At 40.7% G+C, this 131,576-nt stretch overlaps 5 protein-coding genes across 10 annotated transcripts; 1 reads left to right on the plus strand and 4 right to left on the minus strand.

Moving 5' to 3' along the window:
* Positions 1-2,098: 2,098 nt before the first annotated feature.
* rngtt (RNA guanylyltransferase and 5'-phosphatase) lies at positions 2,099-76,956 on the minus strand. Of its 2 annotated transcripts, XM_046372414.1 has the most exons (16): positions 76,509-76,955; positions 75,193-75,302; positions 74,999-75,102; positions 74,820-74,908; positions 72,119-72,194; positions 70,860-71,112; positions 68,305-68,414; positions 67,887-67,988; positions 58,258-58,393; positions 55,364-55,435; positions 46,409-46,573; positions 30,936-31,004; positions 18,589-18,689; positions 13,277-13,343; positions 5,547-5,670; positions 2,099-3,515 (listed from the first exon to the last, which is right to left on the minus strand). In XM_046372414.1, the coding sequence occupies exons 1-16, from the start codon at positions 76,570-76,572 to the stop codon at positions 3,349-3,351; spliced, it is 1,809 nt and encodes a 602-aa protein (XP_046228370.1). In that variant the 5' UTR covers positions 76,573-76,955; the 3' UTR covers positions 2,099-3,348. The 2 variants fall into 2 exon arrangements, with proteins under 2 accessions (XP_046228370.1, XP_046228371.1); XM_046372415.1 differs by lacking the exon at positions 30,936-31,004 and having other exon boundaries at positions 76,509-76,956.
* Positions 76,957-78,332: 1,376 nt separating this feature from the next.
* On the minus strand, positions 78,333-90,001 carry LOC124050601 (interleukin-6 receptor subunit beta-like). Of its 3 annotated transcripts, XR_006841661.1 has the most exons (17): positions 89,366-89,998; positions 86,427-86,696; positions 86,209-86,338; positions 85,917-86,107; positions 85,701-85,819; positions 85,162-85,185; positions 84,808-84,967; positions 84,239-84,321; positions 83,903-84,113; positions 83,583-83,747; positions 82,710-82,811; positions 82,476-82,619; positions 82,238-82,378; positions 81,807-81,910; positions 81,178-81,772; positions 80,665-80,749; positions 80,458-80,511 (listed from the first exon to the last, which is right to left on the minus strand). XR_006841661.1 is itself a non-coding variant. In XM_046373313.1 (16 exons), the coding sequence occupies exons 1-16, from the start codon at positions 89,469-89,471 to the stop codon at positions 79,440-79,442; spliced, it is 2,412 nt and encodes an 803-aa protein (XP_046229269.1). In that variant the 5' UTR covers positions 89,472-90,000; the 3' UTR covers positions 78,333-79,439. The 3 variants fall into 3 exon arrangements, 1 of the variants encoding a protein (XP_046229269.1); XM_046373313.1 differs by lacking the exons at positions 81,178-81,772; positions 81,807-81,910 and adding an exon at positions 78,333-79,838 and having other exon boundaries at positions 80,430-80,511; positions 89,366-90,000; XR_006841660.1 differs by having other exon boundaries at positions 81,178-81,910; positions 89,366-90,001.
* A 683-nt stretch (positions 90,002-90,684) lies between these two features.
* rdh14b (retinol dehydrogenase 14b) lies at positions 90,685-93,073 on the plus strand. 2 transcript variants are annotated; one of them, XM_046373316.1, is made up of 3 exons: positions 90,685-90,804; positions 90,895-91,358; positions 92,207-93,073. In XM_046373316.1, exons 2-3 carry the CDS (start codon positions 91,005-91,007, stop codon positions 92,822-92,824), a joined length of 972 nt encoding a protein of 323 aa, XP_046229272.1. In that variant the 5' UTR covers positions 90,685-90,804; positions 90,895-91,004; the 3' UTR covers positions 92,825-93,073. The 2 variants fall into 2 exon arrangements, with proteins under 2 accessions (XP_046229272.1, XP_046229270.1); XM_046373314.1 differs by having other exon boundaries at positions 90,718-91,358.
* Positions 93,074-94,443: 1,370 nt separating this feature from the next.
* On the minus strand, positions 94,444-114,198 carry si:dkey-174m14.3 (uncharacterized protein LOC563117 homolog). Of its 2 annotated transcripts, XM_046373278.1 has the most exons (7): positions 114,027-114,198; positions 105,633-105,837; positions 103,227-103,388; positions 102,442-102,508; positions 100,324-100,431; positions 99,909-99,989; positions 94,444-96,773 (listed from the first exon to the last, which is right to left on the minus strand). In XM_046373278.1, the coding sequence occupies exons 2-7, from the start codon at positions 105,728-105,730 to the stop codon at positions 95,358-95,360; spliced, it is 1,932 nt and encodes a 643-aa protein (XP_046229234.1). In that variant the 5' UTR covers positions 105,731-105,837; positions 114,027-114,198; the 3' UTR covers positions 94,444-95,357. The 2 variants fall into 2 exon arrangements, with proteins under 2 accessions (XP_046229234.1, XP_046229233.1); XM_046373277.1 differs by lacking the exons at positions 105,633-105,837; positions 114,027-114,198 and having other exon boundaries at positions 103,227-105,620.
* Positions 114,199-124,722: 10,524 nt separating this feature from the next.
* On the minus strand, positions 124,723-130,670 carry LOC124050585 (cytosolic 5'-nucleotidase 1A-like). Its single transcript, XM_046373280.1, has 6 exons — positions 130,453-130,670; positions 130,132-130,299; positions 127,994-128,123; positions 127,690-127,812; positions 126,894-127,078; positions 124,723-125,921 (listed from the first exon to the last, which is right to left on the minus strand). Exons 1-6 carry the CDS (start codon positions 130,564-130,566, stop codon positions 125,550-125,552), a joined length of 1,092 nt encoding a protein of 363 aa, XP_046229236.1. The 5' UTR covers positions 130,567-130,670; the 3' UTR covers positions 124,723-125,549.
* Between the last annotated feature and the right edge of the window lie 906 nt (positions 130,671-131,576).

Here is a 131,576-nt window from a genome sequence, read left to right on the forward strand (position 1 = left end):
GGTTTTGGAATAATATTAGATTAGGTGGCTGGTAGCTCGGATTGAGAGGATGGAGGATGAATTGAGTGAGTGCAATTTAAGAGAAAGAGGTTTTTTTAAAAAACAACCAAACAAACAAAAAATAAAACAAGTAGAAAATGTGTCTCCTGTTGCTGATCCTGCACCTGCTGCTCGGGAGTGGCGATGTCTCGGCGGTAGCAGCCTCGTGACAAAAAGGTGAGCGAGCCTTTGATGAGAATCAGCCCGCTTTCATGTGCAGCCAGAGGGGAAGAGAGCCCTGGGAGTACAGCTCATCTATCTGTGCTATAAGGAGGACAGTCGCCGCAGGCTCCAACAGACAGGAATTCACACACACACACACACGGCTGATTTCTTACAGCCTTGTGTGCTACACTCTACTGACTTACATTTATTCCCGAATTTGTGATCTAAATTCTGCACACTGCATGACTAAACACCGCTTTCGCCCTTATTTTAAAATAAGCACAAATTCTGACTTTCAGGCCTAAAAATAAGCCACTTCACTGCATGTGAGCACTGACACACGTTTTAAACAAACCCTCACTACACAACAGTTCTGAAATGCATACTTATTAGTCAGACTGAAACAGAAATATTCTCCGGATGTTGAATCGTTTCTGTAGCCACTCTGGGTTAAAAGAATGACAAAAAAAACCCCATAATAAATACAAATGATATAGACATTACTGTCACTCCGATATAAAACCAAACCAGACCAAACCAAGAATGCCAATACATCAGCTCTTGTAACTAATGTGAAAGCTGCAGAGTAAATTATTTCTACAAACACTACAGTGGGTGATAAACAGTGCAGATGGGCTACACTCCTAGCAACAGGCAACAACGTGGGCAACAGGAAAAGAAAACAAAAAATTCAAATGTTTCCTGGCAACAAGGTTTTCCTGGGAGATTAAAATAAAAGGAGCAAAGATGAGCACATTTAAAAACCTGTGGGGCAATTATCTTCATCTTCCTGCCCCCCCACAGGGAGGTCAGAGGTCAACTGTTAGACGGTGTGCTGGAAACGGCTGGTGGAAACTGTTGTTAGATATAATGTGTGGTTTAACCTGTGCGAGTGGCAAAGTGGAAAATGAATCCTTCGATTTAAGACGATGGACTGAGCGTTTTCTGTCAGCAGCTGTGCGGAAATGCACTATGTGGACAAAAGTAATGGGACACCTGACCATTACACCAACAGGGACTTTAATGACATCACATTCTAAATACACAGACAGCTTAGCAGTCATAACAGCTTCCACTCTTCTGTGAAGGCTTTCCACGAGATTTTGGAGCGTTTCTGTGGGAATTTTTGCTCATTCATGCAGTAGAGCATTTGTGAGGTCAGACACTGATGTTGGACCAAAAGGCCTGGCTCACAATCTCCATTCCAGTTCATCCCAAAGGTGTTGGATGGGGTTGAGGTCAGGGCTCTGTGTGGGCCAGTCAAGTTCTTCCACACCAAACTCATCCAACCATGTCTTTATGGAGCTTTGCTTTGTGCACTGGGGCACAGTCATGCTGGAATAGAAAAGGGCCTTCAACAAACTGTTGCCACAAAGTTGGAAGCATAGCATTGTCCAAAATGTCTTGGTATGCTGAAGCATTAAGATTTACCTTCACTAGAAGTAAAGAAAAGCAAGTAAAGAGGTGTCAGTCTGGATACTTTTGTCTATATTGTGTATTTGTGTGGATGCTGATGGAGCTCAGTGTTGGGTAGAAGCTTCTTCATTAATCTTTTACACTGTGTTGACTCACAGTACACGTTTAAATCTCCCTTCTGATCACAACAACAGATGTTTAGGTCGATGAGGCACATCTGCATAAACCTGAACCTTAAACATCACGTCAGAATGAGTGTAGAAGCTTAGGAAATACTGAATAGAAATCATCACAATATTTACATTGTTTCCAGATCCCACACCTCAAATTCAGGGTTTGGTTTTGTGCTCACTGACTGATGTTCCTCAACTCCCATTGGATTAACAGTCAACCAATCAGAGCTCTTTAGGCTCCGTCCTCCTACCCCCACAATTCAAAATTTTATGTTCAACCGAGTATCTGTAAAAAAGGATTGGCAATTGTTCACATTCTCTTTTATTTTTGTTTTTACAACTTTTTGGACTCATGGTTTGTGTATAGCCTGCTACATTGCTAGATCCATGGAAAATAACATCATAAAAATGAAGACCAGCGAGGATGAATTCGACACAGCTGAGCTAACTGGCATCAAAAAATCTTAAGTCCGCTTATTACTGTTATCGATGTGTAGTCAGCTGCTCTGAGCCACAGATGTGAGTGTTTTTGTCCTGTGATGAAGTATTCTTAATCTTAAGGGAGGATAAGGATACTAATCCTCCATCAGCAGGGCAAGAGGGGTTCAATACTGGCATGGCTCTGACCACCAGATCTCAACGCAGTTTAATAATGAGACAGACACTCAGTCATCTTCAAAGCACCAGTGGAGGGGATATCTATTGAAAGAACGATGTAGAGTTCAGAGACTCAAACAGCTCTAACGCTGTTCACCTTATTAAGACGCTTTATGCTGGTTTACATCCATTGGTCACCCATCTGTAGCTCCATTTCACTGCTGGCGCTCCTTTATAGTTAGTGTGTTGAGACGGTGTAATCATGTTGTCATCCCCCCCGCCCACCCAATGTGGCCCTTACAACAAAGTCCACGCAGATGGGCTTCCTTTGGACAAAATCTTGGGAAAACGGAGAACTGAGATCTGTGAAAATATTTGGAAACCCCTCACCGAGCATTAAAGGTTGAACACGGGCAGCAACATTACTCACTTAACTGAACGAAAACTCAAACCCTGTGCAGCTTCGCGTTAATGTAAATCAGATCTCTGATGCTGTTTCATGATTTAAATGCATTCAGAAAGCAGACTGAGCTTTGTTGATGTTTACTTTTCCTTCAGTACAAATAAGGAACTAGCTGACAAAACACAAACATGGTCTTCATTGTCAGGTGTTAATTGTAGCCATAACAAAGTCCCTGTTGAGAAACACCGATTAGCTCAGACTTTAAAAAAAGATGCAACAGCAAAACAAAAAACAAACAAGAAAATAAACTAAGCATGATGGTTTTCATTTTAATAAGAACAACAGCAAATAAAGCTACAAAGAAATCTAGAAGGTAAATTCATAATCTTGAGGCTGTCACTTAAAGGTTTCTCAAGTCTTTACATGAACATGTTAAAGTAAATGTGCTGAGGGTAAGAAAGCCTTTAAATGTCTGTTTTTTTGTTGGGTTTGGTGTGGCTGGTGATGCAGATGTACACTGTGACTGTAGGGCAGTCCAGACGGGCCAGCTGTGGGCTACGGGATGGCCCGGTTGGGCCTCTTTGGTGGGGGAGGGGGCATTAGCTCAGAGTCTGGGTCTGGCGGGTGTTTCCGGTTCTGGGCTTGGAATCCCTGGATACAGCGGTCCACGTACTCCAAGAGGATTTCCTTCGTGACGGGCTCCTGGATGCTTTTACAGACAGCTGGGGAGAGAAACAACCAACACAGGAAGTTACTACAAAGATGGTGACAGGCTCCGTGGATGATCGAATCTCTCCCATCTACCGTCATTACATCCTCTCCAGTTTAATGTAGGCCTACTTATGCCGTTGCTTGGTAAAAACTTGTAAGCGAACCTGTTGCTGTTGCAAAAGCAATTTGGAAGCACGTTGGTTTTGATAATTTTGATAAACGTTAACAAGAAGCCTCCTCCTCCTCCATGCCTGACACCTGCTGCTGTGAGAAAAATCCAATTTGTGTTCTGTGGGTGACTTTATAAACCATCCTGCTAACGAAGAAAGTTGGCAGAGCAGACTGAGGTAGACAGCAGAAACAGAAATGCAAGTCGGGATGTGACGAGATGACGCGCATCAGTCGCACAACAGTCTGTGTGAGGCAGGATGGGACCACATTGGGACCACGTTTTTAGGGAGTCCCATCAGCTCCACAGGCACAGCAGCAGTAGCTGAGAGGGGCGGGGCTTAGCTGATGAGCACATGTGTTCCAATAACACGCAGATGATTATGCACGAGTTTCTAAATAGAACATCGTGTTGTTATCAGCTTGAACAGAATTGCTCTGCTGTCTGTCTGGGTTTTAGATAAAATGTGCTTTTGCCATCTGGGTGCCAAGGCTGCAAACTGCCTGAGGATATGAAGCTCAATAATTCAGGACCGTCTTTTTTTTATCTTCTTCTATCAATTCAATTCATTCTTTAAATTTATTTTCTCTCGCTTGTGCTTCTTGTTTTTATTGCTTAAATCGTACTTTTATGTGCCTCCTCGTACAGAACCGTGAAGCCGGCATTTAGAAAAGTGCTGTACAAATAAGGTTTATTATTGTGGTAAACTATTGTTTTCGCTCTCTTCCTCAGACTTGCTCCATCTCTTTTTCGTTCCATTTGTTTCCGCAAGAAGTTGTTATAGCTGTCGAATTTTCATACGTGGAACCGGGGGGGGAAAAGAAGTTTATTCAGAATGAAGTCCAAATTAATCACTCTGTTGTGCTCTCATTTTTGCAGCCCCACAAAGCGAGCCATGATGATGATGATGTTACTGCTTTACCACCAATTACAATTACACAGGGGTACAGGGTTTCAATTACATTTTTATGATATTTTTAAAGCAGGATTAATTAATTGTTATTTTTTTTGTGCTTGTGGCAATGGAACAAATTGTAAACATACTATTACCTTATAACTTTTTCATGTTAGGCAGTTTAGTGAACAGCTGCTTATATACACATCCAGGAGACAACATAAGCATTCATTTGGAGGAGTGTTTCGAGTCACCTGACAAATCCAAGTCCAATAATTACTCCAGCTGTAGCTGTGTTTTGGTCTCCAGTACCTCCTGATGGCCTGTTTAGCTACTAAATGCTCCACTTTGCGCACCAGCTGGTTGCTGGTGCACAAAGCGATGCACATGATCTGTCTGTCTGATGTTTGGTGCTGGGTAAGTGTCGTACACAGTGAATTTATCTGAGGTGTTTCTCTGACATGAAACTGCCTGCCAAGCTAAAACACTCTGCAGGTATGAGGGGAACCGCACAGTCAGGTGATAATTATTTGTGAGTTTGTTGTTATGAGCGACCATGTTTTCAGACAAGGTCTTGATGCACTGTTGATATAAAAACACCGATGAGTGCAGCTTTAAAATACAACAAAAGATCCCCTTGTAGCGATGTAATAACATTTTAAATCTTGAAGAAAAAAAAAGAAATCAGTTTTCGCTATTCAAAGAATGAAGATAAACAAAACGTCTTGCCGAAAAGAGGATTCTGGGCACGAAACACAAGGCCAGACTGTCTGTGTGCATTTGTAATGATAAGCACACATCAGAACGTCTGCCCCTACACACACACACACACACACACACACAAATCAAACTAAGACAGGAGGCTCATGCGAAATATAGATAAAATGAGCCATTAAATGCAGGTTTTCTATTTACTGAGACAAAGACAGAGATGACACTGAGGTATTAACTGTAGGACAGTGAAGGACAAGGTCTCACCCATCGCTGTGTTGTAGGAGTTGGGGAAGCTCTTGTCCACCCTCTGCCTCATGAACACCCAGCTGTTATTGGCAAAGGTGCACTCGATGATCTTGTTGTCGTACTGTTTCAGCTCTTTAGTGGCCTGTCCGGACAAAGATGAAAGGACACAGATGGTCGTTACAACACAACGACCGAGTGAATGAAATAAAATTGTATTGTCTGCTGCTGCCATCGCTGCCCGTGACAATTACAAACCTCCTAATGCATTTTGCCCCTTTAATGAGGTATAACGGCCTGATCTGCTGCAGCTTTAATCTGGAGTCCCGTTATGATAACGGCTTACTGAGAAACCATTAGCTGACCATGATTAGCATGTGTAAGTGCAGTTTTTTTTCCCCAGACATGATATGAATGTGCTGCAGATCATCTTCATTTAAAAGCTTCAGCCATTGGCAACATTTAGATGTAATAAATGGAATTCACAAAATGGGAAAAATATAATCTACAAAAACCTGGAAAAAAAAAACAAGCAACAGTTCAACAGGATAAAATACATTTTTCATGCAATTCAGACAGCAGCAGCATTTGAATGCACCGAGTTCATTTACTGCCCCAAGATTTTCACCTCTTTTTGACAGTGAGATCCAAAAAAACAAGCGGAATTAGTGAGCTGGTATTATCCTTCAAACAGGCAATAAAATTATTATGGAAAGTCATGAATTCAAAAGCCATTAACCTCTCTGTGATCGGACATGATGTGAAGCGGTGTTTAAACTGCACAGAGCCTTTTGCGGGTCTGTCATGAGTGACTGCAACTAGCGTTCAGTCATTTTCATTGATGATTCACCTCTCATTAACACAGTATAATTAGCTGATTAATTTCTGAGGTTATAAGAAGTCTGACAATAACAAAGATATCCTGAGATACATTTTCCCAGAGGCCCCGACGACAAGCAGAAATATTTCACTTAGTGATATAAACCAGTGAAAGCACCTGACAAGTGGAAAACCAGCAAATGATTGACAATTTTACTTACTAAAATATTATTTAATATTATACTAGTATATATTATAGGACATACTCCTTTATAGACACTCCAGTCACCTATTGGTTAAGGCCCATCCCACATTACTGTAATGTCTATGGTTCAGTTCGACCTTTACTGCACATCAAGTTCTCTTCTCTCTCCTAAAGTTTCGAAGATGAAGCCAAACACTACCAGCTACCGTGTTTGTACACAGTTATTCCTGTTTACAGGTGCACGTAGCCAGAGATGCTCCATGCAAGAACACATCATAGGTGGTGGAGGTAAGAATCTAAAGGTAGCTGGTCCATCTTTCTTTAAAAAGTGTACCTGCTCACTACTGATTCAAGTCAGCTTTTCACACAAGCTTCATGAGGGAATAATTTAATACATAGTTTATATTAAATAACCTAAATGTTCCAGCGCTACTTCAGGATTTAATCTCCAACAGATGTATATATATATTTTTTTCTTGTCTTTTTTAAACAAAAACACAGATCTGTCTGTACCTTCATGACGCAGCCCTCAACAAAGCAGTGCAACAGTTCCTGCTCCTCCTGCCGAGCTGCACAGGAACACAGACTTCTTACATCATACTCTGTTTTGAAAACAAAATCAGCTCTACACAGCGCACACTGTTACGTAGCTGAAGTATATGAAAATGGCACACAATACTGAAGATCAGGCATGAGTCAAGGAAGACATTTGAGCATCTGTTGTTTATTTGTCGAGGGACTGTGCCTCACTGAGAGGATTCTCAAGACTTGGAAAATGCAAATCCTAGAGCCGCCGGGAAGCAATGAGTTCTGCTGAAGGACTCTGATACAATGTTCAGCTTTGAACAGTGACAAAAACAATGCTGTGACATAGGTCGTTACGAAGAGCTCCTCTGTGATTTTTCGCCTTGACCTCACACACAGGGAGAGGCAGTCCAGGCATGTGAAAGGTCGTATGGACACCCATGAGACAAAGAGGCTGCCCTCCAGGGCCAGAGAATGGCCATCAACGCCAGGAAAGCTCCGGTGACTTGGCAAGACACTGCAATGCAAAGTAATAGCTCGTGTGATCCTGGAGTGTGGGGCATCTGGGCTCACAGCGGGGGTCAAAACCTCACAGGAAGCGAAGAAAGTGTGTGAGGAAGGAAGGAAAGAAGGCAGAGTGGGTGAGAACAAACACAACAACCTTGACCAGCCATAACACACAGTCATTACTGCGACTGTTCCACCTCAAAGTCAATCTGATGACATGTAGCACGTTAATAAGACTAACTGTAAATCAAACATTTGTTTATTTGGAGAAGAACGGCAGGCGATCTTAATGATCGTCACATTCTCTGAGCTTTCCTAAAGCTCAACACAGCAAGCTGCCAGAAAACTGTGAAGGGCGGCACATGCAGGCAGGACGGGCTGCAACAAGCTGGGATCTCTTCCTGCTGGTGAAGGGTGACATGTTGGCTGCCATTTTTCCATCACCACTTGGTGCTTAATCCATCCAAATCTGTCTCATTATGGCGGCACACGTGCGCCTCCAGTTATCAGGGACTTTGGCAGTCAAACTCTTTATCAGCCAGTGTTGCACTGCTGCAAAGCAGAGGAGCCTCATCCTTCTGCATTTCTATTCCAATCCTGGTTTGTTAAGATTTAAGATTTACTAAACAGGACGAAAAACAGTATGGATGGTTTTGTGCGTGTGCTTCATGTGCTGAAGTGGCTTGTTCGGATGAATTTATGAGGACATAAGAAATATAAAACGATTCAGGTGACAATGAATGAATTCTGCTTCAGATTTACGCTCCTTCCTGGCTGTTGAAGACAACAAAATGTGTTCAAATTGCTGTAAAATCTTTTTGTGCGATCTGTCCAGTCCGTGTAGGTTTCAGCTTGTCTTTGGGTTTGTCCAAAGCTTTAGATGGATGAATGGCTGACTCTCGTCTTCACAGAGGTGAGAGGCTGTACAGAAGTATTACACCCAAGGAGAAACTGTTGTCCATCAAGAAATGCATCACGCCTTCCAAAGCCACCAATTCAACATTTCTGTTTGTGTATGATAAGCTCTGTAGCTGTCCCAAGTACCCCAACTTTTTCAGGGCTCTGGAGCTTTGGTAGGTAATCCACAGTCAATATTAATTACAAATGCAGTGCCGGTACGTCCCCTGATACTCTCACTCAAAGTCAGGGAGAAGAGGACCAAGTGTTTTCATCACTAGGGAAACAAGAACAGCATTAATTCTGTATCACGCAATAAAGCAGAAACTGGGAGCAAAGTTAAGAACTACAAATTACTGGAAGTGTACTGCATCTGAAATGTTACTAGTCTGAGCACAACACCGACAGCCTTCTTTATCAAACACTGGGATCTGTTGTACTCATACACTGTGCTACAGTTTATTGCGGGAATTTTGTAGAGATAGTGACACGTATGAGCAAAGATCCAAAGTTTCTAATTTCCTTGAATAGCTGTTTTGTTTTCCCCGACATCGCTCTCTGCCTGACCCTGCCTTTGTTTTATTCTAGACTTAATCAGAACCGGCCTGCAGGTCTGCGACACACCGCAGCACGCGGGTCCATTTTAATAACAAGAAACTAGATGAAAGAATATATAAGTGGGGATAGGATATAAGATGCAAGAGTACGAACATGAGGCAAACACTCAGAGGGAACAACACAGCCGATGGACAGTATCAAAACTAATATTCAATCTCTAATATGCTTCCAAACCGAATACATTAGATGGCGTCTGTCCATTAATATCAGCTCCAACTAAAGTATACAAAACTCAACCCAGCAGCTCAGGAAACCGTTTCAACAGAGAACAAAAAAAATAGGGAGCCCAGCATGTACACCAACTTCTCATGAACCCATTATATGACGTCAGCATCAGATCTGTTTAATACCAATCATTACCCTCCTGATTCAGATTGACTGTCGCATCAGATCTGAAGAAGAAAAACAAGCTTATGATGTGTAACTGAGACAGATGTCGTATTCAACGCTGTCAGTCAGACACAAGGAAGGGGAAAAACTGCAAATTTTTAATTCATCTGTTGGTTTTGTTGTGTAGCATGACTGAGGGTTTCCTGTGAAAAGTAAATTCAATTAGTCGGACTGTAATCATGCTTCTTAAGCAATTTGCTAAAGCAGGCAAAACAAATCTTAAAAACTGAACAGAAAACGAGCCTATTCAAACAGTTTAATTGCAGTTCACTAAGAAAATGTCAGTGTTGATTAAACAGAATAATACTTGTTCTAATTCCCACTTAATGATGAATACAAGTCTTACAAACTGGGGGAAATTATTGATGGAAAAAAAAAAAAACAGTCAAAGGGATTTTAGCACTCTGCAGGTGAAGTACACACTGCTGAACTCTCATAGCTTCATCAAAGCGGCCGGTCGTTGACAGAGTGTTGCTCTTATCTCCCTCTCCGGTGACTCCATCTGTCAGGCACCATTCAAATTATTTATGATTAATGAGCCGAGGCCACATGCAGTTCTGCACAGGGAGCAGACTCCACGAAGAGGTGAAACGAAACCTAAAAGGGGAAATCAATAGCCATTAATTCTATCAGGCTTTAGCTAATAAAACCTTGTCTAGAAGTTAAAAATGTAATAATGCACAGACTCAGAAGGGCTGAAAACTCCTCAAGCTCTCTCGGGAGTCATGAAAATTAGTGGGAAGTGGTAATTAGTTGTTTACCACAACCTGGGTTTTATATGTGCAGCCTCATCCCTTGGCTCTATTGTTTTGATAACACTGTACACAAAATCTCAAAGGTGAGGAAATGGCTGAAAACAGGTGCACTGGTGCAGACGTGTTGCAAATAAACTGTCATCTTATCGAGATTTGCTACCACTTTAGGAGCACACTTTTAATGCTGAAATGAAAACAGACACCACTCTCATGGTCTGTATGAAAAATGTGAAGCTATAGTCAACATTTTAGTAGCTTAGCCCAAACACTAGACACAGGGAGAAACATCTTCGCCGGACTCTCTCCGAAGGTAACAGAATCCATCTGAAAGCTCCTCTAAACTCACTAATTAGCAAACTGAATCTCATTTGTTACTCAGTCTGTACAAAAAAAAAAACAAGAACCCAACAAGCTGTGGTCTAATCAACGAAAATACATCTGAAGATGCTTCCTCTTCTCTCACATCTTAACTGTCTGGTGACTAAAGCCTTTTGGTCCAGGAAATGATGTCGTAAGATGGTATCCAACGCTCACCAGGTGTTTTGACCCTAAAACTTTTTCAGCAGTGGCAGTCAAATCAGTGCCCATTTCCTTCCCTCCTGTTGCATAACCAGCAAGAGGCCCTTTGTGAAACTTGTGGGCTGCTGTCTCCCCTAATTCAAGTGGCTGTAGGCATCCTTCACACTGACTGTGCAGGGAATCCTCTACAGGCCACCTCGACTGGGAACAGTCCCGCCTGCCATCCTCTGTCCCTACGATCTTGCTGCGGGTCTTGATATTTTGATTTCTTCCTTTCAAAGGCCTGGCGACAGGCCTCTTCCCATGGGACTGCCAGTTCCATTTGTTTTCTTACAGAGGAAACAGTAAAGTGGTATCTCAGGAGACATAGTGGAAGTCTAACCTGTAGAGCTTGCTTATGCACAATCACAACTCTATGGATGATAAACATTAATTCACTAATAGGTTTTTTTCATAAGTTAACACATACTGGCTAAGCAAAAGGTTTTCAGTTCGTCCTCTTTCACAATATCTGCACACTGACAAATCATCATGAAAGCTCCCTTCCAAAATTCATTTTAGCAATTCCCTGTAGGTAACAAGAGTGGAAGGAAATACAACAATAAGGAGCTAAATTGGAAAAAATTGAGCCAATAAAACAGGTTTTCAAAAAAATCACAACATTTTTTTCTAATTACAAGAAAAGTTGGGCTTTGATTTTGTTTTGAACACGAAGGTTTCACATGAGCTGGCAGCTGGATGTGCCACAAATTATTCACAGCTTGAATCGACACACTGACGTCACTGACGTGCCCATGAGCAAAGCGATGAACATAAGAACTACCACTCTCCCCCCCACAACACACACACACACCCACAGTGTCGACGTGGCACTACATGCAAGATCTATCAGGAACATTATGCAGGCAGGCAAAACCACAAATCACACATGTCCGGTGCTGCATGAAATTACCATTTTTTAGCATGCTCACAATTGGACTGATTGTAAAACACATTTCTCAACAAAAATAGCAACACAAAGGCTGACAGAAGATGACCCCGGGGCTGCAGCTTTTGCTCTGTCTCGCTGAGAAGAGCTTAGAGACCGAGCAGCTAACAGATACGCCGCCGCCTTGTTCAGTTTCAAAGCCCAGGGCTGATACATGGGAACTGGCACAACAGTGACAATACCAGAGGCAAACTCATTTACTGTGTTTCCAAACCTTCCCTGTGACTAATGGAGGGCCTACACATACTAAGAATCATTTAGTCAAAGTGGCAAATTTCCATATCTACATCTAAATAAAAACTGTAGGGAAAAAAAGGAAATTCTATCGTGTTGCTCCTCAACTACTCCACCCTGGAGTAGTAAAATCCCCTAAAACAGATATGAGATGCTGGTTATTGTGGAGTGCACTCGACTTGTGTCTGTGTCACTGTCGGCCTGATGACATGCAGCTTGTGATCCCATAAGATATCTTGTCCATGTACACAACAAGTGAATCAGTTCCACTGTGTAAAGTGCAGCTGATGAATGCACAGCATTTTCACAGGCAAAACGCACTGCAGCTGAACATAGTGAGATGATAGTAAAAGCAGGGCTGTAGCACATTATTTTCATGTTTTATTAATAAGTCATTTGGCCTACAAATTGCCAGAAACATCATCAAACAGCTTGTTATGTCTGACACACTCAAAAAAAAAAACCCCAGCAAATCTTCAAAATTGAGAAGCTGGAGCAAATCAATGTAAATTTTTATTATAATCTCTCAATAAACCCGCCAACCAACTGGTCAACTGACAAATTAGTTAAGAGTATGATTATAATGACAGCAATAACGAAAAAGAATGATGGTATTTGGAGAGTTGTAATGTTTACTTGAAAGCCACCATCTGTTCAATATAATATAAACATGCCATCCAGAGTAAACAATTTAAAAATAAATCTGTACCTATAAATGTTCAGGCATGGCTCGCTTTTTAACCATTTCAAAAACATAACAGTTCAACAGTGTGAAACGTCCGACAGGAAGTGTTGAGTTTCGCTGGCAGCAGCTTGAATGTCATCAAAGAAAGAAAAGAAAGAACAGCAAAGAAGAACAGACTGGAAATCAGCCAATTATAATATTTCTGTCAAAATGGTAAACTCATTGGTCTTATGAAATTTTGTGCACATATTATCCTGAATGTAAGCAAGCGTGTACCAAAATATGATAAAAACATATGCGTAAAAGATTTGTGGTAAGCATCTGTCTATATAAAACATAGCTAAAGGAGACAAATGCCCGAGACACTATTTGAGCATTAATGTTAAGTGACACAACTTCACAGCAAAGAAACTGCTACAATTCTTCATGTCACACAATAACAAGCTGAAGATAATTTTCCCTTTATTCTGGGTGGGTTAAACTCAGCTACATACTTGCAGCAACACTCACATCTTGTGTCATGCTAAAGGGAAACTGGAAGAGCACAGGGGGCTTTTGGCTTGTTGGCACGAGCATGAATTCGACATAACAGCACATTTATTTTCTCACCTTCATCTTCGCAAAGGGCCTGTCATAGTTGCCGACGTAGAGCAAGCCGACAGTCTGTGGAAGCAGCCTACAAAGACAAAGAAGATCATGGTTAACACCCGCAACACCCTCCGCCTCAGAGAGTATCTGAGTGGTAACAACGGTGCAAAGAAATCACTACGCCGCTTCCATTTTCCAGCTAGTAACAGAACGGCATGAGATGTGAGATTACACCTCTCTGAGCCCTTCTGTCTCCCTGCGCAGCTTGACGTTTCTAAACTTAAAGAGGAAACTACAGCATTGGCAGTAATAATTCTATAGAACACACACAGAGACTGAAGGCACAGGCATCGTGCAGCACCGCATCTCCATCTGTGAGCCGTCAACACAGTTTAATTCTGACTTTACTGGAGATTATATGTGCAGCGGTCTTGTGTGTCCATCTCTCAAGACCCTCAATACGAGTCGTATTTGTGCCTCATTCCAAAGATCTCACCCAACAGATGTCTTAATCACACACTGCTTTCCTTTAATTCCCTCCACCAAAAACACCACCTATGTGCGCCTTGTTATTTCTAGACGCTACGTCTGCTAATGTGTGACTGAGTATAGGAACACAAGGGGCTGGCTTCATGTTTGTTATCCATTTTTAGAACGGAAATAAGAGGGGGGCTATGAAGCTAAACTGATGGCTAAACAACAGTGCGGCTACATCGTTTGATGCATCCCATTCAGAGATTTCAAGAGACCATGTTGCCATCCCACCCGAGTCCCCTCCTGTGTAATGATAGCTAACACAAGCAGGAAGGAAGCAGCAGTAGACATTAAGAGAGCCAAATAGCCATGCGATGACGGACGTCGTCACGTGTCAAGATGTTACAGTCCATTTCCGTCACTAGTCCTAATAATATCTCTGACTAAAGTGCAAACGTGCCGAATGCCACAACGAGAAAATTGTACTGATCATGACACAGTTTTCTGAAACAACAGTCAGAGGCAATGGAACAGATAAGGAAACAGAAGAGCACTTTTGCTGCCATTTACAAGCAGTTAACATAGCGTTTACAAGTGTAACTCGATGTTTCACTCGCGGTTTCAACGCTTGAGGTCCTCGTGTAACTACGAGTTCTGCTTTATTTTACACTATGAATTAAGCAAAATAAATAAGATACTTTAACAGCAAAGAGCACCGATATAAAACAGACCAACACAAGGGGTTATTGTTAAAGCAATCAAAATTCTGTTAAATGTCACCGTAGTCTTTGAACAGCATGAAAACAGACATGTATTAGCAAGCAGCAGAAACAATATGTCAAATGAATTATAAATCCATGGAAGCACAAAAAAACTTGTAAAATGTGAAAAACAAAGAAGACATTGTGTGGAACAAAACAGCAAGTTGTTGTGATTCAAGAGAAAAAATATAAAAAACATTTATGACCTGGGTTGAGGGAAGACTGCAAAATATGACAAATGTGCATTATATATTGACTAGCTGCCAAACCACAGCACACCAGTGGATGTTTGTTCTCTACAGTAAAGGAAGAGGCTGATATTTTTGTTAGTCTCCCATGATCCCATGTAAAAACCAAAACAACAAGCCACACGTTTTCACTGATACGTATGATGTGTGACTGTAGTTTATTTTGAGTCAACTGCACATATATGATCTTGATGACGTTAACACTTAGTGTACCAAATGTGTATTAATTAGCAGCTGAAAACAGTCCAAGAGTAACAGTTGCTAAAAACTGCAGTGCTCTGCTGTTTAGGGATTGGAGATGAGAGTCACAGGTGGAGTAAGGAAGTCAGAAAGTATGCTGGTACCTCTCAGGGTTTCTGGATCAGTGACTCAGGGTGTACCTGTGTCTGACCTTCATTCTGTTTGGGGGATCAATAAGTGGATCCCTCCTTACCAACAGAACTTAAAATGGATCATGAATGAGAGGATTTTGAACTGAAACTGAAGCAAGAAGGATCAGTCATGTAGTCTTGAATGATCTGGAGCTTGCAACAAACCGCAAAATACATATAAATACGGATATGATTAATAAATACTGTAAACACAGGCTGAAGAAATCTCAACAAGTCAATTCAGCAGTGAGGTTTGGACATTAAATTGTATAGTGTGTGCATGCTTGGATTCAAGCGACATACTCGGTGTGATAACAAGCCGATCAGAGAGAGCCTGGTCATCGGGGCATCTATTCCACAACCTTACAGCTGACATTGCAAAAGTGTGGCATGTAAAATCAAAGCTTCCTGACACAAGTGCAGAGTCTCCATCATGGTTTGAATGTCAAAGTTATGGTGGCTCTGCATGTGATATTATGGGTGGGGGAGAATACACATAAGAATCCTGCTTATCTCGCATGATTCATAATCAATTTGCAAATGTCACAACTGATTTTCTTAATCTACAGTTTGCACTCGCAAGAGCGATCTTGTAACGCACCTTCAAACGAGGAAGCGGTGCCAGCATGAGTACGTACTATGCAGTCACATAGTGGGAGCAGCTTTCAGCCGTGACAAACAAGACCGGCTGACCAACACACACTGTACCATTAAACAACTTAAACCTGCTCTGCGCTGAAGAAAACAACTCGCTGGTTGTGTTTCACCTGAAAAACCCTGCACCAGCTCACTGTCTAACAGCGCAGCACGAAGGCTGCTGGAGACATAACGTTAGTAACAACACAGCGGAGTGCTCTGCCTCCCCCTCATGTTGTTATTCACATACAGGCATGGCTTTGAGATGCTTCCATATTCCTTCATTCATTAACTACTACTGTTAACTTTTATAAATGAAAAGACTGTGTATCACCTACGCTAGTATCCAGCTGTGTTTCATGCTGTATTTCAGGAGACTACAGACACCAGTGAATGGTTTGGCACACAATACGTTTGAGCAGGAGACTGAAAACTGTGCCCCTTTTTTCTGTTTATTCAATCAAGAATTGTTTTGAATTTAAAGTCAGTTTTAATGTGAATGGGACTCCAAAAGAATTGGAACTGAATCACAAAGGGACACTCCCAAAGATTCATACCTCTATGAGAAATGTTGCCAAAGAGGTGAGTTCTCACGGTTAATACACTCCACAATACAAAAGGCATTGATCACATGTTGCTAACTTCATTTGACTTGACAGTCTTCCAGTGGGTCCTTTACACACAGTATGTATTGGTGATGCTGTAATGACACTTGAGTTGACAGAGCAGAAAGACCAGTAACAAGAAGCCTGAATGCTGGCCTCTAGAGAGCCAATCCAAGCCAGTCAGATGATACCTACTGGCCTTTTCTGGGTCTTCAAAATCACTGCACAGCGAACGAATGACGACGTAACCATTAGTCGCGACCTCTTCAGACAGACTGCTGCCTCAGATTACCCATAATACAGGCAATCTATACAATACTCAAGACTGTTCAGTTCCACACTTGGGAGGGGCTCCGGGACACTTCCTGGAATTGCTTCATCTTTCCATTTTGTTCTTTTCCACCTCTTCCTGCCGCACAATAATCACCGTCTGCCTCTGTGCTTGCTTTCAGAGAAGGTAATAAAACTTGCAAGGCTGTATGCCTCAGTGGTACACAAAGATGTGCTCAAGGATTGATTGTGTGGGCAGATGAATAAACAGTTGTTACCTCCTTACATGTCCTGATCCCTCTCTCTCAGCATCTCCCTCCCAGACAGTAAAGAGGGAACTGAAAACCTACATCAAGACTGAGCGAGGTCTGATGAGTGCTCCTCTGCCAACAAAATTCATCTTTTAGACAAAATATCAGAACATTTTCAAATGGCAACAATATTCATCTGTGTGCCCTCTCACACACAGGGAGGAGTCAAGGAGCTGAGTAGCCGGCCGGCCGGCTGGCTTTGGAGTGGAATGAGTGGCTCTGCCCTGCTGTGCTCCTCTCAGTCTGTTGTTGGTGAACGGTGGCAGGCTCATGGCTACAAAGCTGGGACAGTCTCAAAGGTCACCTGGCTCTCAGAGGAAAAGGCAGCATGACTAGAAAGCTCACTGCTATCAGTGGTCTGTTTGCCCGTGCTGAGACAATACATGCACACTGAGTGTGTGTGTGTGTGTGTGTGTGTTGGGGGGGCTGTGCTGACAGAATAAAAATATGAGTCTGCAGCCATGCTAGCAGCTCTGTGTGATTGCACTTAGGCACTTAGTGTCGTGCTATGAGCCAAATGCAAATGTAAGCACGCTATCATTCTCACAATTACAAAGTTCACATGCTGATGATTAGAAGGCACACTGTTTACCAAGTCATTTTAATTTTGCATGTTAACAAGATAAAAAGTGCCAATTAGCACTTAACACCAAGTAGAGCTAAGTTAATTTGGTCATGTGGAAGTACAGTAAAAAAAACAAAAAACAAAACATTTTATTAGAATTCATCTTGAGGGCAACATTGAAGTTTGTACCAAAATTCATGGCAACCCATCAAACAGTTGTCAGAAAGGAAGTAAGGGTGAACGGACGGACAGACAGACAGACAGATCCTTGGGTACCATGAATATCTGTACAAAATTCTGTGTTAATCTATTCAACAGTTGCTTGACACATTTAACTAAAAACAAAAATGTCAACCAAAAACATCACCAGAGTCAGTCGCATTCATTTTCTGGGGACCAGGAATGTCTGTACTGAATGTCATGGTAACGTATCCAATAGCTGTTGAGGTATTTTAATCCGGATCACAGTGACTGAGAGAGACACACTGGCATCCCTACAGCATCCTTGCCTAAAAAAGACTTTGGATTTTGAATTGGTTTTCAAACCCAAAATCTGCTGGTATCGATTGTCTTTTCTCATACAGAAGTGTTTTTCTGCAGGGTTCTAATGTTTATCAGGATAAGGAATAGGGTGAGCACACCGGTGGGTCTGAATAACTTCTGTTGCAGAGGATAATAAGCATAAAGAGAGAAAAGTGGAAGGGCAGTAGTGTTTTTTTTCCTTTGCACATGTAGGCACACACAGCAAATAAAACATTTCTAGTATTGGAGACAAATGTGCATGGAGGTGATTGCAATGAAAGGAATTAACTTTTGCACACTGTCAAAGTCACGGAAGGAGGATCTGAACCCTGAGGCAAAAAGGCAAAAAAAGGGAATGTGAGAAAACGACGGGACGGCAAAGAAAAGATTAATGTCAAAGCAATTCAATGGATTTCTCTGATTCAAAGCACGCGTTTGACACGGACACACTCAGAAACTGTACACGTTTGTGTGTGTGTGCGGATGCCTCCAAATACCCCAGCGTGTCACAAAATGATAGGTGCTATTAGACTCATCAGGCAGAGCGTTTCCCTGGCAACAGTGACTTACCCTTCTCCTCCGACTTTGGTGATCTTGAGGCGAAAGTCCACAGAGTTCAGATGGGGCGGCTTCCACTTGAGGATGTCATCACATGTCCCGGCCTTGTATTTCTGCAAGGACACACAAACCAAGTAAATGAATAGCGTGGCAGGTTTGCTGGCAATAAATACGTATTAAAGCTGCTCTCATGGAACAAGAGTGACGCTGTGCTGCCAAGAGCAGCTGTAATAAAAAAACATAACTCTGCATGCTTAATGGCTGAGTAATTTGTGAGCTGTGCAGAATTTTAAGCAACAGTCACAATTAATGATTCTCATTCAAATTACGCTCCATTAGGAAACACTCGGTATCTAACTATGGAGAGCAGCAAGATGTGGAAATGAACTGATCTTAGTTTAAACATTAGTCTCTAAGTGTCAACAACATCATGAAATGCAAACAAAAAAAGAGGGCAGCTATTAAAAGAATTTGTTCAAGCACTCTAAATTTCAATTGAAATTAACTGATGGGAGCATAAGAATAGATTTGTAAACAGATTACAAGCTGACAAATTATGATTCAACATGATTGCATTTTTCAGATTACCACTGTGGCTCCGCATGCAGAAACATACGTAACAACACATAACCAAACAACATGCTTTCCTCCATCACTCTGATTATTTATGCATGCCTGACATTTCAGAGAACACGAAACAAGTGCACTGGAACATGAGAAATGTAAAGGCATGACGAGTGGAGGCGGGAGCAGATGATCAGACTCCGTCACTCTCAGGTTGCCCGGTAACAGAAGTCTACTCCAAGTAAATGTGTGGAAAAGGAGACAGGATTCCTCAGGAGAACCTGTGCTGTCACAGCACATGACCAAATTAGGGGTCCTGGCTCCACCCACATATGCCCCTATGGCAGGACTTTAAAAAAGAACTCTAAATCTTCATCGACAGAAAGGAACATACCACTGCTAGTCAGAAAATCTACCCAACTCCTCCGCAAACACAAGGCCTGGTGTCTGGGTTTGGCAAGCTGTTGGATTTGCTGAATAGAATGAAAAGCCTGCAGCCTGACAAGTTTTTTTGAAATGGTTTTCAGTCAGTCCAAGGTCAAACCCAGCAGCTAGAAATTATACTTATGTTGTATGATTCTGCAGCCCACATTTTAATGTCTGAAGTCAGTGCCTTTTTAGACAGCAATGGGCTTTGTATGCTTGAAACCATGTAGGTTGTATAAATGTGATGTCTGTCCCTTTCTAAAGAGATGTGTTTATGCATGTTATGAATGGTCGCACTGAAAGGTGAGGCTAAAAAGCCTGCCATTATGGCCTCCGTCAGGCTGCATCGCACTGAATGGCATGAATTCTCTCTAAGAAATCTTTGTATGTCTTTGTAGTCTCGACACAGTGATGCATGCAAGTGAGGACAACGGTCAGTGTGTTAAGACAATCGCTCCTCATCCATTTCAAAGTTTTGCACTTAACATACGAGAAGTGACGAAAGCACATATAGTTGCATGGCAATCCACCAAAAATGAGAATTTCTGACACATGCCCATAGATATTTTTGCATCCTTTTAAAATTAAAAACTACTTATACATGCAAAATACACATATATTCATTTTAAAGACAACAATCAGATTACTAAAACTGATTTCACTTGGACTCCAATGTATTGCAATGAATTGAAAAATGATAGCTTGACGGTCGTTTCAGGTATGAAGTGAAGGGAACAGAGTGTGGAGTGTCCTTCTGCTTTGTCCGCGGCGGATCTCTCCGTGTAGGAGGCGGCCTTCGTGTGCCTTTGAAACCGGCACGCTCCGCAAAGACGACTCACCAGAGTTAACTGGAGAGCAGAAAGAGAGGGGCCGTCTCTTTTGAAAAACCTCAACTGAGTGCATCTTTTCTTCTCGAAACGTGGGTGTGGAAATAGCAATCTTCAAAGCACTTAGTTATGCTAAGCTGTGCAGGCATGAAAATAACCCCTCGTGGATTGACTTATTCCACTTATGAGGCTCTAATGAGAAATGAAATATTATACACGCGTCTAGTGATTGCATTCCACAACTGCGAAAATCAAATATGGTTATCGCTTACTAAAGTGTTAAAATATTTAGGCAAAAAGCAGCGGTTTCACGAGGTACAGTACTTGAATAAAAGTACACAATTAAAGTACAAATTTGAGGCCTTTGTTCTTTATTTGTCAGCTCCGGTTGGCAGTTGCTTTGCAGATTACAATTCTGTGATAACCACATGTCTGCAAAGTGGTTATCACAAAAAACAAAGTGGTTTTGAATTCAACTGTTAAACTGAAGGATCTCGTGCTCCTTTAAAGGTCGAAAAAAATTCTCTATTTCTTAAGCTAGATAAATTATTTAAAAGTCTCTATGGATGAGATGGAAAATGCATTGCTGGAAAACTGACTAGAGACGATGACTAGAATTGTGTCATGATGATTTTACAGAACATGATGTATTGCTGTAGGTTCAGCTAACCAACATCTTATAATGAAGTTAAAAGTAGCTCAAACCTAAACATCTACAACACTAAATAACAACACTCCTAACCTCGCATGCCATAGAGTGGATGCTACATTTTCAACCAAAGGAAAACTAATCCAAACCAGCAGAACCATGGCAACGATGCCATGAAAACCCAATCACACTGCAGATTAAATAAACTGGGGACCTTCAAATTCATTCCTCAATGAAAAAGTGCCGCCAGTTGCACTCGAGCTTTCATTGCAATTGTTAGTCTTGTCAATAAGTGACTGCACATACAAAACAAGAGCTTCATTATCGAGGTGCAAAACAGACCTTCAAACCCAACCTTGCTGCTCGGGAACGCATCTCTCATCTATCAAATTCATTTTCGTGTAATGATGTTCCAGTGCATATAAATTGCCTGCTGTTTCAAATTCGAAATGCAGAGGCTGAGTGGAGGAAAAAATGCACAGTGTCAAAGAAAAAAGCGTATGGCTGGAAGGTTTCTTGCATTATTAAAAAAAGAACATAAATGCCACAACAAATGACTGTAATTGGTCCGAAACAAATCAGTTTCTTTAACTGGAACATCTCTGCAGTAACGGACAAGTTGAGAGCCAGCCCATACAGGGTTATAAGGTCTACTAGGATCAGTATATTGTGTATTCAAGTCATTACAGTGTACAACTACCTAAACACAACTGAACAGAGAAAACAAATTTAGAAAAGCTGCTCTCTGACCAAATAAAAAAAATTTCAATATCATTTAAAGAGTAAATTAAAGGTAAGTTGTGTACCGGTAGTTTTCTCGTAAATAAGCAAAAGTCACAGTTACATTCAGCGTTACACACCAAAACATTGTGGGTATCCTTGAGGTCTTAAAATGTGTTGATTGCATTTACACCCTCATAAAACTCATTAGCAATTTTAAACATATTGTGAATCTTACGTTGTTTACATTACAGTTCACTAGTTAAAACAGACAACGAGAGACAGAAAGCACAAAGGTACTCTTTAAATTTCAAAGGGTCACCACAACCAAAAAATTATATTTAAAAACAGTGATGTGTTTATTCGGAAATACACTCCCTGTCACTCAGGATTATCTACAAACCTCACCGTCAACAGTTTTCACAGGGACTATTTCTCCTATAGAAAGTTGTTCAAGTACAGACTGTTGAGTAATTGAAAGAAACGCTGACTGACCTGAAACTACCGTCAAACTCTCTCAGTAACTTACATCGGGTTGGTCCTTGTGTTTTAAACGTTTTCTGAACTTGATGTGTTGCTCAGGAAATCTGAATAAACTCTTACAAACTGAGCCAGTTTTTAAAAATACAGGCCTGACATGATAGCAGGAATCACCAGGAGCACAACTGTGCAAGCACAGCACGGCTGACTGTGCAGTTTTCTATTTCTATTTCAACTAAACCTTTTTGGTGACAAAGACAAAAACTCAAAGTGGTCCACAAAACTGCCACCTAAGACTTAATGCAACTTCCCACAAGTAACTGCATTTTCAAAATATCTCAAATTGGACAGAGAAAATATACTCCTTGCCCAAGCATGAATGGGACATGGGCTCCTCAAGAAAGTCAGGTGAGGTTCACCAACGCAACCATGCGGCTGCCTGACGGGTTGACACCTTTAGGGAGGCTATTATAATAAAACCATGACTGGCATCAGTTAGACAATATAACTTTGTTCAGGCTGGTAGGACCAAACAATAGTACTTCCCTGATGTCAATACAGGAAAATAAATAACTTTGGGGGAGGGGAGGGGCAACTATTAGAATCTGGGGAGAGAGAAGCAAACAGACAATGTGACAAGCTATTGAACGGCTGTAGATCAGAGATTTGTTACCCTTTTAACGTCCAGAAATAGCCAGGGTGTGTTTGACCGAGTGCAATCCATATTTCCACAGGATGAAATAGGGCCCTGTCATTTTCACTCTACCTGAAAGCATGAGGAGGAAACCAGTGCAGAAAACGCTGCACCACAATGCTAAAATGTGGACTCACTGCATTTTGTCCAGTGCAGTATACAGTATATACTCCAGGTAGAAAACAAATGGTCAGATTGTAGTTTTGAAATACAAATATATAAAATATTCATGATATAATTGATTCAATAATCCCTTTTTAAGCTTTAAATAAAAGCTTAAAAAGCCGCTAACTTCAATCATGGCAATTTTCCAACTGGTCCAGATTTACTAAGAAAACAGTGTACAGTTTTCAGTTTGTAGCCACAAAAACGTTCAGTTGCAGCCTGCAGTGACTGTCATTGATGTCATTGATGGTCAAGTTCAAATTCAAGTTTGATGACCACGGGTCACAACTCCATCCACTATCTGTCTACATTACAGTTATCTGTTTTTGTGTTGACTAGTAACGGTCTGATGGCTTCGGTTTTGTTTCTAATAATCAGTTTTATTTAATGCATGAATGTATGTTTCTTTTCTCACAACAATCTTCTTTGTGACTCTTGTAAATCCTTTCAGCCCTGTGTTTAAGTCTCGTTTCCAGAGACTGAGAATTTTCCCACAGTCGCAAATACCATCACCTACAGTAAATACGGCCGAATGTACATGTACACACACACGTCAACCTCTGTTAACACGTCTCCACAATGAGGAGAGAGGTGCACTTCTCAGACACTCAAAATGACATCCAAGCTGTAAGCGCAGCCTGGTGTTTCTGCTTGATAAATATGACACGTGTTTTGGGCAGAAAGTATCACATCTCACATCTGTGCCTGAATAAAAAGTCTACATGCTAGCAGTTCTCTGATGTTTAGCAGGTTTATAGGTAATTGTAGTCTTAGTTTAGCAAGTCAGCATTCTAACAAGTGCAACCGAGGCTGATGCGAATGTTATTAGTTTCGAAGGTATTTGATCATAAAACATTCTCAGCTCAGTGGTGGCGCTAGAGAGAACTTTATGGATACAGTGCTGCATGACTAAAGGGATGAGAATTAGATTAATCATTGTATGTATGATGGATGCTTTCATATACAGCGTGATCTTTGCTCCTTTTTTCTATTGATTAGCTATTACACAGAAACATTTTAAGAGTAGTTTAAGAACAATGACATGACAAACAGGAAATATTTACAGCACAATTATTCAGCACTTGAATGTCTCCTTCCTATCAACAGGCTGATTGCTTGTAATTGCACACATGCCACTGTAATCACAGATGTAGTGAATAATTATATCAGAGGCCATCCATAAAAAACAAAAGCTTGAAAAATGTAGAACTGCGATCCCATCGAAAATAAAGCCGTTTGAGTGGTTGTACGCTTCAAGATAAGTCCTTTGATTAAAGTGTTTTTTCAGTCTCATTTCAATAACAGCTTTTTAGCTCTGAGGCAGACTTATTGTTTAGGTGTGCTGCAGATTAGACACAAAAGCCTGGACAAGTCCAATAAAACTGTTTCAAAGAGAAAAGCTCCTTCTGTTACAGCTCAGACATGCTGGCCCATTTCTTTTTCTTTGAGAGTAACATTGACATTGTATGAGTGTTTGTGTGAGGGTTTCAGGGTTTCAGTGTGAATGTGCAAAATGGAATCTTTTGTCTTGGAATAAACAAGGCTGAGGAATAAAGGGATGGGGGAAGTTAAATGGTAAATCTGCAGTTAAATGGTCAGCAGTTATGACACACAGATACTCTGAAGAATAGCAAAGCCCACATAAAATGATTATACTGATTCATGCACCACATAAAATGCACAATAACCAGCGATGTGACCTTCTAAACTCACATCTCTGTCTCGGATCTTCTTTCACAACATGATTCAAAAGCTTCAACTTCAGTTGCACTCCATAATTGATATGAAACACACCTTCTGTGCCGACTTGGATTTTGGAGTGCAGCTGAAATGATGCGAGGTGAAAACAGTGCTGAGAGAACAAAGATTCTTCGTACAGAGATTACCATCTGAAGTGCTCTCCTATAAACAATTCTGCCATCTGTGGTAATGGTTCTGGTATGAATCCAAACCCTTTCTAATCTTCCCTAAACAAAGAAAACATATTCCAAGGACACCATGTGTGGGGTGAGATAACACACCCAGCGACTGCGGGCTGCTGCGGTTTCAACCTTTGTGCTAATAATAATGGACAATTCACAGCAGCAAGACCCTGCTGAGATTAACCCCGAGACCACCCTAATCCCATTCACACGAGAAGAGATTAACATTGCACTGGTTGCTGAAGGGATCAAAAAAATTGATGACTTTGGATAACAACTGCAATGTTGGGCATTGTTGCTGGCCCCCTACAAAGACTAATGGTTAGTCGTAGTGTTGGCGATAAAGGAATTTTAACTTACTGTCAAAGTCAGGCTGTTGTACTTCATGTGAAAAGGCCTTCAGTTAAAGAGTAATGCGGTCGTCAACTGATATCTTAACCAGTAATTTGAGGATGAAATGGACCAAAGATCACATATCTGGTGCTGAAACAAAACTCTGAATTCTGTTATGGATGAGAGTGAATTTCACAAACCAGAAATGGTGATATTCTATATTATCACCAAAGTAATTACAATTTATCTTGAGGGGGATGTAAATGTCAGTTACAAATTCAATGTCAATCCATCCAATAGTTTTTGAGACTAAAAATCAAAAGCGTGAACCTCACTGTGTCACTAAAGCAAAAGTTAGAGACAGTTGAGAAATTTCAGTTTGGGTCCAAAAAAGTGGACCCGTCATCAGTCATTGTCCTCTCCAGAGCCACTCGTGCGAAAAATACATCAGAAATACTACATCGAGTTATGTTAGCTGACAACAAATGACACTGTCAACGCAAAGGTTAAGATCCAACACACTGAAATGCATTTATTGCGAGAAGTGAAGAGTACCAGCAGTGACTGAATTATTCAGCTGAGAGTCAACTTGCTTCACTGTGATGTTTATGTTAGCTGCATCACGGTAATGACAGGACGTAAACGTTAGAAACGAAAGAAAGAAAGTCTCAAAACAACTGCGCCACAAAACTCACTGATGGAAGTAACTGCACGACTTTTGAAGCAGATGCTGGTACAACCCCTGTTGCTGTCCGGTGTGAATGAGTGTTCAGCTGTCAGCAACCGGGCAGCAGAGATACTCTGTAGTGCGTGTTAAATTAATAAACTCCGCTAATGCCTGCCCCTTGATAACACCAGAAAATGAGAAACGGCACCAAAACATAGGAGCCAAAGCCTCTGTGTTCTTTAATACTTAATGAATTTGACAAAATTAAAGCAATTAAACATTATTTCTTACTGAAGAGGGAAACACAATGGAGTATTACAAGGTCCCAAAGGAGAGTGTGCTACCACATGGAGAACATCAAGTCTTTACGGTCAGAGGTGGAATTATGAGCTCCCTCACAACCTCACGTGATAACTCCCACTGCTCATCATCCTTCACAAATAATGGCTTATTTACATAAGGTGACAGAAGAGGGAGATTTCCGAGAGTCCTGTGTCAATCAATAATCCAGCGGCACACGTTAAAGGTCAAAACAGCGCATGTATTTTAAAAGGTGCATTAAATCAATAAGTAACACAGTGCCAATCCTTATATTCAAGATGACCAGACCAACATCAAACCCGGGTGGTTTGAAGATAAGCCAGCTATGCATGGCTCATTATTGATGTCTGACTTTTACCAAGTGCTGCAAACAAAACAGCTAAAGGGAAAGAATATATCTCAAAATCTGAAATCTGCACTCTTTTCCTTTTCAGATATTTTATTACAGTAAGTCTATTCTAAATAAAAGAAAGAGTTCAACTGAAAGAGTGCCAAGTAGCAGCAATGCTTCTCTCTGCCTCTAGCCAATTTCCTTAATTCCTCCCTGTAAATATTTAATAACCTCTTCTTCATCTGTGTATCTTCTCCAGTACAGACAAGTAGGAGGATCACTTGTCAAGGGTGACTTCTGTCTCTTGCCATCGTTTTTAAAAGAGTCTCGTGAAATGGTGATCCTGAGGGCAATAAAGGAGGACGACGCAGTGACAGACATTAGTACAGATGTTTGAAACAGACCTACAAGACATTAAGTGTTGTGGTGTCAGTGTTGTGTCTGTCACCCTGTCATCACCGGCGGTCGTGGTCATTGAGGGCTTTTGTTACAATTTAAATTCGTCTCTGCTGCAGTGTTTGAGTACGCGCAGAGCTTGTCAAGTTGATACCAAGGACACCATCAGCCGACTAATCTAATTTAAGTAATTAGTGTCGATTTTAGGGATGCACAACATTTCTTTGTTCTTTTTTAAATTTTTTTATTTTACAAAGAAGTTCATACCCTATATTTTGTGCATACTACATCTTGTAAAAACAGGCCAAGATGTGGTAAGTAAAGTTGGACCGTTTAATATCCCATAACTCTAATAAGATCTGTGTTAACACTCACCTAGTCTTGCAGAAGATGTGTTGTAAATTGCAAAGATGTTGTCTTCCTTTGAAACAAACAAAAAACTTGTTCTTATTGTTCTTCTTTTTATTCTTCTTTCAATTATCTATATTACATACTGCCAAGGACTTTATCCAAGTGTGCAGTTGCTGCACTGGTTAAGTTAATAAAAACAATTTGGCGTTGTATTATCAGTTCAATTTATTGGCTATGATTTTCAGTATTGGTCCACAGCCAATGCATTATTTTATCAGTCCAAAGAGCACATGCATCCCTACTTGGCTTATTACAGATATCCTGTTTGTTTGTGCAATGTGCCTATCATAATAAGAATTTCTCTCTTGTTGATAGAGGAGTTCAAGAAACCCCTCAAAAACAAGCTGCTTAACTGTCGAACAAAGATGCTGTAACAGAAAAGTAAAGCCACGCAGTGTTGCATAATATTTTGGCTGAATTCATGAAACCACAGGAAAAAAACAGTTACCGAACAGTGATTTGATCACAGATTCACAAATCAGAGTGAACACGGACAGCTTTAATGGGAAACATGGAAATTCTGTCTGTGGTGGTCATTTGTGAAATGAACTGTATATCATGCACAGCCTCGCAGGCCTGTGAAAGGACTTTCATCCAATTCGAAGGCGAGAAATTATACAGGAGCGCACCTGCCGAGTGACTTGTCCGATCGACGATCTGCCCACACAACCAGCTTTCTTATTGAAAGAACATTTGTACACCATGGCTGATTCCATTCCTGCTTGTTGAATTGCTATCACTTCAAAACTGCGAAAAGCACCTGCCAAAACAAATCACAAACCCCAGGAAAGTGTGTATTTCTAATCCATGACTGGGATGGGATGATGTTGTTGCAATTTCCTCAGCCAGGTCGATAAATGCCACATACATCCTTGCATCCAGAGGGCTACAGTGCTTTCAACACCTTTCTCTGTTGCTCATGATCCATCAAATTCACTGAGGCTACAGAGGAAGATGAACCACAATCAATGGCTGCTGCATCAAACCCCAGTGCACTCGGGTCGCTAGCAATCCAAAACCATTTTCTGTGTAATTTTGAAAATCTATCTTCTAAAATAAAATAAATAAATAAATAAATATATATATACAGTATTTTTTTTTTTTCCTGAACCATCGCTTGTATATTGTGTAGCTAAAAAGGAAATCCCATTCTTTAAAAAAAGAACCCCAAAAAAAAACAGCTTTGGAAATGAAACAGTTAAATCTAATTAACCCCCCCCATAAAGAAATACAATACACAAACCAGGATGGCTGGAACTGCAAGTAAAACGCACAAAATTAATACTTTTATGGTGCCAATATTGATTAAGACAGCGACACATTAATTAACCAGCTTCAGCTCGGAGTTGTGAGTCATCTATGCTCACGCTGTGGTGGAATGAGAGTGTGCAGATGTGTAAACCTGCTTCCAAATTTCATTTACAGCTCTCCTGAGAACCGCTGCAACCTGGTGGCTACAGCCACGGTTATACTCTGAATGATAATTACTTCACAAATCACAGAGAAGACTGGCAACTGAAAATGCTTGACAACAACAATGAAAAACACATGATCTGTCAACTTGACTGAACCAGCATAATGAGGAATTCAAGTTTTCAGGTGTTATCTTGCACACAAATGTAATAACATGCTTGCATCCAATCCATTAAATATGGAGTTAACATAATGAAAGCACTGTAAAACGGTTTCCTCAAGGCCAGTGGCATTGAGTCTTTTACTTTTGACAAGCACTTTCCTGACAACGCAATTTGAACTTGTTTTTTCAATAACTGTCACTACCAGAAACATATTATCTACCACGTCTTTGGTTGATGTCCTGTGTAATCGCAATTTGAGCACCATAATTTTTTTACCTCGTTATATTGATCCAAGACACATTGATAGTCATGTCTCTTTCAATTTATGTATTGATCAAGCAGGTCGAGCCACCCAGGTTTTTTATTGCTGCACTTCAGTTATAATTCTAATATAAATCTACATAATCAATATGAATTAAACAAAGATATAGGATGTTTTCACACCTAGCTTGTTCGGAGGTGGGAGCGTCTCCCCCCAAGGACTGGTTTGTTTGGGTGTATGTGAACACAGCAACCGCACTTGGATGTGAGACAAAACAAGCAGGACGAGATCGCCAAGAAAGAGAGGTCTGAGCTCACTTCCAATTGAACCCCGGAGTGGTTCGGGTTTTGGCGTGAAAGTAAACAAACCAACCACTGGATTTTATGTTAACATAATTTCATGTTTACTCCTCTTGGTTTGTTTGTAAAAAGTCAAGGTGAAAAGAACAGGACCAGAACTATACTGTACTACATACAAAGTTTTCTCTTGACTCAGAAAAAATGAACGCAACCACAGATGTTTTATCACCTTTAGAAATCTTTCTCATAATTAGAATTTACTAACCTGCTTCTTCCCTCCCATATAAATTATCTACACTAAAAGCATTTCAGCAGGCTTTGTGACCATCAATGCTTCGAGAGGAGAAACTGGGAGAAAACATTACTAGCTGAGAACTTGAAAGATTGAGTTTAGAGAGAAAATATTCACAAATACATTTCAGTTAGAGTGCAGTAATATTGAACTTACTGGCTGCCATTGAATTGATTTTTATTGGGCCATTCTTTTCTTTTCTTTTCGAATCACTTTTAATCTCCGATTTTGATAAATGCTTCAACCTTGCCATTGTTATTTTAGAACTGCTGGAGGTTTTAATGAAAAACATGACCTCCTCTAACGGTCTCAACCTTGTTTACAGTATGCTGTACATAAATCAATGAAAGGGGACATCATCTCTGATTTTAAAGATATAAGGCCAGTGAACAAGAAAAAAAAAGGCTAAAGACGGTATTCAGCTATAGACTGAGACGTGTTACATAACCAGAATGTGCTAAAACTGCCAACAATATGCAAATAAAGACTGATTTTTTCCACATGCAGCATTAGAGTCAGTAGGTACTACAGCTGCCTGCAGATGTATTCCATATCTCAAAATACCTGCCTATCCTACTGCTGCACTAATGTCATGGGCGAAAAGATATTTCACATATTACAACATGGAGCAGAAGCCCTTGAGTCCATTGCAGGAGACAAAAAGTAGAACAGTATTACTGTCACAAATAAAAGTGATTTTCTGCTGTTCCAACACCAAGTAAATCAGTACTCTAACCAAGGCCGTTTCCGTCGTAACACCAAAGGCCACGTGTCCGTTTTACTGTGCAGCCACTATCAGACAGGCCTGTGTTTATGTGAATTCATGTAGGAGTGTGGTTTCCTTTACAATAACAGTGGAAAGACTGATACAGACAGTGACAAATGGCAGGTGGTAGCGACAAGCTGTCCCAACTTTTATGTAGGAGCTTGGTGGAAGAAAAATCTGTGCCTAACAATCAATTTGTGCCAACAGGGCTATGGCTTTGAAAAATGACAGATTGTCATACATGGATGGAGGCTTACCCCGCATGGCTGGAAGATAAGCCCGTCAACTTCGTGGCTGACCTGGGACGTGAAGCTGCCTTCCAGTAACTGAAAGGAAAAAAAAAAAACAAAAAAAAACAGAAAAAATGAAGACACACTCTCAGTCAATTGAAACTGATAAATGATAAGATCGGCTACTGAAAGCCTCAGCTGGGAACAGGTGAAATGACATCAATTCATAAAGACTTTTTTTTGAGTCTGCCGATATTACCTAAAATTAGTGATAGAAAAGCAAGAAAAGAATTGAGTTTCAACACAACTGCAAGGCCTGTACTCAAAAAAAATCCTGCAGAGTCACAGGCCAATCACCTTGCTTTCATCCATCTGGCCTTGAAACCACGCAATAATCTCTTTGATTGATAATGCATGACTCAGAGATCAATATCTGTAGCTGGACTGCCCAGGTTGAGAACAGGAATAGGAGCAAATCATTAAGTTCCTGATGACTGGGAAGGCTAGATTTCATCTCTTCCATTAACATCAACCGGCAAGCACCACAGCTGTTGCGGTGCAAGGAACCTGCGGCACCATATTAGACGAGGGGGCCCAGGAGACGTGGCAGAGCTACTGTACAATAAAAACATATTTTCTACATCATGAAGCACAGCAGCAGCCATGGCAACTACAGCAGGGACATTAGAGGCACTACAATAAGGGTGAATATATATTAATGTATTTTATTTATACCAATTTAAGACCACTTTCCTTTTTGACCTCTCTTTCAAATAACCCCTCTATTCTGCCCACTGATGATGGGCTGTTACTATAAAAATTAAAGGGTATTGCATTAGTAAGAGGCATGTATGATTTTGTAAGTTTCCAGCAGCTACTTACGTAATACAATACAACCAACATCAATCCTAGATGACTCTTTTTTTTTAAGTCTATATTTGTTTAAAATGCAAATTAGCATAATTAGAAAATAGGACAATAAGAAACAAAAATAAAAAAAATAGTTCAACTTGAAATTTTGGGAGGCTTTTGTTTGCTTGGATAAGGAGAAAACAAGACGAGGTTCACTGAGTGCTTCACCGTCACTGGATTTGCTAAACACAAGGAGCTGAAGTGCAAGACCTTCAAATCAGCGTTCTGAAAGTAAACTTGAGATATGAGATGAAACTGCAGACTGCATGGCAATTCAACCATGTCACTTTCGCACACACAGTTTTAATGAGATGCTGTGTTCTTTGTGATGGATCACTAAGCTGAACCGAGTTGATTTCCATACTGCACTGGCATGAAGAGAAACCTGCTGCTGCTGCTGCTGCTGCTTGGAAATCAATCTAAAAACGAATCATATGCCTGGAAATATTCGGCTGTAATGTAATACTAAACAAAAAATTTAATATATGATTGTACATAACCACAGAGAGAAGAATCTGAAATCTTTTCAAAGGGTAGACAGTAAAACAGACTGCAGAAAACCGGTCAATGATCAATGGTCAAATAAGGGATAGAGCCTCTTCTGCAAGTATTGTTAAAATACACATTCTACCCATACTTACAGCTGCAATATTCTATATTTTGATATGAATGATGAGTTAACTGACTATGTGCAATGGGAAAGGTGTAACCCACAGACATTCATCACCTGCCCCGCAGTTTAAGGTTCTTTCAGGTAACGGTTTTGGGGGGGTTTTTTGTGTCCAGTTGTTTTACATCTTGTGAAAGTAATTAATAGTGTTAAATGGAATTTTTAGAAACTTAAATCTTAAACAGAAATGGGAAAAGACTAAAACTGTAATGAATCCAACAGGATGCCTATGACTTGCTAGGAAAGAAAATGCAGAAAATGAGGATGAGTCACTGGCTGTCACTGGAGCTCAGAGGAGGTATTTTTTATTTTTGCAACCTTTTGTCTGAAAACTTCATGAGTGATCTTTGCTATTTTGTATGTTCATGCAGAGGGTAAATATATTTGGAGTACATATATTCAGTCAGGAAATGGCCTTAGTCAATAAAATAGAAAGCGCATGCATTAGTGCACTACAGCAGATATCAGGTATCACGTCCAAGCCATCAAGATGAACTAAAGCAGAAAGCAATGCATTTGAGCCCTTCAGGAAGGCACTGAGAGGTAAAACAACACAAGTGGTCTTTTATAACATACTGAAAATCGCCTCCTGTCTGTCAACAGACAGACACACAATACAATGAAATGATTAAATTTTAATTTACAATGCAATCTTTCCACTGACTGCCTGTTGACTAAGGGACAGCAGCGTTCAGTAGATACGAGGACTGTCAACAGTCATCAGAGCCAAGACACATTCACTGTGCAGGAGATGACAGACTGTCTTTGTCTGTCCTGCTGCAGCTTGGAGACTAACCAAATTATAAACTCAATCACAAATACAAGCAAGCGTGTAATATAGCCTAACTACATTAGTACTTTATGCAACTGTTTCATACACAGCAGCACTGCAGGCTTGTGAGAGGCAGAATGTCTCTTGTGAAAGAATCGTTGACTTGCACATTTTGTTCAGAGTGAATTAGCCTGTCTCAGCTGCTCAGTGCACAGTCGTCTATGATGAGACATTTAGTCTTTCTCAGGAAAATCCCTCTGAAGTGAGGGGATATTGCTGTATAATATATCACTAAATATTTACTGCAAAGATACTGGTGTGAACAAAAATGTCTGAATTATTAGGTGAAATGCAACACAACCTCTCACTGAGAATTTCTTCCATCTGTCTTTGTGGAAAAAAGTGCTAATTCTCCAGTCGGGTGTCATTAAACAACTGCAGGAGAAGAGGATGTAACAAGATAATTGAAGGTAATTAAAAGACCACCAGTCAAAGCTCAGTTAGTGGAAAGCCATTTGGAAAAAGTCATGGGAATATGGCAATGTTTGATTCATGCATTAATTTGAGGAACATTAAAGTCGCCTCATCCTCCCACTTGTATGCGATGTTTTGTCTGTGACAGTGCACCATGTATGTTATGATTTCTTTCACCAATTCTGTTTGCATGATTTTCACATTTCTACTGTTTGGACTCTGTTCTTTTTAGCACAAACTGAAAAAACACATTGTTGGAGACACAGTGTTATTGAGAATGGATTTCTTGTTGAATACAATCCTGACATTCCGGTCTCACTTCGGCTCTCTGGCAAATAGAGGCTATTATGGGTTTGGTGAAACAGTTACAGACCACGGCTCTTTGGCTGCAGAGCACAGGCTTTAATAGAGAAAAACACCTTGTGTCTGGTATATTTATACCACTGACAGATTTCGCATTTCCACAAAATACTTTGATGGAAAACATCACTATTTTTCAAAGGGTGTTTTTCAGGCAAGTAAGTGAAGTCATCATCCCTTAGAGAAGCACTACATACATCTATCTAAAGCAAGAGAAAACTGTTCAGTCTCTGCTGTAACTGCAAAGAAAGCAGAGCAACATCAGCGCTCTCCAGAATGATGAATGAGTCACAGCAGATCACACAAAGCTTGACAATCATGCTGACATGGAGAAGGCAGATAGCCGGACTAAAAAGAACCAATGCCTTTATGAGGGAACGGCATGTAGGCGGCAAGATCTGGGAGTTCCATTTCAGTTCTCTTGCCATCTTAGCACACCCACCCACCACCTCCGTCGAACACAGTGAACCTTGGATGGAGAGATGAGCAGAGAGAAGACTTCCACTCACACATCCTCCCACAGTGAGGAAGTTCCTCGGAGCGATAATGCAGAGAGAGTGGGGGGGACAGCAACCCTGCTTTCATGGAAAACCTTTCAAGGAAGGAAACACAAAGTTGTGCCCAGTACAGTAGGGTTGTGTAGGCGGAGGTGAACAACACAGCCCCATTAAGAGATCAAGCTTCCATTGCAGACTGCAGGGCAGAGACGGGACAACGGAAACGTTCAAGGAGACAATTCAACAGGCAAAGCAATGTTGTTCCCCTCGAGATGGAGAGAGAGAGAGAGAGAGAGTGTGAGTGAATGTCAGGGTGATGGAAATCAGATCATTTTCCTCTCCAGCGTTTCATGTTGGGGCTCATTTCACCAAAGGACACAATGATGAATGATATCTGGCTCAGTGTTAGTTCGACGGTATCGAAATGACATGAAGTATGCCATTCACCTTCACATTTATGCAGTCCATCTTCTACACAACAGTGCCTTATTTTATCAACCAGTATGACAGAGGAAAAAAAAATCACTTTCCATTACTTCTGGTTGTCTCTTAATCTTGCCTCAACAAATAACAAATAACAGATCAGATCAATAATAGATGCCACTTGTGGTTTATGACAAACACAAAAGCATCTTTCATTCAAAAACAACCTTAAGTCTCAACCTCTTGTTCCTGCAGTAACAAAGCAGAAGTGGTGACAGTGAACATACTGTGGAAACTGGTCAGATCAAGGGATTGCGCCTAACAATTACTTCCTTTATCAATCTAATCTTAGCTGCCATCATCATTTCCTAGAGGCCTTTGAATGATTAAAGCCATCAAGTTTCATATCTGAGGAGCTGGAATCTGACAATATTTGGCATTTTAGCTAACCAACCGATGGTTTCAGCTCACGTCACATCAGTGACATTGAACTCGGACATGACCTCCACAAATCTGAAATCTTTATGCAGGAGTGACAAAATTCCTGACACTGAATGCATCCCAGAGAAACAAATGAACAAACATCCGAGCCGAGAAAAAGAAGCAAATCAAACACTTTCTGCTCCATTTACTTTGAATTGAATTTAGGTAATTCCTTATATAGAGAATAGCCATCGATACACCAGTGACAACACCAGGCTCACTTGACTGCAAAGTCTAATTTAGAGAGAAACACTGACAAATGAATGAGCACTGGAGATTTATTTAAGACCTACAGACAGCTGCTCAGAAGGATTTTTATGATTCATTTGTTCAAGAGTGAGTTTATCTTGTCTTTACCTTTTCTGTTGGCAGAAATTAATAGCAAAATTCAGACTGTGTTTTTATGTTTTGCTGCAACAAAACATTCCAGGTGAGGAAATTATACTTTTGACCTTGACTTGAATGGCCATTTTTCAGTGTGGTTTAGAATAACATGTTGTTTGACTTCAGTTTCTCGACTGGAATACAAAATGCACAGAAATGATTGGAATGAAGAATAGGTTTTTCAACTAATTTACAATCATGGTGGCATCCGGGGGCTAACACCAAGGTGACAGCAAACCAGGAGGCAGTCAAACTTTACTGAAGAACCTTAATGATCTCTTTATTCAACAATGTATGTTCAAATGGATCAATGTCACCACCACCAAAATATAAGAGTGAAACGAAAATACAGCAATATGCAAAAACATCCCACTGTGAGGGCAGAATCCATGTCTGCAAGCTGACTGCTCATACATAGATTGATTGGATTTTTCAGACAGAAAACTACACCTGAATTCTAAGAAGACTAATAAAATTTAAAATGTATATTATGCAGGACATTTTGAAGAGACATTTCAAAAGAGAACATATGTATTCACACAAAAATAGTCCCTTCCTTTCAATAACCTCTCAATCGTCCCTTATGACTCTTTAGAAGTGGGTGTGTCAGTATCTGTATCTGCAGAGACCCTTCACCCTGCACTTTCTAATTTTCTTATTATTTTGCTGTGTTTTCAGAATGCATCTGGTCAAATACCAATGTTTTGAGTTGGGGGTGATTTGATGACCTGGAAATGAGACTCAGCAACCAACTACCCTTCTCCAAAACTGCTAACAACCAAAAATCCTATATAGTTTGTCTTTTATGTTTTATACTTAATGTTTCTAAGAGTCAGTAACTGACATCTTATATGGAATATATTCTGATACCTTATGGTTTATTAATATGCATCTGCAAGCATCACAATGCAACATGCTCTCATTAACCAAGCAATGCTGTGGCTCATTTGCTGTGCAGTATCACTAGCTTTTCCTCAGCACACCTGGACCGACACTATGCACTTTCCATTCCTAAAGCCTTTTGTGTTTTCCTGCCGTCTGCTCATGCTCATTGCTCTGAGGAGGTTTAGGTGCGGGGGCTGAATCAAAGGCGAAGAGGATGGATTGATATTCCAGTCAGACCACGGGGCTGTTGCTGGAGGCTCCTTTCAACCCTAACGTGAATGGGGCTCTGAAGCCAGTGTGCAGTTCCCCATTAAATGAAAAGCCCACATCAGAGAGCGCAGACAGGGCTGCTAAACCACTGGCTGGTCCCGAGTCAAACAAGGTTACGCTGTCTGGAGGAGTTAAATGTCTTCGAATGTCTTATCTTTTGCAGGATACTGGTCGTTTGATATTAAATGTGATCAAGATTAAATTTTACATATTCATTAGATGAATCCTAACACTGTGGATGAAACCAATAAGGGATGGCATGAGGCTGGAACAGGCAAGGATGGTAGAAATAGAAATATCAAGGCATAGCATGAAATTGAACAGTGGTATAAAAAGAACCCGTGGCGAACCAGACAGGTGTCTTGATGAGTGGCTAGAATTAACTAAAATTGCCTGCTGTGAAATTAGCAAGTTATTGCAGAATGACAAAGACTGAAATTAAGAAATCACTGCACCGAAATTCATAGTCTGAGGCGGGGAGCTTACATGACTGGATTTAATTATGTATGTCATTTCTAATTCAGATGCAGGATTATTTATTTCTATATTTTCTCCAGACACAAATATCAGAGCACAGAGAACGAGCCATTCTTTATTTTGCTCTTCTACTGACTTGCTAATTGTTCTGCTCAAAAATCAATCACAAAACAAATAAATGATACAAGTGTCTTTAAACATAAACAAACATGAGGCAATTTCCACGGCGTCTAAACAGCCTGGTGTGCTGCATATGCAGTGCATCTCATGTGAAATGTGCCTGAACTTTCCATAGGTGTCTGCACAGATTAGGCTTTATTTTCAGCTTCTAAGATCATCCTGAGTAACTATCAACCACAGGTACTGTCAGTGGGTTAGGGTTAGGGTAAGTTTGTGACTGCTGTAACTTCAGTAAGTAGTTGGGTGGGGACGATGACGACTGCCTTTAGGATGAGCAGGTGCATGCTGATAGCATATTGGCTGGTAAAAGTGTAACCCAACCAATCAGCATTAATGCGAGGGATGAGCCTGAATTGGGATGAACAATTTATATCTCACTACCAAATTCACTACGCTATAAAATTTTATGCATAAAACAGTTTCTGTACAGCGAAAACAGTTTGTCGGTTTGCCTGAAATAACTGTAAGTATGGAAAATAGGGCTGTAATTACTGATTATGTTCATGACTTCCATCTGTCTGTCTAAAGACTATTTCCTAAATTAACCAGTTAATCCTCTGGTATGTAGAACATCAGCAAATAGTATAAAATAGTATAAAATGCCAACAAAACAAAGATGTTCAATTTACACTATCACTATCAGAACAAGTCTGAGAAAAACACAAAATATTCTGCTTTAAAATACACATTCTGCTTAAAATAATCTTTAATTAGATCTTTTAACCTATTATTACAACATCCTGTGCGGATAGTGGGTTACCAGAGGCAAATCAAACTTTGATTTTTAATAGATTTGTGGGACATAATAGTACAACAGACATTAATATGAGCCATGTCAAACAGACAATCCGTATAAGAATAAATTCTGATGTTGCAGATAAGGGGCTTGGGCCAGTCCAAGTCTGTACTGAAGCTAGCACCACTGCCAGTTAGGCACATCAACTCCAAGAGAGGAAAGATAAACCTACAACCTCAAATGCACAGCAGCGCAGAGCACAGCCCACACACTCAGACACATGCATACAGACAGCAGACAGACAGAGTCAGTTTGAAGAGGCAACAACCGGGAGGCAGCCCTTCACTGGGCTGATACAGCAGGCTGCTGTGCCGCTGCTGTCTCAGCTACAGCAGGACAAGCACTTGTGTGAGCACTGAGACAAACAGAGTTGGGGTTGATTGGATGTCAGACAGAAAAGGCTGTCTGACTTGTCTGAATTTACGGAAGTAAAGTCCTAGTTGCAGTACTGAGATGAAACTAGCTAATGAAGATTTAGCTGCCACTGAAGCACATATTTATTAGCTGCACTTATTGTTTTCATTGTTGTTCAACTGATTAATTTTTTGGGTCAATTAAAATGGCACAAAACAATAAAACAATTGCCCTCAATAATATCCTGGAGCCCAAGGTCACATGTTTAAATTTCAATTTCAATTTAACCACCAGTCAAAAACTGTAAAAGATTCAGTTTGCTTGAATTTGGAACGAAGATTGTCAGTATGGCTTTTAAGTCCAACATCAGTGCGTGACCTCACAAATGCTCTATTACGTGAATGGGAAAAAATTACCACAGAAACACTCCCAAATCTTCCCAGAAGACTGGAAGCTGTTATAGCTGCAAAGATGTCTGTGTATTTAGAATGCTGGTGTAACGGTCAAGTGCCCCATTGCTCTTGTCTAGATAGATAGATATATAGATAGATACTTTATTGATCCCGAGGGAAATTCAAGCATCCAGTAGCCCATTACAGCAGTGTAGGTTAGTCAAAAGTAAGCAAACAAACAACCAAACAAGGCCTAACTGTTAGTGGGAAAAATAGACTAAACATATTAAATAAACTAACATATGCTACATAAAGTACAATAGAGTGCAGCGAAAGCAGGTCGACCAGATTGACTGTGTAACTGTCTGTCTGTCTATACAGTGTATAATGCAGAGGTTGGCACCAGTTGTCTTTATTTTTTGTAGTTTATATACCTTTACACAAAAAGTGAAAAGAAACAGAAAACACACAGAGATCAAAAATGAAAGAAGTATTCTAGAAATAACTGATGTGGGGTTGTATTGTTATTACAGCGGCTGTGGTTACCTCAAAGGGACATCATGACATCACCACGGGTCAAACAAAAAAGGCAGACGGAGTGAAGACAGAGTAGGCGGTGAAACGCAGAACAAACACAAAAGTCATAAGAACATCTGAAGAAAGACACCTGTTGACCTGACCCAGAAGACGCATGTTCCTTTTCCTTCAGTGCATCAACACTACGCCCGGAAGGCACAACAAGGGCAGGCAAGCGGAACAAATAAAATGAGCTGCTACAGTACATAAAACCACATATTCATCCTCTCTCTCTCTCTCCAGTGAATCAGACCCTTACTGTATAGATGCACTGTGCATCATCCAATGTTGCGTAACGTCTTGGAGGCTTTGAAGAAAACTAAAAACTTTCAAAGCAACCGAGGTAAACAAACATTAGTCATCAAGTCCATGTCGTGTGTGTGCTTTTCCAAGCAACATAAGCCCTTATACAACAGTCAACATGTTTCTCTCTGCAAGTGGGTGCAGTGGGTGGTGCAGCAGCAGCAGCAGCAGCAGAGAAGATGCAGGTGATAGTGCAGCTTGTTCTTGAACCTAACCATGGAAGATGGCTGTATTACCAAGGCCAGCAGTGCAGGTTGATGAATGCTTTATTGCAGATTATTTCATAAACTGAGTAGGACATTAATTGTCTATCTTTCCCCAACAAAGGACTGAGATATTTTTACTCTTTATCAGAATAAATGCTATTGACTGACAGGTCAGCAACGTGGATTTTAAAGCACTAGCTCTGTCATTCTTTAGCAAAAGGATTATGGCAATACTGTCAGAGGCACAGATTCTTTCTAAATTCTAAGCACCTGTTACATCTTAATTTGGACAAATCGGATATCGAGCAGACACAACACAATGGCAAAGCTTGATTCTTCCATTGTTAAAGGACATATATAAAGGAGACACAGAAGATGGAGACACAAGGTCTTGCTTTTCCATCTCCAACGGCTGGAGACTCGACAACTGACGGAGGTGTGAGGTCAGCGAGCAACAAGGAACCTGCAGACTGACAGCACTCAGCTAATGAGACATGCTGTGAAGGACCAGTATCCCCCCCCCCCTTTCTATTTCTGTTCAGAAAGGAAAAGTAAGACTCTCACTCAGTGATCTATGTACAACGACAAGACGTAGACAGTGAAAAGAGGACATGTACATCTAGTGAAAGACTTTTAGTGGTGACTGAGCACAATGGAGACAAAAGGCAAGTAAGGAGAGGAAAGAAACCTGTGGTTGCAGTTATTGTGGTTGGCTGCAGTTACTCAATGCACAGTCTGGAATCAACAATTCAACCTTCAACACAAACAATCATTTTCCTTCGATAAGAATAATAATGGAGAACCGTGCCACAGATTTCACCTCGTCTCTGCACTCAAAATGTTGAATATCTGAACCTGGATTCCATTTGCAGTGACCTTTCAAAGTGCATCCAGTTACACCTTATCTAGAAATGTAAACTTGACGAGAGCCTATCTGGCTTTGCAAAGATAAGATAAGACACCCCTTTAATTCAGAAAATAAATGTACATTGGTTTGTCTTTGGAATTAATTTAAAATTTGTTTACATACACAGACAACTTATGTGAAGGTGTATTGGCGTTAGAATAAAGAGCCACACGTGAGAATCGACACAACATATCCTTGAAAAGTCTGTGGATAAGCTTCAACCTAACCACAAGCTCGGCATGGAATCGAGTATTATCTTATTAAGAACACGTAGTAGTAGGATAGTCTGGGAAAGAATAACAAAGACCTGTTTTGGTTTAATTAACTGATACAGTGGAAACTAGTTAGGTCACTGCATACTGCCACTGCAAAAATAGTTTGCTTCGCTGCCCCCAGAATTCAGAGAGCTGCAGTACTGTACCACCACTAACCAAAGTGTCACCAAACTAACCAGGACTGAAATTTTGAGGAATACAATTTTAATAATCGTATTAATCCTGTTCTTATCGCTGGCAGACACGCTGTTGTAACAAGTTCACAGGTTGCAGTCAGTTTAGCAGTCTAAAACATCACTTTACTGTTTACCTTCTGAATGGAATCAATTCTTAGGCTATTTTGTATTCGGCACATACGTTGAACCTTAATCTCACCCTGTGTGATTAAGTTTGAGCTCCGTGAAAAGACTTCAATCTCACAAAAGTATGTAGATAACTACTTTTCAGGTATCTATTCAGAGTCCATCTCAGTTCAAAAATGACATTCCAAGATGAGATTTTTTCTCAGATAATAAACTAACTGTTTGACTTGAAGCCTTTCTGTTCCCAGTTCACCACTGTATGGACTCCTGGGAGGACCTGGCTGGGGTCATCTGAAGATATGAGTCTCATTAGGGGAAGCCCTATTCAGCTTAGGACCATGTTTTGTAGAGATATGATAAATGGGTGTGGGGTATTAGATATTCTGAAAAAGGCAAAGACAAATTAACACCATCTAATTTCCTTTAGTGACTTTAATGTTACCAAATTGTGACTTAATTCAATCGAGATGAGTCATATTCAATCATTAATGTCTGTTCTGCAAAGGCTTATACAAACATAGAATACCTGAATGCTTCCTTTTCAAGAAGTGATGATTACCAAAAATGTGTCCTGTTTGGGAGAACTTTGGACAACTTTATATAAATGGAAACAGTTTAACAGCTGCTAGGTATTCTCAGCATTCTCATATCCTAGCTGCTAGGCTAGGATATGAGAATACTGACAATTTTTCTTGATGAATGACACACCAGTACCAATACTGAACTGAATTAATAATCAAGACTATTTGTTAATGGGCTAATCATTGCAACTCTTTTGGGCGCTACAAGTTTTAGGAATGATGCTTAAGGTTATGAGAAAAATCCATGCAAGCCTAGGAAACTTTACAAACAAGTTTAAGTTGGAAGAGTTTTTTTTTTTAGTTTGTTAAGCCCGCTATCTAGGGAAATTGCAAATATTATCATCAGCTCCTGGTAACCCCCAAAATGTAACACTCATTTCTATAATCCCTGGAGGAACATGAATTCCTACCTCATAAATGGATTCTCTATGGAAATTGCCAATTCTGTTGCCTTCAGTGAGCAAGAAAATGACAATAAATCCCAGTCTTGCCTTGATACCTAATTCCTCGAAAGAAAAAGTCAGATCTCTGCCAAACACACTATTTGATCAATTTACCAATGTCCATCACCAGGAGAGAGAAAATTCAGCCCAATGTACTGTGAATATTAGCCATATAATACCGTGACTATTGAGTGTACAGCATCGGCAAGTCCCAAATCATATTATAGAAAAGTATATATAAAAGGGCTCTACACTGACAAAACAAACTAATTTCCTTGTTGGCACTGATAAGTTGATACAAGAGCTTATTTGGTAGTCAGTATACTTGCACAAAGGCTTTCTCATAACAAAAAAGGAAACGTGTGGAGCTTTAGAAGTAGGGATGTAGGAAATCTACTTGCAGCAGTGTCATCATTCAAACCTTCTGAGTATTGCTACATTTTATAGTTTAAAATCTAGACTCGCAAAGGATTCATTTTAATACAAAATGGACAAAGACATAAAGAAACTGTGGGAAGGGATTTGAGAAGCAGTGAGTTAATAGTTTAAGATAAGAAAATCCTTTGTTAGTCCCATAACTGGGAAATTACAGTGTTACAGCAGCAAACTGCTGTTTGTACAGTGTGTACAGTTTTGAAAGATAGAACCGAGGATGTATATTACTGAGTACTTCAGGCTATGACTGGATGACTGGATTCTGATGCTGGACATCTTGGATTTTTTTTTCCATGGAAGATATAAATATCTAAATAAAAACAAATCAAAAACTGAAAGAAAGTGAAATACGATGCATATAAAAAAATATTTGGCTTCCAAATCCTAGAACTTCTGACAGTCAATCACAATTAACTAACTACATGTACAGTCACTAGCAGTGGCCCTCCAGCCAGCTAACCTACAGGAGACTGTTTTAATGTGAAAGCACTTTCATGTCATGGCTGCCACCAAGAATGCCACCAGGAATGATTAAGAGTCCACCCAGGGTTTCTCCCCCAAAGCTGTGGGGAAAAAAGAAAAGAAATAACTGTCTGTTTTTTAAAAGGTTTTCACTGAATTATGATCAGTATAATTACTATTATTTTGAATTATTTAGACAGTAAAAGTGTACATAAAATCCAAATAACAATGTGTATTGTATTGTATTCCAGTGTATTTCTCTGATTTTATTTTACTTGCCTGTTTATTTATATTGTACATCTTCCATCATTTTCTGCAGGTACTAATACCAGTACCACTACTAAGTAAGAACATGCACTGTAAGTGAGGGGCCGGGTTCACACCAGTCTTGTTCACATTAGATGCACGACGACAACAACAACACCAAATTCAGAAATCTTTTCCACTCAAAATAAATTTTGTCCTACGCAAGAGGGAAATTCCCAGTATATAATTTGGTTGCCCCAATGTACAATTTCTATAATACAAAAAGGGGTCTTTGTGAGATAATTGGACAAGTGAAGGAAAAAAAGAGAATAAATGGTTCCAATTGGTGGGAAATGGCGGCATGAATGTGTAAGTGTCTGAGATGAAATACAGCAGCCTAGCAACAGACAAAAGACATCATACAACTCCTGGGACTGAAATATCCCTGAAAGGAATTTCTGGTCAATATGCCACGAAGTGGAGGGCTGTGCAGCTATGAATTAATGAGCCAGATTCCAGTTTCCCTCTTTTAATGTTCCATACAAACAGAGATATGACTGTATGGGGAGCAGATGGCCACTGCACAACACAATAGAGCAGTCAGAAACCAGACAGAATTACAGTGACTTCATTTCTACAGAATCTTTATCAACATGCCCCCCCCACAAAGGGTGGGTGGGTGATCCTTCATAAAGGAGGAGTATACAGCTAAGGGTTAGCCCAGAGGTAACCCAACTATTCATATTTAGAATTTTTAAAAAAGCAAAAACAGCAAGATGTCAGTGTTGGCAGAAGAAAACATGTCACCACAACACCAGAAATGTCTAAAACCTGCGCCCCTCCGCATACTTTGATCATATGTCAATGTGCAGAGCCAAGATTTCCGACTGATCTTGGCCCGAGCAAAACATCAAATTAATCGTGCTCTGACCTCCCACAGACATGATATTAGGGCACAAGTGCAGGCCTTTGAGGAAAGCTGAACAGCTATTCAGAGGATAAAAGCTCTGCTGTCCCCAGTGTGTGAACAATGTAGTAATATATCCTGAGACATGTTCATTTATCAAAAATATGATCATCAGAACAAAAACAAGAAAAGAAAAGAGACTTAACATCATGCAGTTACTCTAAGTATTTTAGGGAAAAATTACAGCAAGGACACGTACTAAGAAACAGGCAGCAAAATCAATAAAAATCATATCATTTCCCATACTTGCCAGCTCACATAATAATGGCTTACATCAATGGTGCAGTGTAATGCTATATTCTGTGGCCATCTTTCTGCATGAACCTACTTATACCTCATTGTGTATTCAAACAGGCAGAGACAAAGATGTAGGAAGAGGAAATCACTGTCAGTTGAAGCTTAATACACATGGAGGCGCCAGCAGCAGAGACCACTAGGCAAGGCTCAAGGCAATCAATTTAATCAATTAATTAATGATACCTACTGCAGCAAAGTGCATTAAGATTCTGGAGTTTTAACAGATTTTATGATAAGTTTCTGGGCTACCAGAGGTATTACCCACAAAGCAGTTCTATGGCTCAGGACTGGCATTTGGACCCTGGTGGCTCCTGACTGAAAACAGTCTGTTCCTCAAGAGGTTCACAGGTTTATGTAAAAGTTCCACATAAAAACCAGAATCAGTGACAAGGATAAACCTCGGTAGAGTCCAACAAGAACACACCTGATTTTGTTTTTGGCTGAGAGTTTAGACACAGGTCTCACACCAGGTATACAACAGAAAGAACTTGTTTTACATCCCTTATAAGGCTGGGGGGACGTGGTCATATGCCTTCACTAAGTTCACCATGGAGAATCTTTGCAAGAGTGAAGGCCTCGCCCACTCCTCCACAACAATACGGGTTCCTCATTCCCTCCCACTAAATCTCAAGTTTAACAAACGCAGCTTCAAGGATCACAGCATAAGTTGATACCTTGAGTTCTTAAGGGACTGTTTTCCACAGGCAGCAGGAAAAGGTGGGGCCAGCTTGTCCAGACATCTGCCTTTTCCTGCTACTTCAGTAGCACATGCTAATGTCTACACATGCTATCTCTAGGCTGAGCCCGATCAGTCCCAACGGGTACAGGCCCAGTCACCAGGCACTTGCCTGCCAATTCTCTCCCAGAGGTCTGACTCTTGGAGGGGACTTCCTTTCCGTTTTGGGAGAGATTGTGCCTTTCATCAGATGGTGGTACATGATGTCTTTCAATTGCTCTTGTTCTGGACTCCCACCCTACAGAAATCTGCCTTGAAAGACCCCATGACAAAAATGTTGCCCTGGACAAAACAACATGTAAGAATTTTGGGTCATCTCGATTTGCATATCTTTGTTTGCAAAACAATGAAAGGCTTTTGACTGAGTCTCGCCTGTGAAACAAATGAAGAGGAAAATGGCTTGGCATGTGAAGAGGATGCCACAGTTCACTTTACCTTGCGCGATGCATGGATGTCAAAGAAGGGCTTATTCCGGACACTGAAGGGCTCCTTGGTTTTGTCAATCTGCCCAGTCTTCATCTTCTCCATCCGGGGAGAAATTATCTCCTTTTCTATGCATAACAGTCGGACACTGAAATCACACTGGCCAACAGGCTGTCCCTGAAAAACACACAAAAAAAACAAACAAACTCAGCCATCTCTCAATGAAACCTGGAACTTAATTCATTTAGACACACAAATATGAAAATTATGTGCAGACCTTTATTTATTTTTACAACAAACAATGAACCTGACATGCAGGAGATTAAATGATTAATCAAAATGATGTATGATCACATGATGTACAGAAAAGTAAAACTGGCAAATCTTCTGATAATTAATAAAATAACTGAAGTATTTCTTCTTTATGTAAATTAAAACATGTAGTTCCAACTTCTAAAATTGAAACACTGGGCTTTGGGAAATTTTGGGCCATTTATTATTTTGTGATATTTTATGGACAAAACAATACATGACGATCAGATAATACATTTGTGAATCAGTAATAAAAATAAGCATAGTCCTAACTAGCACTACACATAACATAGCTTCTTCTCATCATTTTAACTGCCACAGACAGTTTTTCTAAGCAGATAAGCACATCAACCAGAGCCATGACAGCCCCTTAAACAGACAAGGCCACTATAGCAGAACAAAGATCCCACCAAACCCATCTGGTGACTGTGACTGTGACTGTGTCAGGGGAAAAATATATATATATATAAATATACATATAAATATATATATGTATAATACCTGAGTTCCTGCACCTGATTATTAATAATGAAGCTTGGGTGGAAAATTAAAACAGCCAGGTAACAAATTTAACAAGACTGGCTTCATCACCACTTTGAAGTGTTACATGGAGGTGGAGGATGTGATGGAGGAGCTATGATGATGCTAAATGACACCACCACATATCTCTGTTGCCCAATTGACAAAAGTGATTAAAAATAATGACTCACTTTTACGGGCACAAAAAAAGAAAAAGAAAAATGATAAGTGTGATTTGAAAAGCTGCCAGATGGGCATGGAGTAAATGCATGACAACAATTTGACATTTAATATTTTTCACAAGTTATCAACGAGCAAAAAAAAAGGGATCTCAAAAGCTTTGCAAACAAGCTGCCATTTCTTTTTTATTGCCAAGACACAGAAAAAAATGAGACAAAAACATTATCTACGTCACTAGGTGATGAAGAGCAGAAAAAAATTGTCACCCATACATCTCATATAACTGGTCACATATCCAGTCCACTCCCAAACTAGATCTATTCTAGCAGTTGAAAGGATCACAGCCCATAAACAACTTTAAACTATGGACCAATTTTCCATTCTTACACAGTTTGTCAAGAATGCTTCCGTGGGATACGGCAGGGCTTCCTTTGGAGGCCCTCAGGGATAAATCTTAGGACCCGTAATTTTTCTTTTATATGTAAATGAGCTTGACTTGACAACAATTTTATCACATCAGAAGAAATTCCTCCATGTGTTAACACTGTTACATAAGTTATCTCTACACGTTATACTTGGCAATCAATAGATCGACTTGTTGTTGGCAGGTCTACTGTAAACCTTTCTTCAAAGCTGTGTGTCTAATGCTGGCAGGTGCACCAGGCAAACCTTTGGCAGACCTTTAGCTTCTCTTGCAAATCCCATCATTCTTCACTCTATACTTAACGATTTTACATTGTGTGCCATTTTTACCCTTTAAAAACGTGTTAAAATGAAATAAAAATAAAAGAACATACATAAATATAAAGTGAAACGTTTACACCTTTATTGTTTCTACACAAGTGGGTTATGGATCAATATTCCTTGATCTATACTGAGGGGCAGTGAGCAGGACGGTGTGACTTGAGGGCATTTGTATTCTGCTCTGTTACTGCCTGTAAAGGCCACTTCTCCTCTCAAGAGCTTTCTATGGAATTATTGGGTCATAGACGGAAGACAAAGATTTTTCTCAAAGTGGATGAGGAGGTGGGTGGACAACAGTTAAGATTAGATGCAATTACTAGACCATACTGTGTCATGAGTCATACGGATATTGGGTACAACTGAAAAGAAGGGCATACTTTTATATGTGCCATCTTATGTAAGCAAGTACAATGCCAAGCCTTAAGAACAACAAATTGCATCTTCAATCCGGTACTTCTGATTTATATATAGCTGTGCCTGCGGTGTGTAGTGACACAAGAAGGAAAAAAAAAACCCATTAGTGTTGCTAATACGGTGTGAAGGATGAGAATTTTGTTTTTCATAAGAAGACTTTACTCAATTTTAAATTACACTGATTATGTCTATGAAATATATACGCAATCTGAAAATGTAGCCCTCAGTAGCACCAGAATGGCATAAAACTCAATATCGCGAAACAAGATTCTCTTGAGTCATGACTCTTCAAATGAAACACAGTATAAAACACCATTTGACAATTAATTCCAACTATTATCCTAGTTACAGAATGAAGGGGTGCCGTAGGGGCAAAGCCATGGTTGGTCAAAGTGCATTTGTCCTGTATCTTTAATAATCTGACCGCAGTAAACATTCAGAACTAAAGCGATTAGCTGATCAATATCAAATGAACCGCCCATGCAATTTACAATCTATGAACCAATTAGGTCATTTTCAAAACAAAAATTTACCCAATATTCTGTGGTCACAGATTCTAAAATATGAGGTTTTCTTGTCTTTTTGCTGGTTTTGTGTAATCCATGTGGTTTTCAATTAAATATCTTTGACGCTTGGAATGTTGCTTTGACAAAATTACTATTATTACCCTTAAATCGGCTGTGATGATGTGATGATGGCCATTTTTCACTATTTTCTGTCACTTTCTCAACTAAACAATTCATTTAAATCTCAAGAAAACAATGAGCAGGTTAACTGAAAAGTTAGAAAAAAAAGTTAGAGTTACTGACAGTGGTGGCCAAAATGGACAAAAGGTAAACAAGATATCGGACTTGCATCTGCCCAATATGACTCCACTGAGAGGCCTGTGTTTCCCCGTGTCTGCTGGATGTGGAGGTGTAAATGCAAACACATTTGCCATAACAACTTGATAATTGAGAAGCATGCCTTGACTGTGTCCCTGTGACTTTGTTTTAGTTTCAATCTATACAGCCTTTACAATTCTGTCAGGCCAATTTGGCAACTACAAATAAGGTCAAACGCATATTAAAGTTTGAGAAATTCTTTTGGGCATTACTTTGAGGACTTGTTTTTCTTTAAGGGTGACTGCAAAAACCACACTACAGTCTTCTGGAGCAACAGCTGGTATCATGTCCCACACATTTTGCACCATCTGTCAGCTGTGTCATCAGGACAGAACAAGATGTAAGTGAGGATGATTCAAGGCATGTGCTGTCCACGCCTGTTCGACAGGAAAACACAGCAGATGAGAGTCGTGTTAATTCAATATTACAGGGAATAAAGATCAATTATCTGAGTGAAAACACCCTGTCATTTCTGTTCTGTGGTTCTTGGGGGTAACGTGTCTCAACAGCTTGCTGTCCGTTTGAATACCATAAACTTCGAACTTAAGGTTGCCATTTATTTGTTTGTGCTGGTCCACCTGCACTTCCTGTCATCAGTGTGGGTTTTGGAAAAGGTCAGCGCACCAAGAGAGTGCAACACACGTTTTTTTGACAAGCAACAGCAATGGATCAGGCTTGATATAACTGACAACACTCAGAAACGCCTTGATTGGCTCAGATACTGCCAGCGCAGATCACCTCAGGATCATTCTGCTTCTACCAAATGTCATTTTTTGTTTTTACATTCAAAGCTTATTTGAGGTTTTCGAATAAGCTCTTAATGTCTGTCATCGTAATTTACCATGTCATCACCCTAAAACTACAACAAAAACAATATCCTCAAGCAAAATCCTAAATTTGAATAAAGAGATTCATGGGATTAAATGAAGCACTAAAGAGAATGCAGGTGCACAATATGATCGTTTTCTGTGATGACTTTAGTAGTAAGAGTAGCGTAGCTCCTTTACGATAGGGCAGAGCATGATGTGTGTGCGTGGGCAGTGTGTCTGACTGAGCAAGAGAGAGCAAATGGCGGGAAAGTGGCGGTGAGTGCTGCAAATGAGAAGAAGACTAAGAAGCAAGTTGGCAGTTTAGCAGTAAATGTACAGTGCATCAGTAAACACACACTGCAGCTTCTCAAGTCAAGGCCAAAGTGAAATTCCCATTTGTTGTTTCCCAACTGTAGGAAAGGTGAAGGAAAGGTGAAGGAAAGGTGGGTTAGCCCTCAAGCAAGAATCGACTTTAGCCAGGAGGAAAACAAACATCTCCTCTGCTCACAGATTACGGTCTGTAAACTGAGCAGGGAAGGTTGACAGCTGAAAAATTTTGTGTATTAAAATGAAACTTATAGTATTGTTGAACTGTTTGCTCAGGACTCTGCAGAATGTGAGTTTAAAATTCAAATGTCAACATTTTGAATGAAGCTTCCCTACAGCTTAGCTTATATAGATTCCAAATACAAAAATGTACCAATTATTTTAAGTCGATATTGACAAAAACTTAACAGTTCTAGCAACTCAGACATATTCTTTTCATTTTAGCTTTCCATGATAGTATGTTAAATACGCTTGAGTTTTGGACTGGACTTGGACTTTCCACATAAGCAATTTCACTATTTCAACTTGGGTATTTTTCACTATTTTCTAAGATGTTTAAGCCAAACAATTAATCAATAAATTGAATGATCATGAACTCAGACAGTTTAGGAGAGCAACACATCCTTAAAAGCAGTGAATCAAATCATCAGCTCCTTGTGGAGAACAGCATGTGGTTACTAACACATGTATTACATTGCCTCTCATCCAAAACGTATGAGTGTATACCGTACACAGTATTCTCGAAATATTACCAGTATAAACATCATATTAGGGAAACATGAATGTATACCTGAATTCATTATAAATGGACAGACTCCAAAGCTGTAACGAGTCAAATAAAGTACAATTCAGTGCATTTCACAACCACCTTTATGGGTAAACTGAACTGAGTGCTTAAAGAAACTATAAATAAACAATCAAATGTCAATTAAATATTACCAGGAGGCTGTAGAATCGAAAATAAAACCTACTTCAGTGTGAGATGGAAAGTTCTGAAAGATAAACTCAAGAAAACAGCAAAAACATAAGGATCTTACATAAAACTGACAGTGCTGGGAACACACACTAAGAGCTGTGTGGCCGTCTCGGATAATTTGGAACAGAAGACATTATCAGGTGACAAAATCAGCACTGGGACCAGTCAACAGAAGCTTAATGTGCTCCTTTGGGATATTTCTAATAAAAGCAGAGGCTTTGAGTCTGTATTGGCCTAAGTTTATAACCACACGGAATCCTTTTATCTGCATGGAGCCGCAATGCTTAGACAGTACTGTGAGGATATACTGAAGCAGATTTATTCCCAGAATACTTTGTTCCCATTATCACTATCACTTGTTATTGCTAACATTACATTACTGTTGATAAGCAACATATCAGTTCAACTATGAATTCCTCTCTGTTTCCTGTGGTGTCTTGTGGAGCAGTCTGAACACAGCAGTTGCCAGAGCACACACTGCATACATTTAGTGCTTTTCCAATTACAGAACGCAGGTTTTTGATAAAATAATCAAGTTTTAGATCCAAATCCCAACTAATAAGAATAGATTTCAATCAGACTTTAACCACAGGGTAGCCTTTATCTTTTAACACCACAATATTCCTAACATTATGAGCCAGGGCCTTAATTCTCTGGTCTCTGACTTTGGAAGACACTTAATTTGTGTCTACAAATATAGACTGGTATGTTGAAGGCCACCATCTGTGACAATAATCTATTATACTGTAACAGCCCCTGAAACCCACTGTTCCAGCTTCTTTATGAGTCACTTTAATGTGCTCAAGGGGGGGAAAAAAAAAAGCATTTTTCCTGAACCTATGATGTTTTAGCAGGGTTTAATGCAGGATAATTAAAGAACTAACCCTTCCAACAACAGGAAAATAGATTCAATTTTTATTTCACACACTGAATATATATCATTCATATCATATCATATATCATATCATATATCATTTTCTTATAATTAATACAATAAATCAAGATACAAATGGAACATTATTTGGGTTAACTGTGCTAAATAAAAGACACAAGTAGCCATCGGTAAGGGTTCCCAATGATAAGTACATCAGTATTCTAAAGACAATCCAGCACACAACATTGTCCTGTGCTGACTTTTCAGGTTATCTGGTTATGAAGTAGAGAGCATTTCTTATAGTATATAGTATAATTCTTATAGTTTCTTTAAGCACTCAGTTCAATTTACCCATAAAGGTGGTTGTGAAATGCACTGAATTGTAATTTATTTGACTTGTTAAGCCTTGGAGTCTGTCCATTTATAATGACCCCCATAATAACCATCCTATTTCTTTCATCAGTGCCCACATGTTCAACCACATGCTCAACATGGAAATGAAGGTGGGAACTAAAGCCATAATCACAGGCAAAATGCAGATTAAAGGCCCAGCAGAGTCACTTGTATTCATTGTGATTTATGAGAAAATAAAGCAACAAAGGTTAACCTTAAAGTCACTGTTAGCCACTAGTGGTTATTACTACCTCGAGACCACTAAAATCTCTTCTACAATATTATATATACACACATATATATCAAACTTACGCACTGTACAGCAGATGTTCATGTACTACAGGAGCATTGCAAGGGTACTCTATACGACAGCAGACTGCTGATGAGCTGTGACTGCAGAGCAGCGTCAAAGTGCAGAGCGATGTTGCCACTGGTTTGAAAGGAGCGATTCAGCCCAGAGGCTATTCTTGAGGTGGAAAACCCTGCAGAGCTACAGACTGTACCTGCAGAGAGTCTTTTCAAGCAGAAGTAAATGGAGCTGATGTCAGTGAAGCACTCATACCTCGACAGATAAGGTTTCTGCGGCGAGTGTTAAAAGCACTCCTTTCTCCTCAGCTGTTAATCTGATTGAGCCAATTATCTTGTCTAATTCTGCCCCTGAAGTGGGACTAGTTTTTGGCAAGATGACAGATAACGAGGTCAATCAAAGTGTCAGGACAGAGACGTGCACACCTCCACAGTTTTTTCTCATGATAATAGCTTTCTAGAGCAACTTGAAAATTAACGACATATATGTAAATGTTGTTGTGCTTTCATCACGTCTTGTCAGTTCCCCCACAGTGGAGGAGCTGACAGAGACTGACAAGCGGAAGCAACTTTCCTGGAAGACAAAAATGGCTTTTATACTTTGCAGCGATGGCAGAAATAAAACATTTATTCCATGACTTGGGGTGGTAGATCGGGTCAATCAGTTACACGCTTGGAGAAGCACTGTACAAATCAGCAATTTCAATATGATAACACTCTACAGGATGACTAAGAATATCAACCGCTCTGACATGACAGCACAGTATATTCTGACGTAACTCATTTAGCTCCATAAAAATCCAGATAACTAAGTACACGCTGACCCTTCACTACCAGCTAAATTATCCATCATGGCAAGAGGACACATTTCTCATTACACTCTAATAAAAAGAATCCCAGTACTGTGCTTCACCCGACTGTCCAAACAAGTAAGGTGTCACGTTAGGCCATGGGCATAGCAGGTGGTATGTTCTCCCTCCTGCTGCATTTCTATCCTCAGTCTCAGGATGGAGCCTCAGTGCCAAGGTGCAGCCCACCACAGATAATGGACAAGTCTAATAATGGCCAGCTAGGATCGATACAACAGCGCTTTACTGATGGCTCGAGGGGAGTCATGTGGAGCTGCTAACCTCTGCACCAGCTTACAAAGACGTTCCCCCTCACAACTGGTGCCTTTATTGAGCCGCTTGCTTGTGCTGATCCCCTGATCGATGGAGAAAAGGAGGCTACAGACAAACATAATGGCCATAAGTAACCCCGCCCCTTCATCTCGAGGTATTCATCAAATTTTTATAAGGAAGACGGCAGAGGCTCGCTAAGGGCAAACTGCAGGCTCATTTGTCTCTGCGCCTGCCTGCTTGCCATTAGCGGCTGAAGGGATGAATTAATTTACAGTTTGGAAAAGTGTTACCAATTAACAGCCTTGTAATGTTGTCCTCAGGCTGTTCAAGAAAAATGGCCAAGTCAAAATAATTTAACAGGAGAAACATGCTCCTTCGCATACATAAAAGCTTATTTTGCACCAGGATTGTTAGGGCTGCCCAACTATAATGTCAGTATCATCAGTTTCACGACATGACTCGTGACTCCAACAATGTTACAGGTTTGGGGGAATATTTGACAGTTGTTTCTTTTTTTTGGTTTATTTTGCTCTGCTTTTCAGTGGAGGTCATTCCAGAGGATAAAAGCACAAACACTTATCAATATTCAGTATGGCTCAGATGCAGTTCAGCCCCAGTGCTGTAGTTAAGGTGAGGCTTTAGTATAACCTGGTTGCGTGACAGGCAGCAGGGTCAAGCAGAGTCACATCCTTTTCTCCAGCATGCAGACTGACAAGCACTGCCATCCCTGTCCAAATACTGCAGAGGCTGGATGAAGGCTGCTCTGCTGCCCGCTACAGTCCAGCCATGGAGGAACCCAGCTGAGAATCTGATTTTTCAGGTTTCCCTTATAAGTAAATCCCCTTCCATGTCAAGGCTTTTTCCTAAAATACATCCTCCATCTTCCTCTGATTACATAAAGTACAAGCTGCTGATAGACTTTAAGCATAAAAATTACAACTTCCTCTGCTGAAGCAGAGATCCTCGTTAACAGCAGCTGACAGAGCAGAGTGTGGCATGCCTCCAGTGTGCTGTTTGTTTATTCTGCCTGACATCTTGATCTGGCAGATTTTCAGGAGTGATAGGTCAAAGGAAATACAACACATTCTCAAATGAGCAGGCTACTCACATTGAATTTGATGATGTCGTATATCAAATAGCGGGGGACTGGCTGACCATTCACCTTGTCAATGATCATCTCCTGCAGAGATAAGAGACAGATCAAGTTAGGGAGTGGCAAGAGACATTTTTGACATAAAGACATATGATTGTGTGAATCAGATTTACACAAGACATACAAGGAAAAGTCCTTAATCTGGACAGTCTTAACATCCCAGCATGTAGAAAATGGGTTCTCTTTGAAAGTAGTTATGCAGGAGGGACACCAACAGTGGGACACTGGGGGGGCGAGTGCTCTCAAGGGGATTGATGTTCAAAGAGAGAGATGCCCGCAGCAATGGGAAGGACAGCAAGGAATTGGGGACGTGGGTGTGTGGGGTGTGCATGGTGGGGACTGGATGAGTAGGACATGAAGCAGAAATAGCATGTGCATACATTATGCAAGACTCTCAAGTTGAGTCAGGTGCAGTGGTGGTGCGGGGGACCCAACAGAGACTTGATTAGTTTTCAAAGAACTGTTACACAACCATGCGACGTAGTGACAGTAGAGATCGTGTGTCACAGCTGAAAATAGTGTAAATCAAAGTTGGGACAGCAACTCTGAAGTTTCACCGAGTATAAATTTGAGAGGGAAGTGCAACATTTAGAGAACTATATTTATGCAACTTCATCTCATAAAATATTTAGAGCACTAACTGTGCTCTACTGCAGTAACTGACAGGTAAAAGGGTGGCAAGTAAGACATCTAATGATAACATTTTTTGGGATTTAAATACGTATACAGCCATGATGCATCAGTTTAATGAACAAACATGAGTCCTGGTTGAAAGACACGAATATACAAAAATGAATGATTTATTCACATTAATGTTATGTAAGATTAACAGATTGGCAGGTCAGGCCAGATGAGTGTATTATAGCAGTATAGTTGTCTATATTCCTGGAACAACTGATTAATGCAGCATTTTTACTTCACTTCCTTCACATGTGGCCTCAGACAGGATTTTCTCTCTCCTGGGCCTGTGTGGACATTATAGTTAAGCCACTGCTGTTCCATCTGTGCTGAATGTTGGTAAGCTCCATCTCTCTTGAGCTTTCACTGGGATCTTACATTTTTCAGTACACATGCACACTATATACACACTATATTATTTGAATTATGCAAGTGAAAACACTGCACACATGCTTATGTGGAAATGTTTATAGCATTTAATTCAAAATATACTTAGACATAAACAAAGTTTTGCATTGGAGTTTGTGTTATTCTAAATTTTTACTTAAAATGTATTCAGTTCCAGTTTTCTGTTTCCTTAGACATTTATCCTTTAAATCAATACTGACAATGAAAAATCATAACTTGTCACAATCCTAAAGAGCTATCAATGAAAAAGAGCAATCAAAAAGTCACTTGTGACTTATCAAACTTCCCTCAGTACAGTAGGAGATTATTTTGGTCCCAACATCTAGAAGTAATCTGAAGAACTGCAGGTGAAGGTGGTTCCACGCTGACTTCACCAGTAGGGGCGGGTGCCATTTTGTGTTGTGTTACAAATAACCCCCATCAGTTAAAAAAATAAATAAATACTTAAAATGTTTATCTTTCCAGGTTGATGTTATTTTATTTCATATCTGACAGGACAAAAGACCAAACATGAGGACAAAGGAGGAGAGTGTAAGGGAGGCAGACACAGCACCTCAGGAGGGGTTGGAGAGAAGAAATGATGTCACTCCAGAAAGCCGCCATCATTATGCATCTGGTGCACTGAACCATTGCACAGACAGACAGCAGCGGATGAATGCATTCATGTGACCAAAGGAAACTTTCAGGAATTCAATCTACACTGCGCATTCATCCAATATTAAAATTTAAGTTGATGTAAAGCTCATTAAAAAATGCACTTGAAATTGGCTTGTGAAGACAAATACCAGTGCCTCTGGGCTAAAGATGAAACATATCAGACAACACAGCCGGTCTTCTACAGGGCTCTCTGCAAACAGCCAAATACAGCCTCTCTGAACTGAGAGCCAGAAGGATCAACAGATGAATAAACGCGTCAAAACAAACCTTGTAGCAATTTACATGCACATCTGAACTGCTGCTTCAAAGACACACTAATGCGCAGCAATTAGATGCCCTGTCTGGCCGAGGAAAGTAAGTTCACCCCATCAATCAGCACCAGTTACGGAAACAGGAAGCTCAAACCTATTTTACATAAAATGGCTAAAATCTTTAATCTAAAGATTAAAAAAAATAAAATGAAATAATGAAAAGCAACTTATCTGTCATCTCATCTAGTGGAATACCAAACACTGTCAGACAATCATAATTGAATCTCAGCTGACAACACGAACATGCAGTAATTTCCTTGTCTTTGTTTTCAGTTTGGGAGTCTGGTAATGACTTGTACATGTGCACCTGCTGCTGGGCAGAGCTGGCACCTGTGTGACCTAAACAACACAAACATGCCAATAAAAGTCTGAGCCTGGTATTACGGGGTGAAGACAAGTCACCGACCCCCGCCGCCGCTGTGGGGAGCACACTGCTGCGCGTTACTACACAACCCAGTTTGGAACAGAGAGGGGCAACAGTGACAGAAAAAAGTGTAAAACATTTCATTAGCCATTTCTTCAGGACACGGATGATCATTTTCCTGTCAGAGATCTGTGACAGGCTCTACCAACAGACTGAAACATGCTGTTCTTTCAGCTAAGGTTTGGCAACTGGTGTCAATTATCTGCAAGACTGCGCAGCAGGGGCAGGATGGGAATGTTAGAAGGCTGGAAACGGAGGAGGAGATGCAATTCCAGTCAAGAGAGAAACAGGTCGGCTTATGGGATTTGCAGGAAGCAAATGCACAATACATTAGTCCAAAATAACAACAATTAAGAAAAACAATAACTCACCCCATCAAGCAGAGTGTTTGATAAGTGGACGCGTGGATCCTTCCGGAAAGGAAACTCCAAGTTTGCAATGTGAAAGACCATGTTGTCTCTGTCGATCATAAATACTTCATTTTTACCGTTGATCAGCATCATGTACCTGCGAGAGGAGAGGACGAGACATCATGTAGTTGGGATTACAACGCACATAGTAGTATTTGTGTCCGTCATCGTGGACCGCCATCAGCTAGCATTACCGTTAACGAGCTAATCCATGTTAATCGACAACTGACCACCGTTAACACGGGTTTGGCGGAGATGTGTTATGAGTTTTTATTTGAAAAATAGCAATTAGTGAAAATGACAATTCTTTTTCACTATGAGAACATAAAGTTGTATCCCCTACATTATCAATTACTTCTCTAGCCAGATCATGTTAACAGAGTTGGAAATGTTTTCCAATTCACACTGAAGCCCCTGAAATCAAATCTTCTCTATGATTGCAAAAGAGAGCTTGCCCTCAGGAGTCCTTCCTGTTTTGAATAAAGGTGACTAATTCTATCACATCAAATATTCATGACTAAATAAGCAACAATCAAAATAAGAAAATCATCTTAAAGTTTTATTTACTAAGAAACTGCCATCAAAAACTAATATGTATGGATCTGATGTAAATTTTAATTCCCAATTTGTGCATGGAGGTACGTGACAGAGAGAGAGAGAGAGAGAAACAAAAAGACTGCAATCAAATCACAATCTGTCAGCAGTAAATAAAAGTGAAAGAATAAAGAAGCGCAAAAGGTTTATTAACTAGATGTACTGTTTTCCCAAGCTAACAAGGCTACTGAAAAGTAGCCTACAGACATGTTTGGCAGTCATGTTTGCTGAAATTGAATCTGAATGGTTTCATACATGATATAAAAGCATAAAATGAGGGGAGAAAAGCATTTTGTGCAATTGATTCTCATGAGGAGTTTCAGCCACAGTGTGCTGGATTATTCTATTTGGATTACCATCAACTAATATGACCCTTGTGTGACTTAATACATTACTGCTCTGCTTCAATTTCATTCCTCCTGACAAACACCACTGCCCGTAATTTTCTTTAATTAGTTCATTTAGAGGACCTAATATGGTAATCACAGTTTAAGTCTGAATTGCTGTGAGCAAAGGGAAACAACACTTGAGATTTGGGTTCCTCTCAGCACTGTGTATATCTCTAATGTGCAAATTGGGCTGTATTCAACTCAAATAAAACAAAAGGTGAAGGCGTAAAAGCTTTTATCATGTCTCAGAAAAGACGAAATCAGCAAACAGATACCTGCTAATTACAACATATCATCAAAGCAGCAATTTTTCCTTTTATCTGTGCTTTATGGGAACTATCGTTGCAAAACAAAAAGCCTTTCTAAACAGTGTGACTGCTTGACAAGAAACACACATCAGAACTACTAACTTCTACTAGAAATTGTCTTTTCTACTGCATTTGTCCCTGATTGCTTTGTACAAACACACAAGGCCTTCACTTGCAGGAGATTAGGCTATCTTCAAATTGCACACATCACTGGTGGTTCGGTGATTTGTTTGCATGGGCACAAAGCTAAACTAATCCGTGGTCAGTATTTACAGGTGAGATTAAGACCAACATAAAAAAACTAGAAATTGCTTTTAGACTCCCACACATTCAACTTGTGCAGGAACAGAACAATACAACGCCGTAATGAAAGGAATCTGTAGCAATCATTAGCAACCCTGAAATCCTTAAACTAATGTAATAAACTGAAGTAGTTCTACATTACTACCATTATCAATATTTAAATGCTAACGCTATGTTAAGATGCTCATTCCTGCTGGTGTTATTGGATTAGACTGCATTACACTGGAGGGGTTCTACTATTTTTTTCTCCATATTAATCTGTATATTTTCCTGTTTTGGCTTCAGTTAACAGTAAAATTATGTCAAACCAATTGAGAAGCTCCAAAGACAGGATACTGCTGGAAAATTACTTCTTCATTCACGAGTGCACACCACTTGGAGATTCAAAAAACTTGAGAGCAGTTGACTGTCAGAATAGGCCAGTTTACCAGCATGGGTCACGATATGAGCATTTGGCTGTTATTAATTTGACTCCAGTCCAATATTATGCTCACAGGAAGGCCAGGTTCCTGGAGCATGAAGTACAGGCTTTAAGACCCTTACACTTTCAGACTATTATCATCTTACACCACCATCTCCACTCTCAGAAATACTACACCAGAGGGGGAGCATTGTCAAATAACAAAATAGGCATAATCTACTCTGGAGGGATAAATTGCTAAAGTAATCTGTTAACAGTTCTTGTTCCACATGAGCTGATCTGTAATAATATAAACACTGCATCTGGCCAGTAGCCATCCAAATCATTTGAAGCCAAAATACAATTTCAAGCAGACACCCCCCCTCTGCATGAGCTGCTGTATTTAAAAAGATTGGCTTAATATGTGGCTTATGATGCAATATTTCAGTCTGACTGGAGCCAGATTAAAATAAATTATAATGACTTATTTGCTTGTTTATTAGTTCTTACATTTAGAAAACTCGTCCGTATACCAAAATAAAGTCCAAATGATTACTAAATAAACAAAAGAAACCTCCATATAATCAATTTACTTGTAATAAATAGCAATAATATGCAAAATATGCAGGCTCAACAGTGTTGAATAAAAGCCAGAAAGGCACGAGTGCAAGCAAAGCGTTCACACCAAATGTTGATTGTTTGATCAACGTCGTCAGTTGATCACTGAGCTGGCAGACGTCACAGGCTAATTCAAACAGCCAAAATCATTGATCCTCCCTTCTGTTGATTCCCAAAGAACAGAGAAGAGAAAAGATGGGCCACACCCAAAAACACAGGCTCACTGTTGCCTTTGTGTTATCCTCCAGAACAGTCTTCAACTGTAACAATAGTGAGTGTGAGCTGTTGAAGGATCTTTGTCTAACCACTTTAATGTTGTAATTTACTGGGATTCAAGCCTTTTTCTGTAACTCTAAAAAAAAAAATCATACGACTTTTCGAGAAAGATTATTACAATAAAAATGTATTTGGATATAATGACTGTCAGCATGTGCTTCTGTAATATTAGCCTACCCTCTCAGAAATGTAGGCCAATTAATACAGCAGCAGCATTTGTTCACTCACATCAATTTAAACAGCAATATGGGCGTGACACACTTGGTAAAACATGATGGGAAAATGTGAATGCATCCTTTAAACATGACTATAGGCTTCAAGCTTGTAAGGGGCAACACAGAGCAACAACAGACAACAATTTGGCAGATAATTTTTTACCACGTATGAATTGATTATTTGCTTAAAGAGAAGGAAAACCAGGAAAACTGCCCATTGAAATTTCTAAGAGCCCAAGGTGACTGCTTGAAATATCTGAAAACTAGTCCAAAATTCCAACACATTCACTTTCCAATAACATAAAATACAGAAAAGCCACATACAAGAAAAAGGAAGCAGAGAATATTTGCAAATTTTCCTGTTCAACCATTATTTTTCTTTTTTTAATCAACTCAGTAAGCTCTGTAAAGTCTGTTGAGGCATGCTGTTGTGAGGAAGAGCTCAACAATGACTTCATGCCTTTACAGTAAAAAAAAAACCATCTCATTCATAAATGTGCATTTTCAGCAATCTGGAGGCTTCATTACACACCTATTATGAATCCAATTACACTTTGCAAGCTACCTGCTGCTCTTAAACACAAAATACCAAGTGGGGAATAAAGCAGGATGAGCTAATGTTTTAATGAGCAACTGCTACGTCTCAAAAGGTTAAGCATCGAAATCAACGCCACTGAAATCAGAGGCTAACTAGATCTTGTAACTTCAACACGTTAGGAACTTACTCCATGGAAACAGGTAGAAAAAGTTTTGATAACACAGTCTGAAGGGAAGAGGAAAGTCTGATGACGGAGAAGGACTCAAGATCAATGACTTCCCCACTGACCATGTTATGCATTTCTTATACCTGCTGTGACTCTCCACCATCATCACAAAGGGATTAGATGTATTAAATATGCTATCAATACCAGCTGGTTCGCAGTTGGAAACTTGACAAGCTGCCAAGAAAGAGTGTGTGTGCATAACGATACAGCAGCTGACAAAAGTCAGCTCTGAAAGCTTCTAAGGCCTCCTATTGCCTTAGAAGAAGGTCATATTGAAAGGTAAATTTGAAAGCATTGAGCTGTAACAAGTTTTCATCACCGATTAATCTGGTAGAACTCATCTCAATTCATAGATTAACTCTTTGGTCTATAATGTCAGGAAATAGCTACAAAATACAATAAATGGAATAGTTTTCATTCCCCTTGTTATTTTCAAGTTTCTGTCCACGCCATATAAACAAACATGAGATGAAGAGTGTTTTCTTCAAAGGTCCAATCTTTTTCACTGAGAGAGTATGGTATAAAGTTTTTTTACTGAGTTCAGAAGGAATCACTATTTTCAGTGGCCAACTTGAGAGGACTACTTTTCTAAAATTTCACCAAATAAAAAACCAAGTAATTGTGGTTGAAATTGGGTGGGGAGAAAAAAAAAACAAAACAAAAAACATCAGCTTCACAAAAATGTGCAGTCTTTGATAAATGCTCTGCTTTTATGTACCTCCAGGAATAAAAGCGTAGGCAGAAAACACTCCTTCATAGTTAGCTGGAGATCATTTCAATAAGAGCTTTTGTTTTGGGGGGTGGGGGGCATGGGGGAATCGGACACAAGACATACTCATATGGTTCTCAAGCAGACTGGCCAAGGAATGTGGGGAAACATAACCACTCAAAACACTCTTCAGAGCAGCAAATCATTAGCCTTAAGATATAAATCATAATCATTAAAAAGTCTTGAGGAACAACAAATAAATGAGAAGGAAAGAATGATGAGTGTGCCAGATGTAACTGCACTTCCATTTGAGGGGTGGGTGGAAGTGGACACAATGAAAGCATTAAAAGACACACAGGAAATGCTTGGATGGCTCAGTTTAGGCAAATGATGATTCCCACAGTTGGAGGATCCTCTTGTGCAAAGGGATGATACCTCTTCTCACAAAAAAGGGACCAATGTCTGAGAAGATCAAACAGACAGGCAAAGTGTAGCAACAGAGAGGATCTGTCAACCATTGAGGACACAACAGGTCTGTACTGAGCAGAAGTGGTTCCCCTGCTGTTTAATTGGCCAGTTAGTCACGGCTAACGCTGTCAAGTATGTTCAGAAGTAAGCGGAGGGAGACCATTAGTGCTGTGTAACTCCCAGCAGCCCTTTCTTCATCACTTTCACCACCTTCATCTCCCCATCTCTTCTCTGAAGTTATGGTAACAGCAGACACTGTGTTGTCTTTTTATGACCAGTCAGACAATATTCAGTCTAATGTGCTCCTTTATTCATACAAGCGTTTGACCCTCCCTGTCTGCTCTTTCCTTTCCGTTCCTATCTTCTGATGGACGCTGCAAGCCTCAGATTTTAGCCTTACCTCCGAGCCCCATCCCCCGAGCACTTTGTCCCTTAATGAGGCACAGGCTGCCATTGAGCGGGCTTTGCCAGTCTCGTCCCGCAGCATGACCGAGAGCAGCTGAGCTACAGGGGAGGTCCTAGATCAGATACAGCAGCTTTGCACATCATTAGTGGTGCATCAACAGGTAGGACTTGAGGCCAGAAAGACAATGTTGATGAACAGAGTTAAGAGTCAAAACAAAAAGATCCGCCTTCCAATGTTGTGGAATATATACTGCACAAGACACAAGCTATATTTCACTGTTTGGTATGGTGCTGTTCACTCTGGCATTTTCCGATTAAGCTATATGCAGAGAAAATGTCTTGTTGGAAAGTCAAGCAATGCCTTTAATCAAGAGCTCTTTGCCCAGGTTTTATAACAAAGAGACTAGCGACCAATACAAAGGTAAAGGATGCAGAGAAGTACAACCTGTCGCCTAAACAGCAACCGAATATGCATAACCAAGAGAAAAATGTAAATACATTGAAAAATAAATCAGCCGCAAAACAGAAAACAGCTATGTTAAAGCATATTTAACTAAAAAGATCTAGTCTGGCACTTCAAAGAAAACACTGGATTATTGATCCCTCATTTTAAATGAGTGTCTGAAGTAGTAGCTGGGGATTGAAATGAAGTTCGAGTAGAAAATTAAGAAAGCCGAAGTCTTTCTCAAGTCCAGTTTCTCTAATCAAGTCCAAGTTGAGCAGCGTTGTTTGTTCAAAGTCCCAAGGACATAATTGGCCTCTCTCCCTCCTCCTCTCCCTCTCTGGGGCACAAACCAATCTAGCCTTGACAGAAGGCTCTACAACAAGATGATTAAAACCCCAGCTCGGCCTATGTTTGTTTCCCCTCTTGGCAAATCCACTGATTTTGCTGTCCTTTCCAAAGCCCATTAGAAGCCACCTTCTTGGCAGACATCTCACTGTATGAGAGGTCTTTGCATCAGGGACAGCTGGATAATATTTTTAGGTAAGAAGACTTGGGTGAGTACTTCGTCACCATATTCCTTGTTTTAGTGCCACTGAGCAAGGCAGTTTAACTGTCAGGTATGCTGACGCATTGCCCGGTGGCCTTAAGCAGAGGCTGCTGTTGTGAAGTGGAACCATTCATGTGGGACTGAGAAGAAAATGAACATATTCCCTCACTTAACATTTTCCTACAGAACAAACTTTTGTATGCAATAAAAAGGGAAAATACTAATTCTGAAAGAAGAAATGACTTTCATTAGGATAGGAAACTTGCTTATCTTCACCCATGTAACAAAGGAAAGCTGAAGGGATTTAAAATATGTAATTCTTGAATGAGAACCTCCGGCAATCGGCAGAGAGAGAAATCTTTCCAGACCACCTTGAAGAGACAAATTTCCATTTCAGGTCTCAAAAATGCCAATGGCCAGATAGTATGGCACTAAATAAGAAATTCTCTGCACAGTCTATGCACTGCATGGCTAGAATGACAAATTGAGCTCACACGGGACCGCTGTAATCAGTAAATCTCAAAGAAGATGTACAAACCCTCTGAATTCATTAATCACATTGGACTGACTGCAAGTCCTACAGTTCATCCATATCACAGCTAATTTATCAGAATTCATACTTTGTCATTATCAGAGAGATTTTAGGATCAATACAGCCCAAGAAATGGTTAAAATAGCACCAATCTACATTGACAGGAATTGTTTATGTATTCACTGACCCCAGAAGAGCTCGCTTGCTGTTCATCAATCTGAGATACTATCTAGACTGAATGAAGACCCACACGTGGAATTTTAATAATGGGAAAAAAAAAGAAAAGAAAATAAATTTGATGGATTACTTCTTTTGTTTGCACAAATTCAATTTCACATCCGAACTTGTATGAAAGATGTGGCTATTTTACTGGATAAATTAAAATGGCACAGTGGTTCAGGAGAGGCAGGCTTTAAAAAAAAAAAAAAAAGCAGTGATCCATTTCTCAATTCAATGGAATGAAATAATATTAGACCAACAAAAGGCAAGAACATACTGTCCCTCGCAGACCGAATAAAGACTCTTCACTTTCAACATGTGCCTTTTGATGTAAGCTTTCCCGAAATAAGAGCACAACCTCATAACTAGCAACATCGAGGCTACAACTGTGTGAATATTAGCCTAAAAAAAACAATGTCCATTCCCATACCCTCCATTAGAAATACTGCATAGCCTGTGTGCATATTTTCCAAGAAAATAATGTATTGAAGAAAGGACACTTCCGTTGGCTTAAAGCACAAAGAAGTGAGACATGAACAACAACAACAGGAAAGCAGCAACATATCTGCAAAACACAGAGAATCATCAAAGTTTATCATCCACCAAACCAAATCTTTTGTCATGTAAATATACTGAAGTCGAAGTTCTGACAGTTTTACACACAGTAGGTTTCTGTTGCAGAGTGTCAACAAACTTCAAGAACTTGCAGATATTCTATAGCCAAGATTTGCTATGCTGTTTAGTTACTGTTGTTTATATGATGTGGAAAAGTTCAGATCTCCAAGTTTTCTCTTGGTGCCCCATGGTGTCCCAGTTGTATGGATATCAGCTCGAGTGGTTAAAAAAAATGTCTGGCAGGAAGGGTGTCATATATTAGGACAGCATTCACATTAAGAATGACAATGATCAATAAAGAGTTTTATGTTTTCAAGAGCCTCTCATATCCACAGAATTTCAATTAGGAAAAATAAATTAGTCTCTTGAACATATTCAGGTGCGACTAACTTTATTCCGGTGGGTGGGCCGAGTTATGTCAGAAAAGAACTCGTACAACCCTGATTCCAAATAAAATTTGGGACGCTGTGTTAAACGGAAATAAAAATAGTATGAAATGATTTGTAAACAAACTGTTTTTACAAATTTTGGAAATATCAGCTGCCTTCCCATTGGCACAAAGCTCCGGTCCCATACTGCTGCAGACAGGACATCAAGTGAGGCTACAGAGTGTCTGACTTGGCCAGTCTTTTGTTTGCCCTGTCCAAACTTGTTTGAAACGTACTGCTGGCATCAAATCCAGAATAAGCATTACATTTACAAAACCAAAAATCAATCAAGTCAATAGGGTAGAACATTACATGTATTGCAAACAAAATAACTAATAAGAACACAAAATAAACAATCAGAAAATGTTACTTTAGTTTTCCTGTGTTATGTTTTCTGATTTGAAACTGGCAACTTGGTTGAATTACGGAATTTTTTTATTTTCTCAGGTATTTTTGATGAATTTGCGACGAGCAGAGCAGGTGTTCTTGACTGCACACAGACATCTTAATCTCAACATAGCATATACGTATCCTGCAGTGATGACTCATACCAAGCACACTATGCATCTCTCTCTCTGTCTCTCTGTTTCTCATGACTGAACAAAGACTCTTCAGGTGAAGGACAAGAGCTCAAGGCCCAGCACCACTCTCTGTATAAATTTAGGAGCAAAAGTTTCTGACAAAAACTTCCAAACATTTGTAGATGACGGCAGACAATTGCGCACATCAGCAGCTTCTTGATCAGGGGCCAAATCTGTACTCTGCTAGTCTCGCTCTTAGAGGAAATTAAAGCACCAATATGTAAAATTCTGAAATTGACTGCAGTCATTAAATATTCACCAGCACATTTGCACTAGCGAGAGACACAGTGCTTCATAGCAGGCTGCTGGAATACTAAATTCCCTCTTTGTTTTTGCTCCTCAACACCAGCTTTTGGCAAATGAGCCATAAAATAAGAGCAAACAACAAATTCAACAAAACGTGACAAGAAAGAAAATGTGCTACACAGTCACCCTGTTCAATCGTCGTTTTACAGGTCCACACCACACATCTCCACTGCTATACAACAACCACTCAGGTTGATTAGCTATACAAAGGCCCTGTAATTCAAACCTAATGAGAAACTGAAGTAACGTTAGCATTCCTCTCAGTCCTCACTAACAAGCCAGAAAGGTAAATTAACACCTTAGATACGCAGAACTTGGGAAGACACAAAGTGAACGTATATGTGCTGACTCTAAAAAGGAGCCAAATGAATGGGAAGAGAAGCCAATCAGTCCAGTCGGACACACAAAGAGCAATGCCTGTATTGACACCAGTGGACGAGAAATCATTTATTGTAAAGAAAGACCCACCGCGTGCCATCGGCTTTCCAGCTGACTTTGTATGGATTCTGTTCCAGGAAGCGGAGGTTTTTCCTGTCCATGGACACGGGCTGTGCACCAGGAAAACCAGACCTGCAACAACAATGAGCACACATTCTATATTTGTGTTTCTAACTGACGTTCACTCATTCAATCACCCAACTCTCAACACTTTGACTTCAACTGAAGTCTAAACATAACAATGATCGATGAGCAGTGTCTTTTATAGCAAGATTTTGGTCTTAGGTGCATTAAAATTCTAAGAATGGCACAATTCTCCACTTATTCTCACAAATAAGAGCCACGCATGTGAGTCACTCCCAAAACAATGCAGTACACCCACATGTGTGTGCACAGACACACACAGTTTCCCAGAGGGCTATGGAGGAGGCTAATGGGAGGTTCTTACTTGTCCCACTCGGCCATCTCCTGACACTTTCTTTGGATCTCTCCAAGTTTGGGTTGCGTGGTGACCTGTGTGACGCCTTTCACGGTCATGCCTTCGAGGAATACTGCACCCTGGGAGGAAAGACAAAGGAAAACAGAAGGTTGAACTTGGATTGAATTTAAAGAGACAACCTCCCACACACACACACACACACAAGAAAAACATTTTGAATACCGGTGATACTTTCCAAACAGCTGTTTCTTTGCTTTATGAATCACGGCATGCAGAGACAGGTAGCACAGGTAGTGATATTATAAAATGCAGCTTTTCCATTTGCCTGCTCCACTCTTAAAAAACATTCACACTTTAATCATTTCCTGAATGCACCTCATAAACCCCGTTCCTCCACTTCAACTCCCCAGAGACGTGACTCTGCTGAGGCCTCTCCCCTCACCTGCTCACTGCCTTCGCCCCTACACTCCTGTTTATGCAGGCATAAGCTGACAATGATGACATTTGTAGCACTCGTTTCTTTAAAAAGAATGACTCTTGCGCATTCACCTCATTTCCTAATCTGGCTCATTTCTCTTATAACCTGACCTTTTCCCCGATCAATCTGTCCAGATGAGTCTTACTAACCGGTATAATATGATAATATATGCCAATTAGAACAGAAACACATGTGGTATGCTAATATATTTCACCCCACCCAAGTACCATTACTGCATATGCTTTGTGTATGAATGACTGCACTGAGAGGAGGAAAGGCCTGTGGTGGTTCACATGAAGCTCATTGTTTTCCAGAAGGAGCTAAGGTGGATAAAACAGCTGCTTCACCTCATTGATCTATCTTAAAATCTGGCCACAGCTGACACCAGATTAAACCTTTTTTGACCTGCCGGGTGAGAACTAGTCCATTTGAACTGGGCTAACACCTGCAGTAAGTACAACACCACCTGAAATTCAAGGCACATACTGAGGGCTAGGCGATACGGGTGAAATTATTGTAATGGTTTCAGTAAAAAAAAATTTCTGATATTAACCTATTTTGTGCTGGCAGATGTATCCAGAATCAAATAAACTGATCCAACCGATATTCAGAGCTTAACAATGACACAGAAATGATTTCCATAAGGCCAAACTCATGACATGTAACAGTGTTTCAGGCTTTTTTCCCATTGCCTCTTTCAAGTGATGGAATAGACATGCTTTAAAGAGTTATGGTATGTTTACATTTTTTTATCTTCTATTTTACACACAGAACTACAGAGATTGTGCAGGTGACCTGCAACTCAACACTGTCCCTGAACGCATCCTGTTCAGCTGCAGTGTAACTCAAAAACTTCAGTGACTAATACTGTTATCTAAATTTCTCACTCTGAATAATTAGTCTGGATTAGAGCTGTAATGATTGTGACTGTACGATGTAACTGGCAAGCATTTTGATAATAAATTTATCAGTCATTCACTAGTTCGAGCTTCTCAAATGTGTCAATTTTATGATGAATTTGTTCTAACATATTGCAGCAGAGTGCACACGAGTCCACTAGAGACTCCTATTCTACCTCAAACATTGCTAATCTTACAGTATGGGTAAACTTTCCCAACACAGACCTTCACTCCTCAGAAGCAAATCGCAGACTGCATGATCCGATTAAAACAAACAATTATATTTTAATTAAAGATAGAGCTCTACAGGCATTGTTTGTCACCCTTTTTCTACTTTTGCACAGACTTCCTGACAAAACCAGTCAAACTCTGGGCAGCACTGCAGCGGCAAGCAGGCCGCTCAACCAAGACACAGCCTTCCTTAATGAAAGCCAATCACTGCAGCTGCTATGGCTTCTCTCTAGACCTGTCAACTGTCGAATGCAACAATTAGATTTGCCTTTGTGCAGTGACAAATAGATATTCACCGTTTGTATTTAGATACAATTGTAATCTGTGCAAAACAAATTTAGGTTTTGATTTACTTTCTACTGCTTGAACACTGCTGCTTTTGTCTTTCTGTGGTCTCCACACTGACTGCTCCAAACGCTTGTGATACCCTTTCTGTTTTTTAACTTCTCAAAATTAGTCTGCATGAGAGCATCAGCAGGAAAAAAAAATAATTATATGCAACTGGAGATGATTCAACACTTTTGAATTCATCAAACTGCACTGATGAGAGATTTACTTAAAGACCGCGACTTTTATCTAATCAAAATTATAGCTTTGGCAGCAGCTGAGATGGAAAGTATTTTCCTGACTTAAAAGCCAAATTTAGTGGATTAGTATGTATAATTGAACATGAGAGTCTCATCACTTAGAAGGGAAGCTTACATGTAAATTCTAAAAATCACCCTGCATCTGTGGACATTTCAGTCGGACAAACTTGGACTGATCTGCATATGTCCAATTTTACTATGAACTGGTAGTCCTTTTGTGTGAGTGTGAGAGTGTGTGTGTCTGTTTGTTCTTTGTTGCTACTGATGTTCAAAATCCTTTCAAAAATAAAATACTTAAACTAATAATGATAACAAAATCCTCGTGCATGAGCACCATATCTTGCAGAGAGGGACCCACGGAAGTCTTACCAGTTTTAGCTTCTCCTTCTTTCGTTTTCCAGGCGCTGACCCAGAGGAGCTGGGGCCCGACTCCTGGCCAACAGCGTTACCATCATCGTCCACTTCACCATCGTCATCATCATCGAAACACCACTCAGGGAGCGCAGGGGCGGGGGGCGTGTGCTCCTCATCACTATAGCGACGGAAAAGCTCAGTGAGGTAGTCTCCCTTGTAGATCCCCGGGGGTCGGCTATTGCTGAAAGCGGCCACAGCTGCATCGATGCTGATAAGAGACGGACAACATAGACGGGGCAGCTTTTAAAAAGGTTTTTTATAATATAAGTTTTACTGTGCTTATAATAATATGATCAAAAATATTTTGATCATATTATTTTTTATGCAAAAATGTCAAATATTTAAGTGCTTCAGTGACTTGATTCTGAGAATTTGATAATTTTCCATGACTTATATTACAGTCAGTTAAATTAGGGCCACAGTTAAGAATAATTTTTATTTTATATAAATCAGACAATTATTTTCTCAAGCAATTAAGTGCTTAGTCTATAAAACAGTGAAAACGAGGAATTTCCTGAAACACAAAGTGAAGTCAAATGTCCCATTTTTTCGAAACAACAGCCCAACACCCCAGACATAAACCAGAGAAAAGCAAATCCTCACACTGGAGAAGATGAAAAGAAAGACATGCTTGAAAGATGACTTTAAATTAATTAATTGACTATCAAAAGAGCCGCTGGTTATCTTGTTGATTGATTAACTGACTAACCGCTTGTCAGGTTTAAACTGAATCTAAGATCTAAGAAACAGTGACGAGCACTTTTCACTATTTTCTGACTTTTTGAGGACCAAAGTATAAAGCATGAAAATAATCAGCAAATGATTCAACAGAAGGGACCAAAAAAAAATCTACCACTGCTGATAATTTAATTGTAAACTTATTTTGCAACACAGGAAACTGTACAAGGGCTGTAAACACACAGAATATTCATTACACAGGAAGTAGTGGGTGGCGGAAAGGTTTTATCCAGCTTTTGTGTCTGCAGCTTCCAGGGATTCTGCTTTCTCAGACTGCTGCTCCACCTTTAGCTAAAGACACCAATCGCCACCCCCATTAGGCAAAAGTGGGATTATCAGATAAAACAGAAAAGACTGTTGGCAGTGGTGGATTTGAAACCGGAGTGATGATGCAGGCCACTTGGCTTGTGTGGTTAGTGTTGTGAAACTGCACTCAGTATGAGAAACTGAGGGGGAGTGGGGATTGGAGGGCTTACCTCCAGTCCATCTTCTCCACCAGGTATGCACATATCAAAAAGCCTGTCCGGTTGAAGCCATGCGTGCAGTGAACACCTTCAGGGAAAAAAAAAAAAAAACAAAAAAAGAGAGGCAGCACAACACTTTAAATTTACATTTATATGAAATGTCAGCCATTTAGCCAACACTTTTGGAAGTGTACTAGTAAAATCTATTTTACCCCCCAGTCTATGCTCATCACCTTCACACAATCAATTTAATGTTGCATAATGCAAGTCTTTATTTCAATAGCCCTGTGGTTTGGCAGAGTCTTATTCAACGTGTTCCCCTCTCACATCAATAATCAATACATCTCTCTGAAATGAACTGCAGCTGAGTCCATTTTGGAGAGGAGAGTCCTGCCTGCATACCCACACTAAAAGTCAGCCTGACACACAGAGAAGAGACCCAGACTGATGAAACATTAAGGAACGCAAGGAGTGGATAAAAAGCACACAGCAAGAACAAAAACCAAAGAAAAATCAGTCTCTTTTATTTTGAAGTGAGCTGGACTTGTGTGTTGAGGAACAAACGGTATCCCTGAGATAAAAAAAACTCCCTGAGGGGACACAAAGCCCGCTGAAGATTTCTGTCATATTTGTTCACTATTTCAAGATAATGTTCAGCTAAAAAAAAAGAAAGAAAGACAAAAGTCTATCGATTTCAAAACAAAGTGAAAGTATTCTCACAAGTATCAAGTATCCTCTGGCAGGTGCACAGCAGGGCTCACGCCACACAAAATAAAACCATCTGACTCTCATATCTCCTCCAGCACTGCAAGTTTGCCTGGCAACACCAAAGCTAATGAAGATGAAATGAACCAACGTCAGACGATGGGGGGGAATCACATTCACCAGCCCAACTGTCTAATTTGGAAATGTGCACTGCAGAGACAACAAAACCCAATCACCAGCTGGCTAAAGACAGGACATTGCTGAGATGACATTCACACATTCTGCTCTGATGTTTGAGCATTTTGATTTAGAAGCCAGGCAGCAGTTAGTAAGCGAGAGCAGATCTGGACAGATTAAAAGATGCTGGAGTGAGGTATAAGAGAACACCCTGCTGTCACCAGTGTGAAAGTGCAACTTCAAACTCCACGTGTCCTTCACGAGAACGCCCGTGCCTTGCTGCCTTTAGGCATGATGTCACAGGAGAATATTATTCCAAACTTATTTTACTCTAGAAAGGAAGTGGCAGAGAAACACTTTGAAACAGAACAAATGACACAAAAAGATGCTCACTGGAATCCCACTCAGCCCTTTAATGAGACAGAAAAATTATTTTGGAACTGAGGTCTGGAGACGGAGCTTCACTAATAAATATTTGACACTAGCACAACAATCTAACCAACAATGGATTTCTGAGGCCAATACTGACATCAATAGCTGAGAGTTTAAAACAATATACAGCCAACCGTAAAGGGCTGTTTTTATTTTTCCAAATACAAAGATGTTTTGACATCATGAATTGCCTCTGATGCTGCCTGAAAAGCTTCACTCATTTTAACCACACAAGTAGTCAACAAACAGGCAAGGCGACATGCATAACTTTAATCCCATCAGCAAACTTGTTGATATTTGTTTTCTTTCTCATTTCTGACTGACTGTCAGATCAGATAATGAAAAATTTCTCTAGCATTCATTCTCTATATGTACAACAATGGTAGCAATCATATCACACTCATACAGGGTTACGTCATTTGTCATAAATTCAAAATAAAAAATAATACACTTATAAATAACTACAAATAAATAAATAATGGTAAAGAGCAATAAGCCGACTGAACTCAAGTGCAACCCTAACTACAAGTTAATAACAAGCTACTAACCAAGTTAAAAATACAACACAGTTGAAACAACAGTGCAAAACCTGCCCACATGCAGACATCTACACAACTCTAAACCAACCTTTTAATCCAAAATTATTTTGTCAGGGTTTAGACTTGGTGTCTACTGACGTCCTTTCACCTACAAATCACCTACACAGCGCTGAGTGGGAGAGAAGTGTTGTTTCTCAAACTCCCACACTTACAAAACCAACTACATAGTGACTTGCACGACACTGCTTTTGTTTTGTTTTATGGATGTTGGACTGCGAGCCATTCACGTTAGGGAATATATCTGCATGTTTCCAATTGTTTTTACCACTCACATGTGAACCAAACTTGACAGAGTTATTTCACATTCACCTGCTGCAAGGAGCTACTCTGTGACAATCAGGAGACGAATGGTTGTACTGAGAAGCTGTCTGATATTTAAGAGCATAACTGTTTGATTATAAAACATGTCTGGCAAGAAAAAAAAAAGAAATAAAACATGTAGCCTCAGAGCTATTTGCGCTGGTCCAAATTTAGAGTAAGTCTGCCCTCTGCTGGACACAAGAGGTAATGCTACTAATAGGTCATTATAGTTCTGCAGTCTATGGCCTGCAAATAAAGCAGTGCAATGACACTTATTGTTGCTTCTGTATTAAAGATTTGGCAACATAACACAGGACATATTGTTTCAGTAATTTTGCTCCTACTACTCAAAACTTCAGAAAATCCAAGCCTTCAATGTGAATAAGATGTCAACAGTTAAACAAACATTTTTGAATATTTTGTGAAAGCACATGTTCTTCTACAAGTGCAACAAGACAAAGATGGAAGTTAGGAGCAAAAAGCACAAGTGGTTTCCTTACCTATCATTTCTGTGGGATTCTTCTCTACGAAATGTTCACAGAGTCTGATGAACATTGAGGTGGTCTCTTGTGAAGGGCATTCTCCATGGCTAAAACAAACAGAATGACATTAATCTTAAACATGATTGAATGAACTACAACTGAAGCAGTTTCACTTATGACAGCAAATTTACTCATACCCTTTACACTGAAGCTTCACGTATTTTATGCCTTCTTTTTCAATGTCGTTGCGGTCATAAAAGCGAGTAGTGTTTGTCAAATCAACAAGCAAGCCCATTTTCACCTAGGTGAGACAAAAAAGGACACATTGAGATGAAGGATTTCCAATTTCAAAATGTTACTCAGAACCTAAGTCGTCGCACAGTTTACTTACTTTTAGACTTTTCAGATAGTTGGACAGCATGCTTGGGTGAAACCTGTTCTCCTCTGCAACTTGGTCATCATATCTGGGACCCAACATTGTTTTCATTGGCAGGAATTTAGCTATGAGGGAAAACACAAGTAATGAGCCAGTGTTCCTTGGTATAAAAGTTTGTACTCTTGTTAGCAGTTGGTTCACCTAAGACTTAACTTTTCTTGTCTTATCCTTTATTACTGAATTATTCCAAGCCCAGTCTCAAATACTGTTGTTTTGTCAACAATCATCATGATTATCCCACTTTATTACACCAAAACAAATGCCATCCAAATTATTGGACAAATCTGATGTTTTCAAGGATACAGGGTGTCAGCATTTTTGATGAATACAAATCAAAGCGGAAGTACATCGTGTGTACTATGGTTTAAGTAACACGTCTGGATTCAGAAGTGCCCCTGCAACCAACTGCGCCTTGAAGCCTTGGGCATCTGTCGAGACTACTGCACCGGCATGAAGCAAACGTGGAGTGGAAATGGGTCCAGCCATGCGCTATCCAATTAAAAATGTTATTATGTGGTTTTCCTGGATAACCACTACAGCACAGCATCACGCTCAGCCACGCTACCGCCCCGGTTTGTTTGGACACGTGATCCTCCTACAGCAGTGCTAGCTCATTCAATTCATCTTTCCTAATGCACTTTTTATAATGTGAAATATGTGGAGGGGAAAGTACAGCCCACGAACTCAGCTTTTGTTCAAAACGAAATCTGAACGGTTAGCGAGCAAAAAGCACGACTGTCTGGGGAAAAGTGCAGCTTTGACAGCACGTTAGCACACATAAGAGGAGGAACGCGACCCCTAATAACGTCATACAAAACTCCATTTAAAAACATGACAAATTAAGTTGGCCTCTCTACAGTTGACAAATACACGTACTGTTTAATAAATGTCTGCCATTTTACAATTTGTTAGTGTCATCCAGGGAGATCGGCATTGCAATTCACACCAACCATCGCTTCTTTGAAATTAAATGATATTTAATTTGGACTACAGTGCTCGCTAACGTCAGTGTGTTGTGATGCCAGCCTTGCAATTTTTCTGTGAATAAAAATAAACAAAAAGAGCCGAGTTATTCTTCTTATACCAGGCCGGTTAGAAAATAAAAAAAGCAGATGACAACATTTCAGAAAAGACCCCCAGTGATGTTCTGAGAGCACATTGTGCGACGAACACAAGTTGAACCAAACTACGCAGCTAACAGCTCGCCATAATAGCAATGGCACTACGTAAATTAATATTCTTAATAAGTTAGGTTATCTTTGGTGTCTCACTTGCAATAGGCTGTCCTCTTCTGGGACAATTCCGCCATCGAGGAGGGGGTCCGATGTGTGACATATTCAGGAAAGGTTTTGGTGCTGTGAACACTGCTAGCTAGCTTGTGGCTTGATGCTACCCCTCCCAGACCACGGTGATCCCGGTTGTCGTTCACCCAAGCACCGCGGACTCAAGGGCCCTTTAGCTCTTAATTCAGTAGAATCATCCAACAAGTTGAAGTCCGGTTAACATTCTAACGGGCCGGCAGACACATACACGAAACGTATCTTTTCAAAACTCACAGCAGACTAGCATCCCAAAAATGACGATATTCTATTTGTATGTTTCTTTAAATCCAGATTTGTTAGCAGTTAGCTAACACAACAACACTAAAGTCACCAAACGTGCTAGTTAGCTAGAGCTAAAATTGCTAAACTAGCTTCTTCTTCGCGTGTTTTGGCGGAGTGCAAGGCGGCTTTTTTAAGTCCATAGCGCCCCCTATTGTATCGGAGTACGTAAAACAGGATCCAGTTTACATAAATCCATAAACAAAACTACATTCCATTAAACAATCTTGTATTACCTAAGAAATGTGCACTGTATAGACAAAAGTATCGAGACACACCTCTTTCTGGACCTGGTTTTCAGGGGTTGGGCTCGGCCCTTTACTTCCAGTGAAGGGAAATTTTAATGTGTCAGCATACCAAGGTGCAGAAGAACTAGACATACATGCTGAACCCTGACCTCAACCCCATTCAAAACCTTTGAGATGAATGCAGGTTATGAGCCAGAGCATCATCAGAACTTTGGCCCAGCATCAGTGCCTAACCTCGCAAATGGTCTACTGTGTGAATGAGCAAAAATCCCCACAGAGACAGTGCAAAATTTTGAGAAAAGCCTTCCCAGAAGAGTGGAAACTGTTACAGCTGGGAAGGGGTAACAAACTCCATGTTAATGTCTATGTATTTTGAATGTGATGTCATTGAAGTCTTAGTTGGTGCAATGGTCAGGTGTCCCAGTACTTTTGTCTATATAGCGTATTTCATCTCATTGTGTCACCTACACCTTACCCCTGTTTGTTCAGTGTATCTCTCTATATGAGGTCTGCCTGCTTATCTACTCCACATTCATATCCAGATATGATTCTCACTGGATTACTTTTTTACATTTTGTCTCTACTTTTTTAACACGTATCTCCCATTTACATTTTTCATCCAACCAGATGCTTAAAATCCTTCTTTTTCAATTTCAAGGCGGATGCCGAAGATGTGACCAAATGTGAAACGTGGTTACAATGTAGTCTTCTGTTCCTGAGCTTGTGGATAGTTCAGCTTGTGGATATAAAATGCCACCACTTCACCTTTTTATTATAACTGACATTCGTGTTATTTTTTTGCCATAATTAGTACATTTTTGAGTCGTGGTTAAAAAATGTATTTGAGCCAGATTTGACCAGAATCAGCAACAAAACATGTTGCTGATATGTAGCAACAGAATTGGTGCTTTAGGATCTATCTACATTTTCTACAATGAATAAATAAATATACTGTTGTTCTTTTAGTGAACTGCTCTGAAGATTTCTGTTATTTATGTTAGCCGTGTCCTCCATTTCATAAGATTTTGCAAGCTGTCAGTACATTTATTAATCAGCGAACTGAGTCAGATTTTCGTCTTCCTTATCAGTATTTACTGTTGTTTTACAATTAAATCTTTTGCTTCATACCCATTAATGTAGTTTTTAAACACAGGTCATATCATCCACTGGCTTTGAAAGTGATTAAAAGCAGTACATCAAAAACACTGTGTCCTCAAACAACAAGAACGATTGTAAAACACGAACATTTTGTGCTTGATTTTACATGTTTAATGTTTTCGTACCTTTTGATTATCTGCTCCTGCGCCCCTGATGATGTTTGTTATTGTTACATGCTCAGTATGGTACACTTATTATAAAACTCATGCAGGTTTTCAAACTTTACACAACATCACAATTCTAAAAAATACAAATGAAACAGAGTTTGTGACAATGCATACGATTATGTCTGTAAACAGCTTACTGAGTGTAGCTCTGTAGCCATCTGCACCTCATTTTAAACAAAAACAGCTACGCTACCTCATGCACATCTTAAAATTGCTGGGAAACATGAAGTGCTACACTACCAAGCAGCTTATGTCATAGTTAAAACTGATGCCAGGTTGAACTGGAAACATTGCAGTGAGTGCCGATTTTCTGGTGTCAAGCAGGAAGGTAACTACGGTTTTAACAAGTGCAGATATCACTGATAACCAACAGGAAAACATAAGAGGAGCTTATGAGAATACATACAGTCGCTCATATTATGAGAGCACCCAATTACCCAAACGTGCCTGTTTTGACCCTGTGGGAGGAAGCTGGAGTACCCGGACAGGGAGAACATGCAAACAACATGCAAACTCTACACAGAAGGACGGAGATCCGGACTCAAACCCGGAACCCTTGTGCTGTGAGGTGACCATCGTGCCTTCCCCTCCTCTGCATAATGTGGGTCCTAATTTCACTGCTTTGTAAAACAAAAACTTCTATTACGAGCACTGGATTTGCTCTAAATGAAACCAAAAACTGTTGCTGCAGATATATACAGTCACTTCCATGTAATCATCACTGCAGAAGACACCAACGTGACGTAATAAAACAGATATTACTCACACTTTTGTTATGAACATTACGTGATTGTAACAGATGGCAATATATACTTTTATCTTGCACGAATGTTGCATTTTATTACCATTGAAGTCTGACGCAAGATTAGACTTTTGTCTCTACCTGCACAGTGGTAACAGTGCCAAGCAAGATCATGTCACGCACAACCATGGAAATCTTTGAAAGTTCCAACCACATCTGCTTCATTCACAGCTGACTGACTTGCGGTTCTTGTGTGGATTATGCGGAATGTTAATTACTTTTTGTTTCACCTTCCCTGACCTTGTTCAAACATGTCCAAAGTGACGTAAACAGTTAATGGTGGCGTCTTTTCGAAATGTTTCACTGGAACACGCTTACTGCTCCTCTGGGCAGGAATTTCTACGGGAACGGGACTCTGACTGCGATATGGGCTGGAAGGCATGCTCTCTGAAGCAAGCAGTTCAGTAGATTCTCCATGAGAAAACGGATGCTGCGTCTCTAGAGGTTCAACTGGGTGTGTATTCTGTACATCAGGTGCAGGAAGACTGGCTGGGACAGAGGAATGCTCTGGGTTATCACTCCAGCCCGTAATTAGTGGAGAGGTGGCCGTTCTCTGAGCGTCCTCTGGGTAAACCATGCCAAAGTCGCTTGTGGATGGATTATGGAACTGGAAGGGGCACTTTTCCTATGGACACATCACACAGAGACAGAAAAGGTGAACAAAAAGTCATAAAGTGCTAAGGTTTCAGTCTGATCCTCCAGGGAGATACAACCTTGGATACAGAATCAGATAGTAGTACAGCATCTAAATCTAAAGCCCCTTGAATAGCTTTTAATACGTAATCAAAGAAAAGAAGTGTTGAAAGTTTTTTTTTTAAATTAACAAAAAGAAAACATGTTACAAAACAAATCAAAAGGCCACCAGACAACACAAACAAAAACTCTGAACAAAAATAATAAAGATTACAACTAAATTATATACTACAAATACTTGGTGGATATTTGTATGTGCAAAGGCTGATTCTTCTAGTTTTTTTTAAGGTTGAATTTTAATGATATCTGACTGGTAATACACAGAAGTGTTTGAGAATATACCTGAAAACTTTATGTCTTCATGTTCAGAAATGAAATGTACACTGGGGGCTGCAACTAACAATTATTTATATGATGGGTTATTCTGGATTGTTTTCGAAACACCCTCCGTGATGAAGTGGATTGTCTCAGGCACTTTTAAAAAGACGTATTTCACGCCACCTAATTCCTTCCTCATTTTCACCTTTTCACGTCTTGTCGATGCCCACAGTGCCACAGAACTGTGGGCAGGGTTTGGCACCGGCTTCTCCTTGAATTTCTTCCACCTAAAAAGCAGATAATTTGGCATCATTAGGACCCAGTTTTCATTTCATTGTAAGTTATTCTAACGCAGTTTGCCTTTTATTATAGCCAACATCGAAATGTGCTTGATTCAGTGTCATCCATATCACTTTATCTCACTGGCATGAAAGACTTACTGAACAGCGCAGCATAACCCAAAAGACAACACAAGGACTATGAGGATTCCTCCGCAGACACTGAGGGTCGTGATGAGCCTTGGATCTGTAAAAGAAAGAATGAATTTTGTTGCTCACTTTTCCTCATGAATGAATGCATGAAATCCGTGATCAAGCCTGTTGTTCTCATTAATATTACAGAGATTATAATTTATGGAGCTTTGCAAAACCAACAGCTGCAAGAATTCATGACATCTGTGTTACTCACGCTATTCTTTTAGCTCTTAGTGTGAGAAATAACTGTAATAATAAATAAAATAAATCATCTCAATCATAATGTGACAGTAAACTAATTACATTAAATCATGTCAAGTTTCATCCAGTAAGGATATGTTATTTTTTTTAAATCCTTGGAAATTAACAACTCTTACTCACTCTTATTTTGTGATTACAACCCCAGACAAATGTTTAGATATAAACAAGAAGTCCTATTTCACACAGGCTGTCTTTTGCTATTGGATGCTTCCCACAGACCTCTGCTTGCAGTTGCTGGCATCCAGAAACCTCTTGTTTGTTTGGGTCTGAAGATACTTCCCTCAGTTTTCCAGGAATCCAAAAAAAAAAAAAACATTGGCTGTGGGAGGCTGTGGATATGGGACACTGAGTATCACCCCCCCTTCAGGGCCTCCATGTTTTGGCAAGTTCAAAACATCTGTCACTGATTTCAGGAGAAGGCTGTTGTAGCAATATTACTTGAAAGCAAAGAATCAGTCACGAAAGTCAGTGAACTGATTCAATGACGTGGACTGCACATTAACACTATACGCCACAACATTAAGCGGTGCAGTTAGCACTGTCACCTCACAGCAAGAGGGTTCCAGGTTCAGATCCTGGCCTGGGCCCTTCTGTGTGGAGTTTGCATGTTCTCCCTGTGCCTGCATGGGTTTTCTCCGGGTACTCCGGCTGCCCCAAAACATGCATGTTAAGTTAACTGGCTATTCTATATTGCCTGTAGGTGTGATTATGTGCATGTGTGGTTGTCTGTCTTAGTGTGTCAGCCCTGCAATTGACTGGCGACCAGTCCAGGGTGAACCCGGCCTCTTGCACGTAGTAAGCTGGGATAGGCTCCATCCCCCCCAGGACCCTGACGGATAAAGTGGTATAGAAAATGGATGGACGAATGGATGTTTGCAATGCAACGTTCTGTGGGGAAACCCTGGGTTCTGGCAACCATTTGGATGTCCCCTCGATAGCCCACACATTCCACCTGACAAGCCAAAACACGCATACGAGGCAAGTGATTCATCTGCTTGAGCGTTGACTAGAAAACTGAATGATCTGGAATGGTTAATACTTCCTAATTCAGGCTTATAATACTGTGAGTTCTTTGTAACCAAGGGTGAACAACAACCACACCCAGCCTTTCCTGATTTGCCACAACAATCCACTCCTGAAGGTAGACGCATTTTAAACAGAACTACAGACAGCAACCGCGTCACTCCGTCACGGGTTAGTTCACTCAAGTATTCAAATACAAGGCTGTGTGGAAACTGTGTGTTTACTATACACAAGAAGCCCTTATAGACTTACTCACCAAATCTTTTGGTTTCGAAGAACCTCTTGCTGCTACTGGCAGATCCAGTAAGAGCTGTTGCCTTGACATAGAAGCCATATCGGGTTTTTGGATTCAGATCTTTCAAAGAGATGTTCCTCATTGTACCGTCTACAGTAGCATCTAGAAAAAAGCCATGACAGAAATGTTAATAAAGGTAAGAGGAAGTAATTATCTTCAATTAATTTGCAAGCTTCAAACAAGTCTGCAGTGGACGTACTGAGCTGCGGTCCTTTCTCTGCACTGTAGAAGACGGTGTAGTGCACAACAACACCAGTGCAGGCCTCCTCAGACTTCACACTCCAGCTCACAAAGGCACTTCTGTCTTTAGCCTGAACACCGATGACAGTGACATTCCCTGGATCTGTACAGATAAAGTTTTCAAAATGACTCTGGTAAAATATGTAAAATAATACTTTTTTTGTAATCATTAAAAAAAATGTGAACAATGTACCTCCTACTCTGGAGCAGATCTGAAGGACCTGTGTGCCTTGACCAGTCTTGTCGCCAAAGAGGGGAGTTACTGTTATATTGTATGGCTTCTTATCCAGGAGGTCTGTAAGGAAGAAAGACTGTTCTGATCATTTATTATTAGAAAGCAACAAGTAAACACATCAGAAACACAAATGAAATACTCATTCTGTTTCTGCTCCTGCTAAGCTATTTAACAATGCCAGCAGCTTGGCTTTTGGGATGGCCCAATGGTCCCACATTTTGATCCGGAGAGAAATACATTATGTGGAAAAGTATTGGGACACCTGGCCGTTTCACCAAAAGGGACTTTAATGATGTTGTATTCTAAATACATTAATAAGGAGTTGCCTCTCCTCACCCCCAACCCCCTTTTCAGCTATAACAGCTTCAATTCCTCTGGGAAGGCTTTTGAGTGTTTCTGTGGGAGTTTTTGCCCATTCATGCAGTAGAGCATCCTCTGTCTCTGTTCCTATCCAATAAAGGGTTAAGATTTGAAAAAAAAAAAAAACCCAAAATTAATCTTCTGACAGAGTCACCCTAAAATGATCCCAGAAAAGAGCAGAGTGAGAGGTTTTCCAAATGCAGCATGACTCATATTCGTGATAAGATCCAGTTCTCGAGAAAACATTCATAAAATGCTAAGATCACTCTGGCTAATGCACTAAAGAGCAGCTTTTAAATCTCCAGCAGTGAATCCATTAATTGCCACACCCAGACATACAAACTGATCTAATGGTCAGAAAAGTTCAGTCAAAGCACATAAATCAGCACGGAGTTGATGATGACTCGGATTCCATCCACAGGTCATCTGTCTGACACCCATCAGCCACTTTATGCTGGTGGTCTAACCTACCAAACAGTGTTGCATTAGTGTATTTCGTCTCCTTCCAGTAGTTCTGATTTCCATTGTGGGTGTAGTCGATCACGTAACCACTGACAGGCTGAGCAGGAGCCTTCCAGCTGACCAGAATGACACCTTCAAGGGTTGTGGCCTGGATGTCAGTAACTTGAGGTAAACCTGCCAAATGAGTTCAAGTGAAAAGAAGTTAACTGCCTGATACCAAATCACTAACATGCATCAGAATGAGGTGTCATTCCATTACGATGAAGCAATATGATCCACAAATTCTGGTAACCCATTAAGAAAGTGAAATCAATAACATTAAATCTTACTCTCTCCAATGGCTGGAACATGTACAGAGTCCTCCAGAAATAGGACTTCATTTTGGAAGACTGTGAGATTTATTCTGTGCGCGTCTTGGTTCACATCACAAACTGAACTGTCACATAAAGCAACCGTATGCTCTACTCCCGTCATGTGCTCCTTGTAGGGAGTCTGTTTGAGAGCGAAGGTAAATGTGTCCTGGCATTCTGAAGGAATCTCCTGCGTAGACAGTTTGAAGCACATCGATCAAAAGGAAATGCAGGTCGTAAAGCTGTGCTGCGAGTCTTGAAATAAAGGAAGTGAATTTCAAGATATGTAAAGGCACAATTGAGAGGCTTACTTACAGTCCACATGGCATGAACTTTTCTAACTCCATTTTTGTCGGGTTCTGCTATCCTTCTCCACAGTTGTGGCTTGAAGTTATTTTCTGTGGAGGGAAAAAATACAGTCAAAACAACAGGACCACTATTCACACCTGGAACCAAACACGAACTATCCTTCAGCTAATGGTAGCAGCTGAAAAACAACTGTGGGATTATAATAATATAAGCAGTCGTTTGTTTTTGGTTTTCCAGGATTCCATCAAGAAGTCCAATAAGCGGCACTAACTTGGCATTGGGTGTATCTTAAACTATTTACATTCAAGCCTTTTATGTTGTTAGAAAGTGTGGAATTATGGACATATATGGACAACTTAAAGTTGCTATGAATGTGTGATCCTTGGTTTCCCTGAGCACTGGGACCACACTAGGGTCAAGGCACCTTCCTATGCCATCTATGGGCCATTAAAATTCAAAAACTCAATGATAACATAAGCTGTTTTAAGAAGCACATGAAACATTATTTGTGCTTAGGTGACATAGTAACCTGTTGTCTTACGCTGTGATGCAAGACGTTTGGGCTTTGTCCTTACTATTTAGTTTGGTCAGAACTGTCTTCGTGTTGCTCCAGTCACTCCAGGGAGCGTCATGTAAAGCACAACGGATCATGAAAGTGTAGTTGTGGCAGGATTCCACTTCTTCAATGGTCATTTCTCCTTTGTCTCTGTTTTTCAGAGTCTTATTGAGCACCCTCTGGGAAAAACAGAAAGAGTTTAGCTAAAAACACGCACTCAAATTCTAAGGAAGTCCCAGAAGATCCAAATCAATCAACTTTCTCCACTATCCAAAGTTAAGACACTAAGACAAATTTTCAACAGATATTTCATGTTGTGCAGTGTGCAGTGTTTTGCTGAAATATGATGCCAAGAAAAATGTGTCTCTTATACCTCTGGAGTTCCTTCATTGAGTGCCTGAAACAGAACCAGAACAAACAGGCAAACAGATATGGTTTCAATCAGCCACAAAGGAAGAGTGCACAAACACAGGCGGAATCAAAAACAGCAGTTGTCTAATTTTTACATCTTTTAATTTTCATGAAAGGTGTTTGTGAAAAGTTATTTGTGTTCTGCCAGCAGCGGTTTAACAGTCATTGTAGTTTAACAGACATTTGTTGTGTCTTATTGACTCCAGATGACATGACAGATTTCCTAAGTTCCTTTCAAATACACTGCAATGTAGATTTCATTTTTCTCTTACGAACTCTATGTAAACGTTTACTTTAATCATTGCAGTTTTATTGTGAGATGCACTGTTTTCTCGTGGTATGAACGGAGATGTGACAGTCTATACTTTAGCGATTCATATTTACAAAACCTTTGCTTGTTTAAGGTCATCTTTTTCTGATCACTGTCAATTAATGCATTTTGTTCAATATTTTCTTCATAGTTTCACAGTTGCTTTCCATAAATATCACAGAGGGACTCACCTTGCTGTATTTGACTTGACAGTGATACTGATAGTTTGAAACACGTGGCGTGATCTTCCACTCAATCAAGAGACGATCAGAGAAGGCAGTTACATCAAACTTCGGCCAGGGAATTTTCACTGAGGGAATATGATTGATGTTGACACACCAAAATGCAGAAAGGTGGCCTTTAAGAAATATATTTTTTTCCTTCAAAATTTACTTTATGGTACTTACATATTTTTAATGGTGTGAATTCGTAATTGTCAGAAAAAGTTTCCCAAGCAGCAGATTTAGCTCTGACTTTTACGATAATGTTGTCATTCCACAGCAAACGTGCTTCACGAGCGACATCTTCATAGTTGGATGTGCATTTCGTTTCACGCGAGTTGCAGAGTTCTATCGGGGGCTGGCAGGACGAATTTGTACTGAAAGATATACATGGTTTAAGTTAAGTACATACGTCAGCAAGAGAAAGAATTGTTACTGCATTAGTTTTTACACAAAAGGAAGAAAGCATGAAACCCACCAGCACAGTACAGTGTAGTTAATTCCTAATGAAGAATCTGTGTGATGCTCCCAGTCGCATGAGAACAGTTGCGGTGTACCTCTCTTTGCCTGAAACTTGTGTAGGACGCATGATATTTTGCTTGGTTTTGCTGTGAATAAATGTTGGTCACTGGTGTCATATATTTCATCTACATCCACGTAAATATGAATAGCAGAAGTACTAAATACAGATCTTACAGTACGTTCTGATGATGGTGCCTCCGAGGACTTGCTGAGTATCGGCACTGTGGCACTGCAGTGTGGCAGTGGGTTTAGTGAAGTTCCTCAGTGACAGGACTGTATGTGAGGTGTTGACAGTTTTAGACAGGCTTTCATTTATGGATCTGTTGTCCAGTGTCCAGAAGATCTTCTCCTGGATACACGAAGACTGGCACACTATCTCAATATTGGATCCCACTTCAATGTACGGATCTTTAGGGACAACGTTGCAGTTGTTCTTCTGCAGGCCTGCAGGAAAGTATAATGTTAAATGAAATTCTATTTTTTCCTAATGATGTAACAAACCACTAGATTAATTATTGGGACAGCGGGACATTTTAGTAACTGCACTTATTTGCTTTCTCTCGTACAGCTGCAGCCACCAGCAGGTTGGTTTATTTTTGTTAAGACCAGGAACAGGAGGACACAGCTGGTCTTGTTCTGTTCAACAGAAACGTAATTTGCATTCCACCACCACCACCTCTAAAGCTCTATAATTAACTCAGGGTAACTTGTTTGTCCAGTCTGCTAAGCTGTATATCAGGAGGCCTTCTGCACATTACTAAGAATTTGAGCCTGGGCTTCTCTTACAATTTAGCATTGTTTCAGTGTTTCAATCACACAAGGATAAACTCATCTGCCCTTTATTTTTCAAGAGGATGAGATACTGTATCAGTAACCTCAGTAGACCAGAATGGGGTAAACAGCATCGTGGCTGATCTAGCAATCAGCAGAATATTAAATAAATGTGGTCTGTCATTGCTTGTTAGGCAATTTGAATCTCAAAGAATACCACACCACAGCACTGTTCACTGGCTGCTCTCATGCTAAAATGTCTTAACTGGAAATACTCATTAGGTCACTGCTGTCTTCACCAGTAGTACCAAGGACAAGAAAATTTCATCGCTGAGAGCAATCACCAACAGTCTTTCTGGGCAATGTTTTGGCCTTGTAGAGAGTTCGCTCCCCTGAGAAAGCTTCACTGAGTTACTGTGGGCGGTAAGAGGCCTTTCCTGTTGTATCCTGTTTACTGGATATAAAATAAGAACTTCACAGTGCAATATAAAATCAGAAGGCAATATCACATAAGGAGTTAGCAGTTGGTCAATAACCTTGTTCACTCAACACTTCCTGTTGCTGCCTCACAAACGGTAGCAGGTGGAAAGTTTTCCACATGAGGCAGCTACAGGAAGACTTCAGTAGTTGCACTGTGAGTACATTAGCACAGCAGGAGATTTTATTACAGCTCCAACAGCGAAGAAGAGCCAATCTGAAAACAATGAAGCTAAGGCTCCAAATTCCTCCTCTACATGGGAGATTAACTAAAACCCAATTTGTACCTCTCCTGTGGAGTGAAAATATTTTGGTCTGAAACATACTGTCTAAAAAAACCACTGGACTGTAGTTCCACATCTGGTCTCGGAAAGTTTCTCAGCCGATACTGGTCCTGTGTCTTCGCACACACAGTCCCGCCACCCCAGACCCCCACACCACCTATTTTCCCACACTATGTGCAGCCCCTGAATAAATCAGGAAGTGTGTCAAGGCATGTGACAGGAACAAAAAAATCAAGAAGGCTTCATATGCCCAACGTAGTTTGCACTTGTCTTGTGGAATCAAACTTATCGTACAGCAAAGCAGCGCTAGCTGACATGCTGGAAAGGAGCAGCACCTGGTTCAGTTTCAGCTTTATCAAGCCCTTGGTAGACGAGCGAGACTAAGCCAGCGAGTGATGGCACCTGTACTTTCAAAGACCACAGCAGTGAAAAATCTGAGAGCACCAGGTGTGATCATAAAACTGTACACAGTTAGTTCCAGTATAAACTTTGTACATACAGTAGCACATAGTTCTAACGCATAACAATGAAGTATTTTTATCCCTATACAATTGATCCTCCAAAATCAAATCTAAAACAGGTTAAACCTTCCAACAATCATTCAAAAACAAAACAAAATTTAAGATGCTGTAATGGAAGTCCTCCAGTCATAAACAGTGATGTTTTTTTCTTATATAACAGCTCCCATGGACTGTATTTACACTAGTTCATTCACAAATGTGCAAATGATCAATAAAGCTTTTGGCATGTGTTCATGTTCAATTTCGATTTGTGTAGTTTCTCTTTGGGTGGGAATAGTTTTCACAATCACGACAGTTTTTCAAACAGTCATGTAATCCAAACTACAGGATTTGTGTACATGGAGACAGATGTGTGACTCTCGACACAGCTGTCCTTTCTGCCTGTGCAGCATGTTTTTCACTGAATGATACACTACATTTATAAACCGTGTCAGTGGAGTCACAGGAAGGAAGTCCAGGACACCAGAATCCAGGGTTGGATTACTGTCTGTTGTTAGGTTTAGGCAACAAAAACACTTTGGTTAAGGTTAGAAAAAGATTTTCTGTTCAGGAAACAGCCTTGAATTCACTTTCATTAAGGTTGGGGAAGGACTGTGATTTTGGTAATTGTTAAATTAATCTGAAATACTGACAACATTCATTTAATCTTTTGGTTTTGTGTACATGGACACAAATTTTCCATATTTAACTCACTGACTGCCACAAAATCAATGGACAAACTGCTATTTGACAAACTGCTGTGATAACGCATTGGGCATTTAGTAGGGCTGTTGTGCTGCTTTTCAATAATATAATAACAATCTTCATCATCGTCATCATCATTTACAATGCAGATTTAAAGAAGGCTAATATGAGTGTAGTGAACTGAAATTATTTCTAGCTCAATTCAAGACATCTTTAAATTATGGTCCCTTTTTTATTAACAACATTAACAGCAGTTATGAAACCAAAATTAAAGCAGCATTTCCCAAAAACAGCATCTGACCAGTCAGCTGCTCCACATTTTAACATCATGCTGTACCTACCACAGTATCTATCAAAACATAAGAGTTTTACTCACCTTTGCAGATGGAGGGGATTAAAACCAGGATGAATAGGGCTAGAAATGGACACATTTCTTTTAATCCATTGCCAGAATTAAAAAAAAAACTCCTTTTAAAATACATTAGAGCTGTCAGACAGTCACGTTTTGCAAGATAAAAGAATTAAAATTGCTGTGTCTGTTCTAGGAGACTGTACAACACTGGAGCACTTTTCCCCCCACTAACTTTTAGCTGTCCAGTAACAGGAACTGAAGCAAACCCTGAAATGAGCAGGAGTTATTACCCAACTGGAAACAGAGTAAGCAAAGAGGAAGTGAAGTAACTTGCTGGTAGTCTGGCAGACTGTGATAATGTGTCTCTATTTGTTGGAGTAGAAATGTGAGAGTGAGACAACAAACCACCCCACTCGGAATAAGACGCTGTAATGATGGTGTGAATCATATGCACACACGACTGCCAGAGGAAAAATCTTAATTGCCTGTAAAATGTTTAGCCAGATCATATCTAGATGTGTTTAAATGGGTTTACAGAGGAGCAGTGGAGGAGAAAGTAGTCAGCTCCTTTCCTTATTGTAAAGTACTCTAATACCATACTATAAAAAAATAGTCTTGAGAAACGGTCTCTGTGACTATACGATTATATATCATATCATTGTATTATTATCACTGTGCAAACGTAGGATTATAAAGTAGTTGCAGTTGTCTGCTGATAATTTTCTCTATTGATTAACCGTTTGTTACACTAAGTGACAATGCTTTCCTTGTCTAATCAATAGTACACACAATGGTGTAGCGAAGTAAAAAGTACAATATATTTATCTGAGATTTAATGAGGTAGAAGTACAAGTGGCATGAAAAGAAATAAATAAGTAAATGTACTTACTTACATTATACCACTGCAAAAAAGAGACTGCAGATTTAAGGAGCGCAAAATAGATAGAATATGATCTGGAGATATACAGCAGAAATCCACCAACCAGCTACTCTAACAGAATACAGCAGCTGTGTCTCTGCTTATAAAGCCAATATATAATAAAACGACAAAGTGTATATTTTACTCTATGTGTGAGCATTTTTCATTCACCAAAGGAAGGAAGAAGTGCTAAAACAGACAGACAGGCTACCTTGTTATCAAGTTTAGTGTTCATATTGCGCCATCTAGTGGTTACTGCTTACGATACAGAAAGGGGTAAAGAAATATGAAATACCATGACCATTCTACTTTGAACTTTCAGCTTATTTTAAAAAGAAGCCATTTCAATAACCCAGACAGCAGACCCTATATCACACTATCATATCACATAATAAACAAGTGTAACGCTATATTTTGCATAACGAAAACACGAAAATACTCCGGAAGTAGATTTATAAGGATCTGAGATTCTGTCGCTGTTAGCTTGTTAGCCTGCTGACTAGCATCATAAGCTACACTGCTGCTGCGTTGAGTTGTTTTACCTTTCAGAAAAAATTGTTTAATTAAAGTCATAAGTTACTTAGCAAAAATACAAATATGACAGAATACCATAACACGCACATTATATATAGGGTTACGCTGCTCAAAGTACTTCCGGGGTAATTTTGTAACTTTGACACATAACACTGCGTGCCATCGTGAGGGCTTTATGTTCACCGGTCATCGGTCACCGTCACCGCCTTCATGTCCACCGCGGTGCTGGTTGCCGCTGTTGTCGGCGGTGGGGTCCTGTTCCTTATGCGTCGCTTGTTCCCTCGGCAGAAAGCTGTAAAGCTGCTCCGGTACCCCTCCGACACCATGCGAGGAAAGACCGTAATCGTGACCGGGGCTAACTGCGGGATAGGGAAGGCCCTGGCTGGGGAGCTACTGAAGCTCCAAGCCCGGGTCGTCATGGCCTGTCGCGATCTGCGGAGCGCCGAGGAGTCAGCCAGGGACATCAGGAACCAAGCGGGAGCAGAACAGGGGGAGGTGGTCATTAAACACCTGGACCTCGCTTCTCTTAGATCAGTCCGAAAATTTTGTGAGGAAATTCATGAGGTAGGTTGGGAGAAGAAAGTCGGCGTGGCGAAGCTATCCACGGACAGTTTATTTCCAGCCTAAATCACAGTGCAGTTTAGCTTTTGAATCTGCTCCTGTCTGGGTCTTTCCAGTCATTGTCGTGTCCTGTACAAAGGAGTGCAGTACAGGTACTGTGTCTGCATGGGGACTGTCCTTGGTGCTGAACTTCAGTATCGGCCCTCGACCCACAGTTACCTGATATCAGTTTGATAACTTTTAAGATGATGGCCAGGATGACCAAGTCTGGCAGCATCCATTAGTTAATTACTGCCACAGGAAAGTTTGGTTCCCAGGCAGAATAATTCATATGAAGGCCTTTGTCTGTCTTTTAAAATTCAGCCAAGATGTACTGTCAGTCACTTAAGATGATCCAAACATCCTTTGGAGGCTTCATTTGGTATAAGTCAAATTATTTTCATCCTGGGTTATTCTGCCAGTTATTTACTCGATTAATCAATATGGCGTGTAAAACTAAAAATCAAAAATGGCCATCACAGTTTCCTGAAGGCCAGAGTCACAGATGTCCCAAACTGCAAAATATTCAGTTTACTGTACATAGGATGTGGCAAGAACTTCAACTTGGAACTTGGATATTTGCTTGAAAAATTGCTTGAGTGATTAATCAATTATCACCTTATATTTCTGTTCATCACTTAATTGGTTTATGGACTAAGCGTTGTAGCTGTACGCACAACAAATATGTTGTATGTCCAGGTATTTAAGGAGGAATATGCAACTACTAGACTACTACTCTTTGTTGAATCTTTTCGTTTATATGCTGAAATTGCAGTCATAATTGATTTAAATTTCTTTCTTTGACTCTTCAGGAAGAATCCAAGATTGACGTGCTCATCAACAATGCAGGAATCTACCAGTGTCCCTACACAAAGACAGAGGATGGGTTTGAGATGCAGCTAGGTGTGAATCACCTGGGTCACTTCCTCCTCACTCACCTCCTGCTGGACCTCCTGAAGACCTCAGCCCCCAGCCGCATCGTTGTGGTTTCCTCCAAGCTTTACAAGTACGGCCACATCAACTTCGATGACCTGAACAGCGAGAAGAATTACAACAAGTCTTTCTGCTACAGTCAGAGCAAGTTGGCCAACCTGCTCTTCACACTCGAGCTGGCTCATCAGCTGGAGGGTACGGGGGTCTCAGTCAATGCTCTCACCCCGGGCATCGTGAGGACCAGACTAGGCAGGCATGTTCAAATCCCTCTCCTGGCAAAGCCTCTGTTCTACCTCGCCTCACTAGTCTTTTTCAAGAGTCCACTGGAGGGGGCTCAGACTCCTCTCTACCTTGCCTGCTCCCCCGAGGTGGAGGGAGTGTCGGGGAAGTGCTTCGCTAACTGTGAGGAGGAGGAGCTGATGACCAAAGCTACAGATAACCAGGCAGCCAAGAAGCTGTGGGACATAAGCAGGAGGATGGTTGGGCTTGATAACTGAGCAGTTCTGTGGAGAACTGGGAGGATGAAAGTGTTCCCGGATGAAAATACTTGAACTCTAGTGGCCCCAGCAGACACTGTTCTGCAAGAGATGGCTTATAAAAAGACAGATTGCCACCTTGGGGATGTAACTATTAATTGACTGACATTCTGCCAATGGAGTGTGTAAATTAATATATGATGCAGCGTGTTGATCAGAGAGTGTATAAAGCTTTCAATTAAAACATGTGAGAATGATGGTTTAAACAAAGCTGCATCGTGAAAAGATCTCTTCTTTCATCTACCGGCTCCTCCATCGCCTTCACCCATCTGAAGTCCTTGTCATACACATGTAGAAAGCCAATTAAAATCACCTCGATAGCCTTTTACATTACCAAGAACTCCTGGAGTGTTCTTCTGGAAAATGTATCTGGGGCAATGAGGTTTCTATAATCCCCTACCCCAATTACAGGAAAGGGTTGCTTGTTTACACAAAATCAGCTTACTGGAGAAAGCTGTAACCCAGTTACTGAAGTGTACACAAACATCACTCAGTAAGATGGGGGAACATGCTAAGAGCACACACTGGGTGCTTAATCATAACTATTTTCAAGTCAACATTTTAGTGGAAACCGCTTTGTAAATGGTAACAACAACTCAACTAAAGCTCATTTGCTTTATCCGGGTCAGTCTGCGTTTTTCTTTATGCCACTGACCTGACGAGACGTTCACACACGCCGCACGATCAAACGAAAGAACTCATCTCCTCAGTGCATTCACCAAAGTCAGGCCCATTTGGCACCTTTTTCTCCATTGTGAGGTCACATTATTGGTTTGCGAATCCTCAGAGCAATTTGAAAAGGAGGAGTTCAGCTGTTGAACACGAATGCTGAATTTGTACGTACTTCAGCATGTATTTTGCAGTGCAACAAAGACGAAGTGAAAGACGGGAGCAGTTATTCTGGTTTCCCCTTTGCTGATGTGTTTGAAGTGTAAATGCTTTCTGTATTTCTGTCTGGAGGAGGAGAGCTGCTGCTCTGTGGCTCCCTCCTGTGGATGGATTCAGTCTCACATAAAAATGTCACACCTTGGCACGAGGGAGTTGGAAGGAGTTTCAGCAATGATTAGAAAATGAAAACTTGTGTAAGACATGTGAGATCATTTCTCTAAAAGTCTTCCATATGCTAATAGGACAACTGTTTGTTATTTTCAGCGCAGCAGAAAAGTAAATCACTGCCATATGCTGAGTATTAGCTGTTGCTCACTGGGATTAATATCACAAACGCTCACAGCATAACAAATATTTCCTTGTAGTATTTTCTTGATGACTCCATGGATCATGCAAACAAACTTCCTTTCTGTTCTGAATTTTGCTGATCTTGGCAAAAATCATTTTTTTGATAACATATTGTTAAACTCACTAAAGTGATAAAGCAGGGCTTCGTAGTGACTCAGTAGGGACACGCCACATGAACGTTAGTCCCCTTCCAAATTCACCTCAAATCACCCAACCTGACATGTAATTATCTTAAAACAACAGCCGATCATATGCCACTGTAATTTAAAGCAGAGTGCCATTAAAACACGACGTGTCTTTCATCCATTTCATATCCCCACGTTAAAGAAAGGCTTGGAGCCTGTATGTATAATTTGTGCTTTATTAGGCGATCAAAACAACCAAAATATATAAACATGCATCATTGTTAAAGAAACAGGGTTACAGTGGCTTGATGGGGTGTGGGCATCCAAATCTGAGGTAGAAATGGGGGCAGCAAAACCTCTCTGTGGGATATATAAGAGCAAAAATAAAGTCAAACAGACTGTTAAGACAGATCTCAAAACGTTCCATCAATAACGATATAACACACCCAGCAATAGTGTCAAATTCAATCAACAGAAGCAAAACAAAATGTATGTTTCACATTGTTCATTTCAGTGATAAATTTGTCTTTGTCGTCTTCCTATGCTCAGCATTCACATTTAAATCCTTGCAAGGCCAACGCTGTTTCCGTCGATTAAAAATAACGACTGAAACAAATCTGTGTGCAATTTATATGGCCATCATTTCTCATTTAAAAAGCTTCTCAGGGTTTTCGAATATAAGCTTGGCAATCTTATATACAAGTTCCACGTTCACCTAGAAGATTTGCATTTTGTTTGATTGTTTTGGATGTATTTCTTGCTAACAGCTACATACAAAATATATCACTCAATTTTTAGTTATAAGTATATATTTATACATTTGTAGTTTAACTACATACACAATCTTACAAATTTTATGGGCCATTTGAGCTCCTCTCCTCCTCTTGTCCCACATTCAGCTCTTTTGACACTGACTTACTTGCTCAGAACAATTATAGAGTAAACTGTCGCCAGCCACAGTGAAACAATCAAAGCTTTTTATAAATAATCAGCAATAGTTACATGTTTGTGATACTGGCTTCTATTCAAAACACTTTCTATCAAAACAATCTTGCTAATGCAAGGTGTAGCTGGACGTAGCAGGGCTTTGCGTCTAGCATCCTGTCAAAGGTTAAATGTGATCGGAAAGTCCTTCAGTTCAGAAGTGTTCCATAAAGCTGGGCCTTGGTCAGACTGTCCTTCCTGGAAAGGCCCAGGGAGCCAAATTTTTGGTTGTACGGAGGAGGAGGGGGTGGTGCCGGAGGTGGAGACTGGCTCGCCTGCGCAGGCAGGCTGTGCATTTCCACTTGGTAGTGCTGCATTTCTGCAGCCATCTCCAGGGTTCTCTGGTTCAGAGATTCGGTGGAGCTGTTGGGGCTGGGGTCTACATAATCCGTGCTCTGGCCGCCAGCTGCCACATTGCCCTCCCTGTCTTTGGAGCTCCCTGAGTGGTAGAGGCTGTGCTCCGACCCCTGGCTGTCCTCGGCTCGGTACAGGTGGGCTTGGCTGTGAGCCTGCCGCAGCCCTGGACTGCATTCTGGGCTGGGGCTTGCGGCTACCCACACCGGGTCCATGACATCCTCATCCCCATGATGGTAATAGTCTGCCCCTTCCTGGAAGCTGCTGTAAAGCGGCCCAAGTCGGATCTTGGCAGGCCGGACAGAGAAGTGCTGCTCTGAGAAGCTGTAAGGTGAAGCCCGACCTGGACTGCGGTAGGTGTGGGCACTTAGGTCCTCCACACTAAGTTGCCTCCATCTGCCAATCAGCTCCTCCTCCTCTGGGGCTAACGTGCTGCCTCGACGACTGTCTCCGTAGGCAACACTTGGAGATGAAGAGGGAGGGAGCGGCTCGTAGGGCTCACTGAAACAGGAGGACATGGTGCGACTGTAGACAGGAGAGCTGCCGTTCTGGTGGTGGCTCAGCTCTGTCTGCTGGAAGGGATGAGCATTGGCAAAACCTCTTGGACTGTCCCTCTCCCAGGAGGAGTCACTCTTTCTCTCATAATCCCCTGCATCTCTCCAGTCCATGTACAGGGAATGGTGGCGTGGGGAGGAAGCTGCACTGCTGGGCGGCCCGTTGCCTTTGTCTTCAGATCCCCCTCCACTGAAGCTGGAGTAGGAGCTGGAGCCTGCACCCAGTGTGGCAGGGAACTTGGCAAAGTGCTCCTGGGAGAAACCAGCCCTCAGCCCCACCGAGCCCTCCTCTGGATTGCTGTCTGTGGAGTTTTGAGGCCCGTACAGCAGCTTCCTCTGACCGTGGAGGTCCATGCTGGGCCTCCTCTCACGGTGCCGGTCTTCAGGGCAGTACAGGGCCGTGTCGCTACTGTACAAGTCAGATTTGTAGGCTGCGCGGAGCCCTAGTCGCTCTCCAGGTCCCAAGCGCTCCAAAATAAAAGCATGGTCCTGGGTTTGCGGGCTTGGGGAGCGGGAGGCCTGGCTGCTGCTGCAGGCCTCGTCTGGCTTCTCGAGCACTTTGGCAATGAGAGAGGCCGGGACGGTGTCCGGGTATGTGTGACAGAGAGGGGACTCCTCCATGTGCATGGCCAGCCGCTCCTGCAAATCAGCAGGCAACTAGAGGTGTCAGAGAAGAGAGAAGGGCAGGAACATAAGTGTTGCTGTACCAACAGATGGAGCTGTAATATAGCATGAGCTCACTACTATCTCTGCTGGGGATTTTTTTTTGAGGAGGATTTTGCATAATAAAACATTTATCAACATTTACAGGCTTTGAAATCCTCATAGAATATTTTGAGCACCTTTTTCTGTTCAGTGTAAATAAATTCTTGAGCACTGTGCAGTCCAATGCACTGCAAAAGACTCCCGGGGCTGTTTCTGTCTACATGAATGGTGACTGTGCGACAGTTGGGTAGGTTTACTGAATATCACACTGCATGATGAGATAAAATCTCAGTCGTAGTCTGTGTCAGAATGCACAACATCAAGTCACCAGCTGAAAATGCTTGGTGAATTGTAGCACCACAATGTAAACAGGAAACAGTGGAAAACAAAAACACATCATCAGCTCGCACCGTCTATCTGTACTGCTGTTTTGTTTTGAAAATGCATCTCTGCAAGGTTTTCTTCTTTGCTAGAGTCTCTCAAACATCTTTTTCATTCCTCACTTCCTGGATCTTAGAAATCTAATAATTTTACTGGGTAAATATTACCTTCACACCTGGTCAAATAGACGTCCTATTTTAAGTTTATAATTCTCAAATTTTTTATCAAAGATAAACAGAAAACTAAAAACAATAATGCTACGCCAAACCATCTTTTATTCTAATTCTGTCTTGAATGTGTATAGGTATTTGCTCTTGATATTCTTATTTAAGTTTGCTCCAGTGCTCGTGTCTTGTGCCAGGTTTCATTGTGACAAACTGGTCCTGAACTTTCATCACTGTCAGTTTTGTGCCGCAGGTCGTCTTTGGTTGCTGAGCTCCAAATCAGCAGTCGGTGGAGGTGTCTCACAGTGCAGTCAAGGACAACCTCTCTGGTCTGACAAGCAAACAAAGACTGTTTCCAGCTTCTCTTACAATTTTCAACTATGGTTGTGAAGGGACATTAAAATTTATAAAAAGATATCCAGTTCATACTACAGCATACTTTCTCAGTTTAACGTATTGTCGCTCCTGTCCCTGTGCACTGCAGGATATGTGTCAATATGTCACATAGAAGGCTACGGGAGGTGATGTCACCACAACAAACACCTGTGCATTAGATCTGATTGGGATCATTACATGTGTGTGATTCTGATAATAAAAAAGTGTAATTTTCAGTGATTAGAAACATTAGAAAAAAGAAACGATGAAAGGTGGACAGAGGAAAAGAAAGACTTTGCACTATTGCGAGAATTTCTCAATAAAAAAGCCTCTATCCACTATCTGTGCCTCTCCATAGCAACAAGCATTAGGCCAGCACATCATCAACAGAAACCTAGTCAGTTGTTCCTAATTGGCAATGAGAGGCAAGCTAATTATAACTTTGTAGATAGAGAGAAGACAAACACTGCAGACAACATGAAAAGACATTTTAGCGTAACAGTTTTTTTCTTTTACAACTTAGGACAAGCTAAACGCCGCTTAATTACTGTAGACACATTTTTCATTTTTGCCTCTTTTGAACAAGATCACAATTAGTTTTTATGTGGTGCTTAGAAATGAGAGCCGAACCATTTTATATCCCTCTTCTGTGCTCGCTTTGCAGCAAAACAAACAACTGAAGCGCTTTCAGTAGGCGCTGAACGGCCGGGGCACATCACAAAAATACTGCAGCACCATTCATCAATACGCTTTCGATTAGCTCCCACCTACAGGCCTGGGTGGACATACAGTGAGTGCATGTACAGCTTCTGACCCTCCCCACCACGTTATGTTTGGCAGCATGTCTGCAGAACAGTTTTTCACTCTTTAACAAATCCTACATAGCAAGGGTGCCTATATGTTTGGACATTAGTGTATAGGGGCGTCAGGGAACCAACTGCAGTTTGCATCGATATTTCCATTCAGCCATATGGGCAAAACGTGGCGAGGCATCCTTTAACCTCGTGTACACTTGCCAGCTTTAAAATCAACCCTTTGTCACATGGGCCCAGGGCTGATGCAGCAGAAAGTGGCGCCAAGCTGGCCTGGTATCAAAACACTCATCACTAACCACATGCATCTCTTTTCACAAGCGACAGCAGGAGAGTGTGACGAAGCTGCCGTGCTCTCCATTTACATTTTTCCACATACTGTAGTTTTAGCCCCTTGAGCAGTTATCTGTCCCTCACGTTCGTGCACAATTCACCTTAAAGTAATTCCCCCCAGAGCTTCATGCTCATCCAAACAATGACATGACAACTAAACCCGGCACAGGCCACATGTGGTTTTAGTTCAGGGCCAAGAGAAATTAACAAGAATGAAAGCACAATGTGGTTTATGTTGACAATTTGTAAAATCTTAAGGATACTTCCTTCAGTTGAGACACAATAAATGCATTACATGGCATTACTTTTGGAGGACAAGATTCATTCAATGAAAATTACAAATGTTATATAACCTTTCAACCTAAAAAGTTAGTGGAAAATTTGCCTCCGATGCAATTTTTGCGGACATGCTGTCATTTTGTAAAATAAATAAATATAAAAGGAAAAAAAATATGATTGTTATAGTAATGTAATGGATATGTAATAATTTGAATACTTTAAAAAATATATAGAAGCAAAAACATTTTCACAAATGCAAGACATAGAACAATTGTATGAATATATGGTAAAATGTAGATGATTTTTTTTCATTCATACATGAGCAATAGCAATCATGACTTTCAATGCAGGGGCAAGAAGGTTGCTTGTGACCTTTGTGTAGTAAAAATTTTAATGTACACTATTGTTAAAGGCTACCTAAGTTTTTACGGATTTGTACAGTGAGAGCTTAACACACAAAACAGCCAAACAGAGAAATGTTGCACCTATCATAGAAGTCAATGGAAACTGTTTCCAGGTGACACTAAAACATGACTGTTTGCATGTTTTTGTTTTTTTTTTCTAAAGCTGACATGTGCTGGGCTCTCAGGAGTAGATTTGACATCAATAAAATCTTTACATAAAATTTAAAATTGTAAAAAAATATTTAGAAAGGTGAGTTGCACTGCATGCAACAAAAATGTAAAAAAAAATGTGCTTCATCACAAGACTGAGTGTGGTGTAAAAGTCAGCGTAGGGCTCACCTCAGAGAGCTGGGCCCTGTAAATAGATTTGTTGCATTGGAGGAGCTGAGCAGCCAAGTTGCAGTCCTTCCTGTACAGGTCCTGCGGAGTCATAAGATGAGCACAAATGTCGGACAACACGTAACATTTAGGGATGAATATTCACAGGAGGAAGTATTTTCATCTCCTCTGACTTTATTTAAGGCTGCACACTTTTGTAGCTTTTGTGCAGCAATATGAAAGTTAGCAAGAGTTAAAAAGTGTTTCCAAATGCTTGTGTGTTTTTGTTGTGACAACCTCAGTTGAGCAGTCTGGTAAGTACAGGATAATTCCTATTTTTTTCTCTTCTGTCTAGCATTAGATTAGACAGGCAGGCCACACTGAGAAAACAAAAACCTTTAAGAGAGAAAACTGAGCTAATAAAATTGGCTCTTACGTTGTCTTCTTGTAGCTTCTCGATGGTGAGTTTTGCCTCCATCAGGTGGTTGTTGAGGACGATGATCTCTCTGCTCAGTGCTCGCTTCTCATCGTCATGGTGCTGAGACTGTCGACGAGAGCGGTTTTAGAAATCACCAGAACTCAGATTCTCACATTGATTTGATTGAAGTTTTCAAACCGAACAACACTCATCAAAGCGACCCCGTTACAGTAATGCAAACCAATGAGCGCATTTTCCCTGATTTGTCTACATCCAGGTTTGTTATCATTTTGTGAGGGGATACATATATATCCTTTATGATTATGTTAATTTAGTTACACTATATAGACAAAAGTATCCAGACACAACTCATTATGGAGCTGTTCTCAGGGGTTGGGCTCGGCATCTTACTTGCAGTGAAGGGAGATTTTAATGTTTCAGCATACCAAGACATTTTGGACAATGCTATGCTTCCAAGACCTTTGGGATGAACAGAGATTGTGAGTCAGTCCTTTTGGTCCAACATCAGTGTCTAACCTCACAAATGCTCTACTGCATGAATGGGCAAAAGTTCATACAGAGACCCTCCAAAATCTTGAGGAAAGCCTTCACAGAAGAGTGGAAGATGTTATGACTGCAAGGCTGTCCATGTATTTAGAATGTGGTGTCATTAAAGTCCATGTTGGTGTAACGGCCAGGTGTCCCAATACTTATGTCTACATAGTGTATTTTAGTGTCAGACAATAACAGCAGGGAGCTTCCAGCCTTCTGAAATAGTTTGGGAGAGGTCATTTTTAGGTCAAGGTACTTGCACTTTACTTTATTCAGTACATACTTTATTTATTATTTCCATTTTTCATCTGGATAAACTGTAGTCTTGTGTATTTAGAATAAAATCCCCATTGGTGTAACAGTTGGTCAAGTGTCCCATCACTTTTACTTACTTCCATATGATGTACTTTTTTTGTCCAAATGACAAACATGATTCACCAACAAAGATTCATGCAAATCAAACACAAAACCAGAACATTTAAATCATAAAATAATCAACCAAACAAAACTTTTAAGTGCAGTTTTTACATGCAGCAGCTTTTTGGTTACTATGAGTAACAAAGAAAACATGTTGTCAGTAAACTGAACAATCCACAGAAGTAAATTTCCTTTTCTCATTGGCTGATGAGGCTACCGGTGTGGTTTGTCTTTATGAAGCACATGTGTGGAGGACATTTTGTGCGACACTTCAATTCATTGAGGTTATTGCATTACAAAGCCGCTTCACTAAAAAAAGAAGTTTTGTCTTTTCTCTTCAGACTTCCCCCTCCTTTGAACAGCGTAGCTGTGTGCGAAGAAGCCCACTCAAAGTATATCACTGTGTTTATCTGTCTTGTAATTACATTCTCTGTAGTTGTGGAGGGCCACAGGGTCAGATGGGTTTGTGGCGCCTCTGAGTAAACAAGCTTTACAGAGAGACTTACTCAGCACCTCTCTCACCCTTGAGGAGGAAGTACGTGAGATGAATCAATAACTGCTGATGAGGATGCTTCATAAGAAAAAAAAAGCCGTTGGTCTGTATTTTAAGAAGAAAAATGACCAATTTTCTTCTAACAAAAAAGCAACGTGACCTTCAGCTCCTTATTAACGTGGTATCTCACTGCTGAAGCATCACGATAACGGCTGTGATGATTATTATCTTGTGCCGTAACAAACCCATTGGCCATTCGCCAGGCGTTTTCTGTCCGTTCAACGGCAAAGACACCTGATTGTCATACGGTGTTCTCAGGCGGGCTGAGTTAATTGTATCTTTCCACCGGCAAAAGCAAATGTCTGACAAATGAAGTGTGGCGCCGGGCAACGAGGAACAATGGGTTTGCTATCACTCTGCCACTGGAAGGAGGACAGCCAGTTGTAATAAGCCATAATTAACATCAGTGGTACCAACAGCAGGGCACATTCATATTCAAATTGGCTCTCTAAGTGTTCTGTGCCATGTCTAAACTCCAGGACTCGCTCACGTGCTTCTTTTTCTTCCACAGGTGTCTGCAGGTACTTAACCACAAGCATGGGACTGGACACAGCACATCACACACACACTGGCCCGCACAGAGCACACACACGTATACAGCCTTAAACACTTACATCTCTGTGGATTTTCTCCTCCAGATCTTGGTTGATCCTCTGCAGTGCTGAGTAGCTGCTTTGTATTCTAAAAGACACAAAAAACGACATTAACTCACTTACAGGTAATAGTTTGTATGTACACATGCTGTATACAGTAGCCACCAGAGAGCCCCACCGGACTGAAAAGAAGCACAGCGGCAGGCTCAGCAGCATACAAGTCAGAGATAAAGCGAAGGTTTCAGTTTATATCAGTTTATAACACTTTATAACACGTTGTGATTCAAAAGGCAAAGGTCGTACTGTATAAGGCAACATGTGAGCAACAGGTCCAGATTAAATAATAATAATAATAATAATACTAATAATAACAAGAATAGAATGTATACGATAGTTTTTTGTCTATCGTGAGTATGACCATGTTAGAAGAGTGAAGTGCTGAAGTAGGATTTTAAATTCAGGACTCATAATGGAGTATTAGATAGCTAGTTAGTCAGTTAGCTACCTGGATGGATGGATGGATGGATGGATGGATGGATGGATAGACTTTATTGATCCCATAAGGGAAATTGTTGCATTACAGCAGAATCAACAGCAACAGAATAAAAACAAGGAGGTAACAAAAGCAGTAAAATATAAAAATTGTAAAGACATGTACAATATAAAAAGATATGTACAATATATATACATATATACAAGGGGCAATAGGATTATTGTTACACAATGCATATTGTGGTATGCATGCTGGTATTGGTAGTTTTACTTCATTGAAGTATCTGAGCATTTTTTCCACCACTGTATTGTACCTGCGCAGTTTATCAGTGAACTTGTCCAGCTCCTCCTGTGCCCGGCGCAGCTCCGTCTCCAGGTACTGCCGTGTGGAGTCAAACTCGCTCTGCAGCAGCTCCAGCTTGTGTGTTGTGTAGGAAAGTCTCTTCCGTAAGTCCTCCTTCTGCTCCAGCAATGAGCTGCAAGCACACACACACACACACACACATACACAGCAGATGATTGTGTTCAGGGCATATGGTGGAGGAAACGAGCTTGTAACTTGGGTATATGCATATCTGGATGGTCTTAAAATGGTCCACATATCTTTTTAACGCACCCCTGAACAGCCATGCAGCGGTTATGAGAACATCATGAGAGGGTGATAAAAGCAGAAAAGTTGTGCGAGAAAGTGCTTTGTGTGAAGAAAACATGGGACCAAAACACAGATCTCTAATTAAGAATCCAGGCAGGGGTAAGCAAGGATAATACAGAGCTTTTAGATTAGATCTTTGAGCGCTGGATCTCCTCTTCAGCATTAAAGCTCTGCAACACATCACAGAAACCCAATCATCAGTGAGATTGGTCCCACTGAAAAAATAAAACGGGGAGGCTGTAATCTGTGATGAAATATGAGCCAATGAACTCTAATATATCATTTGAATAGACTGTGAAGGCTCAGATTTACGGAACAGCACGTGTAATTCAGCAAGACAGCACAATGATGACTATTTTCAGAGTATGCGCATTACCTGGGCTTCAATCTAATAAAAGGGCAAGTATGAGTGGGAAAAGAGGAAATGTCTTTTGCCGTGATGGATCTGAGTGTGCACGGCTGGGCTTAATGGACCCTGTATTGACGGACAGATGGAGGAAGGAGGGTAATGACTCTATCTGCAGCCAGATAACAGATAGCGGAGAGCGGATGGAGATGTGGTCGCTCTTTTCACTTCCTCTCTTTGTCTATTTTTCTCTCTTTTAACAAGATCATAGATCCAGAGGGTGGGGGCTGAGGAAGACAAACAGAAGTCAGGGTTTGTTTGAATTTTTTCAGGCAAGTTTTCAGCTCATTAATATGCATGATGATATTTCTGCGAGGCAGACTGGGTCAGTTCACATTTTATACATTTGATAAAACAAATTATTACCAGTACAGTCACTTCTCTGTAATTTTAGTCTATGTTGTGTCTTGTACGTCACTTTAGCCAAATTATTAGTAGCAGACATTCTTGCAAATTATGCAATATGAATATTGTGAAATATGAATTGCTTCATATGCCGAACACACAATGCCTAGCGGTGCATAATGGGTTTGTATGAACGTACTGGCTTGCTTTCTTTGTTTTTTGTCTTCTCCAGCCTCTCTAGATAATATACGTAGTGGCAAGCAATCTCATGTGGGCTGGGCACCTTCAGCTGCATGACACTTGAATAAAAAAAAAAAAAAATGAAATCATTCATAGAAAATATGCATTGCAATGTATTCCACATTGCTCGGATTCTCACTGTTGTCTGAGGTCTTAGACACTCTTTCTGTCTCTACATCCTCATGCCTAAATAACAAATTAAGCTATTTTGTCAACTGTCTCCCATGGGGGTGCTGCAATCTGACACACTACAGTTATGACTGGGTTTAGGCAACAATATTTCTTGGAAAAAGTCAGTGAAAGATCACTGTCAGTGTTAAAATAAACTACAGTTGACTACTGATAGCAGCAACCTCTATTTTTCAGCATCACAGGCTCTGAAGGCCTCCATTACAGAATTAGACAGCTAGAGGTGGAAATCGAGCAACACTTTTAATACCACAACACCACACCTCTTATTATGGTTGCCAGTCAGCTAAGTTGTGCTTCTAAACTGTGGTGCTGTCTATCCTTTAGCGTTTTTTTTTTTTTTTTGTACAAATAAACCCACTAAATGGATGATGAATTGATAATGATGCAAAATGTCTGTTTGTTTTTCAGGTGATTGCCTCGATTCACAAAGAAAACTGCAGCATCTACAACGAAGTCAGTGAGTTAAATAATACCTGCCTACAGAGTCATTCAGTGAACGTCTCAGCTGACTGGCTGGTATTACAGTGCTGCATTACCCAGCAGTGCCCCAACCTCCTGCTTCTCTCTGAGTGGCAGACATTCACTGGGGAATACAGGTGTTTGTTGTTTGATATAGGATGCGTTTACGTGGAGTGGCTCAAGGGATGAAATATCCCCCATTAGTGACCTCCTCCGTGAACGGGAGCTGAGTCAGACATAATGAGTGCTTTCATTCCGGTGAGATGAGATGACGAGGCAGCATGACTTCTGGGCACGGAGAGGTGGGATGAGGCCGCTTTAGCACCACTGGGCAGCGAGAGGAGACACCTCGTGGGCGGATGAACGGACAAACAGATAAAAACTAGGACTGATGGAGAGATGGCGTCGGAGAGTTTCAACTCTTACCTCTTTTTTGGATGTTTGCTGCCATTTCGGGGGACTTTTAAGGCGGTTTTGCCAATGTATATCTTTTTCATGGTTTGTCTGTGTTCCTTCCCTCTCATGTGTTTATAGGGGTTGACCACAGGGAGCCGTCATGTGTGTTACTTTTCCAAAGGAGACCAGTTAAGTCTGGCCTGTAGAGTTACTGTGTGCGTTACCTGTGTTGACCCTGCCAAACAAAGCAAACACAAAGGTTGGCAACTATTAGTAACTACGGTTAAACGAGGGATCCTGATTGAAAGGGTAAAGTCGATATACACCCCGCAGTATAGTCATTTAAAATTGCAATTTTCGCCACCGGTTTGTGCTTGTCAGGAAAAGGAAACGGAAACAGCACTAAATTCAGAGGAACAGATTAGCAGCCAGTCATCAGTTTTCTCCATCTGAGTCACAGCCAAACCAGTGAAAAGGGCACAGAGAAAGAAAAGAAATACAGAAATCTTTCATGTGAAATGATTTAAGTGTTCTAAATTTAGCAAATTTTTTTTTTTTTTTTTTTGCTTTAATGCAGAATCCCAATCGCTGACTGAGAAAACATATTCTTGGTCCCCTTAAAAGAAAATAAAATACATTTGTTGGATTTATACTGCTTTTGTGGCTGCATCAACCACTGGTGGTTGATGAAAGGCCTTTGTGACAAGAAGACAGACTCACTGGTAAAAACAAACAAAGCCTTTAAGCCTTTTTTTGCAGTCCTAATATCTTCATCTCCTAATATGTCCAAACACAAAGGACGTGAACTGACACATCCACCCAGTCTGCATGAAAGCAGTTTGACAAGGCCAATACACTGAATCTTCTTTTCCAAACAGTTCAGCTGACCCCTCAGTGTCCTGTGTCTTTGCATGGCTGCAACACAAGTGCAGGTGGCAACCCAGAGACAAATGGTGCGGGTTATTCGATGAGACGGCCCGTCAAAGCTTGATCAAAGCTCCTCCGATCCGTGCGCTGGACTGTCCGCTCGGACACCAAGCAATGACGGACTGTGGATGTGGCTGCAGTTGGGTGCAGCCACGTTTTCAGATGTTGTATCCATAGATACTCCATGAACATGTGAGCTAAAAAACACAGAAACATGTTGGACTTCTGACATCAAGTTGTTGTCAGGTGATTTATGCTGCTGGCTGAGGAGGCAGGGAGACATGTACTCCTCCAGATGGTGACAGCTCACCACCGCCACTGGAGGCTTTGCTCCAGCTGCTCCCTTCTGAGTCATAGCACACGGGCTCTGGATATGTGTGTGTGTGTGTGTGTGTGTTTGTGTGCGTAAGATTTGGTGGGTGTGAGCATGTCTTTGTGCATGTATGTGCTTGACACTCTTGATTCGTATGTAGCAATGTGTGAGCTTACACATGTGAGTATGTACTCATGCACTGGGTACATGAGTACCTGTGTGCTTCCAGTGTTTTTGTGTGTGTGCTTTTTTTTGTGTGTGTGTGCTGCGGCATCATCTCTGCCTATTCAATTCTCTTCTCCCAGGACTGAAATAAACCAGCAGTGCCAACCATGAAAGTCAAACAGGATAGCTGTTAGCGACACATCTCAGGCCATGTCAGGTGTCCACTGTCAGGCTGCCAACACGCAATAACTCTCACCCCCTCGCTCATTCACTCGCTTGCTTCTCCCTTTTAGCCGATCCTCACACTGCAGCAAAAGCAGAGACGGGGCTCGTTCAGATGGTGCTGCCTGCCACCCACTCGTGCCATGCTGACATTTGAGAGGAACTCAGAGCCTTGAAAAGAAGAGGAAGAGGGGGTGGTAGAAGAGGAGGACATTAACATGAGGCAAAGGGGAAAAGAGGGGAAAAAACAGGAAGCATTTTTGGGGGGTGTTAGCAAGAGTAGTTGTAATTTGGCCAAAGACAGGCAAGCCAGAGAAACCATCACCAAATTAGAGAGAAAAAGCAAAGAGAGTGGGTGAGAAGTCTCCATTGAAAATCATAATCTCTCTTCCTTCTTCCTCTGCTATTCCCCTCCTGTTCTGTCTATCTGTTTCTCCCTTTCTGCATTCCTGATTGCATCTACCTTGCAGATAGACAGACTCTCAGGAAAAGCCCTTATCACAGGCCCAGACCTGAGCATTAGAGCGGGGGAACCCAAGTGGCTGACTCATCCAGCAGCAGAGGCAGCAGCAGAGAAAGAAGACGAAGAAGACACTCTTTCTGCCCCGCATGCCTTCGGTTTAACAAGGTAGCTGACCTGCAGCAGTCACTCAGCCCAATGACATGTACAGTATGACTCAACCTCCTCAAAGGAAAAAAGAAAAAGAACACATCAACTCTCAGATTCTCCTGTTCTGTGAGTCTAAGTGCGTTCATGGCTGTTTTCTGTCCCGCATTGATTAACTCGGAAGCAGACAACTAAGTAGTTACACACCAACTACCAACATCATTAGCAGCGGCAGGGGATAATGACGCGCAAAACGGATTTCATGTGCTGCTGATGGCACTCGGCACAGGGGAGTGTGTAATCACGACAAGCATCCCGAGGGGATTTTAGGATGAGCGGAAAGGGGTGATGGAGGCTAACTGAGCTCCAAAAACAAACACAAAAATATGCAAAGTTCGGTTCAGCTGAAAATCAACAGAAAGACCAAATTGAGTCCGACCTCAGAACAAAATTTAGACTAAAAAATGGCAGCGCACAAAATGTAAAGGGGTTTTAGTTAAATCATAGGCCCTTTTAGTAGTAACATGAATGAGTTAAACATTTTTGGAACTGTGCTTACTCACTGAGTTTCTGAGTTGAATGAGAAGATGGATACCATTCTCATGTTGGTAAACATGTTAGCTTAGCTTAGCATGGAGACTGGAAACAGCAAGCTTAGCAAAATCTGTGAGTCTTTTTTTGATAAATTATTCAAATTGAAATAAATAGAAGTTTGGAGGCAAGATACCAGAGCAGCAGCGACACACACACACACATATATATATACAAACACACACTAAGCACATTAAACACACAAACACAAGAATATTCTGTCCAAAAAAAAAAAAAAAAAAAAAAAGTTTCAGCCTCCGGACAAGAAAATCACATTAAGTTGCCAGTGAATCCTTCTGTGAGCCGTCCTAGCTAAGCCACCGAGACCTCGCCTTCTCCCACCCGAGGATCCACACGGTTACACTTAAAACTCTCACTCAGTTTTGAAACTTTCCCTGGTGTTTCTTCACAGTTTCTCCATGAAGATGAAAGTAAAAAAAAAAGAGTCCCAAGTCTGTCTGCTGGGTTCTTAAAACACTGAATATTGTGGCATTTGGCCATTTTCTTCTTCTTTTTAAAACTTAAAAACAAGGCCAGCATTTGCTGCCACAACCGAAGAAGCGATGGGATGGAGAAGCACAAGCAGCTTTCAAAGGGGTTCAGCTCATTAAAAATAGAACAGACACAAACAAACTCACTGGAAGGTGCATACACAGACATGTACACAAACACACACACATACACATACTGTAGCACTCTGCCCACTCCCACCATCACAACATATTGTTTACAAGTGGAGCTTGAATGGACAGGTAGTAATTAGACAGAACAAAAGAACCACCTCTGCAAATCTGCCGCTGTTTCCATGTATCTCTGTGTGTGTGTGTGTGTGTGTGTGTGTGTGTGTGTGTGCGCGCCTCATACTCTTATACACATATAGCAGGCGGCTCAGATGTACTTACTGGTCCATGTATAACTCTCAAGAGGCAGCCTAAAAACCCTCAACTCAGAGACGCATGAATGGAGCCTTTATAAAAGAGACTATACTGCAAAAATATAGAAAGCAATACAGCACTAAGAGCTTTCCAGCATAGCGCCAATGATGTAGCGGCATATGAAAAAGTGTAGTGCGTAATCTGTGTCTTCCAGTTGGGGATCATCACAGGCAAGCAACAGAAATCAGGAAGATGACATTAATTTACATGTTTAATGTCCTTTAAATTTCCCTCACAGTTTCATACTCCTTTTTTGAAATGGCTCTGCAATTTTACATTTAAATGGTTTGTGTTTCTTAAAATTAATGTTTAGGCCTACTTTTAATTGTTCTTTTTGCCTAGCGTTAGATGAGAGGACTGTTACCTCTCTCATATCTGTCAAGGCTACAGCATTTAATGCGAACTTCATGTTAAGAAGATGTTTTGGCATCTATCTTTTCATCAAACTGTAAGCTGGAAATGTCAAACTTTTCCTCTATAAAGTAGGCTAATGGTTATTATTTTTTTTTTTTTTAGCTTACTTCTAATTTATATTTTATTAATTTAGACACATTTAGAAACAAATTGTACTTCCAAAATGTCAAAATGACCGCTTACAGTTGTGCGTAAAATTTTCATTTGTGCAGGCTACCTGTACGCCTGTTGGCAGTAAGTATAATTTAATGGATAAAGGGTGCTGATCTTCTGATTTAACTTCTATGAACAAGAAAGCAAATGAGTACAATTTCCCAAGGTGTTATCTCAAGAAAGGATCTTTCCAGTCCTTAACACCCCCGCTGCTGTTGTCAGAGACAAACAAAAATTTGAAAGGGAGTTCTTATATTCTGTTGCGAGACAATCTGTAATCTGTGAAAGAGGAAATAGAATTTTTCTTCTTACAACTGAAAAGTTTAATCTTTAAGCGTGAAAATGCAAAACGTTTTGCTGCCACAGCCTCAATTGGTCTGGTTTGACCACTAGCTTATGGTCGCTAATGTTATAAATATTACTGAATCACCTAACACACACTATATGGCATGTTGTGTTCATTTTGCTGGCCTTATGACACCACTTGTACTGCTTCTAAATCTACATTTGTAGAGTGAAGGGTTTGTAGAGTTTAGCATTTTAGCTAAATGCTAGACAGTAATTAGCTAAATGGTAGTTAAACATTTAGCACTGTTCGATTACAACCACTTATAAGCACCGCAGATGCTGGTAAACAAAGTTAGATTTTTATCAAATTTGTGTCATGTGCTCTTATTTCAGCAAGTGGCTAACTTAACACACACTGTAGATTGCTGTGTAAACATTCAGTTCAAGTAGAATTACCAAAAAATGAAATATGACAACTGCGGCGGCCATACAGCCATTTACATGGCCGACTGCTGGACGAAGAATAAATCTGACCTGTGTGATCTGACTGCTGGTGCTGAAGAGGGCAAAGGAGAAGAGAAATAATGAGGTTGAGATGATGAGACGTACTTAATGACCCCCAGAGGATCTATCAGTGCTTCAGCAGACAGAGGACTGAGGAGAGCATCGGCCTGTTAGACCAGCACTGTCCACAGATCAAAACTAACTCGCAGCCTCTTCAGACCAGCCTCTCTCCCACACCACTTTTCAACATGACTGTCTGCTATTGCTCTTCTGTATGACCACTTCATCTATAATAAGAGTGATTCACTGGACGCCTAATTCATCTGGAATGATGCCATGGCTGGGGTGTTGAATATTTTTTGACAGTTTTAATAATTCTGATGACAAACACCTGAAGAGAAGTGGTGAGGTTCAGCTGAAATTATAGGAGTAGTTTGTTATTTTGCTTAAAATTAATCAACACCTCTGTAATAGTTTATCTGTCCTTTTGATATAAAGCTGCTGCTGGCAGCTGGTTAGCTTAGCTTAGGAACAGCCAGGGGTAGGAGTATCTTTCCATTTTCAGTCTTTATGCTAAGCTAAGCTAAGCTAACAGTCGCTACTGCTGCAGCTTCATAATTAAGGGACAGACATGAGAGTGGTATCGATTGTCTCTTTTAGCTCTCAGCAAGAAAGCAAATAAGCATCATTCCCCAAATGTGAAATTATTCCTTATCCCATATTCATTATCCCAGATGCTTCCATGCAGAGTGGAAGGGGTTTATTGAGTATAAAAATGATATGAATCCTATGCTATATCCTTAAACACCATGCAGACAGAAGATTCTGATATGATGATACGATGATGATATGATTAGACAGAGCTTTGCACCACCGCCATCAAGACACCAAGTTAAGGAACATCCTGGAGAGAACTGTGTTGAAACTTGGAGATATACTGTTTGTCAAGGAGCAGTTAGCTGCTCTAGAGGATTGCAGTGGCCTAATGCCAGTATTACTGAGGTCAAGGATGTCCATCAGATCTAATTGTTAATTCATCACAAATAATCTAATACTGCAACCGCTATTTCCAAGATGAAAAATGAATATTTAAACGTAATTTTTAAGTCAACATGTAAGAGAACTCCTTAAAGTGCTCAAAAATGTTTCGGTTTGCACATCTCCTTTTTCATTTAAGTGAGTAATGGGAAGCTCCATCTGCTGTTGAATATCATTTTTAATATGATATAAAAAAGCTCCAGATCAGCTTCTAAAGTCTTGAGGTCAGGCTGTTTTGTTAAATTGAGTAAATTTGATCTTAATGGCACACACTACATTCAATAATTTGAACTTTTGTGGATATTTACTGGCAAACTGCAAAGGTGTAATTCCACACTGCATGTAATTTGCCAGGTGTTGCATGTGTCTTCAACTAAGGATGGGTTAAATGCAGAAGTCAAATTCAGTATGTGTATGTAAAAATATATATACTGCTAATAAAGTTGATTCTTCTTCTTCTTCTTCGATATAGTGCTCCAAATGTATTGCTGATATTAAATAAACATTTCCTTTCAGTATAATGATGGTAGTTTCAAAGAAGAATACAGACTTTAAATTTGATGTGATTTGAATCCACTCACAATATGTTTGATGAAAACCCTAAAACTGTGTCAAACTTTTGTTTTCTTGTCACCCAAGGATGCCATTTGATCATCACTCTTTCAGAGAGCAGCAGTCAATTTTGGGGATGTCAATCATCCAGGAAGCGCAGCTGCCACTTTCTTTTTATTTAAAATGGTGTCGATCTCATTTTCAAAATAAAACACTTCAAATTGTGTTCAGCAGAAGCTGTTTAACATTAGCTTGAATACTCTGACAGCAGCTTAGAAACTCTTAAAAACTTTAAATCTGTTCATCCAACCAAGAGATCTCCTCTGATCTGAACATTCCTGCTCCAATGTGTCTCCATGTAAAATTTACATATCTATCTCCGCCACAGGGTCCCGACGCAGGAGCCCTGCCAAGGGAGGGACAGAAATTGCAAAAAGGGAAGACAGAGAGAGAGAGGGAGAGAAAGAGAAAGAGAGAGAAAGCAAGAGAGGGAAAGAGATTGCAGGACATTTCATCACTTAGATTGGAAGGGATCTTGGAGATGTGGGGTGGAAGTGGGGGGTGGTTGGGATGTTGAGGCAGGGTCAGAGTCTCAGGTAGATCCAGTTTCCTGTTTAACCTTATCACAGCTCCTTCAGAGGCCACATGTGCCCTTATTTCTTATTCAGCAAAGAGCGAAGAGAAAAGGCACAGGACTCCCCTTCTTATCCCGGCAGAGCTGCCATAATTCAATTAAAGCTGTGACACAGAGGTGAGGACAATTGATGTCTGATACTGGAGAAACACCCCGTCAGATTAATTACCCCTCATCGGCTGGTTAAACGGCTTTTAAACTCTAATCTGCCTGAAATCATAATAATACCATCGGTAATCGAACACAAAAGGGAAAGCTCGGGATCTATTTCCATCTGTGCCGGATTAATAATGGTTCATTAGTAATAGTATCAATTATGTGTCTACTGTACAGTGAGGTAAAAGGGAGAGTACTGCAAAAAAAAAAAAAAAAGATCCTCTCCTGCATCTCGTCATGTTTGCTTTGCTGCCTTAATTCCCGTGTAATGCAACTTTAATCGGAAAAGTGGGCGAACACTTGTAATTTTGTAATGAGCTCATTAAAATCGGTTTATGCAGGCATGTAAAAGCATCAGTTCTGTTATCGCTTAGGCTTTGTGTTAATGTTTCAGACTGTCAGGCCTGTTTAAATACACAAAAATCATGAATCAGAGCTACTATTGCTTTGTTGTTCGCACTGGTAAAGCAGCGCTGTCACGCAGAGTAATTAATCAGCGTTATGGGTGCATTCCGACAGGTGACAGGATGGGATCATGCAGAATCAGACACATTAGATTCATAGATGGACATTTTTACCACCTTAACACATTCAAGACTAATTTAAAAAACCCGTTAAATTGATCCCTTAGAGAAAACCTTTTACAGTAACGTCACATACGCTGCAGTGAATTTTCTAGTCAAGAGATTCCCTGCGTACAACGGTCAGCCTTGTTCTGCAAAACAGAAAAACAGCCTTTTTTATCTTTGACAAACTATCAGACAAACAGATCATTCCCAGCAGCACTACATCAATAGCCAGAGAGCACGAACTGACACTGTGAGTGCAGTCACTTCACATACAGATGAGCACACACACACACACACACACACATTCACCCACATTCAAAGAGACACAACCAAGCCAGCAAATGTTGAAGCAGTACCTTCCGCTCACGCAGAGCTTCATCCTGGAAACGGAGAGATAAAATCCTGCTGCCTGATCCTCTCCGGAAGAATGGAGAAAACCCCCCTCTATGCTATCTGGATTGGCTTACCCAGCTTTCCCTTAGAGCTCAGTGAAACCCCACCACATGCACACCGCCCCACTGCCGCCGCCTCCAACACCACCACGCCACTCCAACAGCAACAACAGCAGTAGCAGCAGCAGCAGCAGCAGCTGAGACAAGAGGGAAGACAGAGAGAGAGAGAGAGAGAGACTGGAAAGACAGAGAGGAAGAGTGGAAGGGAAGGAGCTTAAAGGAAGAAGACAGGGAGAAAGCGGGGGCGTGATGATGGAGCCCTGAAAGATATGTGCAGGGAGAGAGAGAGAAAGAGAAAGAGATGGAGAGAGAGAGAGGGGGGGAGAAGCTTACCTGATAGTATCTATGCCGTTCATCTCTTCATCAGGCACCTAAAGGAAATGACAGCATATTAGTGGAGACGACCCATCAAACTGGCCCGGGAGCTGCCAAGTAGAGCATCGCTGCAGCACACACACTCATCGGAAAAAGAAATGAAACATACATATTCAGCAGGCACGCTCTCTGTTTCCCTCTGTTTTGTTTATGTTTCGTCTCCCCCTTCTCTGTTTCCCCCTCCTGCTCCCTCATTCGCTCCTCTCTCTCCACTCCATGTCTGCTCGTGAACAAGCCCAACGCTCATCAGACTGCTCCTGGCTGTCTACATCTGCACTTACCCTAGGTGAGAAGAGAACAATCGTATCATACCAAGAGTGTGAGAGGAGAGAGTGAGAAAGAGAGGGAATAGAGAGGGGAGGGAGGGGAGTGTGAAGGGAGAACGGAAACCTCCATTGCAGCCAGACTGCAGATACATGGCGAGCCCCCCATGAGGGATACTGGCAGCAACTCAATATCCTTGTCGAGGTGTTGAATTTTAGAGTGAGGGAGCAAAGTCAGAGAAAGAGAAAGAGGAACGAGAGTAAGGGTGGAAAGAGACAGAGAAAGGAGAGACAGAGAATGGAGGAGGTGAGGGGGGAACAGGTGGTTCAATCTGTTGAATCTTACATTTCAAGTCATTTCAGGCTGTTCAGGAGTATACGTTTTATATGTGTCTGCTGCTGGCCATTTTTCTGAAGGCAATGAATTATGCATCATCTGGAGAATATTCCCCCAGTGTTCTCATCCTCATTCAGATTTAGGGTGCAGGCCTGATTGAGTGTGGCATCCATGCTACTGTTTCTGTGATGTTCCATAAATGCTGGAAAACAAAGCATCAATACTTAGGGGAGGGATTTCATGCACCTTCACTTGTGTCATTCATGCAGGAAGCGAAGTTTGTGGAGATGCTTAACAAATCGAGTGTGCATCGTTGGCGGATGCACAAGAGAGGGCCGTGTGCCTGTGAAGAATGTCTCGTTACTGCACTCGCACAAGTACAAGGACTCGTGAGAGGAGATGAAACTTCGGTTGGCGACGCACACAGACACTCACACACTGCACTGAGATGAACACCAACAGGCTCGCATGCCTGCCTCTCAGCCCCCACACCACCCACCTTTTTTCAAGCAGTTGCTAAGGTGACGGCAAAGGCTGAATTTTAATCAGACAATAAATTAAGGCAATGTGATCTACTCTTTTATTATTAAATGACAGCGGTGCTGCTTTCGGAGATCTGTCAAGTGTGTTTTGGGTTCAGAGAGAAACACCGACAGACTGCAAATTAGAGATCTTCGTGAGCAGGGCAACCACTCGTTCAGGGATTCTTCATGCTGTCCAGGGAATGCAAAACACAGTGATGTTTGAGCTAAATAATATAACATTATGCTTTTCAGCAACTGAAACAGCAGGTTTTGAAATAAGAGGAAGACAGCCAGATGGATTATCATCTACCACTGAGATGAATGTCATGGTGAGACTGCAAATACACTCACTTCTGATGCAGTAATTGCTAATTGAGCCTTCAGGCCAATCTTTTTGTGACACGCACAATGCTGCTAGAAGTGTGAGGAAACCACTGGTTGCTATTCCTGAAGAATAACAGCATCTACAGCTATTTTATCAAAGTTATGTCTCAAGGTGAGTAAATGATGGATGTCAAACAATGAATGCTGGTGAGTGGGCTGAGTCAGTAAATGCCTGCATTGTTTAGTAGAGATTGTGGATTGGAATAATTGTGGATGGGTAGAATGCTAATGAGCACACTTGTAAAATCCTGTTCAGTGGTCAGCGAGTAAGAGTGAACCAAAACAGTAAAAACTGATTTAAAATTAAAATTTTAAAGCTCCTATAATCAGCTACCAACTAGTTGGCGAACAGCATGGCGCATTTTAGCAGCTGAATAGTTGGTTGAGACCAAAAACAGAGATTAAAGAGAGTGAATATTGGACTTAACATTCATTAGGTGGGCAAAAACATGATGGATGATAATGCTAGTCCATGTCTTCTGAATAAGTAAATAGAGGACTGCTAGCTAACAAGTTATTAACTTTAAAAGGGGATAACATGTCGATGTTGTGCTTCCAGCTTGTTTGTGCTGCCCCCATGTGGATGAGAATTTGTTATTGCAAGTGTAAAAATGCTATAATGCATACCTTAACACTGGCAATTTGTAATCTATAATGTTCTCTTTTCTTTGTTAAAATCTTGATTAAAACAAAATCTCACACAGAACTTTATGACTCGGCCATTGCTTCCTGTACCTCTTTACGCTCAGAACAATAGAGCAGAAGTGCCCTAGAAAAATCAAAAGCAGCTCACTCAAATCATCCAAGCACTTGACTTTTTCAGACATCACTTCAAACTCTGTGAGAAACAATTTCTGCTCCAATCATAGCATATGTTCTGAGGCCTGCATGGCTTTGATTAAAGACTGGGGTGACTTTAATCACTCACCATGTTGATGCCCCTGGGCAGTGAGGCAGATCTGTGGGGGTATCTGGGGAAGTGGCAGTGAAACTCCGGAAAGGGACTTTTCATCTCAAACCCTTGGCAGAACTGAGGAGGAGGTGGAATCATGTTTTTCTCATCTATCTCCAGGTGTGGCAGTGTCTCTCCTTTTATCTCCAGGTCTTGTGGCTGATCATCCCTCCTCACAGTGTCGATGTCTGTCTCCAGATAGGTTTTTTGTGCCAGGTCAAGGGGAGTCTGCTCTTCTTTGGTCGTCTCCTGCTCAAGTAAAGAGCCTTTCTGTTGGGCCATTGAGCAGAGCAGCTTGGGGATCCACTGTGTTACCTCTTGAGTCTTGTTTTCAGGCTGAGCGAGCGTTGTAGTGGTGAACCTGGACAGAGCGACTGTTTTTCCAAATGCCTGCAGGCTGTTTGGATCAAGCACATTGCAAGTCACCTCATCCAGGAACTGTGAAAACCTCAGTTTGGCTTCAACCTTTTCCTCTTGCGGCCACTGTAGTTTTACACTTTTAGAGCTGGTGTGGGTCTGTGTGCAGCCCCTCCCCTGACCCAGCCCACCCCTCTCTTTCCATGCATGGAGTGTGTTGTAGTTGCTACCTCCTCCCTGCTCCACTTTTGGATGAGCTCCACCATGAGGCTCTCTGGCCCATCCTGCGATCTCCCACCTTTGCTCCCCTCTCAGTCGAGTTTGAAACACTTCCTGGCTTTGCTTCTTGATAGAACTGTGCAGAATACAGGTTGCTCCCGAGCTCCAGCTACTCAGACTGCTTGTGTCCTCACTGCTGCTCCTGCTGGCTCCTGGGCTGTTGCTGCAGGCACTGGGGCTGGATGGCTGGCTGGAGGTGGACTGGTAAGATGAGGAGCCTATCAACTCCTCCAGCCAGACCTGATCACTGTTAAACACTGGACAGAGAGCTCCACAGAATTGCTGGCCCAGTTTTGCTCTTCCTCTCTGGGATAGGAAACGAGCTGCACTGCTTGTCCCATCCATCAGACCCATAGATGTGTTCTTTCTCTAACTGTTGCAACTGGCAGATGCTCCCTGGTCCAGTGGATTTGGAACCCTCCCTAAACTACAAATGCTGATTTTAAAGAGTTCTGCCCCAATCCGGTCTCATTATTGTGCAAGCCTGGCCTAGAAGAGATCCAATACATTTCACTCTAGGCAGAACAGATGGCCTCCTTTAGTGCCAGGATAACCCCCTGCTATGTCAGGCAAGGACATCCGTGACATGAAAATTTAATTCAGAGAATTATGGAGATGTCCTATTGGGTCAGTCTAACAAATCTATCATAGTTTTTTAAACATTTGCCCAAAAAGAGCATGATAACTTAAACTTAGACAATCTGAGGCCAAAGTCAAAGACAGCGAAAATCACGGCTCTTCTGCTGTTAACCTGCAGAAACCTCAGGTTTGGGTGTAATGAGAGGGAGTTTTAGTACAGTCGTAGCCAGTGTCTTTGTTAGTTAAGCAGAGCTTACTCCAAGGGTGCTGTTCTTAATTAGACAGTCTATTGATAGCAGAACAGGCAAAGCTTTTTCAGCTTTTTCCAGGTCAGTGGTTGTTGGAAAGCATTGATCCAACAGAGCACATGGCAGCTGACACACAGACACAGAGACTAATAGACGGGCTTGATGATTAATAGATTACGTCAATCTTATCACTCTCATTAACACAAGAGAAGTCTCTAAGACATATTGTATGTTTGAAAAAGAGTAGAGACTTTCCCTTGTGGAATAATGGCTATGAATAGATAAAAATGTTCAGTAGTACAACTTATACTACTATAGGTCTACTTGAAAATTGTTGATTTTGTTGATTGATTTAATCAAATACACTCTTTTAATCTCTATAATGTGATACATTTTAAAAGAAAAGTTCTATTAGCTCTTTTATTGTGAGATCTGTGGGCCTTCTACTGGAACTGGAGCCAGGGGGGTTTAGCCTAGCTTCGTATGAAGACTGCTAGCTAGGGAAAACAGCTAGCCTGGCTCTCCTGAAAGTGCTTCAATTTGTGGTGCCACAGGGAGTTAACATGCCTCTTCCTGATTAAATACATTGACAACATCAAAGCTTGTTATCGTTTCTCAACCTAACTGTCAATGAGAAGCTTGTCTGCAAAACGCTTGAACTATGCTTGTAAATTACATACTTAGACTGAATATGGAGGCAACAAAATCCAAAACAACAAAAACCCAAAGTATTACTGTATTCCAGCAATATTTTTCTTTCCTTTTCTAACTCTCTATGCATTTTTAAGATGGACAAACGCAGTCATACACACCACATAACAACAAAATGTGTAGTAAGTTAACCAACTTGGCTGTGGCTGCTCTTCTTCATTTTGTATTACTTGCATATCTCAGATTCAATCACCTTCTGATATGCATGCTATCTGTGTCATGAAGACAGCGTTCACATACTGAACCATGTATTCGTATGGGCATACTGTAGCTCTGATGTTCATCAATATTCAGGTGGTTACATAACTGCATCAATAACATCTCTGTTAGTCTGTGCATGGGAGGAGTGTAAGAGTGCAGGATTAGCAAGTGAGTGGCAGCAGTTTGACAGAAATTAAATATCGCATACAAAGCTGGGCTGGTTTGAGTGAGTGTGAGAACGGAATTAAAGTGTAAGTTAAAGATAAATCTGAACTGCAACCAAGGGTTTAACAGTTTTGAACACCCAGCATTCAGCATCTCAACTTGTGGTTGTGTTGTATATAACAATGTACTTGCCACCACCAAAAAAACCCCCAAAAAACTGTTAGTCATGAATTTTAAATATTCAAGCCGTTATGATTTAATCTGACGTCTGCGTGTAAGACCACAGAGGAGACCTTCAACTATACAGTCTTTCTCCAAGTCTTTCATTTGAATCAGACAGGGATAATATACTGCACAGTGCATCCTGTCATGCAGGAGCCTAACTGTTTTGGTCTCCAGGGGTATCATTAGCGCTGCATCCCATATGTAGGGTTTTAGCCATGACTGGGTGGCCTGCTGTGCACATGCATACCTTCAGCCTCAGGCCGCACAACCTGCTTGCTGCTACAGCCGATCCGACTCACAGGTCACCCAAGGGACCACCCTGTCTGGTACCAGGGAGGAGCCCCAAGCCTTCAGCACGCAGACATATCTCTGTATCATTTCTCTTACACTCCTTCCCTTTTCCCCTTTCTTCCAGCCATCTTTATTGTTCCACCGTTTCTCACACTTTTCCAGATGGGCTTAGGCCTTTTCTATGATAAATGTCTTTAATAATCTGTTTTCAATCTCAGGAGGAGGAGAGGGGTGGGAGCCAATTTAGAACTATCACCCTGACGGGAGAGACTGTCAGCCCATGGCTGCCCAGAGGTAATGGTGCTGAAATGGATTCCTACAAGCGCAGAGGTGGAGATAATTGGTGATGCTTGCTTGCGAAGTGGTTGCACTCTGCTATCCCTTGCTGGCTAGTTGCGTTGTGGCCTGGGTTGAGCTTCTGCACAGGCCGCATTACTAAGCCTGCAGAGCAGACTAAATGCCACAGCTGATCAGCTCTAGCCATGATGAAGTATGGCTTTGTGCCGCTCAGCTGTTACTATGGCAGTGTGTTTTGTCTCTGCTCGGACTGACCTTCTCGTCAGATCAGAGTGCTGCTCTCCCACATGTCCACACAGCGTCATGCCAAAGAGTGACTGAACAAGAGGTCAGTTTGACACAGTCAAAATGACAAAAGTCAGTTTAATTTGTGGCTGAATTACAGCAAAAAAAAGAAATTCCTGCATGGAACATATATTAGAAGTGACAAAGAGCAGGCCAATGCCTTTGACACAGGGCAGATAAATCTAAAAGAAGGATAAATGGGGAAAAGGAATCTTCCATTTCCTCTGCAGCACTTAATGTTTTTACCCTACAAACTGATAAAATGTATCAGTGAATTAATAGCTTGTATGAGAGCACCAGAGAGCCCGACCTAAAGCTTAAAGCGATGTGCTACCAGTTAGATAACTGCGTCCCTCTCATGCCTGTCAAAGCAATTGATTTCAGATTGTTGGAAGCATTTTGAGAGAATCATTTAACCTGTTCCCATTTTTAGGATTGCTAACTGCGTCTTGCATCTCAGCCAAGCCCGCCAATAACTTCTAAGAGGAACAGGTGCACTTCTGAAAAGTCAAGATGAAGAAACAGCATGGCATCAGATGTGGCATCAGTAATCCATATCATGCAGAGACACCTTTGGACCTGTGGGGTTGCATTCAGAGAAACACACTGTGCAACCAAATGAGAATGGGCTAAATTGAATAAGGGCCAGCTCATTCTGGAGGTGTAGAGATAGGTTTCCTGGGATCCCCACAGAACACACAGCAAGGTCTGCAATAACATCAGTCAGGCAGCAATTATAGAAGCACATAATGCAGACCACAAAGGCGATGAGCATCTGCTTTGAAGGGGAAGAGTGTTAGCACAGACAAGACCAGTTTATAGTTTAATCCTTACAAAGCATTCACAAACAGCTCTGTGCCAGGTCAAAGACTTCAGGTACATAAACACACTCTCCTCTTATGAAGACAGTAGATATAAAACATCCTAATTTATAGCTTTACTTCTCATGGGTTCAGAGTGGATGTACCCTGGATGATAATTCTATAAGGGTGTGCTACTGGGGAGGGGGACCAGCTGACCTCAATACATGTCATTATCATGCCACAGTTTTCTGTCAACAGAGCCTGTCATATCACCGTGTGTGCGCCACCAACTCAGTCACACAGCAAATGGTGACTGTAGCATCGTGTCGCAAATTAGCTGAGCCGTTATCACGAGCGTCCACAGACCTCATGGTCAACAGATGAAGAAATGAGCGCCACCTGCGGAAAGCCCAAACTTTATCAGAAACTGAACGGAAACTTAACTGAGTAGTTTGTGTGGATTGTGGGGAAGTGCAGTCTGCAGACAATGCAACAAAAACTCCAAATTGTGTTAGCACATCTTTCTTTTGTTTTGTTCAAACCATTTAGAGGAAATAAAAGGAACAACAGAACATTTTCAGTTGTTCAGACATTTTGCTGAAACCAACATTTTTAAATTCAAATTTTAATGGCAAATGCTTAGTGAGATATTTCAGTCTGGGTCAAAGTGGTGGACCGACAGGACAATTATGACCACCGATAGCCACACGCCACTGGTTAATGGTTAAAACAACTAGACTCTGTCCTGTACTCCACTCAAACAATGGATCCATCCATGTGTGCAAAGCTACAGTTTCTTAAATAGAAATCAATTATCTCATTATGTTTGACAAATATAGTACGTAGGCGCCAAGGCATGCACTGAGGTTTATGTTGGTCCAAATAAATTACTTTCAGAAAACATCTACCTACAACTTTCTGGCCACCAACCAAGAAAACATATTTAGAGCAAATTGCTTGTCAAGAAGATAAATGCAGCAGCAAAGTACGAGAGTACTGTTTCCACGGTTATATTTCCGTAACTTTTCTTGTGGTGTCCTCACACTCACACACACACACACACACACACACACACACACACACACATACACAGAATGGTTGCCAATTATAGTAACTCTGTGATGAGGTTTCTCATACTGAGCCCCATGCTACCTTTGCCTCTAATCCTTTGTTATATTAATTATATCTTCAACAAGCCTACACAGTTCTTGTGGTGTCAGCACCGAGTATCCATGGCAACAGCCAGTTGGTCCCAGATCTCGGAGACGCACACACACACACACACAGTTTGCTGCCTTACAAAACCAAGCAAAGATGCTTTACTGACAAGTCAACTACTAAATACGTCAACTGTGGAAAAATATACAATAAAATTAAAATAAATCCTGCCCACAGAGCCCGAAGCCCCACAAGCTGCTCCCCCTCGTCGTATCTAACCAGGAAACAATACTCGTTTCCATTACCATAGTGACCAAACTGTTAAAGTGCTTGTTTCCAAATGCAATCATTGCACCAAATTAAATAAACTTAAGAAATCAAGACAGTCACTAAAAGTCCATTCTCCCATATATACTGTACAAAACTGAGGTACTTTACTTCCATTTTATCATTTTATACGTCTACATTTCAGTACATTTCACTTTTGGCACCATCACATGTATAACAGCTATAGTTAGCTATAGATTTTATTCTAAAACATATGATGGCTTTATAAAATATGACACATTGCTACAGACTAAATTACCACATAGTTATTAAAACAGTTGCAGAAATACAGTAGTAAGATCTGAGTGCTTTTGCTTATGTCAGCCAATTTTAAAAATCAAATTGGGTCTTCAGGTCTTGGGGAGTACGACCAGCACGTGACCTAAGGAGGCATGAGGAAGGATGCCGCTCCCCCTCATTAACCTGCCATCCCCCGACTCTCCATCCCCTATGACCACAGAGTGGCTGTTTGTCGTTAGTTTAGTCTGCCTGACTTATTGATCCTTTATCTGACTGAGTTTAGTGCAAGTTAGAGTCCATGGCTCTGAAATACCAGCAGCCTGACTGTGCTGTCTGTGGTTCTGAAGTTGCAGGAGGTTTTGTAAGTATGCCTTCTTCTATCAGCCAAGACGGGACAAAATGGCAAAATGAGTATAGTGTGGTGTCCTTAATTTTACTTTTAAAGGCTCTAAACTCTTAAGTAAAGCTAAATGTCATGTATACCTCGTAAGAGGTCTTACTTATTTTAGTCTGAGATGGATAAATCTCAGATGTTTTTAATATCCCTGAACTGCAGGAGAGTTCAGTAATGTTCAGTGAAAGCAGACTGATTTGCATGTTGTTGTTCTTGCTGTGCTTTGCAGGTATATTTTAGTACCTGGAAAAAAAAGGGCTGAGTGGGACCTCAGTGATAACAAAAACTTTCTTTACACTTTATTTTGATTTCACTTTTAAGTCTAAACTATGCTTTCTAGCATTGTTCTCCTCCTTTTTGCTTTGCTTATGGTTTAAAATCTAGTTAAAACAAGAGCTCCCTCTTGTGTCTTTTTCAATCCCGTACATGTAAGATGAGAGTGAATCTCCATGAGCAGAGGTCACGCCAGCAGCTGAGCTTAACGACAGGACAGATCTGCCGAAAGATACGCTGCTGAAGTTTCACCTCGACTGGTTTACTTTCACGAGGAAGTGACTACTTGCCAAACACGAGGCTGTAGGGCAAACAAGCAGTGTTTAAAGCATCGGGGTGGACAATCACATCCAAACAGCACCATCTACTGCCTAGATGTACGCTGATTATTTAGTCCAAGTATCAATTCCACAGAGAGAAAATATCTTGAATAAAAGACCTGCACTAAAATTTTCAGTAAGTATGAAAGTTAAGTGCCCCCTGTGATAGATATTGTTTTACTGTGATGTAATATGGATGCATCAGCACATGTAACTTTGTACTGCTGGTTGAACTGGAGCTAGTTTTAACTATTTAATATACAGTTTAGTAATTTGATGCAGTGATTCCGAAGCCAGAGTTCCAGGCCTCTCCGAGGGTCTGGTGATGAACTGAAGTTGTGTGACATAGACTCACTAAAAAAGCTTTTTGTGAGAGGTCACAAGCCATCGAGTTTGGGAGCCACTCGTTTCAACATGACTTCCAGTAAACGTCACTGAAATGCAAATACTTAAATAAAGCAAAAGTACTTCAGATTTGTACTTAATTACTTTTCACCAATGGCAAAGACAAACCACTTCATCCACAGTCCTCCTGCCTCTGCACTGAACATGCTCAGTACCAAAGCTGATGAGGTGAAAGGCGAGACAGAAATCTGAGTGGGAGAAAAGTGAAATGGTGCAAAAAATTTTAATTGCCACAACATGAGCCTTGAACAGTCAATGAAAATCATTACTTAATCAGGACTTGCTTGATAAGGCTACCAGACATGATATTAACATTTACAAATGAGTGTGTGAACTCCTCGATGTAAACACATACAGTATATGTAGTAAGTCCTATATAAAAACTACCTGATCTAAGGCAAAAGTATAAAAGTCTGAGGAATATAATGTGAAAGTTGTCATATAGTTTGTGCACATCACAGCAAAGACAGCAACAAAGAAAATACAACATCAGTGTCCCTTGTGAAAAAACCACATTCTACTCTGATCCATACGAAAACGATATGACAACGTGTCAATGTGCGCCTTAAAATGTGCAAGATTAATGCCAGACACCAGAAGAAAAAAACAGACCCCCACTAATACAGCAGATACATTCTCCACCGCTGGTCATACTGAACATGACAAACAAAATAAACAAGTGTTTATTATATAAAAGTGTAAAGAAAATGACAAAATGAGGAAAAGACGACAACTTTTAAAAGGTAAACAGATACACAGATTACAGTTAAAAGGCAAAACCAGCATGTAGTCAAAGTACGGCACTTATTTTAACTCTTGCTTTGAAAATAAATTCCCCCTCTCATCGATAAAACCCCATCCAAGAGAGAACAGTAGAAATTATTTTATAAACCTCCCCCAAAAGCTGAAAACTTTGTAGACTGCATCATTGATTCATTACGTGAATCCTCTAAAAGTTACTGCTGTTTTTTTAATAATTAAAATCTGATTGTGGGAACAGATGAGTGTAGTGCTTATTTAATATTTTAACCATCTTAAGGTTTCTCCGTTTTTGCAGGCTGCTCGATGGGCTTCCCCTTGTGGTACTTCTGTCCGATCCCGTAGGGCACGTGTGCAGATATGGTTCCCAGTTCCTTGGCCCCCTCAATGTGGAACATCTGATCGTCAAAGAAGATGTGAGGCTTTATCTTCTGCAGCAGGGGCCCTTTAGGGGCCCCGGCCAGGAAGAGAGCCTCATCGATCTCCAGGCCCCAGCTTCGGAGAGTCTTCAGGACTCGAGCACCAGAACTAGCAGCACTGCGGGCCGTGACCAGGAAGGTTCGGATGGGACAGTTCAAACGCTCATTCTTGGCGTAGAATTTTCTCTGGAGCTTTCCCAAAGCCTCCAGGAAACACTTTAATGGACCCTGAAAGAGCCAAGAATTACGCTAATTCATAGTGTTTTGAAATAAGGAACACAGGAACTGATTGAATGTGGTCGTGCTGGTGTCTGAACCCATCAGCAGAAAATGTCTTGAAGTCTATTTCTTTAGTTTATCAGGTCTTTCAACTCACCAACGTCATCTCAACTCATCAACACACAAGTGCTCCGTTTGTGTATGTGAATTTTTAAAAAATATTCATGAATACATTTCCTTCTTCTTTTGCTCTTCTTTTTTTATGATGTCTTTTCACCTGATGGACACACGCACACACTGGCTGGAGCAGCTTTAAAACTGAATAAACTATTCTGTGATCATGCAATTGCTACTGGATTGCATTACTGCTGATAATGCAAATAAAGAGTGTTAAAAATAGACACACACACACACACACACACACACACACGCATGAGTGGACAACAGTGACGCCTCAATTGATTTGAGCTGACAGAGCAGGTTCCCAAACCCTGCTTCATCCCATACAGGTGCTGCTGTGAGACTTCTTGACCTTCTGTCACATCTGCTCTCTTTTACTTTTCTGCTGTTGTATGTACATGCAAATAAAAAAAAAAACAAAAACCCATAACTAAAAACTTGAGAAGGGAAGTCTTAAGAGTATTTCAATCATTTTTCAAGCAAAAATGGCTTTTTGCTCATTCCAGCTTCTTCAGTGTTGTGATTTACCGTTTCTCTTTGACGCTGCTGATAGTGAATGAACAGTCTTTGGATTTTGGACCGTTGGGTGGACAAAAGAAACAACTTAATGATGTCAGATGGACTGAATTTAGATTAAATGATTAACACGACTGCCTTACAAAGTAAATGTTAGGCTGATATATTGGCTCATCCACTGTATTTTTTGGAAGATATACTCTGGACATACAGCGTGCACGCAGTGTCTCCGTCTCCACGAGGTGCCAGTGATGTTTAAATACATAGAAACAAGCCGTTAGTTACCTGAGCGAGAGGTTTGTTCTCAAACTCCTTCTCGTGCTCAAAGAAGGTGTCCAGGCCGTGCTTCTTCACGATGATCTCCGACTCGTCCGAGAAGAGGACGGCGTCACCGTCAAACGCCACTCTGAGCTGGGTGTCGCTCAAATCGGTCTCTGTTTCAGGCATGAACATCGTGGCTGCAGCAATGCCTGGAGGACAAGAGGGGAGGGTTAGTTAAAAAACATGATTTGGGAGGCACCTCCATCATGATGTTTCATGAAGTCTATAATTTGATAGGCCACAGCAGCAGGCATCAGTCTGATCATATACCTCTGAAATAAATATGGAGCTTTTGAAATTGCTGATCCCTTTTCCCCTTTCAGGTTCTGTTTTACCTAACTCATACAACACAGTTACACTGCAAATCACAGGCTGTGTTAGAAGCCGTTACATTCACTGTTCCCCAGAGCCAAGACTGACAGCCTTATATACTTCATTTTGAAAGAACAACAGTCAAAACCCCCAAAGACATTAAATTTAAAGATTATCAAAAGTGTTGTCAGTTTATATTCTACATGTTCATGTCTCATATCTGTGTGTATTTGGCCAACAGGGAGCCACAAATCACATGCTGTCTTCAACCAGCTCCTTCTTGCTGCACAGTATGGGGTCGAGACTGAGACGCAAAAGTAAAATCAACACGCAAGTGTGTAAATATGAGTTTAGTGCAAACACATCTCAAGGCTAATAGTGTACAGGTATACGTATCTTTAAGGAAAACGTTGTATGTAATAGAAATCAGAATTATAATGCAACTCACCTTCCTCTATGGCATCTGTGACTTTCTCCGAGTCCTTGGAGAGGTACAAGTTTGTCATGTAGGCCTTTAGGTAACCGATAGGACTTTTCCCTCCCGTCATACAGAACCTCTCTACGGTCAAATCTGAGAAGCACAAAAGCAAGCTGAAGTTTTGTGGAGAAAGAAAGTCTAATTACACCACAACGGCTCTTCTCCATTTCTAGTGTATAATTATGAGACTGAGTGCTCCTCTCGATTATTGCCTGTTGCTGCTGCAGTGGGCGAAACAAGCAATCAACAACATTTGGTTTAGGACCCGGCGTACCGTAGTGATTAATACTGTTTATGAGGCGCACTCCAACTTGGGCATGGTTGTTAGTCATTAAGACGATGTCAAACAGCTCCTCGCTGTCTGGGTAGAGCTCCCTCAGCCGAGAGTTGACATTCATCAGCGCCTGCGAGAGAGGACAAGGCCGCATTACACCAAAAACACTGCATGACGTGGCAGTGCGTTTAAACATGGCGTTACAACACAAACATTACAACATCTGGACCACGGGTCTGTTTCAGTTAGGTCACGTGGTTCTTAAAAGAGAACACGGAGGCATTCATCAGGATATCACACGATGTTAGCCTTTCACAGGTGTGTTAATGTCACTGTTCTGCTGAGAATATCAGGACATAACAGAACATAAATGTTGAGAATATGTTTCAGGTAGATTAAAAACTGATGCCACGATATAGTTAGTCCATAGAGGGCAGGAACACGTTTATTTTTCATTTAACTTGCGTGCGTAATTATTTAAAAATAATAACTTGAGGGATCTGCCTGCCTGTCATGAAATAAATGAAAATTTAAATATCTTCAAAGATGGTTATCAGGTACACTCAGCTACAATTAATACAACAATCCTACAGTAAATTCTAAGTCCACAAAGGTTATAATATTAATTGTTTGTTTACATAGTTAGGGGTGAATTCTATTATTATTTTGGAAGCTGTAGGACGTGGTGCTGTTGAGTTGTATATCAACAAGGGCAGGCTAAATATCATGAAACACACAGCTCAACGACAACATAAACTACAGCCGCCAAAGTGACCATAAAGTTGAGTCAACACCTCTTTATAACAGTTTAAACAAACTCCTTCACGAGTGGAGGATTTAATAAAAGACTGTTGTATTAGATTGCATTCGTATTAGCTTGATGAACCCTAATGAACAGGCAGCTGAGTGTGAAGAAACCATAACTTCTGCTCTGGTAAGTAACCACTAAAGTGTGGTCCTTCACAGGAATTAAATCAACACGTGTTGCTCAATTTCAGCAAAAACATTTCATTACTGGCTTCACAAAACTGAAATTGCAGAATTTCCAGCTGTGTGTTTGTTGCTGCTGTTTACATGTAGAATGAATGGGCTACAACTTGCATATCAATGCACAACCTCGTGGCGATAAATGAACCTTGATAACTCGATTTAAGAAACTGCCTGTAGAGAAGAAACTGCAGCAATGGTGCAATAGAAATAATTAATATGCTCCAGTGAGTCATTGATTACTTAATACTCAACAGCAAGGCAGGTTTAGATTTGGAGAAAACTTTAACCTGTCCGTTGCCAGCTGTGGTAGCAGATCTGTATCCTTCGCCATTAAGGAGTTGCATAGCAATACAACATAATTTCAAAGTCACAAGGCGACAACGCCATGCGTGCAAGTCCATTTAAGTAACTTGAATCCATTCTAATACACTCGAAGGTGGTCTGATGGACACCAGGTGTGCACAACCGCCAACTACAACCATCAGTCAGCCTTTAAAGGAAGTTGTAGAGTAGTTTTCCACTTCCTTGAGGCTTCAACCACCAAAAATGTTTTTTATTTTTGCTGAAGACTAGTGTGGTTTTGTAACTTGTATGACTGCATTCCAGAAAAGAGTGAAGTAACTTTGGCCTGACGCTGTATGTATCCGCAACAGAGGAAAGTCTGGGTTAGTTGCTCTTTAAATGAGAATATTCTAAGTCAACAAAGAAGCTCTGTCATATAAAAGGTGGACGGCATTACTTCCTGATAGCTGATGTTAAAAAAAATGAATGAACTGACAGAGAAGAAAATGAAACATGAAAATTATGAGAGAAATGATGTCCATCATAAACTCATTTTCACTTAAAAGAAGTTAAGAGCTTAGCTAAACAGCTTCATGACTGTAACGATGCTGACGGTGCCAAAAGTCAAATACCTGATTTTGAGGTGTGGCCTCATGTGCAATATGGCTTAAAATGCCAGCAACAGACTCCAGGTGCAGGACTTGAAACTTGAAAGCATGCAGTCCACTATCATAAGACAATATCTGTTTTCTTTATTTCTTTTTAAATAAAGTTTTTCCTGTGTGTGGACCTGAGGTGTCATTTCTTTCATTTCTGGGACCACACCCTGCAAATACCGTGCAGACAATCCCAGGGCTCAGGCCTACCTTGACGAAGGGGAAAGCAGCTCCTGGCTTTAGAGGTTCGTTTTCATGTTCCACCTGATAAACCACGTACTTCTCCACTCCTTCTTCCTCATAGATTTTCCTCTCTGCCACCATATTGAAGAGGGTACGCGAAGACACGGCGATGGTGACAGCAAACCGGGGTTTGGGCTGCCAGAGGATGGGAAGGTTGTAAAAACTTCAAATGCACAATAGTACAACAATATCAGGCTTGTGTTTTATAAAGCCGTGAACTGTATGCAAGGAATGACGTACAGCTAGCAAACAAGCTTCTGTCAATAAACTTTTCAGCAAACGACTTACAGGTCTCGGTTTGTTTGTTTTGAGGTTGTCAAAAAAGGCTTTTGCCGCAGCCCAGTCTTTTTCCTCTCCGTTGTCTCCAGCAGGAGCTGAATTATTTGGCTTAATTTCACTCATTTTTTTAATTTAAATGTATAAATATATTTATGCAAACTTCTGTACGTCCAGAGACAGTGGTGAGGCAGATGCGGCGACTAAACTTTCCGGAAATGTAGTAAAGAAAGAAAGTCTGGTGGGCGTGTCCTTTAGCGGTGACGCGGGGAGGTCAGGGCATCACTCGCACTCTGTTGGTTGGCTGGGTGAGAGATAGTGGGAATGTATATGGCCAGAAGTATGTGGACGCTCCTGGCACGCAGTGATACGTTATATAGAAAAAAGTATTAGAATGGGGCTGTTTTTCAGCGGTTGGGCTCAGTCCCTTTGCAAAAGTGAAGGGAAATCTTAATGCTTCAGCACACCAAGACATTTTGGACAATGCTATGCTTCCAACTTTGTGGCAACAGTTTGTTGAAGGCCCTTTTCTATTCCAGCATGACTGTGCCCCAGTGCACAAAGCAAAGCTCCATAAAGACATGGTTGGATGAGTTTGGTGTGGAAGAACTTGACTGGCCCACACAGAGTCCTGACCTCAACCCCATCCAGCACCTTTGGGATGAACTGGAACAGAGATTGTGAGCCAGACCTTTTGGTCCAACATCAGTGTGTGACCTCACAAATGCTCTACTGCATGAATGGGCAAAAATTCCCACAGAAACACTCCAACATGTTGTGGAAAGCCTTCACAGAAGAGTGGAAGCTGTTATGACTGCAAATCTGCCCGTGTATTTAGAATGCAATGTCATTAAAGTCCCTGTTGGTGTAATGGTCAGGTGCCCCAATACTTTTGTCTATATAATGTATATTATACAATAACAGTGAGTTTCCAGTCTTCTGAAATAGTTTGGATGAGGCCACTTTACCATACTTTATTTATTATTTTCATCTGGATAAACTGTAGTCTTGTAGAATTTCACAGTTTATTTGAAACTGTGTACATTATCACATCTGACATCATTTAGATATAGACAAGCAAGTCTTTTAGTTTTATCTTAAGTTTTGTATATACATTACTGAAAGATTTCTTCATA

Source organism: Scatophagus argus, chromosome 19 (assembly GCF_020382885.2).
Source record: "Scatophagus argus isolate fScaArg1 chromosome 19, fScaArg1.pri, whole genome shotgun sequence".
In the NCBI taxonomy this organism is placed as follows: Eukaryota; Metazoa; Chordata; class Actinopteri; family Scatophagidae; genus Scatophagus; species Scatophagus argus.

Coding starts and splice junctions, on each gene's coding strand:
- rngtt (XM_046372414.1), bottom strand. CDS start 76,572: ATGTCACACATCGGACCCCCTCCTCGATGGCGGAATTGTCCCAGAAGA. Junction 75,303..76,508: donor AAGAGGACAGCCTATTGCAA/GTGAGACACCAA, acceptor TTTCCCTCATAG/CTAAATTCCTGCCAATGAAA. Junction 68,415..70,859: donor AGAAGGAGAAGCTAAAACTG/GTAAGACTTCCG, acceptor CTTTCCTCCCAG/GGTGCAGTATTCCTCGAAGG.
- LOC124050601 (XM_046373313.1), bottom strand. CDS start 89,471: ATGTATTTTAAAAGGAGTTTTTTTTTTAATTCTGGCAATGGATTAAAA. Junction 86,339..86,426: donor CACCATCATCAGAACGTACT/GTAAGATCTGTA, acceptor ATTTATTCACAG/CAAAACCAAGCAAAATATCA. Junction 82,620..82,709: donor GATCTGCTCCAGAGTAGGAG/GTACATTGTTCA, acceptor TTATCTGTACAG/ATCCAGGGAATGTCACTGTC.
- rdh14b (XM_046373316.1), top strand. CDS start 91,005: ATGTCCACCGCGGTGCTGGTTGCCGCTGTTGTCGGCGGTGGGGTCCTG. Junction 91,359..92,206: donor TTTGTGAGGAAATTCATGAG/GTAGGTTGGGAG, acceptor TTGACTCTTCAG/GAAGAATCCAAGATTGACGT.
- si:dkey-174m14.3 (XM_046373277.1), bottom strand. CDS start 103,513: ATGTGGACCATTTTAAGACCATCCAGATATGCATATACCCAAGTTACA. Junction 99,990..100,323: donor AGAAGCTACAAGAAGACAAC/GTAAGAGCCAAT, acceptor ATGACTCCGCAG/GACCTGTACAGGAAGGACTG. Junction 96,774..99,908: donor ACAGGGCCCAGCTCTCTGAG/GTGAGCCCTACG, acceptor TGACACCTCTAG/TTGCCTGCTGATTTGCAGGA.
- LOC124050585 (XM_046373280.1), bottom strand. CDS start 130,566: ATGAGTGAAATTAAGCCAAATAATTCAGCTCCTGCTGGAGACAACGGA. Junction 128,124..130,131: donor CTGCTTTCCCCTTCGTCAAG/GTAGGCCTGAGC, acceptor CCTCTCTCGCAG/GCGCTGATGAATGTCAACTC. Junction 125,922..126,893: donor AGAACAAACCTCTCGCTCAG/GTAACTAACGGC, acceptor TGGCTCTTTCAG/GGTCCATTAAAGTGTTTCCT.